This window comes from Diceros bicornis, chromosome 16, assembly GCF_020826845.1.
Source record: "Diceros bicornis minor isolate mBicDic1 chromosome 16, mDicBic1.mat.cur, whole genome shotgun sequence".
NCBI classification, from domain to species: domain Eukaryota; kingdom Metazoa; phylum Chordata; class Mammalia; order Perissodactyla; family Rhinocerotidae; genus Diceros; species Diceros bicornis.
The window spans coordinates 51,756,666-51,900,844 of record NC_080755.1 but is presented as its reverse complement, the minus strand read 5'-3'; positions in this window follow the sequence as shown (position 1 = coordinate 51,900,844).

Below are 144,179 nucleotides of genomic sequence, written 5' to 3'. Positions count from 1 at the left end.
CTACAATGTTGAAAGACTTAGAATACTTAGAGCTTAGAATAGTGCCTGGCATGTAGTAAGTGATCAATATGTATTATTATCATTATTATTAGTGTAGAATTGGGAAAAAATGGACTGACATCCACCCTAGGTCCACCTGACTATGGGATAGGAAAAATTATAGGAAAGATTATAAGCTAACACCAAACCTGCATATTAATTATAAATACGTCTGTATATTTTTGTGATATGTGTGTGTGTGCACGCACACCTACAGTTCATTTCAAAGATCAAAGGTAGCTCTTTGCCAATACTTCTTATAGAAAGCCCTTTGTTATAGAATCTATTTAATTATATTTAAATAAAAGTACCTGAAAAGGGTCCACTCCTCTGATATCACAGCCACTAATTTCATGTGAGTTTCCCAGTTGGGTAGACCCCATCACAAAGTCTTATTTAACTGATATCCTAGCAGAAAGCACAAAAGGGGACTTGATTGGACTTTAATTGACCCTCCAATTTATTGAAAAATAGTGCGGACTCACTTTGTTTATTTAATGGATTCCTTCTTTAGAGTTGAGGTCTTGATATTGCCCCCTGGTTATGCATCAAATATTCACTATAGATAATTGTGTATTCTTAATAAGTATCTGTTGAAACATACCACAAAAAAATCTCTTGGTCTACAGCTTTTTCATGAAAAGAAAAATGAGGTGTGCATGTATTCTATAAGGTCAATTTAGGGGGTTTAAATACTCAAAGGTACACATGTCAGATAAAGAAAAGTAATTTGTGATCTAGAATTCCCTATTATATCTTTTTCAAAGATCTTTTATTAATGTTGCTCATTTTCACGCATTCTCAAAGTGTGAAAACTCAATTACCAGAATGTCTCTAGCCTAAACTTTGTCTTTGACCTTAGCACTGTGTTGTGTTTTGGGAAGGAAGGTAAGATATATTATTTAGGAGTTGGAATCAAGGCTCAACTTCACTGCTATCTCGATAAGAATACCTCACTCAGCATTGTGCAATGAGGGACAAGGGACTTTCAGGAGGAGACCAGTCCATGAGTAAAGACATAGGATGGAATGTGGATGCCATGTTGAGGACAAAGTAGATAGTCTGGCTATTCAAGAGCAGGAATTCCTAATTGTGGAACAGTGGGATATTAGGATGGAAAGGAATTCTGTGGTGGGACAAAAAATTTGAATACCAAGAAGGTAAATGTGGACTTTTCTTGGTAATAGCGGGATAGAGACTATGGCGGAAATCCTAAGACTTCAAGGAAATAATTGGTAGTTTTGATCTAGGTTTACTGGTTGGTCATTCCTGTGGCAGGCAACTGAGAAGCTTTCAATGAGAGAAAGGTATTCTACATGAAAAATGCCCCTATAGATTCAGGTAATTTGATGCTATTTAGTACAAAATCAAAAATGAAATAAAAATGAAGCAAAACAAATAAAAATCCTGAATGCACTACATAACAAACTAGTTGCATTCAAATCTCTCCGTATTTGCCAAGAGATAGAGGAACTTCAAGGACAAATACCTAATATGTTTCCCTCAAAGAACCATAATATATATTGGCTTGTGTTATGCTCATATATGAGAAACAGAGCAACCATTTGCAAAAATAAGATGCTATAAGTATGCCGCCCATTGTAGAGCAGGAGAATATGCAGACCCACTATTTGTTACAGGCCTGTGGCTAACAACATAGTCCTCCAAATCATTGTGTGACGTCACTTGTAAATTGACGACATTCATCTTATGGGCCCGTGCAAAAGTAAACTGCTGTTTCAGATAATGCTATATGACTAAAATGGAAGAGAATGAACTACCCCTCACTTAGTTACTTGCCACTTCTTATCCCCTCCCCATAATTCTAGAAATTTCTCTGATTCTTTTGGGTTCTGGAAACAAGAAAGTGTTAGGTGGCTCTATAAATATTTAAATGCTTACTATATTGGTTCTGTGTCGTACTCTTATTTGATACATTTCATATTTAAAAAAATTAATGAAAGCATTCTAGAAAATTAGAAAAAGAGGCAAATAAAATTTATCCCTAATCCTATTGCCTCTATATTATATTTTGGTGTCTATAATTTGATCTTCTTTTCATGTGTGTATGTGTGTATATTTACAGTGGAGTCATTTGGTACATTTTGTTTTATAATTTGACTTTTTTTGCACCACCTTAATTTATTTCTTTAAATAGACTTTATTCTTTAGAGCAGTTTTAGGTTTGCAGCAAAACTTATTACTACCCTTACTGGAGTCCTATCAGCATGTCATCCTTCAAATGATGCATATTCAAATAATGAGGGCCTCATATTTTATACCAATTTCTCTTTCCCTCAAACAATGTCTTCAAAAATACTCTGCTATACTCCATGTCCCCGTTTTCTTTTAAATAAAGACAATGGATTAATCACGGTCTTCTGTCATACAGAATTCCACCTGGAGCTGTCATTCACCCTGCGTCAACTGAAAATATTTGAGAGGCTTCTCTTGTGTTCCCCCACCCCCAACAATTTCATACATAATCCATGGGTAATTCTACAGTACTTTTTTTTTTATGACTGAATGTATCCCTGATCAGGAAGTAGCAATCACAGAATAATAAGCGTAATCGCATCAAGGAGGCCTTTGTTGTTGCGTCTGTGGAGCTCGCCTATTAAAACCTGCACCTGCTCCAAATCAGGAAATGCTTTCAGGTTGTCAAATATCAATTGTCAATGACTTCCAATGGAACTTTACTGAAAACAGAGTTAATGTGTTTTCTTGAAAAGTTATCTGAATTGGCTTGTCCATAGTTTTCCTTAATTGTTTCATGGGGAGGAAACATACACAATATCACAGAAACAGAAAAATGAAAATGAGGATTTATACACATCCTTTGCTCCTTTTCCAGTCTAAAGAACAATTATTTTTTTTGGTGGGTGGCCATTTAAAGGAATAACTTGAATATATTTTTTTGTCATCCTGAATTATTTAATCTCAACATGCTGAGACTGTTGAAATTTGGAATCCATATAGAACCTGAAAGACTAAAACCAGAGTCCATGAGTATTGACTTAATTTTCATTTGACATTGTTAGAGAAGGCTTAAGTCACATAATTTGAAGTTATCCCCAAAGAATAAATTATGTTAATTGTTCTACAATGAATTTATTATCTTTCATGTCAAAACAGAAGACATATTTCCTATGAAAACTTGATAAAATAACTTCTCATTCCATTCTATGCAAAGAAGATTATAAAATTGTTTTTTAATGTGTCTCTAAATCCCGTTTAATCAGTAGTCTATGGGACATTACCTTGTAATCCCAAAACATATAACTATTTTATATCTCATTCACCTGAATTATGTTAACATTTGTTATCAGTTAAGAAAATAAGTGAGATTTAAAATTTGTAAAATGGCTGAGTATCAGATAAACATGTTGGTGATTGAGGAAACGTTATAGGAATTAAAGAGAAAAGATTTGCTCACTGTCTAATTTTTTCCAGACTCTGATTCTTTCCTCTCTTTGTGCCTGCTCACATCGTCCTTAACAAAAGCTGCTATTCAGATTGGTGTGGACTCTCCACAGAGGAGAGGCACAAAGGATGAAGAGCTGAGGGGGAAAGGGTTGACGATAAGCAATCAGAAATCCTGCATAATTAAATGATGTTTTGCTGGCTTCAGCTGAGAGCGTTTAAAATGATTTTAATGGGCATTAGAGGTCCTTGATGAGATCTTAGTCGGCTGTGACATTATCCTTAAAGAAAGTCTTCTGTGATGGCTGGAGAAATACCATTTCAGAGATCAGACTGAGTCGCGGCCACGATCATTTTTGTTAGCAGTCAGTTTGAACGTTCTCTTTAGATGGCAAATTGGGGTTCTTGGATGTGAGATTGCCTCTTTCTCATAATGGCGTCAGGCACTTTTTCAGTTTTCTAGGATGATTTCCTGAGTTTAAGGGATCAGAATTCAGCTTTCATGAGAGTCTCACAATTCGACAATCATTTATTGGATGCTTACAATGAACCTAACATTGTCCTAAGGCCTAGAGAACCTAAAACAAATAGAAACATTATTACCTGCAAATATTTCATACTATATTTATAATAAACAAATACCAATAAAATAGGCAGCAATAAATTATGTAAAAATGTTGGAAACATAATTTGTTCTCTACCCATGAAAACTTGAGTTGGTTATGTTGTCTACTGGTTGGCATCAATTTTTAATGCAGGAGCATGCTGACCAAAAATGCAAGCATGTAACTTTTTGTCTGTTCATTAGTCTTGTTATCTATGCTTTGAAAAATATCTTTCTCTATCCTTTATTATAAAAATGCATACTCCCCTTAAAAATATCTCCTATACATTTAGTATGTGAGTATCTTTACTGATAAATATTACATTTTAATGAATAGTCATTCTAATGAAATCTAGCAAGACATAAGTGTTTAAAGTATAAAGCCCCCTGATATATATATATGCATGTTGGTTTATTTAAGAAAATTGGGATAGAGCTATATCTACAAGTCTAAACTTTGCTGTTTTAAAACCATCTTTACAGGGTAATATATGTAGATTCATCTCATTCTTTTATAATAGCTGCATAGCATTTCATTTTATGGTTATATTATGTTGTATTAATTTGATATTCTTTTGTAGACACTTAGACTGATTCTAATTTTCAATAATGTTAACATCATTGTACATATACAAGGATATCTATGGAATATGAAAGGTTGCTGGGTGCAAATGTACTTTAGATTTAAAGATTTTGCCAATTTGCCAAACAAAATTTCTATGCCAACTTGTACCTCCTTCAATTACATTTGAAAATACGTTTCCCCCTCCAGAATGTTGGCTCTTCGAAAGCAGAGTCTTATCTCATTTTTCACCACTATTTCTGGTCATCTGGCTTGTCTCCTTAAATCCCTACAGTGGCTTCTCATTGCCCTACACAATCTGCTCCCTTTTCATTTCTCCAACTCATCCTGCCTTTCCCTTCCTGCCTCCCGTACTCCACCACACTGATTTTTCTTTTAGTTTCTCAAACACACTTGGTCCTCCTTACCTCACGCTTTTGTTCATGTTGTGGATTTTGCCTGGAAAGAACTTTCCACTCCTCTTTGCCCTGCTAATTTCTACTCATCTTTTAGAGTTCAGATTGAATGTTAATTTTTCAAAGGAAAATTCTCCTGCCCTAACTAGGTTAATTCTAATGTTATTAACTCCTGTAGGAGCCACAATATCTCCTTTACAGCAGTTTTCACTATTTTAAAGGCATATTTTGTTATGTGTGTGGTTTTTTTTTACGTGTCTCCTCTGCTAGCATGTAAGCTCCATGAGAGCAGCAGCCATATCTGCCCTGGCCACCAGAAACCCCAATCCTCAGCAAACCACCTCATATGCAGTAGATGCTCTGTAAATGTTTGTTCAATAAATGCATATATCTCTAGTGCATAAGTACTCGATAAATCATTGTTGAGTAGAATAATTTATGGTTTTTTAGATCTCTTCCCGATACTAGATATTATATTTTAAAAAATTCACACAATTTAATTAAAGGAAAAACCTCACTGCAATTTGATTTTCACTTCTTTCTTTTTTTTTGTATGGTGAGGAAGATTGTCCCTGAGCTAACACCTGTGCCAATCTTTCTCTGTTTTGTATGTGGGACGCTACCACAGCATGGCTTGATGAGCAGTGTAGGTCTGCACCTGGGATCTGAACCTGCAGACCCCAGGCCACCGAAGTAGAGCATGCAAACTTAACCACTACGCCACCAGGCTGGCCCTGGATTTTCACTTCTTTAGTTATAATGAGATCTATTTTCTTGTTTACTGTTTCATGTTTATTGTTTCATGTTTATTGTTATATTTAATTTCCTTGTTGAATTCTTTTTTCTTATTCTTCGCTTATCTTTCTGTTAGGAAAAAGAATAGTGTCTATTCTCCAGTACAGATGAAACTATGAAGTCTGATCCAGCTCGTAGCTTAGGCTACTGTGTTTCTGCTGCCCCCCATAGCAACTCAGGTAGGAAAAGTACCCTCATGTTCGTACTACTAGTACAAAAATTACAAACTCTGCTTTGAACAGTGCTCAATGGCTGTCCAAAAACCAGTTCATTAATTTTACTTGCTTGTCCTCTCCCGAGGACTCAGGAACAAGCCCTTTCCAGGTCTTTGTCATAACAATTTTTAATATCTGAAATGATGCTAGTTTATTGATTTATTTGCTTGTTTGTTATTTGTGTATTCCCTCTTCACCAGCCCCAATAAGAAGGAATGGTTTTGAAGACAGGCACTCTATATTTACTGTTCATTGACGTCTTCATCGGCAGCAACAGTACCTGGAATATAGAGGTGCTCAATAATTATCCATTGACTAGTTGAGTGGGTGTTCTGACTAAAGAATGTTCCAAGTAACAGGCATCATGATGTTAAAAAACATCATCTCTCTCTTCCAATATTTAGAGTTTTGATCCAAATCTGTGCTCCTTGGTCATCTCTTCCATTGGGATGAGTATTTCCCTGGACGGTTCTCAGTTTTTCAGGCAAACAGAGCCCATCCAGGTACCAACCCCAGGCGAGCACAGGCCTATTGTGGTCCTGGGAGGCATTACAGCTGAGTGAGGATGGCTGTGCCCCCCAGGGGTGGCTAACTGCCCGGGCTCTGGATCAGACCAGATTTAACATGGCTCCATTCCATGCCAGCTGTATAACCTTGGGCAATCTATTTAACCTCCTGGTGCCTGCTTTTCCTCAACTGCCTAACCAACTTTCCTCAACAGAACTAACAAGAGTGCCTGCCTCGTATAGTTAGCGTGTGGATTAATAGAGGTAATATATGTAAAGCACTTCCAGCAGCACCTGACACAAAGTAAGTGCTTGATAGATGTTGTTATTATTATATTAGTCTGGGTTCCTAGCTAGAGTTATGTGTCTGTCTCGTTCTCTTGAGGTTAACAAGAAATCTGCATATATAAAGGTGGTGGCCAAGATAGATAGGGCTTGTTTGCAAATTACTGTCCGGGAATTATTTTTTTCCTAAAGTCCTTTTATGTAAAATGCCAGACAGTTTTAATTCAGATTCTTTTTTCTACAAATGCCTGTGATGGGAATAGGTATTATCCCATTTCATAAAAAAGTCGGAGGCATAAAAAGGTTAAATGATTTGCTCAAGGACGTAACAAATGAATGGTGACTGGGAGACAGAAATTATATGACTTCTAGTCCACTGCCCCAGACCAGGTTCATTCTATTTAGATGTTATGTTCATGCCTAATCTTATAGATCTAAATGACTTGACTCCTCTCACATTTCCTGTATCGTAGCAGTATGCAGATGGTGAGCATAAAAGGAAGGTTACAAGTCAAATGTTGTATCATGGACAGAAAGACTATAAAATTGAAACGTGGTCCTTTCTATTATTCTGCTTTTATTTGAGGCCCATTCTTTCTCTTTACTCACATGAAAATACTATTTATTTGCTTTGTGGAGAAGGCATTTCCTAGCTTAAAATTATTTCTGACAATTGCAACGTAAAGTTATCAACTATATAAAATAAAAGAAGATCACCTTGGCAACTTCAAAAATAATAAAGTATGCTATTATAAAAGGCAAATTTTTACACTAGCAGCAATTTATAATAAAACATTAAATCCATATTTATTGCATGAAAAAATTAATTGGACCACATTTGTACCCACTACTTTATAGTCACACACTATATTAGAGGAAAAAGCTGCAGTACAGAATGGAAATACACAAATAGAGAAGTATTTCCTAGGGCTGTTTTAGTGACTAAGACTAAGGTAAGCTTCTTTTGTTGAAATTGCATATGGTATTTCATGAACTGAAACCTGGGGCAGAGGCTTAGAGAAAATGGCACTGTTGGTTTTATCCAGTGCTGTGGGGTGGAATTAATCAATGTGGGGGTGAGAAAAAGGAACAGACCAGAGCATTGGGCTGTAGAACAAAGGCAGGGCAGCTGCAAACAGATGTGAGAAGTTTCAAGGGTGGAACTTCTAACAGCAGAGGGAACGGCAATTGATCCAAACATCACAAATAGCAGTGAAGTCCAACAGATGAACAAAGACAACAATGGCTTACAGTGTCGACCCAAAGGAAGAGAACAGCCTGGCTGCCAGCACCACTCCTGAGAGGGCCACAGGGGCAGTTCAGAGCTGCCTGGTGGCAGTTGTGCAAGCAGGGACCAGAGTGAAGGCTCAGTTGGGCTGAAGCCGAGGTCCCAGCAGTGAGTGAGAGAGCCCAGCCAGCGGCCTCAAGGGCTGGTCAGTACACAGGAGACACACTCCTCTGGTCTCTATTCTGGAAGAGGAAGGAAACATTGTATGGGAAAAATATCAAATGGAAAAAAAGTCAGGTCTACCTTGTAACATAAGATACCCTAGGCTAGTAAAGCTTTGGACCATTTCGGTTCACATAGGGATTTTTCGAGGTAAAACACACACGACTTCTGTTAATAGAAAGAATACCACAAGGTTCTGTGCCTTACTGAACCGTATTCTATGTCAAGCAATTCTTATCTCATACAACTCGCCCAAAAACCCTGCTAGGAAACACTACTATGCTCATCACAGAGTTGAGGAAACTGAGTTCCGAAAACATTCTATTAATGCCCTAAGGTCACCCAGTGGAAGCTCGGGATCCCAGCAGGTCTCACGAACTTTCCAGCTGGCTCTGCTATCTCCGCCACTGAGGAGCCCACATGTCTCTGGACTTTATAGTCTAGATGCCGTCATTAAAGCTATACAACCAATTTGAAAAGGCAACATTTTCCGGAATACCAACTGTCAATTTGTTTTTGATATTTGTTTACTGAGTATGTAAGCACTGCTTTGCTTGTACCTTAGTTTCTCTCAAGGAAGGAAATTGCTTGTCAAATTCCTCCTATTACATAGGTGGGTGCTGCCAGTTAAGGAATTTTGTATAGCAAGTAAAATCAGACTCAATTTACACTGAGTTAAGCGGAAAATAGGCTTGTCTGTTCAGGTAATGGAATATCACTGGGTAGGTCTAGAGCTTCAGGAATGGATTGATCCAGAGACTTTAGTCATGTCACCAGAGCCCCAGCTCTTCCTTTCTGCACCTCTCCCAGCTGTCTTCCTGTGTGCAACCAAGTGTGCTACTTTTATGGTAGCAAAATAGATGTAGTTCCAGGCTCTTTGTTCTTTACAGCCAGGAGATGCTGGGGTTTCTTTGACCCCTCATTCCCAACATGAGTATTGAGACTCACTGTGACTAGACAGGCAACGGTCATCAGACAACCGATGTGGTTTGCTGGTTAGCCTGGGATCGGGCAATGTGAATAATCCCCAAAGTTAGTGTGGGGCCTCTTTCAGCCATGAGCACTGAGAGTGGAGGAGTGTGGGGTTCCCTTAGATGGAAACTAGGGTTAGTTACTAGGATGGTGAACATTGGATGCTGAGCAGTGAAACATCAAACATCCCTATCGGAGGATAAGACACATGACAGGTGTAGTGAAAACGTGAACTGTAAAGTCAGCACCAGGGGTTTAACTTGGGCTCTGTGTGTGTACCCTGGAGGCTATCTCTAATGTTGTTATAAAGGGATTGATAGATAGGATGAGCTTACTTTACAGTTGTGGTGAGTAGAAACTTCCATTCTTCAACATGTTTTCCTTAAGATACACTGTAATATATGAACATGATGAATAAACCAAACAGCCAGGGGAGATTACGATGAAAATAGAGACCTTCTTCTCCTTCATCGTCACTCTCCATTCCCTAAATCTTTATCCCTCTTCCCTAAGGTAACCACAATGTTAGATTTCCTGTGCAATTCCAGAAATAAAATTGCATACATCAATGTGCGTTTTTTTTCCTCCAAATTTCCATAATAGAAAAGGAAAAAACATTTTTGAACTCATTCAAGGAGGCGAGGACAACGTTCATCCCAAAACAAACAAAAAAAAGATGTTGTAGAGATGGAAAAGCTCAGGCCAACTTCACTTTTTAATATATAGATGCCAAAAATCTTAAACAAAATTGAAGATTGAATGCAATATGTATGAAAAAGATATACCATAAATAAGTGAGTTTATTTCAAGTACACAAAAATAGTCTCTATCAGAAAACCCATAAATGTTATTCATCACATTAACAAATTAAAAGAGAAAAATCAAACAATCATCCCATTAGATGGGAAAATATCTGATAAAATTACTCATTCAAGGGGCCGGCCCGGTGGCGCAAGCGGTTGGGTGCGCGCGCTCCGCTGCGGCGGCCCGGGGTTCGCTGGTTCGGATCCCGGGCGCGCACCGACGCACTGCTTGGTAAGCCATGCTGTGGCGGCGTCCCATATAAAGTGGAGGAAGATGGGCACAGATGTTAGCCCAGGGCCGTCTTCCTCAGCAAAAAAAGAGGAGGACTGGCGGATGTTAGCTCAGGGCTGATCTCCTCACAAAAAAAAAAAAAAAAAAAAATTACTCATTCAACACAAAACTTGTAGTAAATTAGAAATAGAAACAAACTTCCCCAATCTGATAAATACTATCTATGATAAACAAATGCAAATATCAATCTCAATTTATAAATGTCAAAAGCATTACCACGAAAATCAGGAATGAGACAAAATGCCCCCATCACTATTTCTAATGGCAATCCTAGAGAGTGTAATGAGTCCAGAAAAAGGAATTAGAGGAATAAGGAGCAAAATGGAGGAAATGAAAATAGCATTACTTACAGATGATAAGATTGTTTTCGTGAAGACCCAAAAGATTCTACAAACAAATTATTAGAAATTACAGGAAAAAAATTCCCCAAGAGGATTAGATATAAAATTAAATTAAAAAGTCAGTTGAATTTCTATATACCAGCAACAAAGTACTTAGAAACAATTTAAGAGAAGATATTTACAACAGTATCAGACAATATCAAATACTCGTAGAATAAATATAACAAAAGGTGTGCAAGAAATCTATAGGGAAATTAAAAACATATTTTAAACACAAGTCTTAAATAGAGACCTATCATGATCATGCATAGGAACACTGATTATATAAACATCTAAATTCTCACATTATGATAGCCAATACATTTCCAATCAAAATATAGTTTATTGACCTAATAAAATAATATTAAAATTTTTTTGAAAGAGCAAAGGACCCAAACTAGTTAGACTGTTTTTGAAGAAGAGTAAGAACTTACCCTATCAGCTACCAGGATTTTCCAAGGAGCTAATACAAGTAAGTCAGTATAGCATTTGTGCAGAGATAGAGCAATTGACCAGTGGAACAGAGAACCCAGAAACAGACCTACACATCTACGGAAGTTTGGAATATTATAAATAGGGCATTTCAGATCAGTGGAGAAAAATGAGGGACTACCCAATAAACGGAGCTGGGAAAAAAGTTATCCATGTGGAAAAAGATGAAGTTAGATCTCTACTTCATGTAATATACAAGAAACTTCAGAAGGATTAAAGGCTTAAGTGTCAAAAAAAAAAGTGTTAAAACTCTTAATAGAAGCTCTATATGGCTCTTGTAGATATACTGTAGTCTAGTCATAAAAAGGAGGATATTATACAGCAGTCAAAAACTAATGAATTAGGCTAACACACAATGTGGATAGCCCTAACCAATCTAATATTAAGAAAAACGTCCTAAAAAATATCTACAGCATGATGTCCTTTTTATGAAGATAAAAATCTAATACATACATATATAGAATATTTTTAGAAAAATTTTATAGTTTTGCATTTTACATTCAGGTCTGTGTTCCATTTGAGTTAATTTTTGTCAAGAATGTAAGTTCTGTATCTACATTGATTTTTTTGTATGTGGATGTTAAGTTACAGCACCATTTGTTGAAGAGAATATCTTTGCTTCATTGCATTGCCTTTGTAACTTTGTCAAAGATCAGTCGATTATATTTATAAATATGGGTCTATTTCTGGGCTGTCTATTCTGTTCAATTGACCTATTTGTCTATCCTTTCACCAATACCACACTGTTTTGATTACTGTAGTTTTATAGTAAGTCTTGTAGTCAAGTAGTGTCAGTCTTCCAACTTTGTTTTTCTCCTTCAATATAGTGGTGGCTACTCTGGGTCCTTTGCCTCTCCATATAAACTTCAGAATCAGTTTGTCAATATCCACAAAATAATTTGTTGGGATTTTGACTGGGATTGCATTGAATATTTAGATTAAGTTGGGAAGAACTCACATCTTGATAATATTGAGTCTTCCTATCTGTGAACATGGAATATCTCTTCATTTATTTAGTTCTTTTTTGATTTTGTTTGTCAGAGTTTTGTAGTTTTCCTCATACAGATCTTGTATGTATTTTGTTAGGTTTATACCTAAGTATTTAACTTTGGGTGGTACTAATGTAAGTGGCATTGTGTTTTTAATTTCAAATTCCATTTGTTCATATCTATACAAAGGAAAACAACTGACTTGTGTATATTAAACTTGTGTCTTGCAAACTTGCTATAATTCTTATTAGTTCCAGGAGTTTTTATCAATTCTTTCAGATTGTCTACGTAGATAATCATGTCATGTATGAACAAAGATGATTTTGTTTCTTCCTTCCCAATCTGCATACCTTTTATTTCCTTTTCTTATATTATTGCATTAGCTAGAACTTCCAGTACAATGTTGAAAATGAGTGGGGAGAAAGGATATTGTTGCCTTGTGTCTGGACTAAATGAGAAAACTGTGAGTTTCTCACTATTATGTATGACATTAGCTGTAGGCTTTTTGTGGTTATTCTTTATCAAGTTGAAGAAGTTTCCTTCTATTCCTAATTTACTGAGAGTTTTTACCACGAATGGGTGTTGGATTTTGTCAAATGCTTTTTCTGCATCTATTAATGTGATCATGTGATTTTTTTTTTTTAGCCTATTGATGTGTTGGATTATACTGATTGATTTTTGAATGTTGAATCAGCTTTGCATACCTGGTGTAAATCCTACCTGGTCATGGTGTATAATTCTTTTTCTATATTGTCCGATTTGATATGCTAATAGTTTGTTGAAGATTTTCATGAGAGATACTGGTGTGTCGTTTTCTTTTCTTGTAATGTTTTTGTTGCATTTGATGTTAGGCAAATGTTGCCTTCATAGAATAAGTTAAGAAGTATTCTCTCTCTCTGCTTCTATCTTCTGGAAGAGATCGTAGAGCGTTGGAATAGTTTCTTCCTTAAATCTTTGGTAGAATTTACCATCTGGACCTGGTGCTTTCTTTTTTGGAATATTATTTATTATTGATTCATTTTCTTTAAAATATAGGCCTATTCAAAGAGCTATTTCCTCTCATGTAAGTTTTGGCAAATTGTGTCTTTCTAGGAATTGGTCCATTTCATCTAGGTTATCAAATTTGTGGGCATAGAGTTGTTCACAGTGTTCCTTTATTGTGCTTTTAATGTCCATAGGGTCTGTAGTGATGTCCCTCTTTCACTTCTGATATTAGTAATTTGTATCTTCTTTCTTTTTGTCTTAGCCTGGCAAGAAGATTATCAATTTTATTGATCTTTTCAAAGAACAAGCTTTTAGTTTAATTGATTTTCTCTACTGATTTCCTGTTTTCAATTTCATTGATTCATGCTTTAATTGTTATTTCTTTTTTTCTACTTTGGATTTAACTTGCTCTTCTTTTTTTAGTTTCCTAAGGTGAAAACTTAGATTAGTGATTATAGATCTTTCTTCTTTTCTAATACATGCATTTAATTCTATAAATTTCTGTTAACACTGCTTTGCTGCATCTCACAAATTTTGATAAGTTGTGTTTTCATTTTCATTTAGTTCAAAATATTTTTAAATTTCTCTTGAAATTCCTCCTTTGACCCATGTGTTACGTAGAAGTGTGTTGTTTAATCTCATGTTATAGGTAGTATGAATACCTTATAATAACAAAATAATCCTAAATCCTTTCTCCTGTCCCTTGTATCATTGCTGTCATTCATTTCAATTATATATAGGCATACATGTGTGTATATTTTATATATATACACACATATATACATAAGATATATACACAAGCATACATAATTGAATACATTGTTGCTATTATTGTTTTGACCAAACTGTTATTTGTTAGGTCAATTAAGAATAAGAAAATGAAAAGTTTTTATCTTGCCTTCATTTAATCCTTCTTTGCTGCTTTTTTCTTTATGTAGATTTGAGTTTCTGACACGTTATTTTTCTTCTCTCTAAAGAACTTCTTTTAGCATTTCTTGCAAAATAGGTCTACTGGCATCAAATTCACTCAATTTTTGTTGGTCTGAGATAGATAGTCTTTATTTCCCCTACATTTTTGAAGGATAATTTCACAGGGTACAGAATTCTAGGTTGGTGGGTTTTTTCTCTCAGTACATTATGTATTTTACTCCACTCTCTTCTTGCTTGCATGGTTTCTGAGGAGAAGTTGGATGTAATTCTTATATTTGTTCTGTGGGTAAAGGTTTTCTTTTCCCCCTCTGGCTTCTTTCAGGATTTTTTCTTTATCTTTGTTTTTCTGTAATTTGAAAATGATATGCATGGTTGTAGTTCTTTTGGCAGTTATCCTACTTGGTATTCTCTGAGCTTCCTGGATCTGTGTTTTGGTGTCTGACATTAATCTGGGGAAATTCTTGGTCATTATTTTTTCAAATCTTTCTTCTGTTCTTTTCTATCTTTCTTCTCCATTCAATATTTCCATTACGCATATGTTACACCTTTTGTAGCTGTCCCACAGTCCTTGGATATTCTTCTTCTTCTTTTTTTTTAAATTCAGTATCTGTTCTTTTGCTTTTCAGTTTTGGGGGTTTTTATTGAGATATCCTTGAGCTCAGATATTCTTTCTTAGCTGCATCCAGTCTACTAGTAATCCCATCAAAGGCATTCTTTATTTATGTTATGGTGTTTTTAATCTCTAGTATTTCTTTTTTGGCTCCTTCTTAGGATTTCATCTTTCTGCTTACATTGCTCATCTGTTTTTGCATACTTCTACTTTATCCATCCAAACTCTTAGCATTTTAATCATAGTGTTTTAAATTCCTGGTGTGATAATTCCAATATCCCTGCCATTCTGGTTTTGATGCTTGTTCTGTCTTTTCAAACTGTGTTTTTAGCCTTTTGGTGTGCCCTGATACTATCCCGGCAGGTTACACTCTGCTTAACTAGTTTCCCCTGAGGGGCAGTCCTTGTTAAGAAGAACCGTGTGCTTTGGTATATTTCAAAATGGTTCTTTCTGCTCTCCTGCTGGAAGCAATAGGGCATTTTTCTTAAATATCTACTGTAGGAACCTGGTCAAGCTCTTGGTGGTAAATCTCACAAAACTGTGGGGCCTCTTTATGACAGGTCTCCCTGGGGTTTTTAATTCTCAGAGTTCTCTGCATTGAGCCTTCAACAATGTGTCAGTTGTAGTTGAGGTTTTTCTATCCTGGCACTGGTTCCTGTGGCAGGCAGTTTCCACTCATCTATCTCTGTTCTGGTAAGTTGTTGTTCTTTGTATATCTTTGCCTGTAGGTCTCTCCAATCTTGGGGACAATGTTTTGCTCTGTCTCCTTAACTCTCTTATATATCCTGGAAGTGTTGATATTTCAGTCTGCTCAGCTTTTTACTTGTTGTTAGGATGTTGTGGCAGCTTCCAAGTTCCTTACATGCAGACCCAGAAACTGGAAGTATAGTTGTATTAGTTTTTTATTGCTGCTGTAACAAATTACCACAAACTTAGTGGTTTTAAACAACAGATTTATTATCTCACAGTTCTGGAGGTCAGAAGTCTGAAATGGGTCTCGCTGGACTAAAATCAAGGAGTCAGCAGAGCTGTGTTCCCTCTGGAGGCTCTAGGGACAATCCATTTTCTTGCCTTTTCCAGCTTCTACAGGCTGCCAGCATTCCTTGGCTTGTGGTCCTTTCCTCCATTTTCAAAGCTGGTAATGGCTGGTTAAGTCTTTCTCACATCTCATCACTTTAACACTGACTCTTCTGCTCACCTCTTCCACTTATAAGGACCCTTGTGACTTCATTGGGCCCACCCAGATAGTCCTGGATAATCTCCCTATTTTCAGTCAGCTCATTAGCAACCTCAATTCTATCTGCAACTTTAATTCCTCTGTGCCATGGGACATAATATATTCAAGGTTCTGGGGATGAGGGCATGGGCATCTTTGGAGGCTTATTATCCTGCCTACCATAGCAATCATATAGTTTGTGACTTTTAAGACAGCTTTTAGACAACTAAGGACTCCTATATAAATAGCTACTTGCAACGGTAGAGATCATACTATGTCTTCTGTTGTCTATTAATATTGACATAAAGATAGCCATTCTATTTTAGTTCTTTAGCTTTCTGGTATAAGTCGTATCAATGTTAATTTACAAAACTGAATCCATCCAGTTTGTGTTTTAATACATCTAGTGTGGTAGCTCCTTAATTTTATTAAGGTCTCCAAAACAGCTCAACATAGTAAAGAAATTAGTGGATTTAATTATATTCCCTTTCTTGGCCACATTTGTCACACTAGTCCAATTTTTCAGATGAGCAACTTTGATATATTTGTCTAAGTTTCACTACTATATATTCAGATCAAAGGCAAGTAGAGGAAAGACTGCTAATGCAATACAAGTATAAAATTCAACTGGCATTCAAGTAAAGTAGATAAATAGTAAAATATTTTTATAGTTTTTATTTAAATTTTTGAGAAAGTGGAATATATATTTATAATCAACAGGTTTTGGTTATTCAAAATGAATAACCATTAGTAATTACATTGTCTCTATTTATACATAATTAGAATATTTCAAGGTATTCATCCATTATTCCTAGAGGCAAAATCAAGCACAAATACCTTTTTAAATCATACAGTATAAACAATTAAAAAATTTTTGTTAGCTTTTGCAATTTTCTATCCTGGATAATTTTTTTTCTTTTAATAGCTTACCCATGTCCTCAAATACTGGCTGCCATTGACTTAATTTTTTTAATTTAATTCCATTTTAATTTTACTGAAACTCATCTTAATAATTTGCAGTGACCCACATTTAAAAGTTGTAAAGTATGTAGGTATAGCAGTCTTTATCTTAGCAGCTACAGATGGCTGATTCCAACTGCTACCAGCTTTTACAAATACAAGTCAGAAGTGGTTAGAAATGACCTTTTGGAGCCCCTTCTTGTGTTAATCTCCAGGTATCCACATTATGTATGTGTGTTTTAATGTTGGAGTCTCAAGTTCTCAAAAAGCTTTAGGGAAAGCATATTCAGAACCAAATAGAAGTGTACTTTATTCTAATTGTCTTCCATTTGAAAATCAAATCCAGAACAGGATATTGTAGGACCTGAGTGTTTGTACAACATCACCCCTATTTCTGTCATGCTTCATGATTTATGTACTGTATTCTGCCATCACTGGCTAATTAACTCTCTTTGTCCTTGGTATCCAGGTGAGTGTTACTACTAGTCACATTTTACTGGTAGGAAGTTTGAGAAATGAGTATGTGAACAGTATGCCTACGTGTGTTCTGCATACAGATTCTGTTGAATGCCACTAAAGGGAAAATAGGATGTAAGGCAGAGCTTCCCTGATGAGACAAGAGATGTAAGGAAATGTTTTAACCAGTGTTTGGAACCTAGTTTGTTGAATTTAATTGAATGAACCTAGGTTAGAAAAGCAAATATTCTAAGGCCTATGGAGGATACAAAGATAAATATGATGCCGTTTTATCTCTTAGAGTTTAAAATCAAGAGAGGCAGGTGGAGGGGGCCAGCCCGTGGCTTAATGGTTAAGTGCGTGCGCTCCACTACTGGTGGCCCCGGGTGCGGATCCCGGGCACACACCGACACACCGCTTCTCCGGCCATGCTGAGGCCATGTCCCACGTACAGCAACTAGAAGGATGTGCAACTATGACATACAACTATCTACTGGGGCTTTGGGGAGAAAAAGGGAAAAGAAAAGGAGGAGGATTAGCAATAGATGTTAGCTCAGGGCCAGTCTTCCTCAGCAAAAAAAAAAAAAGAGAGAGAGGCAAGTGGATTTGCAACTAACTATAATGCAGTCAGAATGTTATAATAGAGGGATTGCTTTCAGTTTTAATTTATTTTTGAGGTAGATTGTGAATTTGGGAGTATTTTTTTTAAATTTTTTATTACGAAATAATTACAGACCCATAAGAAGTTGCAAAAATACCATGGAGAGATTCCATGTACTCATCGCCTAGCTTCCCCTAATGGTATCATTTTACATAACTAGTACATTAATGAAAACTAGGAAATTGACATTGATAGAATACAATTAACTAGACTACAGACTTTATTGAGTAGTCTTTTAATATGCAGAAATGGAGGAGGGAAGGAGAAAGGAACTGTAGGTTGAGGAACTAGCATTTGGTTGAGGATAGGTCATGACAGAACTGGGATTATTCAAGAAATCTGCTAAAAGGGGCTTTAACAAATAGGCCAACTCTTCTACTTTATAAATGAACTAATGAGGCCCAGAGAGATTAGATAACGCTTATTTCTCTTTTTTTCCTTGCTTAGGGACTGAGTTTAGGTATATTTATACACCATACACCTAAGTGCTGGTCTCCAGGATTTTCGTCCAGGTATATTCTTCCCCAAACTGTTTTCTTTGATGGAATAAACACGTGATTATTCTTTTGGAACCTCTATCGAGATCCCACGCTAGGCACATTTTTTCCTCTGAGTCCCTAGAGCCTAGTGCATTGACTGGCACACAATAGACACTCAATAAATATTTATTGAATAAATGAACCAACAGATTTCTTTTTCAGCCCGTAGAAACTGGAGGAGAGGCAGCTCAATGGAGGATAGCAAGAGGATAAATCACACCCACAATTAGCCCACTGCAATGGAAATTCATTACTAAATGTCAATTTGCAGTTGGGCAAAATGACAGCTGCAAGAAGGAATTGGGCAGAGAAACATATTTTATTTGAATTATGATGAATTAAAAATTTACACAGGTAATTACCCCTATTTCAGCTACACTGTGCAGTAAATGTGTAAATAAAAGATGTGAGTATCCAATGCACAAAACAGTATACTTTCCCTTTCTGCATTTTAAACACTTGTATCAAACGTCCCTTCTTGGGATCGTTACAGTTTTTAGCTTAATTCCAAAGCTTAAAAACAGAATCATTATGGAAATGCTGCTTTTCTTATTGAACAGTCTGTAGGATAGCTTGTTGCCAAATTAAGCTGCACACAGCACTTGTTAACTTAATTAGCAACCTAGCGGCTGAACCTCAGCCTGACAAAATGCATGTTGCCTTGGATGGAAATTGCAGCGAAACTATAGCCACTTCAAGAGAAGCACAGTCCTGCTGATATTTATTTTCCCTTTTGGGCTAGAGGACAACCTGATTGTCTGGGAGGATCTTTCACTTCCCATTGAAGCCCAAACAGGATTACCAAGAGTCAGCTCCTTACAGGTCTGAGAAGCATGCCTTTGTCAAAGGCTGCGTGCAAGAGAACTCCTAAAGGGCTAATGGATATGCTTGCGCCTCCGTTAACAGCACAGAAAGCAAACTAATTAATTAGAAGACGCTCTGAATGAACTCCATTTATCACCAAGTGGCCCAAGTGATAAACAAATTATTTAAGATCTTATTGAAAGCAAGAATCAAGAAGGCAATTGCCAAGGATCCAAACTGGTGTGTTTGTGACTATCCCTAGATTAGCAGCAGTTTCAAGGCATCTTGCTGGAGATGGATGTGGAGATTTTATGTGATAGAGGGCTGTGTAGGTTGCCTCACCCACAGATCTTAAATCATTATTGGGTTGTCCCTCTTCTTTAGAATCTATTGATGTCCCTCTGGCTCAGATGTAACCTGGTGGAAATAGTCCTCCCATTTCTGATTCTTGAACACAGAGGCTCAGGTCCAATATGCTGGCATAAAATGAGCATAGGCTTATTCCTGATTTTACTCTGGCATATCAAAATGCAGAATTTTCTGCCTTCAGGCTGCTGGGTCCTTTGAGAATGGTTCATTTTGAGTGAATTATGAGAGAGAGAGACAGAGACAGAGAGGAGAGAGACCTAGAAGCAATGAAGACTACTGTAATTTTGTTATATATTGAGAATATCTATTTGATGGGCCTTAGAGATTTACCTAACATATGATTATTAATTTCTATGACTATTATATATACATATATTAAAAAGATTTTTTCCCACCATCCATTTATTTTACGGCGTGCCTCCTAGGTCTCTGGCATATAGAAGAAAAACAATAGTACATAAGATAAAATGGATTTTCTTGACAGTTCTCTTGTTCCCATTTTCTCCCTTATTTTCTCTGTTTGCACCTCTTTTCTCTTGTACCCGGGCACGTCACAACATTTTCCCAGGGCCTTAGAAGCCCTTGTTGATTCTTCTCTCACACACACACAAAAACGCTGACCTGGCTGCGGTATATTTTAAACTACTAAACACTTTGGAGAAGGGCTTGTAAAGGGAGGGCAACTTTACTGTAAGCGGTTAACCCAAACCAATTCTGCGAGTTGTGTGTGAGCCTCAGTCTATCTGTGAGAGTCTGCTGCGTGTCTTGGAAGTTATATGAGCTGTTATCCAACTAAAAAATAATGTTCCCAATAATTTGAGGAGTTGTTTTATGGTGTCTCATTATGGGGGTAAACATAGTGATTTTGGTATGTATTACAACTGGAAAAAATGAGAAGATGAGTTGGTCCCTGTGTAAAGATGACACAAATCTCTTGTGTCCTCCATCTCCATTCCATGGCACTTTGTGTCCCTCTTGACGTAACAGTTGATACTTTACAGATAATCTATCTGGTGTGATGACTCAGAATGTGAATTCCTTGGTAATAGAGACCATGTCATTTTTATCTCAGTTCAGCACCTGCCACATACGTGGCACTCTAGAAGGTGGTGATAGTTTTGTTAAATGAATTAGAAGTTCTTCTACTCCTCGTGCATCCTGATAGTGGCATTTGATAATCTACCTTCAAGTCAATTTTTATTAATTGAATCAGCCTGAAGTCTGTGAGTCTGGAGTCGGCTGCAGCTGATGTGGTTCACTACTTAATAAGTCTTCTTTGACCTACAAGTATGGGATCAAACGGAAATAGAAATGGCCCATGTGATGGCAACATCCAGTTTAGTTTGTGCCTTATTTTAAGGAACAATTTTAATTCATATCCAACATGGGTTATGTACGGCCAAAGTTGTTTATATTGATATTAGGGAGGTGATATTATCTAGTGAAAATTATTATGGATTAAGGGTTAGTGGATTGGAGTCCTATAATTCTGTCATATTTCGGGTCTAAGATTTTAGGAAAGGTTCTTAACTCTTTTTTTTTTTTTTTTTGTGAGGAAGATCAGCCCTGAGCTAATGTCTGCCAATCCTCCTCTTTTTTGCTGAGGAAGACTGGCCCTGGGCTAACATCTGTGCCCATCTTCCTCCACTTTATATGGGACGCCGCCACAGCATGGCCTGACAAGCGGTGCGGCAGTGCGTGCCTGAGATCCGAACCGGCGAGGTTCTTAACTCTTTAACTTTCAAAGTCTTCATACGTTCGGAAAGAATATGCTTCTTAGAGCATTTCTTATTCATTGTTCGGATCTTCATTTTGATTAGAAACTTATTTAGCATGTGGTTTGTGGTGTGAACAATAGAGAAAAGTGAAAGAGAATTATCAGCTGGATGGGAAAAGAAAATATACACAGCACAAAATCCAGTGTACGTGCCGACTCATGTTTTCCAGAAGAGTACCAGGTTATTTCTAAAGAGGGCAAGCACCGATGTGCTCACAGCACAGCTCTCCAGGAGTCATATATAGTACTTGGATTCAAGTTTTTGGGCTGGGTCATCAACTTCTGAAAGGCTCAGTGATGGTTGTTTTGCTCATTAGGTCCTACCTGAACCAACAGAAAGATTCTCAGTTCGTACCATTTAGTGCCAAATGTCTCCTGAGCTGGGCGATCTCAGAGAGCCACGACTGAAGTGGTGCCAGCCTCACTCTGACTTTTCCCCTCCACAAGATCTAGTTTAAGCCCCAAGTACATTTTCACCCAAACCATCAAAAATTTTACCCCTCAACATCAGCACTTTTTTCTGAATAAATCTAAAGATATTATATTTGATCATCAGCAGCTTGTACCTTTTTATAGGCCAGAATTATGTATTCTTTACAAAGATAATTTCATGTAAATATTAGAGACAACATTTCAATCATTTTCTAATATTTTTGTATTTGTCTTTTGGATGCACACTTCCATAGATTTGATAAACTGTTGTCCTGAAATTTTTTGACCTATTCCCATTATGGTCATTGTTTTTTAGCTTCAAACTCACCCTTCTATGCTCTGTTTGGTCTTATTGAAGCTGGACTCGGCAAACCACACTTCTGCTTTGCAATTACATAACTCCTTGCAAGACTGTCCATAGGGTGCTAGAGGGAGCCTACAAAGCTGGAGGGGGGAGAAGGGACTTGTTTCTGTTTGTTTCCTGCTTCTTGTTTTTAAATTTATTTTTATTGAGATATAATTGACATATAACATTGGGGAAGTTTAAGGTATACAACGTATCAATTTGGTACATTTGTATATTGCAGTATGATTACCTCTGTAGGGTTAGCTAGCACCCTATCAAGTCACGTAATTACCATTTAAGATCTAGTCTCTTAGTAACTTTAAAGTTTATAATACAGTATTGTTGACTATAATCTCTATGCTGTGCTTTAGATCTCCAGGCCTTATTTACCTACTAGTTGCAAGTTTGTACCTTTAAACAACATAGTCCGGGTTCCCCCAGTGTTACTTCTTCACTCCCACAGCAACACGTCTTTGGAGGAGCAGCAATTAACTCCATTTTGGAGTTTATGTAACACTTGCAAAACCAGCCTCAGAGACATGAGCACCAGCCAGACAGTGTCTCCTCCTGAAAAGCCTGATTTTCAGCTCCCTGGAGCCCTCTCCTGATATCTTAGCATGGGTGTGGTAGCTGCTTCCTGCATGGCTACTTCCATCATGACTCAGTGTTTTTGGTTTTGTTTTGCCTTTTCAGTTAATATAGTTAACAATTCTTTATACCAATTTGATTTTACATATTATATCCTCTCTGTTAAAAGAGCTATTAGGATTTCTGTCTCTTGACTAGACTGTGACTGACACAGACCTATTAGTCATTTATCCTGGCATATCCATTCCTAGGTCCCTTCTTGAAGCCAGTCCTAGGAAATACTTCAAACCATTTTCTAGCCTATTTTTCTGACCTCACAACGAAGAGGACTAAGCAATTGTTTTTACGGGTTTGGTAAATACCTCATGAATACATGTAATGAGTCCCAGTCCTTCAATAAGAGGTCGCACTTCTCTTACCATCAAGGCTCTGAAGCTGCATCGCTAAAGGAAAACACTCAACATTGAAGCAGTTCCACGCATTTTGTGTTTAGTCATCTTTTGCACAACCTCATTACATCATAGGACTTGGAAGGAAAATTGAGAAATCATTTAGTTAATTTGCTTGCTTCAGGCAGGACTAAATCTCGATATTTGGCATAATTTACTTTTTCCATCAAAGCTAGATGCTAGACATTCATAAAATGAGTAGATGGAAGAATTCCACAATCTAGACATTATAGGTTATAATGACTTGGTAAGAAATTTCTTATCTGGATGGATAATTTTCACCCCCAAATCTATATTTTTTTCTGAATTACCTTACATTGATACTATTTCCTTGAGTTAATACACATATTCTTTTGTTTGTACCAAATACTCAAATATTTTAAAAGATATGAAATAAAATGCTATAAAATTAATCTTAAAATCTCTAAATTATTATTAAAATAGACTATTTAAATATTGCTTGGCATCTTATAATGTACATAGGTTTCTTGTATTCATAAATTTTGTTGTTATTTGTAGCCAAGTTAATGTAAGGACACTACGAGTTAGATGTACAATATATAGAGCATGAATTTTCTATAATGGATTACACCTTGCTCTCAAGCACACATTCATGTGGTTGTCACAAACCATTTAATCTTTTTAATTAAAACATCTCAGTCTCTTCTTCGTTAATAGTCTTCTGTGGATTATAACTCAGAAGGTAACCCACTTCTCAAGGAATCTTCCTTGCCCCTCCTCCTTCCCAAGATGCTGCCTGGGTGCAAGGATACTCTAATAAAGCCTTCTGGCATGGAGGTGAGGGAGGTGGCTGTGTATCCGATCTTCACCCTGTTCTCTGGTCGAGATGCTGTTTCTTCTGGTTTCTAGCCATTGGCCTCAGTCCTCCTGGTATCCATTGTGATGTGACCTGGCTTATTTGCTCAATGCCTTTCCTGCACTGTCTTTGCTGAAGGGAACTGGCGTGAACTTTGGTATATGACTTGGCAAATGATACAAGCTGTAATTCTTGACCTTAAAGAGGATATGGTTTCATGATGAGACTTTTCTCTGTTTTTCTTTTGTCTGCTACCCATCAGTGAGACCATGTCATCCACTTCCAATCTCAATCCTTAATCCTGTAATTACCCTATGAGTCGTGTACCCAGACCTAAGTCTAATTTTGGAATTTCTGGTATTGGATTTCTAGCTATGCCATAAGGCCTGGAATTTTTTGACTTAATATGGGGACTCTCCATAGGACACAGAAGTCTTATATCCATGTCTTTACCAAAAAGGGGTTAGGCTGCGCCCTACCACAGGAGTCCTATGGGCCTTGCTGATTGCCTCTTGTGAGATTCCCAAACACGATGAGCTTTGATCTGACTCAGGCCTCTTCTAGTTCACTAGTCTTTCAGAAATTCCACAACCTCCTTGGGTTCTGGAAATTCAATGTCAGTGAAATTCAATTTATTGTGCTTGCATACCCCTAAAATAATTTTGAAAAACTGTGCACTATTCATATACTTTTAGTTTAGTTTAATCATAAATTTAAATAGTTGCAAAGGATTTAAGTTTAGCATGTTGTAAATATTGACATTTTAAAATAGAACTAACTGCTACATCACTTTAAAAAATGTATCCAATGTAATTGAATTCATAATGATTTGATACTCACTATCATCCATTTTAAAAACATTGAACAAACTCTTCTCTAAAAGTCACAAATTCTATCTCGGTCCTTTATCTCTGCTGTTATTTGTATTTCACTTTTCCTTCAGATTTTGTTCTTATATATTTTAATACTTGAAAGTCTTAGGACCATTGTCTCAATCTACCAGTGGTGGTAATTGAAAGACTTTCGATTATCACCTTGTGGTAAATTACAACAGTGGTCCTAGTGCTTCACCTATCCTTCGCCACGTGACTTTGTACTACCTTCTCATTTTAATTCTTGGGTTGATTATGTGACTTGCTTTGTTCAATGCGATGTTGGGAAATGTGATGTAAGTAAAGGCTTGTGAAGCTCTTGAATGATTGCATTTGTCCTCTCTCTTATGCTTCTGCCCGTTAGTCTACTGGAAGACGAAAGACCCCTGAAGCAGAGATGAGTGTCCCCCAGATTAGTCAACAGTTATACAACACAGATGTATGATCAAGACCAGCCAAGATAAACAGAGTCACCAAGCCAGCCTCCAGCCGCTCTAGATGAATGAATGAATATATCCTTATTGCTGTATGTTACTGAGGTTTTGTATAGCTTGTTATGCAGCATTAGTATTGTGAAATCTAACTGATTCACTCTACTATACTTTTCTATAAAATAAGATTAAAATTTTTTTTGTTTCTGTGACCATAAATGATAAAAATATGTTTCTTTATGGCTATCAATTCCATTATTATTAGTATCTAGTTAATCTAAAGAACCCAAATATAGTACAAAATTTGATACATATTTATTAAATTAAAATGTCAAATTTTATTTAAAATCCATTCTATAACGAGACAGATGAGGATTTTTCCAATTATTTCAAGAATTTATGGATGAATATTACATATTATTGAAACAAGACTAATAATCAATTTTATTCATTTTTAAAAAACGTTTACAAATGTAAGTTTTCAGAAATCTTGTCCACATACATAAGTTTATGGGAATGACAATGGTTATATTTTAGCAATACCATGCAATCATTTTATGCCTTCTCTGGTTATATGCCAAATTTCACAAAGCGTTCTATAGTCAAGAATATGTTTAATGATTTAACAATTGGCAGCTCTACAGATCCAACCTGAATTGTTGAACGTAAAGACTGAATAACCATCTGATTTACAAAATAATCTTTTTAACCCACTATTAGAGGCATTTGATTTTCCACAGGAATTATCAATCATTCAGATTGTCTCTTTGTTTTGTGTCCCATAAGTTTTTACAACTGAGGCAATGTACCAAAGAATATGTCCTTGTTTTGTACAACGGAAGAAGGACTATTGTAAAAAGAGAAGGGGTGTGTACTTGGTGAGTTATCACACAGGTAAACTTTTAGAAGGAGGACAATTTGGAAGTCAAGCATCTGGAAATTAATTTTACTCAAAATAAATCTTCAAAAACTATTACCCTTGGAAAATATATGTGTACTTTCAGGGGCAAGTATATGTGTACTTTCCTGGTGTTTAGATCGCTGCTCTTACGCAAAACCAGAGACGTAAATCTGCTTCTAGGCTCACCCACCCAGAACCTTAATCAGCCATTTTTCCTCTTTCATTTCCATGGCAGGTTATATGTAATGCTTCAAATTTAGAACTCCTTGGAAAGGCTTATAGTCTTCCTAGCCTAAGACTGGGGAAGAGGGACATCAGTCTGATGTCTTCAGATTCACCCAAACTTATCTGGATGTTTTTCTTCTATCCCCAGTGGGATTTCAATCCTTAGTGGTAACCATTACTCTTCTGTCTCAAATCTTCTTGTCCCTTCTCTCTACTCCATTTTGACCATCGCCCCCACTCACAGTCACAGAGGAATTTTCTTCTTCCTATGGGTTGGTCTTTCTCTTAAACAGTGTAAATAATATCCTGCTTTTCACCCTCTGTATTTCAGCATTGATTCTTTGGGCAATCCTCCAAGCTTTGTTCTTAATATGGAAATCTAGAGTTCTCTCTTAAATGACTAGGCATAAAAAGTCATTATGAATTCCTAAAAGCTTGGTAAAGGTTAGACTAACTTCACTGCTTTGGCTGTAGCCATTTTCTTTTTCTTGGAGGGTAGCAAGCTTCATGGATCTACTTTATGTGGAATAATTGAAGGAGAAAAGAAAACTCACATAAGCCAAAGACCAAAAGAAATATTATGCAAGAAGAGGGAAATGTTATGTGATATTCCAAAACATTCTCCACATTACTATAACCTGAACTATACTAAAGTGTGTACATTATATTTTGACCCACGATATTCTAAAGTATACATTTTGTATTCAGCAACATGTTCTGCTTAATTATGCACTTATAACCATGCCTCATGCCACTGGGACCCCACAGTGAGGCTGCCTGAGCAATTTTCAGCACAGCATCAAGACTGACTAGGGTGTTGCAGAAGGTGGGGAGGAGGACACAGTAGATGCCACTTCAGAAGCTTTTCACCACCTACAAAATAAAGCCTAAATTCCTTAGTGTGGTATCTACAGCTTCCCTTAATATATTGCATCTAGCTCTTACAGAAAAGCTAAATCTGACCTAAGCCAATATATTCAACCTCTCTCTGTTATTCTCTTTAAAACCTTCTCCTCCAGCTAGGCTAATCTGCTCAGAAACTCTGAAGAGGGGTAAATGCCCATCTCAGTATCAAGAATGTTTGCCTCCATCCTTTCCATGTTTCTTTCAAGGCCTACGTCTTAAGTTCCACATCTTGAAATCTTTGCGTATCACACAGCTGAAGTTCTTTGTCCCCTCTAAACTCCAATTGTTTTCTTTGCCTCTGTGATTTCTTATAAACTGAACATATTCTACGTGGTATTATTATTCATATATTTATTATTTTGTTCAATCTCCTGACTAAAGAGCAAGTTGCTTGAGAGGCCAGGAACCATGTTTCATGCTTCTTTGAGTCAATATTATTAAACACCAAGTTGTGTACAGAGCGGGTATCTTAGCATGTGTCAGCAAATGCCCAAAGCCCCTTTCACAATTTCTGCCTCACTGTCACCATATGATATTGCCTTCAATTTCTCAGAGACAATTAAGATCATCATAGGGGAACTTGCTAACATTTTAGCCCTCTGTCTACACATTTGCCTATAGCTACCCCATTCTTGCCTCCCTACTGCTAGCCATCAAAGAAACTAAGACTTAGGCTTCACCCAAGACCAATTAAATAAGAATGAGGATGGGACCTGGAAATTGGAATTTTAAAAAAGCTTCTCATGGTTGATAACCAGTGTTGTCAATTTCTAAAAGCAATTCTAGAGTCTCTCATCTTCAAGACACTATTTCTCTTTCTAGTACCTTCATCCTATTTCTGTATTATTTCCTTCAACTTACTAGAATGCTAAATTTTTTCCCCAAGCCAAAGCAAACCAAACTAAAGCTAGTACTCTTGATTCTTCTTCCGTACCTCCTGTTATAGTTTTAGTAATTTATTTCCATTTATAGACTGCTTTTTGAAAATATATTCAGATACACTATAGAAGCCCAGGTGCAGTAAGGAGCTAGAAACCATACAGTAGGTAAACAGGGGAAGTTTAATGTAAAGAAGTAGTGACTATGATAAGAGAGTAAGATGTGACATGAAAGAAAACTGTATATGGTACCCTAGGGCTGAGGGAGAGTAGCCAAGAAAAGACGATTTGAAAGGGGTTCAGACCTCACTGGAGGAGGTGTGGTTTAGCCCATCAGATAGTAGAGAAGTTTGCTGGGGTTAGCCAGGCCAGTGTTGGTCTAGAGTTGCTGGGATAGCAATAAGCCACTGCGCTGGGCAGAATAATGACCCCTCAAATTATCCACATCCTAATTGCTGGAACCTGTGAATATTTTACCATACATGGTAAAAGGAACTTTCAAGATGTGATTGAATTAAGGATCTTGAGATAGAGAGATTATCCTGGATCATCTGGGTGGGCCCAATGTGGTCACTTAGGCCCTTAAGAGTGGAAAACCTTTTTCACCTGTAATCAGAGAGAGATATGGCTACAGAATAATGGTCAGAGAGATGCAACATTACTGACTTTGAAGATGGAGAAAGGAGCCATGAGCCAAGGAATGTGGACAGCTGGTAAAAGCTGAAAAGGCAAAGAAACAGATTCTCGTCTAGAGCCTCCAGAAGGAATCAGCCCTGTTGATTTTAGTCCAGTGAAACGTGCTGGATTTCTAACCTGCAAAATTTTTAAATAATAAATTTGTGTTTTAAGCCACTAAGTTTGTGGTAATTCATTACAGTCACAATAGAAAACTAATACACTCATTCTTCAGCATGCAGGAGGGGAGCAGGTGATCAACAACTGCTGGCGTAGCTGAGCAGCGCAGAGCCGGTCATGGTAGGGTCCTCAGAGCATAGGACTCTGGTTTCTGAGTAGAGTGGGCTACGGAAAGGTTATCACTGGGCTGAGGCTACAAGGTCTCAGAAGGATCAGGCTCTGGGCCTGTGGCTAGGGCAGGTTTCACTGGCTGTCCTCATACTCACATAGCCCATCTATGGATCTTGAAAAGAATGGTAGGAGAGCCCCTTCCTTTTACAAAGTCCCATCAATGTCGTCTGCTGAGAAAGCTTGGCATCATTCTGACTTTAAAGGAGGCATATTTAAAGGAATTCTGTTGTTTATCACAGAGCATATATTGAAAGGTATACTTGGAGCTGAGAGGCAATTAATTGATAACTGACATATACTGTTTCTATGGCTATCCTTTTATTACATCCCATGGCGACTTGATATCTATGCTCAACTTGCCACTGAAATTACTCTTGTTAAGGCAATAAGCTATAAACTGTGTTTAGTCCATATTTGGAGAATAATTGACAATGTTGATTAATATATTCTTCTCTAAACTGTCTTTTCTCTTGATTTCCTGACATTATTCCTCATTCTCCTCCCACATCTCTGAGTCTTTATTTATATTCTCCTTCAAGGGCTCCTTTTTATTTTTTCTGTGACTTTTTTGTTTCTTCAGCTCTCTGTTTACTTTACATTCTCTTCTTGGGTGAACATATCCACATGTAAAGATGTAAATAATTCTCAAGTCTATATCCTCAGCCTAGATTTCTCCTCAACTCTAGTGCTCTATTGCCAGGTCCTTCCTGGACGTATACCAACAGGAACCCCAAGTCACCATGGCCAAACCAAACTCATTCTCTTCCTAACTCCCTTCATAGAGTACAGATTGGTGGATAATACTAGCTATCCAAATTACAAACTGGAAACCTGAGAATCGTCTTCATTCTCTCACACGTGCCCTATAGTCAATTCTTAACAAATATCACAAAGTTGAATATACTTTCTGAACGTCTCAAGTCCAACCACTTCTACTATTCTCCTTGCCTTAGTTCATGCAGATTTTTCCTCCTGTCTAGAACATTGCAATAGATTCCAGCTTATCTCTAGCTCTTTAAGAAGCCAGTCTTTCTGGCTTCCTGCCTATCCATGCTCTAAATGAACAGTGTAATTTTTCAATTAAATGAGAAACATCACACCTCTGCTCACCATGACCTATAGAGTATAATCTCTTCTCAGTACAGTCAATGAGTGCTTGGCAGATGCAAAATAGGCAAAGATTTCTGCAAAAGTAAAAGGATTTTATTGTGGGGAAAGCATTTACATTAGGCCTGAAAAACAGATCAAATTCAGACAAGAGGAAACAATGAAAAGAAATGAGAAGAATAGCATTACAGTTAGTACTTTTGGAGATATGAAGCTTTTTTTCCAGCACAATTTATATGTTTACGTAAAGATGCACTGTACTATGTTAAAAAAATTTCATCTGTATTGGAGTCTTTTGACTGTCTGTGTGAAGACTTTCAAGTGATTCCTTAAAAGGTATTGATTGAGCAAGCAGATTGTCAATTCAAAAACCTTTCTTAAATCTAGAAATTTACCTACATCTACATGTATTCTTTCTTGCCTGCTGTTATAATTGATGCCATGTCACTGCTATCAAAAGGAAAATCCTGATAGGAAGTCAAGATGGTGGCGTAAGCAGACTCTGAACTCACCTCCTCCCGCAGACACAGCTAATTTACAACTACTCGTGGAAAAATTACCCCTGAGACAGAACTGAAAACTGGATGAGAGGAACTCCTGCAACAACGGACAATCCTAACTGAGGTGGAAGAGGCAGAGACTCCCTTCTGGAGAGGAGAAACACCACCTTCGCAAGCCGCCAGCTTCACGGCCGCCGGGAGCAGCTCACAGGTCCGCAGCCTCCCTGGAGACACGGCGTCCTGAGCCGGGAGCGCCCCCGCTGTGGGCATTTTGTGGACCCAGCACAATCGAGACCAGCGGCATAATATCTGACTGTGCCTGCTGCTAAAGCATTGGGGAGCACCCCCAGAAAACCCGGTTCACAAAGAAACTAAAACCGGCTCTTAAAGGGCCCGCATGCAAACTCACCCACTTCAGAAAGCATCCTAAAATCACCAGAAAGAAAGGTGCACAGTGCTGTGGTGAAAAGAGACTCACCTAATAGGCCCTGAGTGCATCTCGGTGAGGGGTGAGACCTCTCCAGGGACTGGGACATTGGCGGTGGCCATTGTTGTGGCCTGGTGTGGGCGTGCTGACACAGACGCCATTGGAGTTCTCCCTGGGGCCTGCTAGCCCAGGGTCTGCCCCACCCGCTAGAGCACCGATTTAATCCAGCTCAGCCAGGGCAGGCAGCCCACCCTAGAGACTGGTCCCACCCAACAACAAGCCCTCAGGCAACTTGTGGGCCTGCATAGATTGGTGACTGGATTCTCTGCAGCCTGGCAACTGAGCAGACTTTAGCGGGGTAGGGTGTGCACAAGGAGCGGGTGGGGAGTGTGGGGCAGTGGCGGAGGGTGTGGGGCTCACGCCGTGGAGAGACTGGGTCCGATTTGGGAGGTCGAGGTGTGCACACGGGGCAGGACTGTGTTCACTGTGTGTGTGGACCTGTGGGCGGCAGGGCTTGTCAGCTGCAGAAGACTTGTGTTTCTCAAAGACCCACATAGGGGGTTTGCCCCACCTTCCAAAGCCTGAAACAATTGGGTGCTCCTGTGCCTGAGGCCAGCCCCACCCAGCTGCAATCCTCAGAGAGCTGACAAGAGACCTAAGAGGCTAGAGGCTTACAGCAATTGTAAGGCCCTGAGCCTAACGACCTGCCATGCTGGAGGCCTACTCACTTAAAAGAAATACTGCAACACAAATGTGGTATTAGAACTTGCAGCCAACTGTGCTGGGGCTCCCCACATCTGATAAAGAGACTGAAGGGCCCACAACAACTACAAGCAGCTGAGCATTACAACAGCTGGCCAGGAGCATAACTCAGCCTCCCTGGGCGCCTACAGGGAGAGCAAACAGGCCACAACAGAAGGACACATGTAGCCCACATAGGGGTCACCCCTGGAACATTGAGAACTGAGAGAAGCACACTGGAAGCCTCCTAAGGCATCACTTACTACGGTCACCTATCCAAGAGCAGGAGACGTAGCTGACCTACCTAATACGTAGACACAAGCACAGGGAAAGAGGCAAAATGAGGAGGCAAAAGAATACATTCCAAGTAAGGGAACAGGACAAAACCCCAGAAAAGGAACTAAGTGAAACAGAAATGAGCAACCTACTGGACAGAGAGTTCAAACAAAGAGTGTTAAGGATGCCCACTGATCTGGGGAGAAGAATAGATGAACTCAGTGAGAATGTCAACAAAGAAATGGAAGATATAAAAAAGAACCTATCAGAAATGAAGAATACAATACTGGAAATGAAAAATTCATTAGAGGGACTCAAAAGCAGAGTAGAGGATACAGAAGAACAGATCTGTGTGCTGGACGAAAGACTAGAAGAAATTACCCAAGGTGAACAGGTAAAAGAGAAAAGAATTAAAAAGAGTGAGGACAGTCTAAGGGACCTCTGGGACAACATCAACAGCACTAACATCTGTGTTATAGGTGTCCCGGAAGGAGTAGAGCGAGACAAGGGGGCAGAGAATCTAGTTCAAGAAATAATAGAAGAAAACTTCTCTAACCTAAGGAAGGAAACAGACATCCAGGTACAGGAAGCACAGAGAGCCCCAAACAAGATAAACCCAAAGAGGCCCACACCAAGACACATCATAATCAAAATGTCCAGAATTAAAGATAAAGAGAGAATCCTAAAAGCCGCAAGAGAATGTCAAGTTACATACAAAGGAAACCCCATAAGGCTATCAGCTGACTTCTCAGCAGAAACCTTACAAGCTAGAAGAGAATGGCACGATATATTTAAAGTGCTAAAAGGAAAAAACTTACGGCCAAGAATACTCTACCCAGCAAGGTTATCATTCAAAATGGGAGGAGAGATGAAAAATTTCCCAGACAAGCAAAAACTAAAGGAGTATGTCACCAAGAAACCAGTGCTACAAGAAATGTTAAAGGGACTGATTTAAGAGGAAAAGAGAAGACCACAAATAGGAAACATTATCTAATCCCATGATAAGAACGTAATGGATACAAATGCACAAAAAAGAGGTTAGATATGATATCAAAAACATAAAAGGAGGGAGGAGGGGATTTAAAGAGTACAACTTTCAGACAGAGGTCAAACTAAAGTGACCATCAGTTCTGTATAGAAGAAGAAAGGAACAGAGAAGGACTACTAAAACACTGAGAAAAAAAAAAAGTTAAAAAATGGCAGTAAGTACATACTTATCAATAGCTACTTTAAAAGTCAATGGACTAAATGCTCCAATTAAAAGGTATAGGGTGGCTGACTGGATAAAAAAACAAGACCCATATATATGCTGCATACAAGAGACACACTTCAGACCTAAAGACACTCACAAACTGAAAGTGAAGGGATGGAAAAAGATACTCCACACAAATGGCAATGAAAAGAAAGCTGGGGTAGCAGTACTCATATCAGACAAAATAGACTTTAAAACAAAAACTGTAAAAAGAGACAGAGAAGGGCATTACGTAATGATCAAGGGAACAATCCAACAAGAGGATATAACACTTGTAAATATCTACGCACCCAATGTAGGTGCACCTAAATATATAAAGCAATTATTAACAGACATAAAAACAGAAATAGACAGTAACACTATAATAGTAGGGGACTTTAACACTCCACTTACACCAACGGATAGATCATCCAAACAGAAGATCAATAAGGAAACATTGGCCTTAAACGACACACTAGAACAGATGGACCTAGTAGATATATACAGAGCATTCCATCCAAAAACTGAAGAATACATGTTCTTTTCAAATGCACATGGAACATTCTCCAGGATTGATCACATATTAGGCCACAAAACAAGTCTCCATAAATTAGAGAAGATTGAAATAATACCAAGCATCTTTTCTGACCACAACAGTATGCAACTAGAAATCAACTATAGGAAGAAAATCAGAAAAGCCACGAATACGTGGAGATTAAACAAAATGCTACTGAACAACGACTGGGTTAACGAAGAAATCAAAGAAGAAAACAAAAAATACCTGGAGACAAATGAAAATGAAAATACGACATGCCAGAACTTATGGGATACAGCAAAAGTGGTTCTAAGAGGGAAGTTTATAGCAATACAGGCCTATCTCAACAAACAAGAAAAATCTCAAATAAACAATCTAACAATGCACCTAAAGGAACTGGAAAAAGAAGAACAAACAAAGCCCAAAATCAGTAGAAGAAGGAAAATAATAAAAATCAGAGCAGAAATAAATGAAATAGAGACCAAAAAAACAATAGAAAAAATTAATAAAACCAAGAGCTGGTTCTTTGAAAAGATCAACAAAATTGACAAACCTTTAGCTAGACTCACCAAGAAAAAAAGAGAGAAGGCACAAATAAGTAAAATCAGAAATGAAAGAGGAGAGGTTACAACAGACATCTCAGAAATACAAAAGATTATAAGAGAATACTATGAAAAGCTATATGCCAACCAATTCGACAGTCTGGAAGAAATAGATAAATTCTTAGAATCATACAACCTTCCAAAACTGGATCAAGAAGGAGTAGAGAATTTGAATAGACCAATCACCAGTAAGGAGATCGAAACAGTAATCACAAACCTCCCCAAAAATAAAAGTCCAGGACCAGACGGCTTCCCTGGTGAATTCTACCAAACATTCAAAGAAGACTTAATACCTATCCTTCTCAAACTCTTCCAAAAAATTGAGGGGGGGAAGCTCCCTAACTCGTTCTGTGAAGCTGACATTACCCTGATACCAAAACCAGACAAGGACAACACACACAAAAAAAAGAAAATTACAGGCCAATATCACTGATGAACCTCGATGCAAAAATCCTCAACAAAATACTAGCAAATCGCATACAACAATACATTGGAAAGATTATACACCATGATCAAATGGGATTTATTCCAGGGATGCAGGGATGGTTTAACATTCGCAAATCAATCAACGTAATACACCACATTAATAAAATGAAGAATAAAAATCACATGATCATCTCAATAGATGCAGAGAAAGCATTTGAGAAGATACAGCATCCATTTATGATAAAAACTCTGAATAAAATGGGTATAGAAGGAAAGTACCTCAACATAATAAAGACCATATATGAGAAACCCACAGCTAATATCATCCCCAATGGTGAAAAACTGAAAGCTATCCCTCTAAGAACAGGAACCAGACAAGGATGCCCACTGTCACCACTCCTATTTAACATAGTACTGGAAGTCTTAGCCATAGCAATCAGGCAAGAGAAAGAAATAAAAGGGATCCAAATTGGAAAGGAAGAAGTGAAACTGTCACTATTTGCAGATGACATGATTTTATATATAGAAAACCCTAAAGAATCCACCAGAAAACTTTTAGAAGTAATAAACGAATATGGTAAAGTTGCAGGATACAAAATCAACATACAAAAATCAGTTGCATTTCTGTACGCTAACAACGAAGTAGCAGAAAGAGAAATTAAGAATACAATCCCATTTACAATTGCAACAAAAAGAATAAAATACCTAGGAATAAACTTAACCAAAGAGGTGAAAGATCTGTACGCTGAAAACTATAAAACATTTCTGAAAGAAATTGAAGAAGACACAAAGAAATGGAAAGATATTCCGTGCTCTTGGATTGGAAGAATTAACATAGTTAAGATGTCCATACTTCCTAAAGCCATCTATAGATTCAATGCAATCCCTATCAAAGTTCCAACAACATTTTTCACAGAAATAGATCAAAGAATCCTAAAATTTATATGGAACCACAAAAGACCCCGAATAGCTAAAGGAATCCTGAGAAAAAAGAACAAAGCTGGAGGTATCACACTCCCTGATTTCAAAATATACTACAAAGCTATAGTAACCAAAACAGCATGGTACTGGCACAAAAACAGACACACAGATCAATGGAATGGAATCAAAAGCCCAGAAATAAACCCACACATCTATGGACAGCTAATCTTTGACAAAGGAGCCAAGAACATACAATGGGGAAAAGAAAGTCTCTTCAACAAATTGTGTTGGGAAAACTGGACAGCCACATGCAAAAAAATGAAAGTAGACCCTTACCTTACACCATACACAAAAATTAACTGCAAATGGATTAAAGAGTTGAATGTAAGACCTGAAACTATGAAACTTCTAGAAGAAAACATAGGCAGTACGCTCTTCGACATAGGTCTTAGCAACATCGTTTCAAGCACCATGTCTGACCGGGCAAGAGAAACAATAGAAAAAATAAACAAATGGGACTACATCAAACTAAAAAGCTTCTGTACAGCAAAGGAAACCATCAACAAAACGAAAAGACAACCTAACAAATGGGAGAAGATATTTGCAAACCATACATCTGATAAGGGCTTAATCTCCAAAATATATAAAGAACTCATGCATCTCAACAACAAAAAAACTACCAACCCAATTAAAAAATGGGCAAAAGACCTGAACAGACATTTCTCCAAAGAAGATATACAGATGGCCAACAGACACATGAAAAGATGTTCAAAATCACTAACTATCAGGGAAATGCAAATCAAAACTACAATGAGATATCACCTCACGCCCGTCAGAATGGCTACAATTAACAAGACAGGAAACAACATGTGTTGGAGAGGATGTGGAGAGAAGGGAACTCTCATACACTGCTGGTGGGAGTGCAAACTGGTGCAGCCACTATGGAAAACAGTATGGAGATTCCTCAAAAAATCAAGGATAGAACTACCATATGATCCAGCTATTCCACTGCTGGGTATTTATCCAAAGAACTTGAAAACACCAATGCGTAAAGATACATGCACCCCTGTGTTCATTGCAGCGTTATTCACAATAGCCAAGACTTGGAAACAACCTAAGTGCCCATCAAGGGACGAATGGATAAAGAAGATGTGGTATATATACACAATGGAATACTATTCAGCCATAAGAAACAATGAAATCCAGGCATTTGTGACAACATGGATGGACATTGAGGTTATAATGCAAAGTGAAATAAGTCAGAGGGAGAAGGTCAAATACCATATGATTTCCTTCATTAAGTAGTAGATAATAACAACAATAAACAAACACATAGAGACAGAGATTGGATTGGTGGTTACCAGAGGGGAAGGGGGGAGGGAGGAGGGTGAAAGAGATAATTTGGCACATGTGTGTGGTGATGGGTTGTAATTAGTATTTGGGTGGTGAACATGATGTAATCTATGCAGAAATAGAAGTATAATGATGTACACCTGAAATTTATACAATGTTATAAACCAATGTTACTGCAATAAACAAAAAATTAAAAAAAAAGATTAAGATTAAAAAAAAAAAAAGGAAAATCCTTTCACATGTGCTCAGTAGCCCAACTGATCATGCTGTCTTAGATATCTCTCTGTGTGTTATCTCTTCCCTACACTAAATCTTCAAACTTCTCTGTACTCTAACTTTCCCTCATCATTTAAATATGTTCTAATGTCTCTGACATCCTACTTCCACTTCTTTGGACCTCTCCTTCCATGACATCCTCTAAAAAGAGCTGCGCACATATATATTCGTAATTTTCTCACAAGAATTTCACTTTTCAGATACTTCAATCTAGTTTCTGCCTTCAACACTTCACCACAACTCTTCTTGCAAATTTACAAAGATCTCTATGTTATCAAATCCTATGGATATTTCTCCAAATCGTTTGATATTTCAGTCCATTTTCCACGTATTTCCTGGCTTTCTACCTACCTCTTCGGCTACTGCTTTGCAAGTTCCCTTGCTAACGTCATCTTCTCTAACAGAAACGTTGGCAGTCTTTGGGTTCATTTCTGGGTCAGCTTCTCTCCTCACATTATATTTCCACTTTAAATGATTCATCTGTGCCTGTGTCTTCAAAAACCATGTGCTAATGACTGCCAAGTTTATCTCCCAGGCTTGCAGGCAGCCAGGTACGAGCTCAAGCTATAGGCAGTCAGGTCCAAAGAAAAGGGACAGATGGAGAAGCATTATGAAAGATGAGTCAGCCTGACTTCATTTGTCATTACATCAAACCAAAGCTAAATTTTGGAGAAACTAGCTGAATTTTAGCCCAGAGCTCTAAAAATCTTAGAGAAATGAATATTCATTTAGATAAAAATTTTTCCTTTCCCCCATTACATCATAAACCCTTTGTAAAATACCTTAATTCATCCTTTAAATGTGCTCAATGAATTTTTTTAACCAGAGCTTGAACATCTTAGAATGTTTATGAATATTTGTGGGTGAATCAATCAATATAATTTTGAATGTGCCTGAGCTGCCCTCATGAGCCATTTTTCCCAGAGTAAATATTCAGCTTCAATCCTCGCTCCCAGAAGGCTCACATCTACCTCCTAGGATGGCTGCACATTGTTATTATTATTAAAGCATGAATGATGAAATTGCCTTTGAAAATATTATTTTTTTACTCATGCCATAATTCATACAATTTTCCTGTCTGCTGTCACCAAATAATGTGTTTGTTGGTTAGGTCAGTACAACTGATATCCAGCTGGCAAGATCTTTTAGAACAACATCTGTATTTCTGTAAGACTTAAATATTATTGAGCTGTTTGAGGCACCAGGTTTAAGTAAATTTTGCTGAAAATTAGATGTTTTAATTATCTTGCTATGATACTGGGATTATAGTTTTATTTTCGTGAAAATGGTATGAAGCAGTAGCAAGATTTCAATCAAAATAATGACCATTTTCTTAACCCTATGATGTTTTAATTAGCATTGCAACAATCAAGTTTTGCTTTTCTTCTTTTTACAAAATTGCTTTTTTGTATCTAAGTGAGATTGCTTCAGTGAGAGAGATGATGTGACAATCGTTCTAATATCACAAATATTCTTCCTTTGTAGTAATTCTTGTGATGCCTGTTTTAATACCAATGTTTGTGAAGTCCAAATAGTTAAGAAGATTTTTCTCTGATCCTTGACATTATCAGATTCTCACATAACTTCCTGAATCTTTCATTGATGATGCAAATTCATTAGCTATCTTTCGTGCCTCACTTTCAACTATTTCACCCAGTTTTTCATAGAAATCGTATTTGATCTGAGAACATCTGCAGGAGTTGGAAACATTTTTCCAGCATTTCACATATTAGTGCTTACTCTAGGATCAGCTGTTCACTCACAATTTAGTCACACATCTTGATATTAGCACACAAACAGCAGCTTTGTCTATGCATTGAAAGTCTTGACTGGAGTTAATGATGAACAGCCTCTATCAGTATAATAGTTCAAGATTTCTTGTGTAAGCATCAAATCCTGTCAATTATTTGTTCTACGATTATTTTTAAAATTAAAGCCACAGGGGCAGGCCCCATGGCCTAGTGGTTAAGTATGGCATGTTCCGCTTTGGTGGCCCAGGTTCAGTTCCTGGGTACAGACCTACACCACTCGTCGGAGGTCATGCCGTGGCGGCAACCCACATACAAAATAGAGGAAGATTGGCACAGATGTTAGCTCAGGGTGAATCTTCCTCAGCAAACAAAAAAGAAACAAGAAACAATTAAAACCACAAAGTCACATTTTCTGAGTCAGCATATAAGCAGCTATTAACAGCAGCATAATTCACTCAGTGCACTCTGTGTACAGGCCCTTAAGATTCATAAACTCATTTCATCCTTATACTAAATGTACATGTTAAACATGATGAAATTGAGACTCAAAGAGGCTAAATAATTTGCTAAAAGTTACAAACAAACGTAAGTGGCCAAGCAGGTTCAAAGTCATGAGTGAGTCCTAAAGCCACAATCTTTACATTGCTGCCATTACTTCCTTTATCTACTTTCTGAACCTTCCTATTGCCACTGAGAGCTGACATTGGTTGGTTGTAGTAACTTCAGGGTAACAGTAAGAGAAATTTTGATACCTTAACTTATTTGATTTGTTATGTTTATTCTAGATTTTCTCTCCCAATTTTCTGTAACTTTGCTCTCTCTTATCTTAGAGGTGTTATGTGTCCTTTTAATGAAATATGTGATTTATTAACATAATGTCTAGTTGTAATGGACAAAAAGTATCCCAAATATAAAATACGTTTTGATTCACATACAAAATTTAATTATTTTGTTCACGTGGAAATCTTTCTTCTATAATTTTTTTTCTTCCAAAATTAGACAGGAGCCCACTTGAAGGGGAACTCACTTAAAAAGTTTTGGAAAATTTGAACATCAAAATAGATAAAGGCAATCATAGATTATAGCCAATTTAGTAAAATAAGAATTGTGAGTCTATACCAATGATAGATAAGCAAATAGCTAAATGAGTAAATAAATAAATATGGGGAAAAGAAAACACTTCCTTATAGATAGAATGCCAACTAATAAATGTAGACAGAATGATGGAGTGAGAAAATCACCATTTTACAACTATCATAGTAAAAATTGATTCAGGTAGGAATCATCAATAGATGTTATGTCTAAGGGGAAGTTTTGATAATATTTACATGGACTTAGAGTATTGTCCCACAAGTTACTTATTAATTACACAAAAACAAACAGTAACTATAGAATGAAGAAACCAACAGATCAAAATAAACAGCACCAATAAGGGGCAAACAGAGGCTGTGTGCCTCCAGACATGATATAATGAAAAGAATATCAATTACATAGTTTTCCAAACAACGCATCACCTGAATATAATCATATCATAAGGAAACCAAAGAAACCCAAAGTGAGATAAATTCTAGAACAGGTTATCTGCCAACTCTTTGATAAAGGGCCAAATAGAAAATATTTTAGGTTTTGGGGGTCACATATGGTTTTTTATCACATATATTCTGTGTTTTGTTTTAAAACTCTTTAAAAATATAGAAACCATTATTAGTCCTAGGGCTATACAAAAACAGGTCAAGGGCTAAATTTAGCCTGTGAATATAGTTTGTCAATCCCTGTTCTAGAGAACTGTCCTGTATTCTTCAAAAATAAAGTCTTGAAAGACACAGAAAGGCTGAGGAACTGTTTTAGGTCATGGGAAACTAAAGAGACATGACAACTAAATGCAATACATAGTTCTGGACTAGACTCTTACCGCAAAAATCACTATAAAGGACTTTATTGAGGCAATTGATGGAATTGGAATATGACTTGTAGATTATATAAACTATTATATCAGTGTTAAATTTCCTGTGTTTGAAAAGTGTACAATAGGTATGTAGGAGAATGTTATTGCTGTTAGTCAATATACACTAAAGTTTTATGTGGTAAAGGGACAAGATATGTGCAACTTACTCTTGCATGGTATGCGTTTACACACACAAATATACACATACATACATTCACACAGAGAATGAAAGCAAATGCCAATGTGGCAAAATGTTAAAATAGGGGAAATGTGTAGAGGGTATTGTGATAGGCAGATTCTAAAATGACTTTCAGGATTCCTTCCCCTTGTTGTACATGTCCTTATAATCCTCTTTCTTTGAGTATGGGTGGGACCTACAACTATGAGGATGTTACTCCATGATTAGCTTATGCTATCTGGCAAAGGTGAAGACACATTGCAGATGCAATTAAGATCTCAAATCAGTTGCCTTTAAGTTAATCAAAAAGGAGATTATGCTGAGTGGGTCTGATCTAAACAAGTGGGCCCTTTAAAAGAGAGTCTAGATGTCAGAGCCACCCTTCTGCCAGCTTTGAAGAAGTAAGCTGCCGCATTCTGAGAGGGTCTGTGACACGGCCATCTGGCAGGGAATGGTGAGTGACCTCTTAGAGCTGAGAGTGGCCTTCAGCTGACAGCCATCAAGAAGACAGGAGCTCAGTCCTGTAGCTGCGAGAAACTGAATTCCGCCAACAACCATGTGAGGGTAGAAGATGATCCCAGACTCCAGAAAGGAACACCACCTCACTGACATCGTGATTAAAAGACCCTGAGCAGAAGACCCAGCTAAGCCATGCCTGGACTCCTGACTCACTTACATTGTAAGATAATACACATGTGTTGTTTTAAGCTGTTAAGTTTGTAGTTATTGGTTACCCAGCAGGAAAACTAATACAGGTAAACAGATGTTCCTTGTACTATCCTTGTGTCATTTCTGTACATTTGAAACTATTTCAATATAAAAAGATCTTTAAAACACCCTAGCTCTCTGTGTACCACTTTTTCGTTTCCCTGCTTAGAAGGCCATAGGCTAAACTAATCAGCATAATCAGTATCTCAAACTTTCCGTTCCAGTAGCTCAAATAAGAATGGAGAACAAACAATAAAACCATGGCCACTAAATGTCTTTGAAATCTTATATTGTGTTTTACTATTAATGTAGATATTGCACTAAAGTATAATTGATCTCTTTATTTTAATATGATACTTAAAGTTTATACGTTTGCTTCTGGCTATGATGAAGAAATCAGGATTGGATTTTCCGTCCTGCCATAAACAACTAGAAAACTGGACAAAATAAGAAATAACTGCTTTCAAACACTGGACTGCAATAAGTAAATAATTGTAATCCCTAAGAGAAGGGGACAAAATGAGGTGAGCCATATAATCACCTCAGCTTTCTATCTTGAAGCATTTACCAAATTACATTTCAGACTGGGAGGTCTTAAGCAGAGCCCAGAGATCTTGACGAGTTGTGGAGACTGAGATAGAAGTTTGGGGTGGCTGAAATGGCCAGAAAAATGGGCAAAATGTCAAAGGAGCGGATGCTATGCAGAAGAGTGTTCCAGGAAACTTCATGGTTACTTTGAGTTTATTAACTGAATACTAAGCTGAACATTTAGAAGGCTGGGAGAACAAATGGAAACCCTAAATAAAACAATTCCGAGAGAGCTCAAAAACCTGGGAGAGGATCACATTCTGATAAGGCAAATTGACAGACCATGTCAACCAACCAATGGTTGGTAGAACCCCCAAATGCTCAAGCTATAATAGTAGGCAAAATGGGTATTGTATTTTGACCTTGTATACAATGACCTTACTAAACTCACATTTTAGTTCTAGAAGTATTTTTGTAGAATCACTGGGATTTTCTACACAAACAATACTATTATATACATATAAGCACAGTTTCAAATCTCTAAGCCCTTAGCCATAGTAGTAGGACGAAATCTACTATCCAAAGAACAACTTTCATAGGACTTGTCAATGAGTGCTTTTTTTCTTTTAAATACACAACAGAGTAGAAGAAACAAAATAAAACTATATTGAACACTGGATTTGGTGTTGGAAAATCTTTATTTTAAATCTGATTTTACCATATACTAAATATGTGAAAAAGCAAAAGGGATTTAACTGATCTGGGTCTCATTATTCCAATTTATAAATGAGGAAAATAATACTTAATCCACAGGACTACTGTGAGAATTGAATGAGAAAATATACATATAGGAGCTTTGTAAGCCATAAGACTAATACAAATATTTAGCACTGTTTCACTTTTTTTACAAAGCTCAACAAGAAGAAAAATGTAGCCTTTTAAAAATAAAATTAGAATATTGTTAAATAAAAATTTTCAAACTAAATGAGCCACTCTTAAGAAAGAACAATGTTGTTGGAGTCTATTTTTTGGTGTTTTGATTTAAGTAACATAGAAATATTACAGAGTCACTTTAGAAAAAATGTTAAAAATATAGAGTGGAAATTTTTAAATAAAATTACCTATTAACCAGTAAGAAATTCTGTTGATGTTTATGTTGATAATTTATATACACACACACACACACACACACACACATGCACACACACACACACATGCACACACACACATACATGCAGAGAGAGAGAGATACATATGTATAGATTTTGCTTTAACACGGACTGCTATTTCATCCATATTTCTAATTAGAGCACTGTCAAAGTTTACCAATCTTATACATGTTTCTTAAGTATTTTCATTTTCAATATTGCCTCTTACTATTTTGCTACCTGAAGTATTTTTCCATTACCATTTTGGGACACAAGAGACAAACACTCTCACCACATCTTTCTATGAAGTTTTACTATTTTTTATGAAATAAAAGGTGTAAAGCTATAAAATGTGGGTAATTTGTTTGAAAAGCATCCACATTGTAATTGTGACTACAAGGTTTGTATTTAAACTATCATGAACACAATTTACAGGTAAATTTTCTAAGGGTCTGTGTGAAATATTTTAACAAGCCACAAATATGCCACATGCTACTTTTTAAAAAATTTAGTAAACACGTAATTTCATTAGAGAATTTTCAAGATTATTAATCCTGAGATTTTCTTTATAAAATATTTCCCATGGCTTATTTACCCTTTAGATAGTTAATGGTTTTATTTCTTCCAACATTTGCTAGGAATATTAACGACTGCTATTCAATGTCATAGGTTCTTTATTTTTTTGTCTGATATACACACATTTTCTAGAATCTTGTCTCCACTGACCTCATTCTTCTCTTCAGAAATATTTTATAAATACCTAGAGAATGAGGCTATGACCCAAGAAATAAATATGCTGCCTTTAGTTCATTGTTTATGGGATAAAATACATGTGTTAAACTTGTATTCATTCTCTTCCATAAATTTTCTTGGATTTGCCTTATATCTTTGAGCTCTGACTATATCCCCAGCTGATCATAGATTTTTTTTTAAATATAAAAATAATTTTTGTTCTTTTAAAATTTGTCTTTAAATTACATACAATGAAAGTATCTCTTTGTGGTGTACAGTCCACAGGTTTTGTCAAATGCATAGAATCATGTATGCACCACCATACACAATACAGAAAATTTTCATTACTCCCCAAATTTACTTTGTACTGTAGCTTTGTAGTCAATCCTTCCTCCTAACCCCTACTTCTGGCAACTACTGATCTATTCTCTGTACTTATAGTTTTGTTTACAGAATCTGATACAAATAGAATCATACAATATGTAGCCTTTGGAATCTGGATTCTTTCATTTAGCACAATGCATTTAAGAGCCATCTATGTTGTGGTAAATCTAATAAGTTTGTTTCCTTTTATTGCTGAGTAATATTCCATTGTGTGGATGTGCCACAATTTGTTTACCTATTCACAGGTTTAAGGAAATTTGGATTGTTTCCAGTTTTTGGTAATTGTGAATTAGACCTCTGTAAACATTCTAATACAGGGTTTTGCAGCGTTTTGTTGTTGTTGTTAATATTAGTTTTCATTTCTCATGTATATCTAGGAGTGGGATTGATGGGTCACATGGTGAGTACATATAGTAGTCCCACCTTATCTGCAGTTTTGGAAGTTTTAGTTACCTGTGGTTAGCTGTGAAAATATTAAATAGAAAATTCCAGAAATAATTTAAGTTTTAAATTGCATACCATTAAGTAGTGTGATGAAATCTCATGCTGTCCCTCTCTGTCCCATCCAAAAAGTGAATCATCCCTTTGTTACGTATATCCGCACTGTATACACTACTCTCCCATTAGTCACTTAGTAGCTATCTCAGTTATTGATCTACTGTCATGGTATTACAGTGATTCTGTTCAAGTAATCTTTATTTGACTTACTAATGGCCCCAAAGCACAAAAGTAGCATGCTGGCAATTCCGATATGCCAAAGAGAAGCCGTAAAGTGCTTACTTTAAGTGAAAAGGTAAAAGTTTACAACTTAAGAAGGAAAGAAAAAAAAATCGTATACTGAGGTTGCAAAGATCTACAGTAAGAACAAATCTATCTGCGAAATTGTGAAGAAGGAGAAAGAAATTCTCACTAGTTTTGCTGTGTCATCTCAAACTGCAAAGGTTATGGCCACAGTGTGTGATAAGTGATTAGTTAAGATGGAAAAGGCATTAAATTTGTGGGTGGAAGACGTGAACAGAAAACATATTCCAATGGATGGCAGCGAGTAAGGGATGGTTACATAGATTCAGGAACAGGTGTGAACTGAAAGAAAGAGAGACCACATCCATATAAATTTTATCACGTTTTACTCCTATATATTCTTCTAGAAGCATACTATACTATATATACTATACTTCTTCTAGAAGTTTTATACTTCTACATTTTGCATTTGGCTATATAATCAATTTTGAGTTAATATTTGTATGAAATTTGAGACATAAATATTTATTTATTTTTTTTGCTGAGGAAGATTTGCTCTGAGCTAAGATTTGTTGCCAATCTTCCTGTTTTTTTTACTTGAGGAAGATTAGCCCTGAGCTAACAACTGTGCCAATCTTCCTCTATTTTGTATATGGGTCACCACCACAGCATGGCTGAAGAGTAGTGTAGGTCCGCACAGGAGATCCAAACCTGCGAACCTAGGCCGCCGAAGCAGAGTCTATCAAACTTAAGCACTACGCCATGGGGCTGGCCCCAAGATATGTATTTTGGTATATAAATATTCAATTGTTTCACAACTGTTTATTGAAAAGACTATCATATCTCAATGAAATTGCCTTTTGACTTTGAGAAAAACCAGTTGATTATATTTGTATGAGTCTATATCTGGACTTCTATTATCTTCTATTAAGTGATATGTCTATCTTTTCTCTAATGCTACACTCTCTTGATTACTGTGGTTTTACGTTAAGTCCTGAAATCAAGTTGTATGGGTCCACCAACTTTGTTTTTCTATTTCACAATTGTTTTGGCTATTTTTTCCACTTGCTTTTCCGTATACACTTTACAATCAACTTCTTGATAGTTTAAAAAACTCCCACTGGGATTTGTATTTAGATTTCATTAAATCTAAAGATCAATTTTGAGAAAACTTAACCTTAATGAAATTGAGCCTTTGGTTCATCAAGAAAGTTTAATCTCTGTACTTGTTTAAAGTCTTTGAATTTCTCTCATTGGTGCTTTGTAGTTTTCAGTATACAGATCCTTTATGTGTCTTGTTGGAGTCATACTAAAGTATTGAATATTTTTTAGTGCTTTATTGTAAAGGATACTTTTTTTCAAATCTCAAATTTCAATTGTTCACTGCTAGTATACAGAAATGCAATTATTTTTGTATTTTGGTCTTGTATACAGTGATCTTGCTAAACTCATTTTTTTAAGTCTAGAATTCTTCTGTATAAATTCACTGAGATTTTCTATGTAGACAATGTTTTTATCTGCAAATAAAGAGAGTTTTATTTCTTCCTTTCAAATCTCTATGCCTTTTAAGTATTTTTCTTGCCTTGTTGCACTGTCTCAGATTTTCCGTATCTACATAAGGGGAAAGAGAGGGAATCTTTCTCTTGTTCCTGATCTTAGGGAAAAAGCATTCACCTTTTCATTGTTGAATATGATGTTAGCTTTAGTTTTGTCTCTATACCTTCTACCATATTAGGGAAATTTTCTTCTATTCATAGTTTTCTTAGAATTTTTATCATAAACAGATGATGAATTTTTTTAGATGTTTTTCTTTCATCTTCTGAGATTATCATATGGTGTTTCTTTAGAATGTTAATTTGGCGATGAATCAAAAATACCCTAAGATAAATTCCATTTGGTCAAAATGCATTATTTTTTGTGTATATTGCTGGATTTTTGATTTGGTAAAAAAATTTTTGAGGACTTCTATGTCTTATACTAAGCAGGATTCTTTTAGTGGTTTTCTTGTCTTGTAATGTCTTTGGTTTTGGTATCGAAGGCCATCATCTTCTGTTTTCTGTAAGAGACTATGTAGGATTGATATTATTTCTTCCTTTAAGAATTGGTATAATTCACCAGTAAAACCTTTGGACCTAGACTGTTGTTGTTGTTACTGTTGTTTTCAACTACAAATTTTGTTTCTTTCTTAGATATAGGACTTGTTAGAGTATCTATTTCTTCTTGAGTGACTTTTTGTAGTTCGTTTCTTTCAAAAAAATTGATCCATTTCAACTATGTTTTGAATATTTATGGGTATAGAATATACTCTTATTATGTCTTTAGTGTCCTTGGGGTCTATAGTGCTGTCCCTTTTCTTATACTTGATATTGATAATTTGCTTCCCTTTTTTTTTTTGGCCATTCTGGCTACTTTATCAATTTGATTGATATTTTCAAAAACAAAGCTTTTGGTTTTATTAATTTTTTCTGTTGTCTTTATGCTTTCAATTTCATTGATTTTTGCTTATCTTTACTATTTCTCTCCTTGTTTTGAGTTTAATTTACACTTCTTTTTGTGGTTTCTAAGATGTCTTAAATTACTGACTTGAGATCTACCCTCTTTACTAAATTACGTATTTATTGCTGTAAATTTCCTTCTAAGAACTTCTTGAGCTAAATTCCACAAATATTAGGTTGTATTTTTATTTCCTTTTAGTTCAAAATATTTTAAAATTTACCTTAATACTTCTCTTTTGAACCACAGATTATTTAGAAGTGTGTTGTTTAATTTCCAAATATTTGTGGACTTTCTAGATATCTTTTTATTGATTTCTTATTTGTTTCAGTTATGGTCTGAGACCATACTTTATCTGATTTCTATTCTTTTAACATAGGTGCAATTTATATTATGGCAGAGAATATGGTCTATCTTAGTGAATGTTTTGAATGTTTTTACTATTGACCTGTCTATATCTTTATGTCTAAAGTGAATTTAATATAGATAACATATCATATAACTCAGTCTTTTTTATCAAATGTGACATTCTATGTCTTTTAATTGGTGTCTTTTGACTGTTCATATTTAATTTGATTGTTGATGTGATTGAGTTAAAATCTACCATATCACTAGTTATTTTCTATTTCTTTCTTTTGTTTCTTGTTATCATTTTTTTTGCCCTCTTTTTATACCTTCTTAAAGAATAATGGAACATTTTTTTTCTGATTCCCTTTCATGTATACTATTGAGTTATTTCGTCTACCTCATCCTAAATTTTTAGTTGTCCTTAGGATTGTAATATACATCTTTAATTAATCAGAGTTTACTTTCCAATATTATACTGATTCATATATAATATATGAATGTAAGTGAACAGACCAAACCAAGCAAACAAACACATCCTTTGTGTTTTTATTGCTGAATATTTTACTTTTGCATGTGCTATAAACACATAATAAACAGCTATTATTTTTGCTTCAATCAGTTATATTTTAGAGAGGTTAATTATTACGAGAAATTACTTTCTTTTAGTCCATTTCCTTTGCATTACTTTTCTTCTTGTAGACCCTATTTTCTGTCTGATGTACTTCTTCTGACAGAATAGCTTCCTTTAAAATTTCTTATAGTGCAAGATCTGCTGGCAATAAAATTCCTAGGTTTTTGTTTGTTTCAGAATGTCTTTATTTCTCTTTTAATTATAAAATATATATATATACATATGTATTTTTGTTTGTGAGAAAGATCACCCTGAGCTCACATCTGATGCCAATCGTCCTCTTTTTTGCTGAGGAAGACTGGCCCTGGGCTAACATCCATGCCTATCTTCCTCTACTTTATATGGGACACTGTCACAGCATGGCTTGACAAGCAGTGCGTCAGTGCGCGCCTAGGATCCAAACCTGCGAACCACGGGCCGCTGAAGTGAAGCATGCACACTTAACCAGGGCTGTGCCACCAGGCCAGCCCCATAAAATATATTTTTAATGGATATAGAATTATGGCTGGAAAGTTTGGGGTTTTTTCCTTCCTTTTTAGTTCTTTGAATGCATCTTTTTGTGTGTGTGTGTGAGAAATATCAACCCTGAGCTAACATCTATTGCCAATCCTCATCTTTTGTGCTGAGGAAGACTGGACCTGGGCTAACATCTGTGCCCATCTTCCTCTACGTTACATGGGATGCCGCCACAGCATGGCTGGACAAGCAGTGTGTCAGTGTGTGCCCAGGAGCCAAACCTGAGAACCCCAGGCCACCACAGCGGAGCATGTGCACTTAACCTCTGCACCACCGGGCTGGCCCTTGAATATGTCTTTCTATTGTATTCTGGCTTGAATGGTTTCTGAGAAAAAAATCTAATGTAAATATTATCTTTGCTCCTGTGTATGTAATATGTCTTTTTTTTCTCTGACTGCTTTGAAGATTTTCTCTTTGTCTTTTTGTTGCAGTAGAATGAATAAGATATGACTAATTTTGTATTTGTTTTTTAATCTGTTTTGGTATTTATCCTAATTGGTGTTCTCTGAGCTTCTTGCATCTGTAGATTGTTATCTGTTATTTAATTTGGAAAATTATTAGCCCTTGTTTCTTCAAATATTTCTTCTGCCTTGTTCTCTTTTCTCCTTCTGGGATTCCAATTGCATTTGTGTGAGACCATCTGATATTGCCTAATAGTACTTGAATTCTCTGTTCTATTTTTTTCTATTGTTGTTACTGTTTTATTTTATTTTTTAAAGTATTTTCTCTCTGTGTTTCACTTGGGTAATTTCTATTGACTCATCTTTATATTTATTGATTTTTTTCCCTCAGCTGTGTCACATCTACTGATGAGCCTAATCTTCCTCTCTATTACTGTTTTTTTTATTTTCAACAGTTCCACTTGATGTTTTTGTTATAGTGTCCATCTCTGCTAAAATTACTCATCTGATCTTGCATGTTGTCTACCTTTTCCATTAGAACCTTTAACATATTTACATACTTATTTTAACTTCCGTGTTCCAGCATTTGTGTCATATATGTGCCTGGTTCTATTGATTGCCTTGTCTCTCTTACCAGCATGTAATTTTCCCTGCTTTTTTTGTATGCCTTGTAGTTTTGTGGAAAGCAAGCATACTATGTAGGACATTAGAGTCTGAAGTAAATTGTTTTTTCTGCCTGGACTTGAAATGGGTGCTCCTTTCTTTCTGCTAGGTCTTTACCTGGGTCAACATAGTGAGCTGAGCTAGGTTTGAGATTTGTGACTGCTATGGTACTCTCAGTGCATCATAGATTTCAAAATTTTCTAGAGATATCTTATGTTTAGGATGGGGGCTGGTTTGCCAGAGGGCAGGGCTGGGATTAGGGTGAGATAAGTGAGGCACTTACCTCAGGCGCAAAATTTCAAGGGATGCTAAAAACTCAGTCATAGTGATAAATAATATTTTAATTCAATATTTAAAAAAACCAAATTAATGAAAAAACCATGATGAACAAATATCAAACTTTAAAATAAAGACAAATTGTTGTTGTTTGTTTTATGACCTTATGTTATTGTCAATGGGATCATCAGCCTTTGGTTCCCAGGCATTACCTCCCTTGTTAGGTGAGTTAATGAACACTGACCATGCTGTGCAAACTCAATGGACAACTTTATAAATAGTCATGTGTATTTATTGTAGAACATTTATCCACTTTTTTCATTTGGTTCAAAATATGAGAGGATATTTTAATGAGTTTGTATAGGGACAGACATTTTTCCCTTTGCCTCAGGCTCATCATGGACTGCCTGAGGGTTTTTCTCAATATCTCCTCCACACTTAGCTTTAGGTCTCCCCTTTGTGCTGTGCCAAGAGTGTCTCTCTCTATGCTTTTGCAACTCTCCCAGTAATATTTCACTGTCACTTGTTACTTGATGCTTGTTAGGTTGGTTGGGGCAGGGGAAGAAGTCCTACTCTGTTAAGCCTCAGTCCTGAGCAAGGCTCTGTGTCCCTGGCTTAGGAGTGTGGCTTCTTAGTGCTGCTGTTCTCCACCAACTCTGGGCTTAGCTCCTGTTCCTGTCCCTCAGCCAGCGAGAGAGGATATTTTTTTCTCTTTCTTTCTCACATCAATGGGTTTGCAGCAGTGCAATAAAGATGACAGTTTTGGTTGCCCTTTCCTCTGAAGTTTAGCGCTTGGGTCCTTAGGAGAAACACAAGAAAGATTTGAGTGGATCTTTGTGCCTCTCTGCAGCAGTTGCTGTTCTCCTGCCCCAGGCCTGCACCATTAGGGACCTTGTCTCAGAACTCATTCAGTGAGGTCCAGTAAGAAGAGCCTCTAAGAGCGTGCAAACTTTCCTTATATCTGCATTCCCCAGAGGCTCCACGCTCTCATCAGCCCACACTCAGCATCCAGCAATTTGTGAACAATGCTAGCTGAATTCTTTGTAACAGTGTCTGGCTGCAGCTTTTCCAGATAAACAGGTGCTTCTAATCTATCTCTTCCCATACATGCCTGTCTTTCCTTATGAGCTAGCTTATTACCTTGCAACCTCAGGTTTCTGATGGGTTCAAGAAAAGTTGGGAACTTGCAATTTGTCATTTCTCATTGTTATAAGAGTGAAAATGATGCTTTTTCCAGCTCTCTACAATGGAAGTAGAAGCCATAATTCTCTATATATTTTAAAAATAATTTTTATCTCCTCTTGACCTCTCCAAGTACAGTCTGAAGACTTAAATCTTATTTTGCGTTTTCTACTACTTATACAGTTAGTTTGTCATTTAATGCACTTCTTGCACTATTGTTGTTGCTACTTTAAATTCTTATAAAATAAACATTGTTTTTTAACTTTTCACATAGTTATAAATGTATGGATGTCAAAAAATGTCCCATTCATCTTCATATTCCTTATAGTGACTGCTTTGTAATAGTAGATGTACAGTTTAAGCACTTGCTTTATTTTAGAACATGTTTAGGTATTTGGTTAAAACGAAGAAATTTCAGAGACTAGCCAGGCTAACAATACTTTACCAATGGCAGATAATAAAAAAGAACTTGTCCTTTAATTAAAAAAATTTTCAAATGCATACATCAAATCTAATGTTATTATGTCTACAGACAGTATTAACTTAGAATTTGAGTGAAAAAGATTGCTTCCTTTGTAAACAGAATGTAAATAATGAACATATTTAATGAAAAAAATTAATGTGAGTAGGCTGGAAATTTATGTAGAATAGTCAGTTCATTCTCTCCTAGTGTATATAAGAAGCCAGTTATAGCCAGAAGTGTATATATTACACCTGGAGCCAAAGGAAGATGTTACTTGGAGGACCATAACGGTTTTGAGAGCTATGTTCAGTCCTTACATGCTTGTTTGGGCCACCTCTCCTAGTCTGTATCAAAGGCAGATCAATCCTTGTTATGTGAAACCCTCTTTTTCTAGATTTCATGAAGAGCTTATCCTATACTTTGTATGAGAAAAGGCTGTGTAAAAAACAAAGTGAAGGGACGTATTTCCAGGTTCCTTGGTTGTGATCACGTTATGCTTTGGTTATTATCCTGTTTGATTTTGTATTTTCATAGACTTCTCCATAACATGTCTTCAGAAAATCTTTTGTGTTATTTCATACAGATGACTAATCCCATCTATCAGTGGGTGTCCCTTATTTCCAAGTTTTGTGGACACTCGTTTTCCTTTTAGTAGTGATTATTACACCTCCCCACACACACATTTAACAAATTTTAAAAATCTCTGTACTTTCCACTCAATTTTTGTGTGACCCTAAAACTGCTCTAAAAAATAAAGTCTATTAAAACAAAAATTATATCATGTGATTAGCTTATTTTATGACACTATCATGTCATAACTATCTCATGTAATATTTCTGAAAGGACAATTCAAATAATTTTTGCTTTTTTAGACTTCTGATAATTATTTGATACTTATCATTTCAAAGAACTATGCGTCTCCAAATGTATTTCCTTACTTGATTCCTTATATTTGCATCTCATTAGATTTTATCTCATAATATTTATCCATTTGGATGGCTCTTATTCTGACATTGTACTTTATTCTGGATAACAAAATATGTGATTTTCTCCTCGTTCTCTCAGCATTAATCTATTCTATCCCTTCATAGTTTGGGCTGCCTTTCATTATGCATGTCAGGCTGTCATAGTTTCAACATTGCTGAAAACGAGAACTCCCTTGATGAGTTGTTATGGTGGGTAGAGAGTCTAGTTTATTTTTATTTTTTTCTCTTTTTAAAAAATTAGCAGTGTGTATACTGTGACATGAGTTCTTTTGTATTTTGTTTCTCACCAAAAGACAATGTCTTATCCTAAAATCCTTTCTTTAAGGGCATTATTTTTTTCTTTTATGGTTCTTCACTTTTAAATATAACACAAGATAAAGTTTCACAGATTGATGGGCGTCATATCATAGTTCTGGTTAGAGTGTGGTGCTGTTTCTTCAGGGATTGCCCACTATGGGACTTTTCTCCCCATATTGCTAATGACAGCATATTCTAAAACAATTGCAGTAAAGCAACCAACATCTATTCCTTTATATGGATTCAGTATACATATGCCCAGGATTTGTTACTAGAGTTTTTTTTAGCTTTTTTTTTGTTTTCCTTCACATGCTGAAAGTCATGAAACATGAAGAACTAGTTGAGTGAAATATGCAACATTCACATAGAGTTTTTTGTGAATGCCTCATATTCCACACAATTGTTAAAGCCACATATTTCAAAGGACATATTCCCTCCTACGTCCTCATAGTCTCTCAAACCTGTTAAAGGTATTCAATATCATACCCCTAGTACTACCATGGAATATCATGAGTTCCATTTATTCTAGCCCTATTTGAATACAGAGACTCATTTATCATTAGTTCTTTGGAAATTTTTTTAAATTCTAGCAGATTAGGCTGGATACTTACATTTCTGAATGTAGAAAATAATTACGATTTGCAAAAAACTTATAATTCATCTTATGTGAGTAGTCTTTGAAAAGTTCCCAAAATGAAAATGTGTCAAAAATTAAGTATTATTCATAAGCATGTGGCTGTTGGGATGAGTCATAGTTTTTCCCTCTACTGGGGTGGAAAGTCCTGGCCAGTTCTGATTTATAATAATGATTTTTAAAACTATCATGTCTTAAATTCCTATTATATATAAATTCCTTTATATATTTTATGTCTAACTTTTCACGGTTAGGTAGATAATATTACACCTGTTTTAACTGATGAGTCTTAAAGGGATTCCTATAAGACTTACAGCACGAAAAGTGTTAACAGTGTTTCATCAACTCCTTCCACCCCAAGATCTATGGATTTGCCAAAAGTAAATGGGACAATTCTAACCCTCTATTGCTTAAACAAGCAGAAAGCGTTAATATTTTTATGTAAAACTATATGTTTCAAGGAGAGATTTATCCTGGCTTGTGGTGGCTTCGTAGGCTTTGAGTGTCACCTGGTATTGTCTTCTTGTCACGGCCATTCATGGTCCAGCATCAGATCTCTATAGTGCTCACCGTAAAGGCATAGAAAGAATCTGGTGCATTGGCTGTCAGCTAAAATATAAAGCACTATTCCTTAGCTCCAGTGACCCCTGTAGTTATAGTGGATGTTTCCATATGCATCGCTTTCATAGTTTCTGCTGAACTGGGGGAGGATAGTGGCTGCTACTCAAAAATGTCCTGTGGGCACCACATTCAAAGGTAAGTCCTAGCACGTCATATAACTAGTATTCTAATTGCTAGAAAGCAAGGAGGGACTGGTTTTGAAGTCAGCTATTGTCTGTACTTCAAACATAAGGAAACCAGTCTAGCATTGGTTTTCTCCACCATAATAGTAGTTGTCACCCCGCACAGCATGGAAGCTGGTGGAATAACATCCAAAGAATAAGCCCTTGTTATAGGTCTTTTACTTAGACATTCCATTAGTTCTAAGGACCAGGGCCATTTTCTTTGTAACAAAGCCCATTCTTACTAGTACAAATAGTAGGACAAGTGCCATCTAAGAATTTAGAACAGCAAATACCAAGTTAATGTGTATGTGGGCATGTATGCGTATGTTAAGTATTTAAAATAAGTCTTAGGGACTATCTCAATAACAGTTCTTCAATATCACAAAGTAATAATGTCTAAGCATGAATTAAATTTCAGGTATTTTCTACTCTAAAGTTTGTGTTTTAAGTTTCCTCTATTACAGTATATTGTCTCTACATAGTTTGATATTCCTCCTTTGCAAGTTAGTTGTTAACATAGTTTTGAAGGTGAAAACTTGATCTATGGTCTGGTTCTTGATTTTGCTTATTCATGAATTTTATTTTGCTAGCATACCCAGAATTAATTGGACCTAGGGAATAGAATAGGACAACTAAACTGACAGAAGATTTACATAGAAATAAGAATGTCGATATATTGATTTGTAATGATTAATGTAAGCGTAAAGAGTATAAGAAACTTGTGCCTGTTGATCAATTCAGTTTCACCTCTATAGGAAATTCTACACAGAAAGCCAAATATAGCAAGCAACTTAGAAGCAATTTAGTCAGAAAAAAAGAAGGTAATTGTCTGGTTTTAACAGCTATGATGTCTAACGTATGCATTTCTACGATAGGAACCTATTTGCTATAAGGACCAGAACTTTGAGTCTTTATGTCAATATATCCATTTTGTTGAAGAAAAAGGAGAACACTTTATTTTGATTTGGATAATATTATCACCTAAGAGCAAGAATTTTATACTGACTGGGAAGAGGACGCTTTAGGAGGAGGGGGAAGCTAGTAGACATAGAAAGAGTTAAATTATTAAATTCCAGAAAAATTGTCAATTAAATATTGAGGAGGGAGAAGTAAAACACAAGAGAAAAGTGACAAAACCTGACTACAAGAGTCAGAGTGGCAAAGAGTGCAGTAGACATTGGACCGAGCAGAGAGAGTTAAAGGTTCTGGTCAAAGTTGCATGAGCATCCTCTGCTCACGGAAGCCCAAGAAGTAGACCTTCTGCCTTCTGGCAATTACATGATAATAAGAAAAACCTCATGCAAATGAAGTAAACAGTAAATAAGGATATATCTATGACTGGTCTCGTGAGGTTCTCTTTAGGAAAAGGAAATACGTATTTCTAAGACGCAAATGCTTGGACTTGACTGGGAGAGTTAATGAAGTGGTCAGGTGTTTAGACTCATATATGGAATCACCATGAATGTGGTTGCTGCAGATGCAGTCTGATATAGGTGTACTGTATTGCAACTCAAATTTCATGAATGGCATTTCCTTGGATGCTTTGGTTTTAAAAAAGGGTAATCAACTCTTGGCAAAGATCCAAAGAAAGTACAATCTTTTCTCTATTTGCAGAGTAGTTGCGTTGCTAGAACAGTCAATGTATATTAAACCCATGCAAAAAAATCTTATGTTTATACTTAAGACAGAGTTATGTTATAGATTTAGGAAATTATAAACAAGTGTTTCATCTCCAAAAATGTCCTGTGGGATATCTGAAAGTCTTGCAGAATGCAGGGCAATTCTTCAATTGTGCACTGTAGGACATATAGTATCCCCAATCCTTGGGGATTAATTTCCACTTAAATTCCAGGAGTGACTCCACTTATTGTGATAAACAAAACAACCTTTCAGATTTCCAGAGCACTAGAGGTCACAACAGAATCACTAAGAACAATTCTTCTAGTGTTAGTAAATGCATTATTTGGGAGTATATTTTATGGACCTGTTTCAAAATTTTCAGAAAACTGAATTTTTCTTATTTGCCTTATATAACTCATCAATCTGTGATTGTTAAAAAATTAAATAGCTACATGTAGTCAAAGCTACAGTTAAGGGTAGAGGTGAGGAGTTAATCAGAAACAAATATCAAAAATAGAGATCCTGTGTGAGTCAGTCAGAACAGTTGTTTATTTCTAAATATTTGAAACAAAGGGAGGTAAAACTATGATGAACACAAAGACCTCCACATGGGAGGTTCGAGGTCACAGTTAGACTTGGAATGTTAAGATGGTAAGTACCTAAGATCTGGAGAGTGGGTGTTTGAATAAAGACACCTAGGATTTGGGGAATATCACATAAGCTTGTCATGAACGTGTTTTCTCGCAGTCTCGGGTCCAGGGGTGTGGCAGTGTAGGGATGACTGTGCGGGGAGGCATTGGCTGCTCCAGTGTAAGATACATCAAGGATCCTCTGGATATGTCATGTAAATGCTGCTTTGAACCTCTCTGATTACTAAGAACACGGGTTCTGAGAGGCTCTGTTGTCTCAGCTTGACTTCAGATACTGATGCTCTTCCGATGACACTCTGGCCACTATCTCAGGATCCATAGGTTGACCATGCTTCCTTCTTGCACACAGGGATTAGTAACTGTGACCCAGAGCAGGGACCAAAAAATTCTATAGCCTTTAGTCAGAGATATGATGTGCAAGCCAGTGTGGAACAAATATGCAGGCTCCTGCTCCGCTGAGCTGTCGTCAAACCCAGCGCAAAGGTGAGGAGGCTGTCACCTGTTGCCTTGTTGAAGTTTGGATTTTCATTTACATTTGAATTTATTTCTCTTCCTTTATTCTTTTTGATTCTTTCTGTTGTCTTTACCACTAATCTCTGTCTTTTCTCACTTAAAACTGTTTTAACAAATTCGAAGTGTGAAGCGATTTAGATAAATAAAAAGGCTAACACTTCCACCCGCCCTTGCCCATCCATTTCTTTCCATTTGGGGGCATGGCCTTTTTTTCCATCCTCGACCCCCATTTGTCAGTTATCAGAGCTAGCACTGGTTTTAGGTTTTACTTACTCCCCACCCACAGCCAGGCTCTTGCCAACCATCCACCATATACAATATTGCAGCGACAAGCTGTTCTCAGAAAATCCACTCAAAATAGCTGAGGAGCAGCTGCTTCTGTGATATTTTCAAAAGAAAGAAATTTGTATTTGGTTTCACGGGCTAAGGGTCTGTTGGTTTTGCATAGAAAGAGGCAAATGAAGTCCTTCACTCCAGCTGAAATTCTCTGCTCCTCACTCTCCAGCTCCCATTTCAATGTATGGATAAGTGGGCAGGGAAATGGAAAGATGTTTCTGGAAAAAGTATGCATCATTTGCTGGAAGACTGTTCATTTGCTTCTCATATTTTTGCAACTGATACTAACAAGTAGATTAACAAGAGCTAGTTTGTGGGTACAAATTAGGAAAAAAAAAAGACCAGTTGAATCCAATTAACATATTTTAGCATTTTTTGACTCATTTGTCAGTCACCTAACATAACACTGGTGGGAGCACTTTAATAATGTGGAGGAAACATATCATTAACATGTGGCATGCTTCTTCTACTCTTGAAATTTAAAGGCTTTGAGAAATTTTGGGAGTGGGGCTAAGTATCCTTAAATTTTTTAGTCTGCTATTATAAGTCTCTTCTTTCCCCCTCCCTCTCGCACCTCCCCAGGAAGCATTTGAAAGAACAGTGTGGCTGTCAGTGTTGGAACAGAACAATTAGATGTCAAGGATGCAATTACTCTAAGATTAGAGCATTAGGGGCTCAAAATCATGGCATCTGAGACCAGGCAGCTACGAACTAGTAATTATGAAACGATTTTCCACATATTATTTCCCGGAAAAAATGTATTTATATATTTCCTGTAAGATAATGTTTAGTCACTGTACAATTATGTTTCATTTGAGCACTTGATGATCAAGATTTGAGATCTTGATTCTAGAAGAGTTGAAATGCCTCTGTAGAAGGAATACTCTGTAAGGGGTGTGTAATATCAACATATCCCATTGCCTCCAAAGTAAATTTTATGCTGCAGATCAAGCAGAGCTACAAATAATCACACTTCTTGTCACACGCTGTGGGATCACATTAAGCATTATAAATTATTAGAGAATTCACATGGACATCATGTAATACCACAGGAGTTCCGTTATGATTTACCGTTAATTGACATCCACTGACTATATTTCAATGTGCTATTGCTCTGTCACACCACGGGCTGTTATATAAACCATAAATGCTATCAATATTCCTGCATTTATCTAAGCTCCAACTGATTAAAATGTGATTTGTCTCATAATACCTTCTTAGTTTGATATGTGACTTAGATGGCTGACCTAACATTACTTCTATCTCAAGTTGTCACGCAGTCAATTATACTGAATAACTGCAGGGCTTAAGAGCACAGAGGAGAGCCGGTATTGGAAGGAAAACATTACTCCCCTAATTTAAAGAGAGGAAAGGAATACTAGGATGAAGAGTGTGGGGGCTTTTCCGTGCCAGCGAAAACAAGTTGTAAAGGTTGTTAGTTTCCAGGGAGGGATCGTTATTCAGCCTGCCCCTTACGATTTAGGTGAGTGGGAGATGGTCTCAATTTTGGCGACGAAGACTGTTTGTTTGCTTACTTTTCTTCATTCCTTTCTCTCTCTCTTTCTTTCCTCTTTCCTCCCTTTTGTCAACCTATGTTTGTATATTGAATACATGTTACATATTACATTTCCTTAAGGGACAAGGGGAAGCCAAGTTCTTTAGGAGTAAAGGCACAGAATAAGTTCTCCCCCCACTCACACTAGATTAAATAGTATACAAAACAGTATACAAAAAGGTAGGGACTGGCCCAGTGGCGTAGTGGTTAAGTTCACATGATCCCCTTTGGTGGCCCAGGGTTTGCAGGTTCGATCCTGGGTGTGGACCTACACACTGCTCATCAAGCCATGCTGTGGCAGCATCCCAAATACAAAATAGAGGAAGATGGGCACGGATGTTAACTCAGGGCCAATCTTCCTCAGCAAAAAGAGGAGAATTGGCAATGGATGTTGGCTCAGCGCTAATCTTCCCCACACATAAAAACACATTAACGTAACTTAACAAATAGTAAGCTTTCACTATAAAAGTATATGCCAAATAGTAGTGTTTCATAGGATGTTATGATTGAGAATCTCCTTAGAGATAACCTAGTCTAACAGTCCATCAGGAAAATGAGGCTAAGACTATCAAATGAATGGCCAAACACCAAATGTTAGGGCACCAGGAGCAAAACCTCATCTCTTAGAACTTAGCCAGCAAACATTCTTCCTTCTTGCCCTGGTTTCTATACTTTGCTAGCCTGAAAAATGAGTGTGATGGTAAGACAGGCTAATTTTTACCAAATGGATGAAGCACTTATTTTTCTTCAATCAAAAACTAATAAAGAAACTATGGAGAGGTTAGGTCTTGTGTAACAGAAAAGACACAGAACTGGAATGGTAGGAGAGCAGACTTAACTTGCTGCATGATTTGGGGTAAAACACTTAGATTTGAACTGCAAGGTAAGTGAGTGTCACTAAGATTCAAGTCCTTTGTGTGATGGAGCACAAGTGTGTTCTTGGGGTATGAGCTCTTTTACTTGTCTATCAGATGAAGCCCTCTCCCACAGGGAGAGAATCATTACATAAAACTGTGTTTTCATGTATAAAATGTTAAATGTTAAAAACGTACAAATGTTTAAAAGTTCTGGAGTAAAAAGCAATGACCCTTTGATGTTTTCTGAATGTTGAATAATCAAGTTATAACACTGATCAGGCAAGAGAAGTTAATAAGGAGGAGAGAGGTTAATAAGTAATTGCAAATGAGAGGAATGCTTTATCTAGCCTATGAAGCCCTCACTAAGGAAATGGAAGCCCCAGGAAAAGGAAAGATATTTGGTGGCGTGGTCTAAACAGATCCTTTGCTTAGTTTTTGCAGATGAAACTCAACATAGAGAGGAGATTTGATTCTCAATGTGTCAAAGTGACTCCTAAGCATATTCACCAGCACGGGGGCTAATTGGAGCCCTGCAGTAGATGAAGCCTGCTTTGTGATGAGATGAGCCACCAAGCAAGAGCCTTGCTGGTTCCTGGTTGGGTGAACAGAATCCTAGATTTATAGAATGGAGTAGGCTGAACTGATAAACCTCCACACACATCAGATACCCTGGAAGCAGTTCTAAAAATAGAGCCAGGAACCAGTGTGCAATGAAGATCTGGACAGGGATAGGTGGAAAGGAGAATTCAGACAGAAGGAACAAATGTGGAGCTCCTAGGAGCCTGTGTGATCTTGGTTTATAACATACTCTAGACAGTTCTAACACAAGTTTAGCATGACAACTCTTTCAACTTTAGTATTAGTTTTTCGTATCATTTTGCTTCAAATAGCATTTTCCTAAAGTGAGGTGTAAATGTAGATATTGAAGTTTTAGATACTTTTATTTTGATGTTTTGGTAACTAACGAGTTTATTTTCTAGGGAAAAAAATCAAACCCCATGACTGGATAGTATATTTTCATGTGTCTCTCTGTTAACATTGTATGGCAAAATTCTTGGAAAGTTAGATTTTTATGCTACACTTAATGGTGCCTCCTGGAGGCAGCTACCTTTGGGTTAATTTCCAAAATGAAAAAAAAATTGTCTCTGGGCAATATGCCCTACACACTAGCTTATTTGGGGATAATAAATGTCACACTCGTTATCTTCTTTTTGCTCATACAGACAAACAGATCTAGCATTTGACTATCAGGCAAGTTTAGAAAAATTTATTTTTGTTTACTTTTTAAAGACTGTATGAAGGGCTTAGCTGATTTTACAACAAATTAGCATTTGTTCACTCAACAAACATTTAGTGAGTACTTTTGTGATGTCAGAATTGTGACTGTTCAGATGTAATATATTTCTATGTTTGCATTATTTTTTTCCTTCCTTTAGAAATTAAGTTCATACCTCAGGAATTATTTTAAGGTGAGTTGAATCAAATAATAAAAGTAGGATATATTTTTTAAAATTTCTTGCATGAGGGACTTTCTGATAATCTCAAGGATGGCAGGAATTGAAGAATAGAAGGAAGATGAAAGGAACAGTATGGGAGCATTGACTAGATCTTTGTGGAAACGCCATTATGTTCAGAAGTAGCATCAGTCTCCTGGGTAGCTCAAATAGCTCTACACTCTGAAGACTGATGGCTTTCCTGTACTCTCTTCACTTAGAACACTAGTGAGTCATTGGGCACAGCTCCAGCTTAAAGCAGAACTTTGGAAAGAAAATTTTTTTGCTTCTCAGGAAAAGCTTATCTTTTCCTAATGAATCAAACGGAGCCAGCTCTCTTATGGTTAGAGGGTCCCCAATTAGGAAAGACATTGGACCAATTGGATCAGTGAGTTGGATGCATCAGTGATAGTCTTCATAATCTAGGCTGCAGATGTGGAGAAATTTATTCAATCTGTGCACAATCTAGGTAATACTTTTTCTCAAATTGTTCGCAGTCTTCGGGCTGTAGAAAATGGTATCCGAAGGGCAGAGGGAGTTACATTGTTATTGCACTGGTCACCCCCTCAGAGACTCCTCTCCTGAGAGAGCCAATTAGACTCCTAGAAACATCCCTCTCCCTAATGGACTGAGTGAGCCACACTGATAAGGGAATTTTGTTTTTAAAAGAGATAACAGTTATTATGCAAAAAGATACACCCTATGCTGAACAAACAAGCATCTCCAAGCTTGAAGAGATTCCTTCTGAGGCTATACTATCACCTCCAGATCTACGAGCCGTTTCTTGGAGGAGATTTTGTCAGTGGGCTAGACCAGGCCCCTCTCCCTAGCATTTGTCTTGGTTTCAACTCTGTCATTAACCCCTTTCTTTAATGTGGCCAATACTTCACTCTAGATGTAATATTTTTCTAACTGTGTTGGAATTCTGATGGACATCCTCCCCCAAATGACTCTGAGCTCTATTCCCCTAGAGATTGACAAGTGACCTTGCTTCCCTAAGGTTTCCTCACTTCAGCACAGGAAGGACTGCAACAAAGAACTGGCTCATCACAAGGCTTTGGTTGCAGGAGAGTTGCACAGAAATGTACGGCTTAAGAATCACGCTAACGGTTCTTTTATTAACCAAAGTCAGAACTCAAAAAAGTGTTTGTTGAATGAATGAATTCAATAATCATCGAATCCTTACAATGAGCCAAACTTTGTAGCAGGTCCCTGGAATACAGAGTAAAATAAGACAGTCACTGATTTCAAGGGACAATGGTTAAGACACAGGTATAAATGCACAATTACAGAGCAGAGTGATAGGTGCTAAAATAGATGCTGACTGTAGAGCACTGAAGAGAGAGCATAACAGCCCAGCAAAGTCAGGAAACTGAAAACAGGTGTCTTTGAAGTGGCATTTTATGTCTTAATTAAGACACCATTAATTCTCCAATATTATGACTTTCAAGTTATTTCTATCTTATGTCCCTTGCCTGCTTTTGTAGGCTCAACACAATCATGGTTTTAAAATGCATTTTGATGTGACTGTGTTCTGGACTAGTTTACCAGATGAACAGCATTATTGAGCTCATAGTTTAATTTCTCAGTTATTTTATAAATTTTTAACTTTAAAAATCACCCAAATTATATCAGGAAGTCTCTAATATGCCTATAAACCTAGAATATTTAATGAAAGACATTCATTGTTTTAATCCTATCATTCTTGCCCTTTTCTAATATCTTATATTTTCCTAGACGATCATAGACTTTATTCAGATTTTAAAACATATTTCCATAGAGTTGAGACAGTCTCCAATGATTATCTTAATTTCCTCTTTGTCTATAGTTCATTCTCATTCCCAATCCTAATTTTGTGATTTTGTGATTTTTCCTGGATTTTAAAATTAAGTTTATCTATTTATTGATTTTTTCCAAAGAACAATATTCTGAATATATTCATTAAAGTTATTTTTTTTGATTTATTAATTTCTGCTTGTGTATTTATTACTTCTCTCCTGCCACTTTCTTTTGGTTTATCTTATTTATTCTTCTTGCAAACTTTTTTGTGTGGAATACTTAATTCTTTTTTTTTTTTCACATATCTTCTTACTTAACTTAAGTCTCTGGGATTTTTTTGCACAATTTTAGCCATTGCCCATATTACGTGATTTTTATTTTGGTTTCTTTTTTGATTCAAGAGTTTTTAAAATTTTTCCCAAAATTTCAGGTCAAAAAGTTTTCCTCTTCTAAATTTTTGCCACTAATTTATAGTCTTGTTTCATATTAATCATAAATTTTGGGCTGCTTAACTTCCCCTTGTGGAATTTATTAAAAGTTTTCCTTATAGAATAATATATTTTTATATTCAGAAAGTATTTCAATGACATTCATACAAAGGCAAATATCTTCTTTATTAAATATACTATGTGGTTCTATACATTATTTATGAATACAAATAAAACTACCTAATTTTGTCAAAATTTATAAATACATCTGACCTGCTTGTGGTATATTTTTATCATATTATATGTGAAAATTTTTTGACATAATTAAAAGACTACCTAGTCCAGGACTACTGAAAAGTATTGACCAGCACTCTGAAGGTTTTAAGAGATTTTACAAAGAAAAGTAAAACGTTTAATGTTCGAATAATTTTGGGTAGTTGGAAGTTAACAAAAATTAAAAATTACCTTATTCTGGGTTTCTCAAGACCTTTAATATGCTAAATATGAATTAAGTATTTCTAACGGGAAGCTTTGTTATATGAGTTTCCCAAAGTTATTTTGTCTAGAAAGTTGTTTTACGGAGCATTGCAAGTAAAGTAAGATGATCATATTTCAGTGGAATTTTTTGACAAGGAAACAGAAACTGTAGGGAGTGAAGATTTGTTTCCAAAGACAGTAGCCTTTTATTGACAGAACCAGGTTTGGATCTAATGTTCTGACAACGTTGCCAGTAGCGTATGAGTATACCAATAGACAGCTGAGCTATCTCCTATCAAATTCAATGGAAAGCCAGTGAGACAACTTAGCCAGCAATCCAAGCTGCATTCAGCCTAACAATCTATTAAACTGCAACCTGTAACTTGTGTCATAGTGGCTCAGTTTTCAAATGCTCTCATCCACCTGAGGCATATTATACATATATGAATATTATTTCCATACCCTAACGGAAATTCATTTATTAAATACATAACAATTGAGCCCCAGTCACGTGCTAAGCACTGTTCAGTGTTAACCAGGACATTGATAAACTTCCTTCTTGAAGCTGATGTTTGTAGTTAAATAGATAATACATGAGAAAATATTTGATAGTAAACAAAGTTATGCTTAATATCAAACAAAGTATGTCACAGAATTCCTGGTGGGCTACTTCAGATTGGTAGATGTGGAAAATCCTGTATTCTTGAATAAGTCTATTTCTTCTTATTGCTAATACTCAAGCATCTGTTTCTTAATGACTTGGTACAGAAAACCTGGCCATGTTGGCTGATGGTCTTGTAAGTGAGCATAAGTGAGGCCATCTTGTTACACTAGATGGCCCTAGCCCCTTCTCTGTGTGACTACTCACTGCTTTGCACGTATGGCAAAAAATTCACATGCTCTCCTGATTTATGGCCTCTGCTTACATATGTACTCCCCAATAGCTTGATAAATTAAAAACTTTATTCTATGAGTTTCTCTCCAGGAACAGGCTGACCATAAGTGGGAAACACACCTACAAGATATCCATCACAGAAGAATGGAACAATGTGATGCCTGGAGCCCATCACGCTTGGAGACCAACATCCCTAGACGTCCCCCTTAATGCCCATTTTCCCTATATAATTGCCTCAAAATTTTGTAATCTTTGAAGATGGTTTTTTGAGAAATTGGTCTACCGTCTTCCCGGTTATGCTGGCTAATCAAATTAAAACTTCATTTCTCGATCCCTAACTTGTGGTTAATTGACTCTGATCAAGGCGAGCAGTGCGAGCCCATTGCTCAGTAACAGTCTCATATGAAGCATCAGAGCATGAGGAGTCCAGAAAAATGTTTAGCACCAATCTGTAATAAGTGGAACCAGCTTCTGGTTCGTCTGCAGACAAGAAACAGTAGTACTGTTTAGGGGATATTTTTTATCCTCCTTTGTTCAATGGAGACAAATGCTGCCCTGTTTTTTAACTTGACATGTGAAATCAAAGTCACATGTAAACATGTTATGGCATGCAAAATTAATGGTTTGGTATTGAGAATGCTTAGCAAGTATTTAATAGAGCTTTTTAAAAAATAACAGTAACAACAAAATTATTTCTCAATTCATCGTCTGACCAAGTCAAGTCATGATCAAGTGGTCCTGATTAAGTTGAAATTAGGACTTTCTTTTAATATATATGATAATCGCAAGAAAATATAAAGAATACATTTAAAGCACATTTGAATATATCTCTCAAGATTGATAGTAACTAGATGTCACAAAATTATTAGGAAAAAATACACAGAATCACATTCTAGTGTAAAATTGTATGTTACATTGTTCTCTGCTTTAACCTTTCCATAAGTAGTTATTACTGATACTGTTGTTTTTGAGAAAGAGAAATGCATTAATAAAGAACGGTGCAGTACATGTAATTTTTAGATTTTCAAAAAGCCATGTGCAAATATCCCTGCTAAATACATTAAACATTAGTCACAAGCAAATATTAGTATCTGTAATTTGTGATGGAATGAGGGAAGAATGGAGGGTTATCACTTTTATAAATACGCAAGAAGCTGTCTGATCTTGCATCACTTTGAATGCTCTTGAGTGTAAATTTTCTCCAGATATTAATTTACAGCTTGTGTTTCTTCTTTTGTGAATTTCTTGTCAATAGATTTGCCACGTTTTCCCACTATTGAGATTCATGTCTTATTTCTCTTATTTGAATGAGCTCCGTTTTGCCATTTTTCTTGAGGGATATAAACATTTATATGAAATTATAATTTGTTTTTGTATTTCTTTACGTATTTAGTACATTTGAGTAAATAAAAATAAAAAGGCTCTAAAATTTAAGATTATTTTTTGTTATAAGTTATGGTTTCTGCCTTTAAATTTGTTTAAAAGGCCATTTATGTGTTCTCTTTCTTTTATGGCTTCGTGTTTTACTTTCAACATTTAATGTGCAGGAATTATTTTCTCTTTTTTTCCAAATCATTAAGCAGGAGTCAAGAGTTTATTATTTTATTCACACAAATCTATGTATTTATGTATTAAATGGTAAGCTTATAGTCTGTATATATTATGTATGTATAAACATATATAAAATATATACACATAAAATTATCCCACCCTTTTGTCCACTTATAAAATCTTTTTATGAAATTTGTTTTCTTTTTTTTTTTCTTGCTGAGGAAGATTAGCTCTGAGCTAACATCTATGCCAATCTTCCTCTATTTTGTATATGGGTCACCGCCACAGCATGGCTGATGAGTGGTGTAGGTCCACGTCCAGGATTCAAACCTGTGAACCCAGGCCACTGAAGCAGAGTGCGCAGAAATTTAACCACTATGCCACAGAGCTGGCCCCTGAAATTTGTTTTCTTTAATTGATCTGGTTATTCATAAACAAATGTATCACTATTTTAATTATAATAGCTTTATGATAATTAAATAACAAAAAATACTTTTTATTTCCTGGTGTTACAATCCTACTTTAAATGGTCTTTAAACAAAATTTTTCAACCAAACTTACACATTTATTCTTCAAAATTAACTGTGATAGTATGGAGAATTTTCCTGGATTCATAGTTTTTTCCCTTTTAGTTCAAGATTATTTCTTATATTCCTAAAAAGAAACAATTATTTTCTACTTTACCTAATGATATAATAAATTCCAGTTTTAGATTTATTATAATAAACTATCTTTACATTGGTATAGGCATACTTTTTTCATCAAGGTCCCAATAGTAATATTCTCGGGAAACTATGATAATTTTCATTTTTGCTTACATTAGACTGCCCTGCAGTTTTCCTTTTTTTTCTTTGTATTATAAACTTCTGATATACTGGTTATATTTGATTTTAAGAATAAGTTGAAACTTCCAATATTTTCCTATTAGGGAACAGTTGTATAGAAATTTTATGTGGATTAGTAATGCAAAAATTTCTTCTTGAATTGATAATGACACAGTTGATTCCTTAGATTTATGTATTATGCTATATAAACTGTGTTTTCTTTCACTTAACTATATCTAATAACTTGGAACTTTTTCATCATATTTTTAATTCTTTCTGTTATAATCTTTGTTTATTAAACATTACTGCAACAAATAAGATGCAATATTTAATTCCAGATTCAAATGCTTGTATGAAATACACCATTTTTAAGATAACAACATATTATTTAAGATAAAATTAGTTTAATTCCTTATTGCCTTCTTGTTTTACTGATATACTTTTCAATTTTTTGCACAATTACTATTGTTATTATTACTAAATTATACTTTCTATGTTATTTTCTTTAAGGAAATATTTACAAAACATGAATTATGTTTGATAACCAAATTAACTATATTTAATGATTTTGTTTGTTTCTCCCAATTCTTCTATATTGCAACATCCCATCACTTTGAATTCTTTATGTAAAGAATATCATCAATGTAATACATTTTTGTGTAACATATTAAGGAATAGTTAGTACATATTAGCAAGGACTTTCCTATCTGATAATTTTCCTGTAGACTCCAAGTGACATGAACAACAAATTAGCTTAGCATGTCATTTGTGGCAATAATTTTTTTCATTAAAATTCTAAATACTTTGAACCATTACTGAGATTTTATATTGTGGGGAAACAGTCTGAGACGAGGTGAAAGTTTCTCCTTTTGTGAATAAATTGGCTTTTAACTTTTGATTTATGTACCAGTGGCAGTTTCTGTAGTTAGGACCTCATGTAGGGATATTTTCTTCTATTACATTTTATTATTGTCTTGTTTTCCATTTGTTTTTGCTTCAGGAAGACCAATGGTCTGCATACGCATTTTATGTTGGGATAGTCACCTGATCTATCAGAGTCTCTACTATTAATGTAATGTTTGTTCTTAATAATCTATATTCTCGAAGAATAATGTCAAACATTTCATCCATAACATGGTTTTATCTTTTTCTGATTGTGGATATATTGTCTAGTTTTGTTTTTTTTTTTTTTAATCTCAAGACATTATTCCATTCGACAAATATTTATTGAGTGACTTCTATGGCACTGCAACCACCAGTGAACAAAGAAGCAAACATCTCTGTACTCTAGGAGCTTATGTTCTGTGGCTGGAGAAAGACAATAAACAAAATAAGTGTGTAATATGTCACATGGTAGTTAGGATTTTGGAGAAGAGCAAAATAGGTAAGAGAGCTGGGGAGTGCTAGGCTTGGGGATTGGCATCACCAAGAGAATAAAATTGGAGCAAAAATTTGAAGGCATTGAGAGACAGTGTGAGGAAGAGCATTCCAGACAGAAAGAACTGCACGGGAAAAAGCCCCAAGATGGGACTGTGTCTCACATGGTCCAATGATAGGAAAGAGACTGGTGAATCTGGAGCAGGTGGGCCAAAGGGGAGAATAGTAGATGGGAACAAAGAGTAATGGAGAGACTGACCGGGTAAGGTTGTGTAAACCACAGTAAGAATGTTGCTATCTAGCTAGCCTTCTGACTCCACCTGACATTCACTCTTGAAAGGGGAATAAGATGTGGTATTCATCCCAAATTAGTGGGCATGGATTTTCCGTGGATCCCTTCAAAAATCATCCAGATGCTACTGTAATTATCTTTGAAATGTTAAACTGGAGCATGGGTAAATTATCAGACATGAAAGAATTTGGGAGGAGTTGGGACCATGGATCATCCCAAGTGGGGCTATTCACCTCTGCATAGTAGTTTCTTCACTGTTCTCTGGAAGGTTCTATACCAAGGGTCAAGTTTGCATTTTGGTCCAGCCTGAAATTAAGTTACATGGTGAGTCCTATATTTTTCCAGGTCTTATTGTCCTCCATGTTAGGAAATATCTCAGCATGAAGGATAAGCTATGTCACAGAGCAGCCCCATTATTCCCAAGTTTTGTGTGGCCATTGACTTCTGTTGTGACAAAATAATTTCCCATCCTACCTCCCTATTCTTCCTTCACTTCAGCACTTGGTCATTCAAATTAAGAGCTATGTTTAAATCTTCTTTCCTTATTTCCAGTGTCAAAGCACGTCCTTCAAAGGAAGAAGACCTAAAAATTGTCTTTTCCTTTTTTTCCTGAATACGAGAGGACTTCTTAAAGCTCATGTAGTGTTTATTCTTAAATTTTATGTCTTGTGGCTAGTATCTTCCAAAGTTTCTAGCACTAATTAAAATAACTCCTTTAAAAAATATCATGTGGGCATTTAAATTGAGTTCTATTGTACGAATGTGTGTGTGTGGAGGGGGTGGAGAGGTTGTGGAGATGGAAGATATAAGGATAGTTAGGCACCTGTATGAAAGTACATTCCTTTTCTGTTGCTGCATAATACGTTACCACAATCTTAGTGGTTTAGAACAACACATATTTATTATTTCATAGTTTCCATGGGTCAGGATTCTGGGCAGAGCTCAACTGGGTCCTCTAATTTCTTATTGTCTCACAAAGCAGTGATCAAGATGTTGACTGGGCTGCATTCTCATCTAGTGGCTTCACTGGGAAAGAATCCACTTCCAAGATCCTTCAGACCATTGGAAGAATTCATTTCCTGTGGCTGTATGAGGCTCCAGCTTTTTGCTGGCTGTTGCCTGTATGCCACACTGAGGTCCTAGAAGCTGCTTATAGTTCCTTGACAGACGCTCTTCTCCAGTGTGGCTGCTTACTTCACCAAGCCTGCAAGATGAGTCTCTAATCTCAGGTACAGCCAAATCCTCTTTTAATGACTTGCACCCAATTAAGTCACGCCCTCCCAGGAAAATATTCCTTTTGATTAATTCAAAATCAACTAATTTGGGAAGATTATTTTTCTTAAAAATCCTTTCACCTTTTCCATGTTGACCAGAAGGAATTCACAGGCCCCAGTTACACTCAAGGGAAAGGGGTTATTCAAGATATGAAAACCAGAGGGCAGGAACCATAGGGCATCCATCTTAGAACACTTCCTACAGTACCAAGCCATTATTTTCCCCATATATACTTTTAATGTATATATTTTATTTCACACGTCTAAAACTAAAATTTAATTTTAACTTAAATAGTGCAATTTATTTTAGGAAAAGATACCAATTTGTTTTTTTGTGGAAAACATGACTAATATATGTAATTTTCAAGATTTTATTGAACTTTCTAAAATAATACAGGTTATTAAAAATATACTCATCAATCTCCATGAAATATTTATGAACTAAGTATTATTTTATTTCTGTAATACTCTGACAGTTTTGTCATACCACTTATTTTTACAGCCTAAATTTCAAGTGCCTGCTTCGTCTCTGCACAAAACACGTATTGCTTTCCAGATCACAAAAAGAAAGCACAAAAAGAAGGACCCATCTCAAACATGTGTTAAGAAACTCCAAGAAACAGTCCCTCTGTTGGGTTTTGTTTGTTTTTTTATATTTCCCCAGTGACACCACAGGTCAGTGACTTCATTTTTTCAGGTATTCACTTTGGAATTTGGAGAAGAAAAGAGAATTAGAATAAGATATGAAAACCAGTAACACTTATTTCTACCAATTTGGCCAAGCAAAAGGAGAAGATGATGAAGTACCATTTTAATTAGTTTGTCTTCTCTTCTCCGGATTGTGCTTCAAGAATCGCTCAACAGTACCAGCTGAAGACAGCTGTGGGCTTTTTTGCGCCCAATCCCACTACCTTTCTTTTCAAGACACCAAATAACTACATGAATAAAAACAGGTATAATGATCTCTATTTTACTTTAAAAAATGGAAGCCATTGACAAGGACAGAGTAGACATCTAGTTCTTTAATTTCTCACTACCAAGGATAACTATGGAATCTATTAGTTGCCAATAAAACCAACTTTTCAGAAATCATAAACTCACATGGACCACTGGAAGACTCTCGTTGCGAAAGTGGTAGAAATTGCTTCTGATTGCAAGTCGGCTGATGCTAGTAAGAATTTCAGGCAAAGCAGCTTCAGGCAAACCCCTCTACTCTTCCTGTCGCTCTGGCTGCCAGCAGGAAGGGTGCAGGAAGTTATGGCGCTCATTAAGAAAAGTGCCTTTCAAACATCCCTGGACTCTAGCCCCAAGTGAGCTGACTGCAAGTCTGACTGTTTTAATGTTGCAAAAGAACAAATTTTGCAAGAAAAAGCAAACAACTTTAACAGCAGGCGGCTGAGGCATAGCCTTCAGAAAGCTGTTAAGAACCATTTTTGTCTGTGAAGTAAAACATGGTTGCGAGCAACGTTATTTGTGCTTATTGATTCAGGGAGAGAAGTCACCTTATGTTTCATTCAAATTGCAGTCCTGACACGGACAAGCTTAAAACAATCATGTTTTACAAATCCGTTTGTTTAAATGATTCTCTTGTTGGCTGTTCACACTGTGCCCTGGGTTGTTTGTTATATTATCACTCACTGCAAGTGCTATTTAAAGAAGTGAGAAACCAGCAACACACACTGCTTTAAGCAAAGAGGTTAGACATAGTAGAAAAGGCAACACGTACTAGGTGACCATTAATTTCAAGATGCATCTTTGTCGTTTCTTCAGCCCACTTCAACTGTTAGTCTTCCTCTCTATTCACACTGCTAGGTTTAGAGCGTGCCCACATGCATAATTTTGATGGCCATATCTGTTTTTTTTTTTTTTTCTTTTGGGGTTGAGGTACACTATGAAAGTGCACAAAATCTTTCAACTAAGTTTCCTGTTAGTTCTACCTATGTTGGATATCACAATGCTTTTCAAAAGCTCTACTTCTGTACTTTAGAAGCTAAGGTTCTGTACCAGATGGGAAAAAATGCTTGTCAAGAGTTGGCAAGAGGTTGTGGACTGTAATTCTCTGCAACCCAATTATTCTTACCATTTAGATGAGAAAATCTCCTTGAAATGGCTAAGGAATTGCTGCAAATTAAGTTTCTGCCCATTTTGTAGAAGTGATTCTGATCTTGGTTGCCTCCATGGAAGCTTCTCTGATGGCATTTGTGAAGTTCTACAAGTAAAAGTAGAGAGAAAGGTTAAATAAATTCCCTCAGATTCTAAATATTAATAAGGAGAAAGTGAATCTTGTTTTGATGTGGTTTAAAACTCCAGTCAGAATAGATGGCTGATGCAAGCATGGAATTAGAAACCCAGATAGACGACAGCTGTGAAGAGCCTGAGGCGTCTGATATGAAGTCCTAGTGTCAGTCCCCCAGGGAAGGGCACCAGAAGAGAGACTGCGCTGGACAGACAAACGGAGTGACTATTAGGTACAGAACTCAAATTGAAGAGGGATCCACAGCTACTCAGTATGGTGCTTGCTTGCTTGATTTTCCTTCTTTTTTTTTTTCTTTTATTTTTCCTCCTGATAGGCAAAAGACATCAACCCCCTGGAGCCCATTCCACCCCAGACAAATCTCATATATACCACTTTTCCAAAAAAGCATTAGCTTTAGTGTCAGATAAGCCCAAGTTTGTGTCCCAAATCTTCCACTCCCTTAAAGGCATGACCTTGGGCAATGCGCAAGCTACAGGAATCTCAGTTTCTTAATCTGTGCAAACTGAGATAACACTGCCCTTACAGATTTGCTTGAAAGACTAAATGAAATAAGTTACCAAATCACCCAGCAGAATGCCTCATTCATTGGCTTCTTTCACTCCTGAACTTGTAAAGCCAGCGACCCAAGAGCATGGGGATCACTCCTTCATGAGACTCTGCCTGAGCACCCACTACACTCTCTATGACATACGTCTCCACTTGCATACAAATCATTCTTTTGTTCGTTTGTATGAGCTAAGAGTGTCTTTGAAAAATGAATGAGATTTCATACAGTGACATCAGCAACAAGGCCTAATAAGATGTCCCTCCCTCATACCTCTGCCTCAACAACAGTTTGGCATCCATCCACAGACAAAAGTGCCTTTCTGGAAGCTGTGGGATTCAGCACCATACATCAAGGGAGCCGGGAGAAGTCACACCAACCCATGTGTTGGGTAATAGGCATACAGACCTGGGGCACAGCTGTGGACCCCTCAGTAGCCACAAACCAGCTCCTGCCCCTCTTGGCCACCGTCTGGGAGCCCTTGGAGACACTGTCTCAGACAATCACCCATGGATGAGAGAGCATTTGTGGAAGTCCAGGTTTCCAGCGAAGTTTTAGCACACCATTGGAGCAAAAAAATCCGAGTTTGGACACACTGGAGAAGGTAAAAGGAAAAGATTCATTTTACCCGCATCACCCTTCCCCAAGGTGGCACAGCTCAGTGCCAAGAGAGACCTTCTCTGCCTGTGATTTTTCCCACAGGGAGAGTGAGAGTGTGAGAGTGAGCACCCGGCTTCCCCAGCTGTGCAGGACGCTGCCAAAGAGGCCCATTTCCCTCACCCATCCAGAGGACTGAGCTGTGCAGGAACTAGGGGGCAGGAAGAGGCTGAGAGAGCAGCATATAGGACTCGCAGAGTGTAGTAACAGGACGTGGATCCTACTAACCGCGTCACCGACTCCCAATCAAGAAGCCCACCAGTGAGCCTCCGGCGACACCTCACCTGTGGATTCCCCCAAATGGCACACAGTCACCCCCACTGCTCTGTGCACCTCACTCATACCCACGCCCCCTACACACAGTGGCCAGCTCTCTGTGCGCACTCCTGATGGTGGCTGGAGCCAGCTTTGGCAGAGGGCTAGTGAGCATGCGGAAGAAGCCGGCTGACCCTGTGGGCCAGGGAGAGACCACAAACTTTAGCTCTGCCATTGGGAAAGCAAAAGGGAGGTGGTGGGCACATAGCCTGGTGTGTTGCAGGATCGAGAGAAGGCATACAAGCTTAAAATACTGCCACAGGGGAGAGCAAGAAATATGGACCAGGCTTAATCATAGAAGGTCTGAGAAAGCCTCAGAATCCCTAGCAGAGCTGACAAAAGGTATTTCTCTCCAGAAGTCAGTCAATAAAGACTGGAGGAGGTGACTGCTACTTCAGATTTGAAGATAGCAACACGGACTTCAAGGCTTCAAACCAAAGAGCTTCTGCATAGCAAAAGAAACAATCAACCAAATGAAAAGGCAACCTACAGAATGGGAGAAAAATGTTTGCAAATCGTACATCTGAGAAGGCATTAATATCCAATATATATAAGGAACTTACACAACTCAATACCAAAAAACCAAACAATCTGATTAAAAAATGGACAGAGGAACAGAATAGACATACTTCCAAAGAAAATATACCAATGGCCAACAGGTAACATGAACAGATGCTCAACGTCATTAATCATCAGGTAAATGTAAATCAAAATCACAATGAGATATAAACTCACCCCTGTTAGATTGACTACAATCAAAAAACGAGATAACAAATGTTGGTGAGGATGTGGAGAAAAGGGAACCCTTGTGCACTATTGCTGGAAATATAAATTTGTACAGCCACTATGGAAAACAGTATGGAGGCTCCTTGAAAAATTCAAAATAGAACTACTACATGATCCAGCAATCTCACTTCTGAGTATATATTCAAGGGAAATGAAATAAGGACTTTGAAGAGATATCTGCATTCCTCAGTTCATTGCAGCATTGTTCACAATAGCCAAGATGTGGAAATAACCTAAGTATTTGTCTACAGATGAATGGATAAAGAAGATGTGGTGTATATATACAATGGAATATTATTCAGCCATGAGAAAGAAGGAAATCCTGTCATTTGCATCAACATGTATGGACCTTGAGGGAGTTACGCTAAATGAGATGTCAGATAGAGAAAGACAAATTACGTATGATACCACTTATTTGCAGTATATAAAAAAAAATGAACTCATAGAAACAGAGTAGAATGGTGGTTGCCAGGGACTAGGAGGTGGGGGAAATTGGGAGATGTTGATCAAAGGGCACAAACTTGCTGTTATAAGATGAATAAGTCCATCAGAATTAGGGTTCTAGTATATAGCATGATGACTATAGTTAACAGTACTGTATTATATACTTGAAAGTGGCTAAGAGAGTCAATCTTAAACGTTCTCACCACAAAAAAGAAGAAAAGGTAATTATGTGAAGAAATTGAAGTGTTAACCAACCCTACTGTGGTAATCATTTCACAATGTATAAATGTATCAAATTATCATGTGGTACACCTTAAATTTACACAATGTTAGATGCCAATTATATCTCAAGATAGCTGGAAAAATATAAATGCTTTACTACATATGAATGAAGAAAAAGAATTTGAGGAACAATAATTTTACCTCCAATAGTTATTAAATCATGTCTAACTTCTAATATCAGAAAATTAAGTTTAAAGAATAGAGCCATTATGGACGCTGGGCTTGCCTCTCCATGGCTATCTTGAAAAAACAAAGTATTGACTAAATCACAGCATCCCCCCAAAGATATCTCAACTATTTATTTTGTAACTACCTTTACAGTATTCCATTATAAGAAAACTGGCAAATAACAAATGTGCTACAAAATAATTCCAGGTTTTCTTTAACCAAAAAGAAAGAGCAAGTAGGTAGGTCTATGAATGTTTTAGAGGATCATTATTTCCATGGTAATATTTTGCCTGTTAATTGAATGAAAATTAATTCTAATTTTATGAAAGGATGAGAACATAACTGAATTGCCTTTGGAAAAAAATCTTCTTTTTAATCTACATGAAATGATCTCTAATTTTTACTCCCATAGTCAACCAGATTTATGTATTGTTGTTCACCACAATGTTTGTGGCATCTAAAAAATTGTTCTCACAAAATTTTTATCAGCTTTTTTTATATGAAATTATTTAAAAAACTCATCAGCCTTAAATAGAATAAGTAGACTTTGAAAAAAAGACAGAAAAACAAAACAAAAGAAATATATACCTGTTACCCATTCTGAGTTGGATTGCGTATTGCCCCAGGGTGTGAAAATACCAAAGGAACAACTCAAAATGTTAAAGGTAATCTCCTGTAATCTAGTTACCAGAACTCCCCCATCCATCTCATAAGTAGTTGCAGTGCCAATAAGTTTTTACTCTTAAGCATAATTATTTTTTTCCAAATGTGCAATATATGTGTGTTTTGATCAATTAGTTGCTAATAACAATTGCATTGTAAACTCAAGCTGTAAAAATATTTAATACTTAGAGACTGATGTTAGGAAAATTTGTTAAATTAAAATTTCAATTTATATCCTTAAAAAAATAGATGATCTTTGAAGAAGTAAATGGTAGGAATAAGAAATATTCTATTATTAGCAACAAATTTAACCTGAAATTCAGTCATTTTCTTTTTTTGTCCTTTTATTGAGCAAATCGTTTTTTAGTATCTCCAATGCACCTCAGGGTAATAGTTTTACAAGATACAAAAATGGATCAACTTGGGGCCGGCCCGGTGGCGCAAGCGGTTAAGTGCGCGCGCTCTGCTGCGGCGGCCCGGGGTTCGCTGGTTCGGATCCCGGGCGTGCACCGACGCACTGCTTGGCAAGCCATGCTGTGGCGGCGTCCCATATAAAGTGGAGGAAGATGGGCACAGATGTTAGCCCAGGGCCGTCTTCCTCAGCAAAAGAAGAGGAGGATTGGCGGATGTTAGCACAGGGCTGATCTCCTCACAAAAAAAAAAAAAAAAAAAGAAAAATGGATCAACTTGTGGTTGCAGTCTAATAGATAAACTAACATGTAAATAAGTAAGTATTAAAGAGATGAGAAAATATTAAGAACCGTAAGAGAAGTAGTGTTGTAGTCTATTAATTAGGCAAAGCAATTTAATATTAATATAGCATGGTTCCTAGGTGTTTAGAATTCTGAACATTGCACTCATGTTGAAGAATTGCAAAATCATATCATAGAGAGAGCACAGTGAGTAGTTTCCATGCCTCACCAGATCTTTAAAAGGCAGGGCGTTGAACTGTTTCTTATTTGAACTTCTCTTCATTTAGATCTTTGTATGTATCTTCCTCATGATAGAAATCCAAAACAGGAATGAAGCAATTAGTAAATGAAGGAATAAACAGGAATAAGAGAGAATAAGGCCAGAATGAAGACAGTATAGCCTTACTTGGCATAAGGAGAAAAGATTGCCCATGTTTTTCCCCCATTAAAAATTTACTAAATCATCAGGGCTGGCCTAGTGGTGTAGTGGTTAAGTTCACACACTCCACTTCGGCGGCCTGGGGTTTGCAGGCCCGGGCATGGACATATACACCGCTCATCAAGCCATGCTGTGGTGGCGTCCCGCATACAAAATAGAGGAAGATGGGCACGGATATTAGCTCAGGGCCAATCTTCCTCACCAAAAAAAAAAAAAAAAAAATTACTAAGTCATATCCTGTCCTTGGACTATAGCAGATTAAATCCTGGCCTTGATTTTCCAGGCAGCTGAGTTAAAAGAGGCCATATTCTGAGAGTTGGCAAAATAATTCACATGACCCTGAAGAATTTGTATAAATATGAATAAGTAGGTCTATCCTGTATTATAGTGGAGTTACATTTAGAAATTTTTTTTTTCAAACTGCCTTATAGCCTATAAAAATCATGTTTGATAGCCAATGTTAATATCCTGACTTTGATTATACAAGTATTGGTCCAATTGGAGAACCTAATATTTTTTAAGTGACTCAAAATTTTAAGCCTGTGGTTGCTATCCTGAAGGCAAGTATAGTTGTGGTTGGGCATTCATTGTCACTCAGCCAGAAGGTTGTCATTAAAATAAACTGACAATAGGAACCTTGGCTGAGCTATCAAATGGATGCTTCATATGTTTGGAAAACCTTTCTGTGACCTATCAGCATCTATCTTGACAGACTCTAAAATGAAAGTGAAAAGGATCTTGGCTCATTGAAAGAAAGGTGCCCCTTTGAAGTCAAATTATAAAGTAACCTCAATACAACAAATAAATCAGGCCCAACTCTGGTGTCTTAAATTACCTACCTAAATGCGGCAAGGCAATGCGTGCTACAGTACACAACTCTTATCAACTTTCATTAATATTTTATAAGAGAAACTGAACACTCAGGTTTTTAGAAGGATATATGCATAGGATTAAACAAACAAATTCATATAAAACACTTAGAACAGTGCCTACACATGTAAGACCTCAATAAATGTGGCGATTATTGCTAGCTAAGCACACCTAAAAATGGTCATTTAGTGAAATAAAGGCTTTCTGTTTTGCTTCTTGTATTTGGTTACTTCATATGTAGTCAGTCAAATTTTAAGTGAAAATGCAAAATTTTCATAAATTGAAAACATAATATAATTATAATAATATAATTTTATAACATAATAATTTCTTATTTTACTATGTACTATAATTTTATAATATACTTTATATTTTAATATTTCTTAAATTTATTTCACACCTACAGTATCCTTGTTAGGTGGCTAAGGAAATCCTATTACAGTCTCTTTTTATGGAACAAGGACTGGCGTCTTGGGGAAGTTGCGTTTCTAAGCACACACTTGTATGGCAGTCCTTCGGACCCCACTAAGAAGAGCACACATTTGCCAACGGCGGGCCAGGTGATGACTCTACCGCCTGTGTGACCTCTTAGTGGTGCAGCAAAACTAGGGGTTTTGTTTGTTTGTTTTATTTTGTTTATAAGTGACAAAGCAAAATGGTATACCAAAAAGAGCTTTTGGGGCAAACAGACCTGGGACTGAACGCTCTCTCTGCTGCTCTGACAATAATTACCATCATTTACTAAGTACCTCTTATATGTCAGAAAGTTCATGGATTTTAGTTAATTTTTAGAGCAATTCGACAGTGTAAATGCTGCTGCTCTCATCTTAGAGTTGGGGAACTGAACTGAGGCTCAAATAAAAAAAGTCACCTTGTAAAAGTCGAGCAGCTGGTGTGGTCTGGGTTACAAACTGATCCTCTTTGCATTGTGTCGTTCTGATTCCTATCACACTGTGTGCTAATGCTCATGCAGTGCAATTGGCTTCGTTGAACCTTAGTTTTGCTGCTGAGCAATGGGCTTGCTCTGCTTCCCGAGATCTGAGCCAATTAATCACAACGAGTTAGAGATCAAGAAACGAAGTTTAATTAGATTAGCCGGCAAATCGGAAGACAGGTGAATAATGTCTCAAAGACCCATCTTCAAAGATTACAGAATCTTGAGGCAGTTATATAGGGAAAATGGGCAGTAAGGAGGGAGTCCAGGGATGTTGGTCTCCAGGCGTGAAGGGCTCTAGGCATCACATGGTTCCATTCTTCTGTCAGCTGTGATGGATACCTTGTAGGTGTTACCCGCCTGTGGTCAGCCTATTCCTGGAGAGAAACTCACAGCACCAAGTTTTTAATTTATCAAGCTATTGGGGAGTAGATATGTAAGCAGAGGCCATAAATCAAGAGAACCCGTGAATTTTTTGGAGTACATGCAGCACAGTGAGTAGTCACACGGAGGAGGGGCTGGGGCCATTTAGTGTAACAAGATGGCCTCACTTATGCTCACTTTCAGTTTCTTCATTTGTAAAATGCTGATGATACCACCCACTTTGCATAGTTTTTGTGAAGTTTAAATAAAAATATATCTATAGAACTTACTACAAAGCTTGCCAATAGTAAGAACTCTAAAAAATTGGTTGTTCTTATTTTAGCTAGCTCTATCATTACCTTTTGTGCATAACCATATTATTTAAACTATAAACATTTACTGCCTTAAAGAAGCCTTGCATTTGGCTAAATTTGGCAGTGGCCAATTAAGTATACATTTTATAGTGGAGTAGTAACAGATGGAGACTTTTTCATGCTATTTTATGTTTAATATCAATTGTGAGCAAAACTGATGTGGAATGCAAGTTCTTAATTATTTATTTCCCCGAAGAAAGTCTCTTTAGGAGTAAACTTACCTACATAAGAGCCAAGTATTTTCAGAAAATGTTCTGAAAAATAAACATTTTCCTCACTAAATTCTATAACTAAAATATTACTTTACTTGGCAGATTGCTGTGAAGCTTGCAGCTCTTGTGTCTTTGTCGAACATTGTGGAATCAGATCTCTGTTTCTAGGTGTACACATATTTATTTGATAAATTATAACTATCAAAAAAAACATAGGGGTTTTACAGATCTGTAGATATCTAAGAAGAATCATTTTGGTCTTTGGGAAACCAAATAAAATTTTCAAATTTAAATAAAAAATTTGAAAGTGATTAGGCATTTGCTTATTTTTCAACTGTATATCAATAAATTTTAATTAAGCCACTTTACACGTTTCAATGTTCTCTCTATAAAAAATAACTTACCTCTTTAAATCTTTCAAAATTTGCTATTTATATATTTTTCTATATTTGCAAATGCAAAATTTGCCCTGTTTTAGTTACTATTGACACTTTGCAAATTAAATATTCACTGCAAACTATTAGAAAACATGTTGAATGGATTGAAGGCAACATTAGGCATTCAACTCCTGTTTCTGAAGTGGGTTTAGGAAGACACATAGTGAACTTTTCTCCCCAAATTGCTGCATTGTATTTATATGTAAGTTTGCTCAGTCTTCACTTAAATGAATCATATATTGTAAAACATATTCAGCTAAAAACTATGAATTACATTCTCTCTTCTGACAATGGAAATTTAGGACTGATAAGGACTTCTGAGATCAGCTAATCCAATAACTTTATTTTATAGGTGAAGAATCAGAGAGAGAGGCCAGATTAGAACCACATAGCTAATTAAGCTATGAGCTACAACTAGAAACCAAGGTTTTTGGTTTTATGTGTTATATCCGATATACTAGACTGCCTCACTTTTGGTAGTACAGCAGCTAATTATCTTCTATTTCACTCTTCTATTTGAATAATTTGCAAATATTTCTATAACGATGCAGACACACAAAAAAGGTTGTTGTATTTAAATACATATCACTGGAGAATATTATGATACTCAATTCTGGCTATACGAAAAACTCTATCATTGTAGAGCAACTTAAAAGTTTCCATGAAAATATTGCCTTCAAAGTGATGCTTCGGGGACGTTGGTGAAAACAGCAGAGTAGGTAACTCCAAGGGCTTATCCCCCTACAGAAACACCAAAAAATTGAACAAAAACTATCAGAAGCAACTTTGCCAGATGCTGGAAAATAGTCAAAGGTTTATAACAAACAAGCAAATGCCGAATCAAAACTGGAGGAAAGCTTTGCAGCACTTTTACTGGCCCTGTCCCACTCCTCTCCCCAGCTTGGAACTGGTCTCGAGTATGGCAGCCTGCATTCCTAGCGTGGGATCATGATTCCCGGTTCCAAAGGGATCAGATTTTCAAAGAATTATGTTTATCTGTTTTGACCTGGGGTGGGGGGAGTCTGTCTAAAAACCTGAAGTAAGGTCCTCGCTTTTGTTTTATTTAACTTGGAACCCTCTCAGGGCAGAAAAGCAGCTATGCAGGGGGTGTTCTTTGTAAACGCTGTAAGGCAAATGAACAAGCTGCTATTGCCTGGGGCAAAAGATTGCAGTTGAAGCAACAATAGACATGCCTAAAGCCTGCAAGAAGAAGCTGGGGAGAGAGTTTCTTTGGGAAATTAGGTCATTGAAAAGTACTCACATAGACCAGAAATTTACAAAGCCTCGTACATGCCCAGGACAGGATGCAAGCACAGAAAACGTGTGAGAAGACCCTATGCTTTCGCTTCTGGCTGAGCTCCAGGCTCAGCACGAGCTGAAAGTGAAGGCTATGGCAGAGCTATAAACGATCCGGCTAAGCTTTGAAAGAGTGCCCCCAACATAGAGCCAATCTGCAAAGATTGAGACAGGCTGGCTTTTTCCCTTTCTTTCTTTCTCTTTTTTTTCTCTTTCTTTCTTTCTTCCTTTCTTTCTATTTCTTCCTTTCTTTCCTTCCTTCTTTCCTTCCTTCCTTCCTTTCCTTCCTTCCTTTCCTTCCTTCCTTTCCTTCCTTCCTTCCTTCCTTCCTTCCTTCCTTCCTTCCTTCCTTCCTTCCTTCCTTCCTTCCTTCCTTCCTTTCCTTCCTTCCTTCCTTCCTTCCTTCCTTCCTTCCTTCCTTCCTTCCTTCCTTCCTTCCTTCCTTCCTTCCTTCCTTCCTTCCCTTCTTTCCTTTCCTTCCTTCTTTCCTTCCTTCCTTCCTTCCTTCTTTCCTTCCTTCCTCTCTCTCTTTCTCTCCCTCCCTCCCTTCTTCCTTTCCTTCCTTCCTTCCTTCTTCCTTCCTTCCTTCTTTTCTCTTTCTTTCTCTCTCTCTCTCTTCAAGCATTTACAGAAGTCTCTGTCAAAACACTAGCTAACCACAAGCCAAAGGAATAAATATTTTAGAGACCACATACAACTAAGAATACAGACTTTATAAGAACAATTTAGAAAAATCACTAAGCAAACAAACAACTATAACCTATAGAAAGCAACAAAAAAACACCCTGCAGGGCCGGCCCTGTGGCTTGGTGGTTAAGTGCGCACGCTCTGCTGCTGGCAGCCCGGGTTCGGATCCCGGGCACGCACCGACGCACCGCTTCTCCGGCCATGCTGAGGTTGCGTTCCACGTACAGCAACTAGAAAGATGTGCATCTACGACATACAACTATCTACTGGGGCTTTGGGGAAAAAAATAAATAAAAATAAAATTATTAAAAAAAAAAAAACACCCTGCAGAGGTGGGAGCAGCATCTGATTTCAAGAGTTACCATATTATAATATTCAAATTTTCCAGTTTTCAACAAAAAAATATGAAGCATGCAAAGAAACAAAAAAGTACAGCCCACTCACAAGAGATATGAACAGAAACTGTCCCCAAGAAAGCATAGATATTGGATTTACTAGAAAAAGACTTTAAATCAACTGTCTTAAATATGTTCAAAGAGTTAAAAGAAACCATGGACAAAGAAATAAAGGAAACTAGAAGAACGATATTTCAACAAATAGAGAATATCAATAAAGAGATAGAAATAATAAAAGAAACCAAACAGAAAATCTGGACCTGAAAAGTATAAGAACTGAAAATTTTAATAAGGAGTTTTGTAGAAGATTGAGCAGGCAAATGAAAGAATCAGTGAACTGAAAGGTAGGTAAAATGAAATTGACCAGTCTGAGGAGCAGGAAAAAAATGAAGAAAAATGAAGAGTCTAAGAGACCAAAGGAACACCATCAAACATGTCTTGGTGGTGAACCTAGACATAATGGGTACATAAGTATATAGACATAAAGGATGTTCCAGATAAGAGGAGTGAGAGAAAGGGCCACACAGAATATTTAAGGAAGTAATGGCCGCACACTTCCCAATTCTGATCAAAAAGAAGAAAAAGAAAAGAATCTATACTTCCAACAAGATCAACAAGCTCCAAGAAGGATAAACACAAATAGCTCAACATCAAGACATGTTATAATTAAACTATCCAAAGCCAAAGAGAGAATCTTGAAAGCAGCAAGAGAGAAGTGACTTGTCATATAGAAGGGATATTTAATAAGATTAGCAGCTGGTTTCTCATCACAAACTACAGAGGCTGAAAGGCAATGAGATGACATATTTAAAGTGCTGAAAGGAAGAAAAAGAACTTATTAATAATAAATTCTATATCTTGCAAAACCATCTTTCAAAAGTGAAAGAGATGTAAGATATTCCAGATAAACAAAAGCTAAGGGAGATTTTTGCTGGTATACTTTCCCTGCAAGAAATGCTAAAGGAAGTCCTTCAGGCAGAAATGAAGGGATACTAGCTAGTAATGCTAAACCATATGAAGAAATAAATACTGGCAAAGGTAACTGCATAGGTATATACAAAAGCCAGTGTTGTGTTTTTATTCCTAACTCCCCTCCTTTGTCCTATGTGATTCAAAAAACAAATGCATAAGACAATAATTATAAATCTATATTAATGGGTACACAATATATAAAGCTGTAATTTGTGACCACATGAAGGAGGAGAGATGGAACTGTATAGGATAAGAGTTTTGTATACTATTGCAACTAAAGTGTTATTAATTCAAAATAGATTGTTATAAATTTAAGAGGCTAATTGTAATACCCAGGATAACCACTAAGAAAATAACTAACAAACACACAGAAAAGAAAATAAGAAATCAAAGTAATACAGTACAAAAATCAATAAACACAAAAGATGGCAATAATAGAGGAATTAAGGAATAAAAAGATATTAAGACATATAGAAAACAAATAGGAAATGACAGAAATAAGTCCTTCCTTATCAGTAAACACATTAAATATAAATGGAATAACTTGCCAATTAAAAGGCTGTGATTGGTAGAATGGATACAATAGCATGATTCAACCATTTACCATCTATAAGAGATTCACCTTAGATCCAAAGACACAAATAGTTTTAAAAGATATTTCATGCAATAGTGAGAGCTGGAGTGGCTATACTGATATCATACAAAATAAACTTTAAGTAAAAAATTGTTATAAGAGACAAAGAACAACATTGCATATTGATAAAAGGTGCAAACTATCAATACACTATTACAATGATAAAAATATACATACCTAATATAACATAGCATAACACAGCCCCAAAATATATGAAGAAAAATTGACAGAATTGAAGGGAGTAATAGATAGTACTACAATAATCATTGGAGACTTCAATACTCCACTTGCAATAATGAATAGAACAACTAGACAGAAGACAATAAAGAAATAGATGACTTGAATGACTATATAAACCAACCAGACTTCATAGACATATATAGAAAACACCACCCCAAAACAGCAGAATGCTTATTTTTCTCAGATGCAAATAGATTCTGCGAGTGCACATAGTCTTTAGGACAGACTGTATGTTAGGCCACAAAACAAGTCTCAGTTAATTTAAAAATATTAAAAGCACCCAAAGTATCCTCTTCAACCACAGTGGAATGAAACTAGAAATAAATAACAGAAGGAAAATTGGCAAATGCATATATATGTGAAAATTAAACATTATGGTCTTAAACAACTAATGAGTCAAAGAAAAGAAATCACAAAGGAAAATAGAAAATATTTTGAGATGAATAAAAATGAAAACAAGACACACCAAACCGTACAGGATGCAACAAAACCAGTGCCCCGGGGGATGGGGGGACACGATTTATAGCTGTAAAAATTTACAATAAAAACAATGAAAGATCTCTAATAATATAATTTTTCACCTTAGGGAGCTAGCAAAAGAAAAATAAGCTAAACTAAAGGCCGGCAGAAGGAAGGAAATAATAAAGATTATAGTGAACTAAAGAAAATGGAGAATAGAAAAACAATAGAGAGAATCAACGAAATCAAAAATTGTTCTTTGAAGAGTTCAACAAAGTTGACAAAACTTTAGCAAGAGTCACCAGGAAAAAAAGATAGAAGACTGTAATTATTAAAATCAAGAATAAAAGTGGAGAAAACTGACCTTAAAAAAATAAGAAAGGATTACAGGAGAATACTGTGAACAATTGTATGCCAACAAATTAGATAGCCTAGATGAAACAGACAAAATACTAAAAACATACAAACTATAATAACAGACTCAAGAAGAAATAGAAAATCTAAACAGACTTATAATAAGTAAAGAGATTGAATCAATAATGAGAAACATCTCAACAAAGAAAAGAACAGGACAACATCAATTCACTGGTGAATTTTACCAATCATTTAAAGAATTAACATCAATACTTCTCAAACTCTTCCAAAAGATAGAAGAGGAGGTAACACCTCCTAACTCACTCTATGAGGCCAGCATTACCCTGATATGTAAACCAAAGACACCAGAAGAAAAGAAAACTGCAAACCAACGTCTCTTATGAGTATAGGTGCAAAATATCCTCAATAAAATACTATAAAATAAAATCTATTAGCATATTAAAAGGATACTAAAAGCATATTAAAATCCCATTTTTTAAAATTTTATTGATGTTTTAATAGTTTTTAACATTGTGAAATTTTGAGTTGTACACTTTTGTTTGTCCATCACCGTATATATGTCTCCCTTCAGCCCTTGTGCCCAACCCCCATCCCCATTGCCCCTAGTAACCACAATACAGTTTTCTCTGTCCATGTGTTGGTTTATATTCCACATATGAGTGAGATCATACAGTGTGTGTCTTTCTCTTTCTGGCTTACTTCACTTAACATAATACCCTCCAGGCCCATCCATGTTGTTGCAAATGGGACAATTTTGTCTTTTTTTATGGCTGAGTACTATTCCATTGTATATATATACCACATTTTCTTGATCCAATCGTCAGTCGAGGGACACTTAGGTTGCTTCCACTTCTTGGCTATAGTGAATAATGCTGCAATGAACATAGAGGTGAATAAGCCTCTTTGGATTGTTGATTTCAGGTTTATTGGATAGATTCCCAGTAGTGGGATGGCTGGATCATAGGGCATCTCTATTTTTAATTCTTTGAGGAATCTCTATACTGTTTTCCATAGAAGCTGCACCAGTTTGCATTCCCATCAGCTGTGTATGAGGGTTCCTGTTTCTCCACATCCTCTCCAACATTTGTTGTTTTTTGTCTTGGTGATTATAGCCATTCTAACAGGCGTGAGGTGATATCTTAGCGCTGTTTTTATTTGCATTTCTCTGATGATTAGTGATGTTGAGCATCTTTTCATGTGCCTATTGGCCATCTGTATATCTTCTTTGGAGAAGTGTCTGTTTATTTCCTCTGCCCATGTTTTGATCACGTTGTTTGTTTTTTTGTTGTTCAGTTGTGTGAGTTCTTTATATACTACGGAGATCAACCCCTTGTCAGATATATGTTTTGCAAATATTCTCTCTGAGCTGGTGGGTCGTCTGTTCATCTTGATTCTGGTTTTGTTTGTCTTGTAGAAGATCTTTAATCTGATAAAGTCCCACTTGTTTATTTTTTCTTTAGTTTCCCTAGTCTGGGTAGGCATGTCATCCAAAAAGATTCCTTTATGACCAATGTCAAAAGCGTGCTGCCTATATTTTCTTCTATGAGTTTTACAGTTTCAGGTCTCACCTTCAGGTCTTTGATCCATTTTGAGTTAATTTTTGTGAATGGCAATAGCAGATGGTCCACTTTCATTCTTTTGCATGTGACTGTCCAGTTTTCCCAACACCATTTATTAAAGAGACTTTCCTTTCTCCATTGTATGTTCTTAGATCCTTTGTCAAAAATTAGCTGTCAGTGTATGTGTGGTTATATATCTGGGCTTTCAATTCTGTTTCATTGATCTGTGTGTCTGTTTTTGTACCAGTACCATGCTGTTTTGATTACTATTGCTTTCTAGTATGTTTTGAAGTCAGGGATTGTGATGCCTCCTGCTTTGTTCTTTTTTCTCAGGATTGCTTTAGCTATTCAAGGTCTTTTGTTGTCCCATATGAATTTTAGTACTCTTTTTCCTATTTCCATAAAGAATGTCATTGGGATTGTGATTGGGATTGCATTGAATCGGTAGATTGCTTTAGGTAATATAGACATTTTAACTATGTCTATTCTTCCAATCCATTTGCATGGGATGTCTTTCCATTTCTTTATGTCATCATCAGTTTCTTTCAATAATGTCTTGTAGTTTTCATTGTATAGGTCTTTCATCTCCTTGGTAAGATTTATTCCTAGATATTTTAATCTTTTTGATGCAATTATAAATCGTATTATCTTTTTGAGCTCTCTTTCTGTTAGTTTGTTATTAGCATACAGAAATGCAACAGATTTTTGTAGATTGATTTTTTACCCTGCAACTTTGCTCTAGTTATTAATTATTTCTAATAGTTTTCCAATGGTAAAATCCCATTTTTTATAAACGTTTTGTGTGTGTTTGCAATATAGTTGTTATTTTTCAAATCTTGGGTTTTAGGTATATTAACAATTGTGCTGTTATAGTCTTCTATAAACTTGCCAATTTTTGTCAATTATTGAGAAATGTTTTAAATCTTCTACTATAATGTTTTATACTATATGGTAAGTAGTTTTATGGTATATATTTATACAATAATGGATTTATTAATTTGTCCTTGTAGTTCTGATGCGTTTTTATTTTATTTATTCCAGTTCGTTGGCCACATAAAAGTTTAAATATTTTTATCTTTTTGGAGATATGAAACCTTTATCTTTTTGTAGCAATAGCTATTATCTCTAGTAATGCTTTTTGTTATTCTTTCTAATATTAATAGAGCTCCATCAGCTTTCCTTTTTTCAGTGTTTGCCTGGCATATCTTATTCTATACTTTCTCTTCAAACATACCTATATCCTTATATTTTAGGTGTGTCTCTTTTAAGAGATATATAATTGAAATTTGTGCTTAATCCAATTTGACTTTGTCAATTACTGTAGGCTAGATTGCTTTAAAAAAATGTGTAATAGATACACTAGAAGTTTACCTATTCCTCATATGATAGTCTTGACTCTCTTCACATGGCCATTCTGTAGGGCCTTTTAGTCTCCAGGTCAGATAGTGGAAGATGAAAGAGGGTGAAATCCCTGTGTGGGAGATTTCTGTGGGAAAGGCCTAGAAGTGGGGCTTAAGCTCACATTTTGTTGGCTAGAATATAATCAATAACACATACCTGAAGACATATGTGGTATGGAGTCTTTTTGTACCCAAGAAGAAAAGGAGACAGATTTTGGTGAGCCTCTAACAGTCTTTGCCATAGTGATAAACCAGCTCTTCTGATTGAAAATTTTAGTCCATTTATATTTATTATGATTATTGATGTATTGGGGTTCATTTCTCTCTTGTCATTTTGTGCTTTGTATTTATCCTATTTTTCCTAAAACATTTTCCTCTTTTATTTTTGTGTTTATTTTTTGCCTTTACTTTGGAAGTTATGTACTCTTACTCTACTTTTTTAGTTTATCCTCTTAAATTATAATACTTTATATATCTAATTATATTAAATATTTTACTCACCTCTAAAACAATGTTATGACCATAGAATGTTTTAAATCTAGCTATCCTCATCTTATATGTGATTGCTGTCCAGAATCTTTAGTTTATCTTTTATTTTCATCTCAAATTCAACATAATTTTTATTATTTTCTCTGATAAATACTTTTTAAATATTTGCTCACATTTTCAACAGTTTCTTTGCTCATCTTTTTTCCCCTTGTCTCTCAGACCTTCCTTTGGGGAGCTGTTTCTTCTTTCTAAAGTTCTCCTTTTAAAATTTCCTTCACAGGACAATTTTAGGAAATTCTCTCTTTAAAATTTCTTTCATTAAAGGCCTGTGATTAAATTTATGTTTTTTAACTGTTACACATTAACTGCACATGTCCTTTCCTCAAATAAATATAGGCGAAGTTTCATTCTATACTTTATTCTTTGTTTCATTATGTGGAAAAGGGCAGAGGTAGCAAAGAAATGTAAAGCACTATTATTCCAACAGTTATTCTCAAAGTACTTCCATCTACATTTACTTTGAATTTCCTAGTGTCTTGACACAGCAACCTGTAATAATAATGGGACACAAGCTTTGCCCTCAGACAAACCTGTCTTGAATATTTGCCCTGCGACTTACTATTTGTATTAATCGGAAAATTACTTGACTTCTCAACTTCAGTTACCTCATCTTTAAAATACAGATAGTAATACCAAACTTATAGAGTATGTCTGAGAGGTAAATGAGATAATGTATTGCACAGTATTTGGTAGAAAATAATGACTACCATTTATTGATGAAGATATAAAAAATCTATATCATCAAAGATTTAATTCACTGGAACATTAGTGATCCTACTTTACCATAACTATAGTAAAATTACATTTCCTGAGGAGCTTGTGTCTGGATCTCATTGTTTTAAATGCTCCTGGTAGAAAAATTCAGGGAAGGCCAAGTTCACCTTGCACTCCAGCCTTACAGTGGGAGTATTCATCCTTAAGTTCATCTGAGTGCATGGAATCTACAAAAGAGCTATACTTGTAGTTATCTTTTTTTGCTGATAATGTTTGGATTCTGTTTAAATTAGCAAGAAACAGCACTGATATTTTACTGGTATATAACTTACTTTATAATTACATTCTTTTTTTTTCTTTTGCTTTTTTAATGAATTATAACTTACAGTAAAGAGAAAAAGTCTTTAGTGTAGAGCTTAATGTTTTTGCTTTGTATACATTATATAGGCACCATGTAGATCAAAATATAAAACATTGCCAGAATATCAGAAGATATTTTTCATGCTTCCTCCCAGTCATTATGCCCTGAAAGTAATGATACTTTTATCTTCCAGCAATCGATTAATTTTTCCTATTTTGGAATTTAACATAAACAAAGTCACACATATGTACTCATTTTGTCTGTGAGATTTATTTATGTTGTTGTGTTTATTCTTCTACGTGGCTGCGTAGTGTTCCATTATATGAACATATAATTATTTTTTCTACTTGATGGGCATTTGAGTCATTTCCAGTCTTGGACCATTACATATATTGTATTATTTACTCAATTTCAATCTGGCCAGACTCCTAAGTGAACAATATTCTCTACTCACATCATGATCATTTTCCAGTCACCAACCACTCTTCATTCCCTCATACCTTGCATGTGCTGGTTTATTTCCTAAGAATATTCTCCCTTCTTTCTTCTGATTATCTAAATCTTAAATTATGCAAAGTTCAACTCAGATTCAAATCAAATATGAGGGAGTGATGAGCATGAACATCGGAGGGGCTCAACTATATTTACCATGAAATTGTTTCTAGTGACAGCCATGTACTTACATCATCAATATCTTCCTTATAATAATCTTCCACAAGATCAAGGAAATATTTATTAAGACTATTGTATGTAGAGCACAGAATATTATGTTAGGTAATATAAAAAAAAAGAGGTCTTCCCTCCAGCACATTACAATAAACAGGGAGAGGCAGAAGATCAGGTATATTGTTATTGATCATCTATGTGCTGAAGACATGTGACAGATAGTAACTGATTTAGAAATTGGGAGTAAGTGACACAGAGGGGTTTGAGAGAGGTCATTATGCAGGGTTGCAGGAGCTGGGGGTCTTATGAATAATAAGGAAAAATAATTTAAGGAAGTGGAAATAGCACAATTGAAGTTAGTGCTCTAGGGCATGTCCAGGAAATAATGAATCAACTAAAGGAATCACGTAGGGAAGTAGTGAGAGACAAGGTTGGAAAGAAAACCAGGAATCATGTTTGTAAGAGATCTGTAGGCCAGGAAATGAGTATAAGCCTCATCATCTAGGAAGTGGAGAAATATTAATGACATTGAATCAAGTGAGCAACGAGAACAATATACTATTTTTTGCAGCAAGATAAATACATGATTAATATAAGGGTGAGTTCAGCAGGTAAAACTGAGGTGTAAAGGAAAAATGTTAGCAATAATCTATGTAAAAGATATTGAAAGTCTAGAAAAAGAGAATGGTACAGAAAAGAAAGAAAGAAGGACTTTGAAAAATGCCAACAAAGCTTAGTAAATAACTAATGTAGGGAGGGAATAAAATGAAGGAGCCAAATGATTGACTATGATTCCCAATTATTACTGGGAGAAAGAAAGCATCATCGTACAACAGACTAGCATTGGATCTCCTGGAGGAAGTACTAATCTTATACAACATAACGATATTGGTATTAGATATGTTGAACTTAAGGTAATGTGGGGGATCCAAGATATCATGAACAGCAGGTTATAAGAGAAATGAGACTAATAATAAGGAGGGAAGTTAGAGTTGGAGTTGTATTGATAATCCATGAAGATGTTAGAGCTTATGTTGTGAAAGTGAATAAAGGCAACAATGGGGTGGGGTGGGTGGGAAGGGAGAACAAAAATAGTAAAAGGTCAAGTACTTAATCTTTAGGAAGTAAGTCAGTGAAAGAAATAGAAAAGGGAAAACCTTTTACTCACAGAGAATTAACACTGCTGTGAAAAGTACATTACTTATAACAGCACCTAGTTTGTGTACTGAAAAAATATGACTCACAGTTTTCCCCAAATTTTCATCCCGTTTCTAAAAGGATGGCATTTTTCATGTTTTTAACAGCAGCAGAATCTACGGCACTAAGAAATTTCTGACATGTTAGATCTTAAAGATGAAGTCTTCGATACTTTAAAAAATTTTTTATTTCTAGTCTTGTTTCGTATCCATGTTGCATTCAATTTCCTTATTTTTCACAAAAAGGAGAAACATGAGCTGGAGCTGAAAAATGCATTTTATATAATCCAATTGATTTTAAACTCCGCCATTTGATAGGTAGTGAGAATGCCCTAACAGCACTGCTATGGAGTTCTCTAATTTGTTTTTTGCAGCTTCATGCTGCAAGCAATTTGTCACCTAAAAGTCTAATAGAACTTTCACATATTGAAATGAGAGATGGAAGCAGCCTTGTAGATCATCATGGTTATGGTAGAACAGAGTTTTAGACAGGGGCTTATAAAATGTTAAATTGATCCTTCGTCTGACCTTAGACAAAAAGTCAAAAATGAACAACTAGGTACTGCACTCACGTAAAAAGAAATATCTCATCAGCAAACAATAAATCTGTTCTTTAAATGCCAGTTTTAACAGACCTATGTAATGCTTGAAGGCAGATATCAGTCAAGTTTAAGGTCATTGTCAAACAGCAAAAAGGAATTCAATGTTCAGATATCCTAAAATGTAATGTTATAAAACATGAAATTCATTGATATTTTTATTTGTAGCCATAAGATAATTGCATATCTATATTAGTATAGCTATAAGAGAATTGGGAATTTTATGAATATACAACTAAGAGATACAAACATTCCATTGTTTTGAATCTGCAATTAAACCTTCACAAACTATTACTAGCGAATCAACATATTAACTGCCATAATCTCTATCATCCCAAAGCAAATAAATTCTCCATGCTAGAGAATGAGTGCTGGGACTTAGACAATCATTACTCTTAACTTTGGAAGACACAGTAGTCTAGTGGATAGAAAACGGCCTTGGGAACCAACAGATCTGCACTCAGATCCCGGATTCAGCAGGAATTACAACCTGGGGAAGGTATGATCCTCAGTTTTCAGGGCTGTGCTATAAAAAAACCTACCTCCAAGTTTGTTGTGAAGATAAAAAGAGATAAAAGTTAGAATACGTGCAAGATAAAAAGATACACAAGCTGTCTAGGATCTAGTAAAAGCAATAGTTGCTTTTATTGCTGAGCTTTAGAAGTTTATCAACAATGGGTGCATGTGAACCTACAGAAGCATACAATAATAGAATACAATTATCACACTCATACACGTGTCTAAATTGGAGGCATATGTGCATCCTATATACATGGCAAATGTGGTATCTTCTAGAAGTGGTGAGCAAAGATTATCGATGACACTGTAGATTTCGACAGACATGGGTTACATAATAGGTCTGGCCATGTGATCATTCTGGGGAAGCTTACAAAGGATATGAGGAGAGTGAAAATCAGATGCTGCATTAGTCAGCTTGGGCTTCTATACAAAACACCATAGACCAGGTGGCTTAAACAACCAAAATCTATTTTCTCACAGTTCTGGAGGCTGGAAAGTCCAACAGCAAGGTGCTGGCTGATTTGATTCCTGGTAAGAGCTCTCTTCCTGGCTTGCAGACAGCCACCTTCTTGCTAGATCCTCACACGATTTTTCATTGGTGTGTGCATGTGGAGAGAGAGAGAGAGAGAGAGAGAGAGAGCAAGTGAGCTCTGGTCTCTCTTCCTTTTCTTATAAGGACACCAATTTTATCAGATTATGGCCCCACTGTTATTACCTCATTTAACCTTAATTGCCTCATTATAGGCCCTGTCTCAAAATATAGTCACATTGGGGGCTTAGAGCTTCAACATATGAATTTGTAGGTGACACAATTCAGTCCATAGCTGATGCTAAGTGTTGAAGGAAGGTGTTTCAGGACTCCGATGATGTTTGAGGAAAGTTAACAATGGGGATTTGGGTGATCAGACCTGAAGTTGCTGAAGTTACCTAAATTGCTAAAAGTTACTGGAAACAGCCTGAGGTATATGATGTAGACCAGCCAATATGATGGAATAGAGGACAGACTGGGACTAGTGGACTTCATGCCTATTAAAAGGGGAAGTAAGACTGTAGCCTGTGTAGCATGATCACAGAGGGAACCAGAGCAGATTTGGGTAGCAGTAGCGAAGGAAATGAGACTAGAGATGGGGATGCTGAAAAGGGAGATAGAACACTTGGATTAGAAATACACCTAAATGATTTTCTGTGTCTGCAAAAATAGATTGTAGATTGTTTCCACTGCTCCTCCTCTGTAATAGTGTGTTCCCCCCCCCCGGAATGGGTGGAGTATACTTTCCCACCCTATCGATTTGGGGCTTGACCACATGACTTATCTTTCCCAAAGGAGTGATAGGGGGCATGACACAGAGGTTTCACATATGCTTGCATGTTTTAGTTTGGCTTCCTGTGCTGAGAATTGCATGTTCTGAGTAGCCACTTGTTGAAGAATGAGATATTAGAACACATTTGAACCACAGCATAACCCAGGTAGAGCTCTCCTTGCTCAACAGCAGACCCATGAGAAAGGAGAGACAAGTTTAGTTTCTGGGAATTTTGTTTACTCAGCCTTATTGCAAACCTGGCAGACTAACACATTATGGTTGTAGATATATATGAATATAAGTAAACAAGTAAATTTATTTAAATCTCCAATTAGGTTACAGTGGCAATGAAAAGAAGCAGTAGCTAGTGAGCACTCAAAAAGATTTGCCAAATCAATGATTAAGCAATAAATAGTCAAACTCAGAGTTCAGTAATATACTAAGTGTACTGAATATGACAAAACTCCAACTACTCTTGGTTTCTTGATTGTGAAAATACTGAATAAATATTTGTTAAACAGAAAATGACTTGGAAAGTTCATAAAATTGAGAAACTATACAGTAAGATGAACAATCTTTTCTGAATTCCTACTTCACTATTGCTTGCAAGCAATATTAGAATTAATAACATTAAAAGCGTTTTTTTAATTAAAAAGTCTCTCCCTAACAAGATAATAAACTACTACAAAGTAGGGTAATTTCCCATTTCCTTTGTATCCCTTTCTTTAACCAAAAACTATGTATTATATGCATATTTTGGACACTGGTGAAATGGTAGGTTGCTGTTGATTAGGGAAATACTTGAAACACATCTGGGCCCACAAATCCGTACCTATTACCAATTTATTTTCTAATTCTACAAGATCTTTCTTATTCTTCACCCTGGTGTACTTAAAAATGACAACTAACTTTTACAAGTAAATCATCTTAAATGTTTAGCATATTGATAGATATACTTTAAATAAAGAGAAAGATTTGAGTGTTAATATATAAAAACTAGACATATGCACACGTAGCACAATGATGGACAGCTCTACTCCTGAATGGTTTGCATAGGACAAAGTGCACCTACTTCATGTCTTCAAGAAAAGAAAGTGTTTTACTCTAGAGAGTAGAGGGTAAGACCTTGGTAGAACTGAATGATATCTCTGAATTGATACTGACTGCATTCCTTGTAATAAATGACATTAATCAGTGTCCTTATGTTTAGTAAAAAGAAAAATCCATGAGTTTGGAAAATGGGAGTGTCATGTTCTAATACTGGGAGGATATAGGCTGGTTCTCCAAGTGTAACTAGGAACCATATGCATTTTGATGATAAGGACATTTCCTGACTGCCACTCTAGAATTAATGATTCAGAATATTTGGAGATGAGACAAAAATGTGCATTTTAACAGATCTCCCAGACAACTTTATGCACTTCATTGTTTGAGAAGAAATAATTCAGGGTGAATAACTGTAGTGATGACAGGAAAGGTAAAAGACAACTCAAGTGAGGAGGTGCCTTTTGAGAAAAGTAGCATAAAGGAATATGAGAATCATGCAATTTTGAAACTTTGACGAAGAAAATTTTAATGGAAAATCCCAATTATAAGTAAAGTAGTAAATATAGAGGATTTTAAAAAATGAGTCTTTATAAGGCAAATATTTATTTTTGGCTCCAGTCCAACCAAGAGCAATAACTGTCTTGTTTATCTCCTCACCTGTGTTAGTCAGGTTCTCCAGAGAAACGGAACCAATAGGATATATATATATATATATATAAATGACATATATTATGAAGAATTGGTTCATGTGATTACGGAGACTGAGAACTTCCATGACCTGCCATCTGTAAGCCAAGGTGTAATTCAGTCCGAGTCTGAAGGCCTGAGAACCAGGGAAGCCAGTGGTGTTATCCCAGTCTGAGGGCAGGAGAAGATGAGATGAGAATTCCCAGCTCACTCTGTGAGACTGGAAAAAAAAAGCAGGAGGATTCATCCTTCCTCTACCTTCTGTTTTATTCAGGTCCTCAATGGATGGGATAATGTCCACATGCTGGGGAGGGCAATCTACTTTCTTGAGTCCACTGATTCAAATGCTAACCTCATCTAGAAAGACCCTCATAGACACTAGCTTTTACACAGAAAACTTTTACAAACCTAGAAATAATGTTTAATCTGGACATCACGTGGCCAATCAAGTTGACACATAAAATTGACCATCACAAATCCAGTAACATTAGGAACAACCAATCGACATTTAAAGATTGGCTTTTTTTAGTTAGTTTTCAAAAAATGTTTGAAAGTATCACACACAGAGTCACCTAACTCCTTGCTTCTTGTAAGTGTCTGATTAGGGGTATGCAATGCAGATATTTTGCACATCTCTATAAACAGTTAATGCCATGGACTATCAGTGCTCTCTTTACTACTAGAAATAATCATTAGCACCTTTAAATCTAATAAGATTAAAGATCCAACTCCAGAAACTCCAGAAGCAATTCAGAAAACTGATCCTTAAAATTTTGTTCCTCTAGAACCCTACTTCTGGTACCAATTTCTGTTTTAGTCTGTTTGGGCTGCTGTAACAAAAATATCATAGACTGAGTGGCTTAAACAACAATCATTTATTTCTCACGGTTCTGGAGGCTGGGATGTCCCAGATCAGGGCACTGGCAGATTCAGTGCCATCTTCTTGCTGTATCCTCACATGGCAAAAGGGTGAGAGAGCTCTCTGGGATGTCTTTGATAAGGATACTAATCCCATTCATTAGAGGGTAGAGAGGGCTCTACGCTCATGACTGAATCACTTTGTAAAGGCTCCATCTCTTAATATCATCACATTGGGGATTAGGATTTCAACATATGAATTGGCGTGGGGGGACACAAATAATCAGTTCATAACACCATCATTATTCTGCATTCCATATGCACCATTATTCTGCATATAAAATTAATCATCAAATCTTCTTGATTTTAACTCCAAATATTTATATTATGCGCCCTCTCCTCTTCATTCCTATGGTTATTGCTTTAGTTGAGACTCTCGGTAACTCTTATTCAGACTATTACAATAGCCTCCTTACTGACTAACTCTAGTCTTTCCTCTCTATTGTTCATCTTCTGGTTTGCTGCAATCGTAATTGTGGGTTGAACTGTGTCCCCCTCAAAAAGCTATGTTCAAGTCCTAACCTCCAGTACTTGTGAATATGACCTTATTTGGAAATAGGGTTTTTGCAGATGTAATCAAGTTCAGATGAGGTCGTTAGGGTGGACCCTAACCCAATATGACTGGTGTCCTTATAAGAAGAGTGAAATTTGAACACAGAGACAAAGACACACAGGGAGAATTCTATGTGATGGTGAGGGCACAGAGTTATGCTGATACAAGTCAAGGAAAGTCAAGGATTTCTGGACAATCCCCAGAAACTAGGAGAAAGGCATGGAACAAATTCTTTCTCTGAATCCCCAAAAAGGAACCAGTCCTGCTGACACATTGATTTCAGACTTCTGGCTTCCTGAACTACGAGAGGATAAATTTCTATTGTTTTAAGCCGCTAAATTTATGGTATTTTGTAACAGCAACCTTAGAAAACCAATATAGTAGTCTTTCTAAAACTAAATTAAGTTATATATTTCATTTTGTCAAAATTATCCAATAGATTCCTATAATCTATACTATAAACGTAACTCTTTAGCAAGACACAAGTCCTTTCCATCCTTATGTCATTTAATCAGTCCCCTCTCCCATCTCTCTTATTTACATCAAACAATTTGTACTTCTCTGATTTTGATACTTGCTCTCATTCTGCCATTCCTTTCCACATGCTGATCCCTCTATCAGACATTATTTCTGAAACGAATACATCTGGAAACATCCCCACTGAAGTGTTAATCCAAGTGACACTTCCTCTCAATGTTGTTCTTGACTTCTCCCCACCCCAACACAGTTCCAGGTACTCCCTCTTCTCTCTTTTTATTGCAACTTATAAATATCTCCATTTTAGCATTTATTAGATTATACTATAAAGGTATGAAAATGTGTCTGTTTTCCCCATTAGATGATAAAGTCCTTGAAGCAAGGAACTTTGTCTTTGTGTTTGAATACTCAATGGTTCAAGTCACGTCTGAAACATAAGGGGCCCTCAATAGCCATTGTTTAAATGAATGAACAAGTGAATGAATGAATGATTAAAGGTATTACAGATTAATAGAGATTTTATCATATCATCACAGGCAAGAAACTGGATTTCTACTAATGGGTGTCACTATCTTTATTTAATACAGAAGGTAAGAATAACATTGAATTTCTCCTATTAATGTATCTTTCCCATTGCTTTGTTTTAAAGCAGGCTGCACAGTCACCAACACCTACATGGGTTTATAGGTAATAAACAAGAATGCTGTCACGACAGCTGAGCCAACAGCACTCTCCTCTCTCTCCAAGCCTACTTAAAAGATGATCATTTTAATTTACAAAAAAAAAAAACATGTTTCTGGTAGCTATCCTTAGCATTCCAGAAAGTGCGAGTATTAACGAACTAAAACACATAGTTCTGTGATTTGCTGCACCTTAGCTTGTCCTCAGTTGCTCGATTGAAATAAGCTATGTGACATCACCCTGATTCATTGTGCACACAAAATTAGCTCAGCTTTAAAGTTATTATATGTGGTCATTTTGCAGCGGGATTTGGAGACAAACAAAATTATTTCAGTATAGTACAGAATGAACCTCTTAAAAAGCACTATTGGTAAAAAGGAAGTTTAAAAAAACTGACCTGATCTTGAAAGATTGCTTAATTTTCTATAAGAAAATACATATAAAAATATATAAGGCATTTTATAAAAATGATAGATAGATAGATGATAGACAGCTAGATAGCTAATACATACGCATACACATGTATTTAATACTTTACACTAATATTGAATCAATGTCGTGAATAAGAGAGAAGGACGGAGACTCCAATTCAAGCAACATATGCCTTGTTAACTTCTCTCCCTTAATTTTCTTTTCATGGTTTGTTCTCCTACTATAGCTCTTGGAGAGAGTAAAAAACCTTGTGCTCTGAGAAAGCACTAATGAAAAGGGTATGCCACAGCCTAACAGATGGATAAGTACGCTCTAGGATGCTCCTCACACTGATTCAGAACTGTCATCACACCCCGTCCTGATTTCTCCCCCAGCGGCTCCCGCAGTGAGCACCTGTGGATTGTTGGCACAGCCCTTGACTACATGGTGAGAGACATCCTTACAGACAGGCTAACCTTTTCCCTTGGTGCAAGATTTCCCTCTGCGTGCATTTTGATTATTTCCCACCTCCCTTGTTTAAATTTGGCTGTACTTGTTGTTATAGTAATTTTACAAGTGTGTGTACAAAACAGTGTGCTACCTCTTTAAAATTTCCTAAATACCTTGGGTACTCTAGCCTTGGGAGGGTGACTGCTCCAGCCACCTGTGGCTGTAAAACTGTAAGTGACAACTTGAAGACTGTCAAGCCTGGTTGGTGATATGTTTCTTCCCCCTTGCCTACTGTTCTAGAATGATAGGACGTGTAATAGAAGCAAATTCAGAATCATATCCAACTTGGGCAATTTACAAGATATGGAAACTGGAGCTTGGAAAAGATAAGTGCTCTCTTCAAGTTCACAAGGTTAGTTTTATACTCTGCTTAAGCGACCTCTATGAAAAATATTCTGCCCCTTAAATAGAGTTAAATAATTTCAAGGAAGGCTTCCCTGACTGCCGTCTCTTACGCTTTACCCCCAAAGCTGGTTTGGTTTCCTTATTGACTTTGGAAATATGTTGTTGCACGTCACTATTGTTGCATCTACATTTTTGTGTGTGTGTGTGTGAGGAAGACCAGCCCTGAGCTAACATCCGATGCCAATCCTCCTCTTTTTGCTGAGGAAGACTGGCCCTGGGCTAACATCTGTGCCCATCTTCCTCCACTTCCTCCACAAGAATGGCTTGACAAGGGGTGCCTCACTGCGCGCCAGGGATCCGAACCTAAAAACCTCGGGCCATGGAAGCGGAGAGTGCGCACCTAACCGCTGCACCCCAGGGCAGGCCCCTGCATTTGCATTTTGAGTTATAATTGCTTGTTTACAAACATATTTCTCCTAACCATAAGCTCCTTGAGGATAAGGTCTCTATCTAATACACTTCTGAATCTTTAGTGCCTGTGATAATAGATGTCCAATAAATATTTGTTAAATAAATTAATTAGTAAACAGCTCATGTCTAGAGAAAGAATGAATAAATGAATGATTCAGTGGATGAGTGAATGAAGAAAAGCAATAACCTGTCATGCTGTAACCTCTTATTATTATTTTTTTTTATAATTTTATTTATTTATTTTTCCCCCAAAGCCCCAGTAGATAGTTGTATGTCATAGCTGCACATCCTTCTAGTTGCTGTATGTGGGACGCGGCCTCAGCATGGCCGGAGAAGCGGTGCGTCGGTGCGCGCCCGGGATCCGAACCCGGGCCGCCAGCAGCGCATGCACTTAACTGCTAAGCCACGGGGCCGGCCCTGTAACCTCTTATTAGAGGATTGGCAGCATAGAATTAACCTTAAGCTCTTGGGAGCTTTTCCAACTCTGCCTATAGCTGAAGGATGTTTGCAAGCTGGGTTTTTAAAATCTAGTCAAAAATCCTTTATATCAGGCCTGATATCAAGAAGAATTTATTTCTATTTCTAGCTCATTGTTTCTATCATATTTTCATCCATCCGTGAATAAAGATGAAATAATATGGTACTTACCTAAGGATAATTTCAAAGTAGTTTTAAGTACATGATAGTGGATTATTTTCAGTAACTTCATCAATATGCTTTCTGCTGCTGTGACCTAGATTTTTTAAAAAAACATATGTTTTGTCAGCAGTGGAATGTTCTTTTCCAATTTAGAATAAGAAAATATGTGTTTTCAGCTGTCTAAACTCGTGGTAAAATATATTTACATCTTTATCAATAGTGAATAAGTATATATTCATGTGTTTATTCATCATTATTTACACCAATATTTATTTAGAGTCTGCTTTGTGCAAGAACTGTGCTAGGTCCTAGAAAGATAAAAAAATAATAATAATAGTAAAAAAGCCCAACTCCAACTCTATTCTCAAAGTGCATGCAATTGACTGTTACTGTAAGTTGGAAAAGCCCAAATTTCTGTATCTACCTAATTATATGTTATCTAATAAATTACGTGGTATTATACACATACATTTAAAAACACACTTTTGTGAATATACTGAAGTAATTCTGATTTCATTCTGATAAATCATGAAAATTTCATCGATGAATTAAATATTTTTAACTTTTCTAATGCAAATGAGAGGCAGAACTCATGCTGAAAATTAAACTTACCAACTAAAAGATTAGGTGCAAGGAACTCCCAGACAAAAAAATTTCAATATTTAAGAAAATTTTATGTCAACTGTTCTATAATTTAAACAACCTGAAAATTGGTGGAAAATTCAAACTCATAATAACTGCCATGAAAATTAATAAAGGGACATAAGTTTCTTTACTATGCCCTCTGTGTGAGGCAACACGCACAGCGTTCACCTGCAAATAGTTTATTGGAGATCAATGATGTGGAGCAGTCAGAGCAGAGTAATACTTTTTTTAGAAGCACCAGATTTCCTGTGGGCAGTATTTGAAGAAAATTTAAACCCTAAAAATGGTTTATCGGTGGTAAGAAAAGCAGCTAACAGCTGTGAAGGGCAGTGTGTGTCCACCACAGTGCCCTGAACTCCATGTTCTATGGCAGTACAGTATGTTATATATGGGGCTGCATTCCTTGGAATCCCACGAGTTTTCATAATTTGCACCTTTGCGGTAGTTTACAACAATAGAGATTGAAAATGCACCTGGTTTTCTAATGAGAAATAAAAATACACCAGAAGAGGCAAACTTTGGGGCAAGCATATGAATCAATGACTCAGCCCACCACTAATCTGACATCAGAACTCTCACTGCAGCTTGCACATCTGATGCAAAATTAGACAGAAGATGTCTGCAAAGCTACAGTCTACTTTTCGTCACTAGGAACAGGTGTTCAGAGTCAAGTAAATCAGTGCAGTGTTGGATATGCAGAAGTAAGACATCAGGGATGGAATGCGCTGCCTCTGTGGTGCTTCAAACCCAAGGCTGAGCTCAGGGGCTGAACTTTGGCCAAATCATCTCTTCTCTGCTAACCCATAAGCCTATCTGACACTCTCATTCTTGATGCTTTTCATCCAGTACACTAATGGTAAATAATGCATCCCCTGTGCAACATTACTGGCAAGTCTAAAGGCACATATTTCCTAATTTCTTAGTTGTTATGGTGATAGGTACTTGAGAAAAAGTCTGAAAGAGTCTCAACTCACTATAAGAAGGGAGCGCTTTGCAAAGAGTACAAAAACAAACGTAAACCTTTAGTTCAGCATTTTATTGACTGTATTCATACCCTGAATTAAGATGTGCATATTTATATAAATTTTCCATCTCTCTCCTTCCTGTTGATTGATTTTACGTTCAAGTAACATGTAATTGTGCAAATGTTCATATATAGCATTTAGAGTAAAATTTTTATGTTGTTATTTGATATTCATATACCCCAGGACCTTGAAATATCAAGATCTTTTATTAAATAAAGAAGAAGGACACAGAATAGGAAGAATAAATTTTGTAGTCCTTGGTTTTTCACTCCTTTTTAGAACTTGGAATTAGTTCTAAACATTATTTCTTTATGTCTGTCTAAAGATGAAGATGGCTGAAAGACTAGCCAAAAGACTATATTTACAATACAAAATGATGTTAGGTGGTATAAAAAAATTGACAAGTTGACTGTCCCGTTATTTCCAGTCCCAAATTTGCAACTTGCAGGAGACAAACTCCATCAAAGCAGAGACTTAGTTTCGTTCTCAACAATTCTGATCATATCTAGCCTAGCGGCTGATCTATCTGTCTGTCTATCTATCTATCTATCTATCTATCTATCTATCTATCTATCTATCCATTCAATATTTTAATTGAACTCTGGAATCTATTGGCAAGTTCATATTCATTTTTAGTAATTACCAGTGAAGCCACTGGTGCAAGTGACTTCAAATTCTATTTTTCCTTTCTCCTGAATTAGTACTGAACTTTTATTTATGAAGACCTAGTTTTGAATTTACTTCTGGCTCTAATTTTTTGGAGGTATAAGAGAAATAGAGGAAAAAGGACAGATGAAGTGGGTTAATTATGGAAATATAAATAAATGAAAAGGAGAGATTACTAACTCTTTCCTACACAGTGTTCTATGTTTGTCCTTGGGTCATAGCAATCAGGTTGGTAAGATAAGAGGTAAGATTTTTGTCTGTGTGTTGGGTATCTCCATCTATTCCATTGAATCACACTAATTCCTTGGTTTCAGGTGTGTCTCTAATTGGGATTCTGATTTAAAAGGAGCATGATATATTGTAAAAATCGTAGTATTTGGATTTGGAAAACCTTACGTCATATTTGGCTCCACCACTTATTCAACTTAGATATAATATAGAACATAGTTTTTGAGTTCAGTACTTTTGGGGGGGGGGAGGAAGATTAGCCCTGAGCTAACATCCCTTGTCAATCCTGCTCTTTTTGCTAAGGAAGATTGGCCCTGGGCTAACACCCATGCCCATCTTCCTCTACTTTATATGGGACGCCACCAAAGCATGGCTTGACAAGCGGTGCATCAGTCTGTGCCTGGGATCCGAACCTGCAATCCCCAGGCCACCAAAGTGGAGCGTGCGAACTTAACTGCTATGCCACCATGCCGGTCCCAGGTTCAGTTTTTTAATGCGTTAAATGGTGATACAATACTATATATATTGTGATAAATATATATTTATATTATATATATACATAGAATTATATACATCTATGTAGATCTATTTATATATCTATAATATAGAGATATATTACATATCTCTATCTATCTATCTGTCTACCTATTAATTTGTAGAATTGAGCACCAGAAATCATTTAAAATTATACTGTTGACTGTGATTACCAGCTATGATGTGTGAAAAGTCAGGAAATTGTTTCCCCAAAAATAAATATAAAAATGGTAAATTTGTCAAAAATTTTGACAAATATTTCAGGGCTCTGGAGATTGACTAAAGGTGGACAAAATAATTGTGTTTATTTTTTTAAAAATCAGCTAGATCATTGGGTGAGAATACTGGGAGTCTGTAGACTTCCTGTCTGGGGCTGTCCCCTCCCCCAACCCATAGCTCACTTGATGAAAACAATGGTTTTACCAACATATTTCTGTTGAAGAAAAGCAGCTTTGCTTTTAGAGAGGGAGGATTTAATTTGGGATGGAAAGCAAAGACCTATAACATTGTCAGCTAAATATGACACACAGGAAACGAATGGAGGGAACTTGAAACTTAGGTTTGCCTGAGGTTGTTGTCTCAGTTGGAGTGGGTAGCAGAACAACCAGGAAGTTAACAGAGATCCTGGAGGTGAGAGAGCCATAGATGAGCTAAATCAGCCTCTCCACATATCCCTGCCTGTCTGTAAACTACATGAGCATGGAGACCCAAGAGAGCCTGGCAGAAGATAAAAGCAAAAGGAGACTTGAGAAATAGCTCAGTTCTGCATGTACTTTCCAACCCTGGCTCAGACAGACCAGCAGTGGGAGGAAAACTTACTGACTTAAGGTGTTTGAGCACAATTTTTGCCCAAATCACTGGTTGGCCATTAAGCTATGCAGACACAGGGCAAACCACTAGAAAGGCAATCTGAAATTAAACATAAGAAGAAAACCACTGAGTAGGGACATCAGGAGATAAACACCACATGGGAGGCAGGTTCCAAAGTGTAAATCTAGGCAAGTTACAAAAAACAAAACAAAACAAAACAAAAACTATAAAAAATATATTGGAATCCAGAGACCTGTGGAACACCAGCAAGCATATCAACTGATGTGTAATGGTAGCCTCAAAAGGAGACAGAGGAGAGAAAGAGTGGAAAAATTAAAGAAACATTGGCCCAAAATTGATGAAAAGTATTAATCTGGAGCTCTAGGAAGCTCAACAAACCTTAAGTATGATAAACACAAAGAGATCTACACCTAGATACATCATAATCAAACCCCTGAAAGCAAAACAGATCTTGATAGCAACAAAATCCTGACTCGTAACATACTGGGAATAAAACTAAGAAGTTTAGCTGACTTCTCTTCTGAAAAACTGGACCACGGAAGACAGTAAAATGACATTTTCAAAGTATTAAAAAAGCAAAAATAGTTAACCAAAAATCTTCAAATCAGTAAAACTATCCTTTGAAAATAAAGACATGCCCAAACAGACAAAAACTGAGAGAATTCATATTCCTTGATAGCAGACCTGCCCTACAAAAAACACTAAAGGAAGTCCTTCAGGATGAAAGGAAATGACACCAGACAGTAAATTCAATCTACAGGAAGAAATGAAGAGCATCAGAAATAGTAATAGTAAATATGTGGGCAAGTACCGAAGACTATGTATATCTATATTCTCTTCTCTTCATTTCTTTAAAAACTACAAGGTTGTTGAAAGCAATAATTAGAACACTGTATAGTTGGATTTAGAGTACGTATATGTGTAATGAATATTACAATATCAGGAAAAGGATGGGAGGTAAGAAACTATACTGGAACAAGTTTTCTCTATTAAGTCAAAATTAAGTCAGGATTAACCTGAAATAAATTGTGATAAATTTCAGTTTCCTCATCTGTAAAATATGTATCATAATGAAACCTCAGATTATTATTGTGAGACCTAAATGAGTATATCTCAATATTAGGTGTATATATATGTGTATATACATACACATACATAAATACATGTTTATATACTTACAACAATGCTGCACACATGATTAATACTATGTGTTAACTTTTGTTACTGGCTTGAGAATTACATCAGGAAAAAGTCAAGGATATCCACTCTTACTATTTCTATTTAACATCATATTAGAGGTCTTATTTAATGCTATAAGATAAATATAATTAAGAGGTATGAATATTGAAAAGAAGAATACACATTATTTACTTGCATATAATATGAGTGATTCACAAAAAAATCTGAGAAAGGCTCATATTAGGAATACTATGAAAGTTTAGCAAATTGCCGGATAAATAACTAATACCATTCTCTATAACTGCAGCTACCAATTAGGAAAATATATAATGTAACTAGGAATAAAATCTAATAAGAATGTGCGTGGCTTCTAGACACCAAAATGCACCCCCTCTCCTGCAGAAAAGATATTCATGTCAAATCTCTGGAACATGTAAATGTGACTTTATTTGGAAAAGGGGTCTTTAAGATGTAATTGTCAAGGATCTTGAGATGAGAAGATCATCTTGAATTAACCGGTGAACTCTAAATCCAGTGGCAAGTGTTCTTACCACTGAGACACACAGAGGAGAATAGACACACAGGGAGGGAGGCATTGTGACCACGGAGGCAGAGATTGGAGTGATGTGGCCACAAGGCCACAAATCAAGGAATTCCTACAGCCTCCTGAAGCTAAGAGTGAAAGAACTCAATAGATTCTCCCCTAAGGCCTCAAAAGTGCAACCCTGGAGATACTTTGATTTTGGACTTCTGAACTCCAGAACTGTGAGAGAACAAATTTCTATTGTTTTAAGCCACCAAGTTTGTGGTAATTTTTAACCACAACCACGGGAAACTAATACTGCCTGTACGCAGAAAATTTCTAAAATTCTTAAAGAACATAAATGACATAAATAGGTATAGCAATGGATCCATTTAATGTAACTACTCAATATCTTTATGTCAATTCTTTGAAAATTATTCCATAAACGTAATGCAACTGTAACAAAAATTCTAAATAAGGAAATAAAAGTAGCAAAAGATAATTTTGAAGAAGAATTAGGGCCGTGTAAGCAGGGAGGACTTGCCCTCCCAAATACTATGGAATACTATTACAATTTTTCATTGTTCAAAAATGGTCAAATATTTGCATTTCCAGCCTGTTTGACTTAGAAGAAGCATTGCTGTGGTTCACCATTTCCTCTTCCCTAAACACTGGTTTTCTCTTGGAAGGCACATTGCTCCTTATCAAACAAATGTGGGGAGGAATCCTATTATTCTCTCAAAAGTGACTCTAACAAGCTGAAATTGATATTACAGACCGCATGAAAAGCCAATCTTATTCCAGTATTATCACCTCTCTTCTAGAGATGAAAAGCGCTAGATTTATACTTTACCTTTTAATCACCTTTTTTCTTAATTATTTTTATTTTAATAAATGCATCAAATTAGAGTATAATGTAGAATTGCATTTTGTTGCCCAAATAGCCCATAAATCCTGATCAAACTGCTTATCCAAAAAGTATATGTTATATTTATTCCCGTGAAGCATTTGAGGGAAAGATCAAAGTTTCAGATGCTTTGAGGCACAAAGGAGACAAAGAATCAGTGAAAGGTCACTGGAGGCCAGGAAGAAAGAGACTAAAGACAGTTTGCTAAAAAAGAAGTTCATTTAAACACAGTAATTTGAAAACAGACACAACAGGAGACAATCTATATTATCTTTTATTTGCTCAATCTTTTTGGTTTTACTGCTGCCAATTCCACCCCTGCAGTTCAGACCTGGCAGCAAAATCTGTTACTTTCCAGCAGCTTTTCACAAGCCGATAAGGACCCAAACATGAAGGGGGAAAAAAATAGGAATGGACTAAAATCTCTGACTTTCCGTTTTTCTCAATGTGCATCTTATTGCTTACAGCTTCATCCAGAACATGGTAAGATTTGACAACAGAAATTTGGGCTTGACCTGGAAATGCCTCCATCTATGACTACCATAAACCTTCGTCTTAATGGTTTTATGCATCTGTATAAAGTCTTCAACAGTCTTGTGTATATCTTGGAAACATAATAACTGTTAGTCAATTCATCCTCATGTCCTCCGAAGGTGAAACCCTTTGATATGTGGAGCTGTAGAACTGTGGGACTGCATGAGGAGAAATAGCATGCCAGCTATTATCTTCCCTACTGCAATCATTTATTGAGTAAAGCCATCTGTTATATTTTGAGTGGAAAATTACAGACTCAAGATGGATTTTTAAAAAACATACTGTTGCCATGCTTTGGCTGACAAGGGTTTATTTTTCAGATTGAAACAGTAACTCTTACTCATCTTCAAAGTTATTTTTATAAAACGAATCGCAATGAACTGCTGCGTTTTAAGTATCTCATTGTGATTCACACCAGTGACATTCAGGGCACCTTCCTGAAGCATCAATTCTGGAATAGATTGATCAATATGTCTATTTGGACCGAGTTCTTTATTGCAGATGTTTCAGAATTAAAGAACTGCATTTTCCAAAGTTCTTTAGTTTGCCAAGTGAGTTGAAGTAATGACTCTCTGCTATCCTTTTTAACCTTAGTCTGTTCAAAATGTTTTCTAATGAGACGCTGAACATTTTCCAAAAAGAATTCGAGATTTTCTTCATGTCCCAAATGTGTTTATCTTTACTAGGTTTGGATCCTTTCCAGTGGGCTTTTACTTAGATTATGATATTTCCTGTTAGGTTCTGCGCTTCAATTTTTCCTTAAGCTAATAATTTATCTTCTGATTAGCAAGTTGTTGCTTCTTTAACTGTAGCTGGCTTTGTGGGTGATAAATCCTAAAGGCAAACATTAGACTTTGAAGGGAACTTGTTTCCCCTGTAGAGCTTTTCTGAGAGTAAAGAGGAAATTTGGAACATTGATTAGCTTTGACCAACATCAGATGTTTCCTTCTAAATAGGCTGGATGACATAGAAATATTCAAATACCCAAAAAAAAAGTCAAGATTTATCAGACGTGCTCTAGTAGCGATCAAGAGAGAGCAAGACAGAGGGAATTTGGTTTTATGCATATACTTAATTTCTCTTCCTTGAATCAGGATTCAATCCCTTCTGTGACTGTGGACTGTGTATTAGAATATGAGTTCTGAGGAAGTTAATAGAATCCAGAGTATTTGGCACCAAAATGATGTTATATGTAGCCTAGAGATAATTACTGAGAGAGCTGAATAACAAAACATATTTTCAGAAGAGGCTATTCACTTTTTCAAAACTCATCTCACCTGTTTAAAATCAAATAGAAATCTCGATCTGATTTTAAGTGACTTTAAATGCAATATCATCTCATCTTGGTGAAAATCTGTTCTGAGGATTCAATACTCTAAATACCCCTAGAACAACTATGATCCTAAGTCTCGTGCCATCATAGGATATTGTTGTTCTCTCTGGTAGCTCTAAGGTTAGTTATATGTCAGCTTCTCTCACTAACTGTTATAAACACATTTATATTTTCTATTTGTATCAACTTTTGGATTAACGCTTTCCTACAGAACAAAACTTACGTCCAAGACCAAATGAATTGACAATAAATCAACAAGGCATCAAAATCCATGTGTGTGATTCTTATTTTTATAGTTTTATTCCATTTCTCTTACTTAGTATGCTTTATGTTACTTCTTCTCTTTAATTCTTGTTCAAGATCTAATAAAGCTTGATCTCTTAGCCATGCATAAGAATCCATGCAGAAAGCAAAACAATTACATGAGCAAAAAAAGTTGATAGAAACAAAACTAATTTTAATAAAGTACTTGAACCTATCACTCTCATTGTTTTATAGAGTATGTAAAAATAGATAAAAACATACTTTATTCATTTTTCTTTTATCTTCGTAATTTTTTCCCCTTTTTCTTAATTTATTTTCTTGTTCTTCTGGCTTCTTATGTTGGTCTCTTAATCTATTCATTTTCAAATCTTTGTTAATTTCTAACAAATGCCTTTAAGGCTTTGTAGTTTCCGCTGAGTAGTCCTTCTGCCCCTAGACACACACACACACGCATTTTATCTCCTTTATGGTGTTAATTCAGGTCAACACAAAGTGTTAGAAATGGTGCAGACTGCCTATTCATTGACCAAATGAATATGCAATACTATTATATTATCTATAACTACTTGGATACTACTCTTATAGATAAGAATAGTCAACCAGTTTGTTTTGCCCACAGGGCTTGGGCTATATTATTTACTACACTAGCTAAATGGAGGGTCAAACTTTTTGAAGATCACCTTGAATTCTTCAAATCCATTACTGAGATTGATATCTTTAGGAGTCTGTTTCATTAGTTATTATTGGTAATCTCAGCAAGGGTTTTATTCCTTTGGACTCTTGGTAAGCAGACATTATTTACTGAAAGTATTAGAGAGTCTTAAAACTTGGGAAAACTTAATTAATTGTTCTACAGAATAATTAGTCTTCATTCTGTTTTGCCATTGAAGAGCATGATCCCACACAGAAGAAAAAAAGACAGACCTCAGGCACTTGCGGTATATTGCCTTTGGGTATCATTTTGATAAATAGTGCATTTTGCACTTTTTCTAGTGTAAGGACTTCTTCCTTCATTTACACATTGTCCAAAAATGTAATGTATCATTATTGGTAAGGTTAGTGTACCGTATCTTTATATTATTGTTTTAATTGGTTGCCCTAGAAATGGCTGGGAGAACTGAAGTGTAGAATTAGGAAGATGATTGCCTCTGGTAAAGCTTAGATTTAGACAAGTCATTTTCATTAATAAGCAGAGTAATTGGCTAAATCAGAAGTGTCAATGCTTAAATCAGTAAAGAAGAAAAGTATGGTAAAAAGGGCAATAAACAATAGTATGCACCGGAGACTGCAATCTATAGAATAGTCTTCTTCCAATGGTTTTGGGACATGCTGTCTACTTCATGCTGCCATTGCCTAGTTCTGAGGACCTTATGCTCCTGCAACTTTAGTGGATCGTCTTGCTTCTTAAAGTTCTCTGGATAACCTCAGGTTATGATCTTTCCTAAAATATAACTTTCCAGTTCTGTTAAGATTCTCTTCTTTTGTCCAGAAGTTTGAGAGTGATTGGGTGAGTGAGGTTTCTGAACAAAACATTGCATAATTCAAGAATGACTCTTCTAGTTAAATGTGTTCCTGTATCATAGGATAGAAAAGTTTCAATGTCCCAGGTAGGAAACGCAAACTCTATTTTTTTTTTTTTTTTTTTAGCTATTTGAATGCTGTAACTTTTTTTGAAAATGCCTCAAACCATCCTGCAAATATGCATATTATTAGTAGTATGTTTTATAATCCGTGGAAAGAACCAACTGTACAAAATCTGTTTGGAGATCCTCAAAATGTCCTTTAGGGCAGGATTCCTATCCATGTCTCACTTTTATTATTTTCCCAAAATTATATTAATTACAGACAAGGCATGAACTGCCCATCTGCTGCTATTCTAGAAAAGTTTTCCCACTTGTCTTTATTTAATATCACAGCCAATTCGTTTGTACTATGATGGTTTGCTTCATGGAGGATGTTGGTGCGTATTCGAGAGTTTGCTTTTTGCTTCCTGGTGCTGGCTGGTAGCCATTCTGGTTTTTGTCAGATCTTATCTTTGTGGATCTTACAGTTCAATTATCTCAGTGCATCTTCTCAGAATTTGAGGAGCCACACTTTTTACACATGTAATTGAAAACTTTAATTTCTCCATGGAATTACTAATTTTTTTGGTAATTAGATTCTGAAAGAAGTCAAAACAGCCTGTTTAGTGTGGTGGTCTGCTACAATCTATAGTCTTTCTGAAGTATTTCTATTGTATTTTAAAAATATTTTCATACTATATATAGTGAGCCTTTACTTAATGACAGTAATTATTTTAGGAAACATCAAAACATCACATACTTCACTTTTGTCATTTGTTTTTGTAGAGTATCTTAAAAGATTAAGAGACCTCTTTGTTTCTATAACATCTCAAAGAAGTGCATTATTCTAAAAACATACCGGCTTTTAGTATATAATTATTCTTTTATTTTAGTAATTTGACATGCCCTAAAACGGCCCACAGGTTTTCCATTTGCATTTATTTGGCTTCCAGCAAAAAAAAAATAAAATAAAATGGAACTCTACAAGAGACTAGATATTGCTTACCAGTCTGGTATCCTTTTTCATTTTTAAGGTAAGACCCATGAACAAAAAAACATTGTCAGAATTTGGCGTAAGAATTTCCAAAATAACTGTTCGTGTCCATGCCTGGAACAGACGAGAAGTAAAAAACACACAATCTGTTATATTGAATAATTGTTAAGAGTTGCTGTCTTAAGAATGTTACACAAGTGGATGGTGTTGTGAGAGGGATAATACAGCAATAATTCATAAGTAAAAAACTAGTAGAAAAATGTTGGTGGTTTCTTTTAGCAATAGATATTCACTCTGCGTAATAACATGAGATTTAATGATCCTTGTACAAGATCTGAAGATGTTTGACTAATTTATTTGAGGTCTATAATTGCTCTGAGGCAAGAAGTCTTAGCCTTGGCCTGTTATTGAGCAAAGTCTAACATTTTATACACATATAAGAGAAGGATTTATGATTATACTGGTTTCTTAGGGCTGTCATGACAAATTACCACAAACATAGTGGCTTAAAACAAATAAATTTATTCTATCACAGTTCTGGAGACTTGAAGTCCAAAATCAAGGTGTTGGCAGGATTGATTTCTTCTAGAGGTCCTGAGGGAGAACCAGTTCCATGCCTTTCACCTAGTTTTTGGTGATGGCCAGCAATCTTTGGCTTGTAGGTGCATCATTCCAGTCTTAACCTCTATCTTCACATGGTGTTCCCTCTCTTTCTTTGCCCTCTCCTCTTCTCATAAAGAATCGGTCAATGGATTTAGGACCCACCCTAACCCACTATGATCTCATCTTAAAGAATTACATCTGCAATGACCCTATTTCCAAATAAGATCACATCCTGGTGTTCCAGGTGGACATGAATTCAGGAGGGAGATACTGTTCAACCCACTACAACAATCATCTAGAAACAATCAATGACTCTACCATAGTTAGACTACCTATGTTTACAGATTCTTTTGCCCATAGAGATAGTGTGTCCATAGCTAATTCTTTGATAATTTCTTGATTCATAAATAGCGCAGATATTCACAAGTCTAGATCAGTTATACTATGAATAAGTGTAGGAAAATTTATAAAAACTTCTAAAATAATCTCTCTGAAATATGTTTTACCTGGAAGTTCCATTTGTAATGTAGTTTTTATCTATTAAATCTGTAGCAATTACATCATGGTGGAGAAAGGAGTATCCTCTTAATAAAGATCATAAAATAAAAGTTATAGATTGGGATTTGGAAAAGAATTTAGAGATTGTTAGAAATTTCTGTTACTTGAATGACTCTGGTAAACAAAATAAATAAAGTCCATTTAACCTCAAGCTTTTTACAACTGACTATAGACCACCTAACTCATCATTTTTAGTCTTATTCATGATCTGGCACAACCAGTCATTTTTACTTTAGGACACAATTTCTCTCTCTCAACCTCATTCTCGTTTTGTCTCTCTTTTCTTGCTCTAATTACATGTCAATTTTCCTTCCTTGTCGTTTTTCACGTATCTTCAAAATTTTTCTCTGAGGGATCTGATGTTCTACAGTAGTAGTGGGCTTAATGGTAGATATTCTGAAAACCATACAATTAATAAAGCTGTAATGTTGTCCATTTATAATTTTATGATTGAGAGTAAAGAAAGGACAGGATATATTGAATTATGTTGAAGAATATCTCCGTTATAGTGGCATCGTTGGCAGATGTGGAGAAGTTGTTCTTGTTTTCTTATCCAGTATGGGACTTGGTTCTTCCAGTGGCTCCTCCATTTGCAATATTTACAAGTATCCTTACAGACAGAATCTTTTGGTTATTTTATCTAAAGTGCCTTAAATTGCATTGACTTATATTTTGTTAATTTTTAAGACTCTCTGGAAGCATCCACCCCTATACCGGATATTTTCTAATAGGTGAACTTCCATTTCAATTTGTTAACTCATCCTCTAATTCAGTTTTGAGAACACTTATAATGAGAGAGGACAGGTCTCCTTTTACTTTAGCTACTCATTCTATTCCAGAATACTGTGTGAAAGTTTCCTAAACACTATTTTTATTTTTATTTGGCTTATAATTTTGAATCTTTGTCCAATTTCCTTTATAGAGGAGGCTTCTGAAATGTTTTTATGTTGTAAATTTTTTATTTCTCTTGCTCTTTTAAGGCAATTATTTTTATACACCTGAGTCACTTAAATCTTCTCTTTCTTATCTTGCTGGTGTTAAATAATTTTCCCCATCTGAGGAGGGGAAAACAATTAAATAAACTGATTAGATACAGATCTGTAGTCCAAGACTATAAGAGTCTAACAAAATCCTGAATTTGCAACGAATCTTTGCCTGTCTTCCTGAGGTTTAGAAACAGCCATAATTTGTAGTTTTTACTTGGCTCTTTAGCAGGGTTTTGATTTAACTATTATAGATCTATTTTCTGGAAAATATGATTGTTCTTTATAGGAGAAAACCCTGAATGGGGAAGCTTATTTAGATCAGGTAAAGCTGAAGGGAAAGAGAGAGAGAGAGAGAGAAAAAGAGATGTAAGTAGGATAAATTTCAGAAGGTTACACAGTCTTTGCAAGAAATTATCTTGGAGTTTTCATTGCAATACATATCACAGATGAAGAGCTAATCTCTTAAAATAAGTAAAAAAAAAATGACAGGATTAAAACTCAATTAAAAATGGGTAAGAGACATAGATAGTTCGCATTATCACACAGAAACAAAACGATTATTTCAAGTGGCTTTTGACTACAGTACTCTGACTGAATACCATGAGAATATTCTAAGAACAATAATGACAATAGCAAAACCTACAGAGAAATCTGTATCTTCACTTAGTATGTTTATTGTTGTTAGCAGTGAGTATTAATAGAATAAATATCAAATTATTTTGTGGGTACTGTAGGAAAAAGCATATGAGTAAAGATATTTTGAGGAAAGAGATAAAATTATGGAATGGAGGGAAAGGTAAGAACCCTATGGTGCTGGATTTGAATTGGAAGTGTCTGAATGGACTCATATATATTTAGCTATGACTATGGAAAGGACCCTGAAGCATCCATGCAGCATCCATTTAACAATGAGTCCATCTTGCTCCCAGAATGTAGTTTCCACCTCTCACTACATGAATTTGAGACTCCTTGGAGAAATATTTGTTTCCATGTCTGGTCACAGAAAGTACAAGGTAAGCATGAACTATCTTGTTATATCATAATGAAAAAAGTGATGAGTACATGCCAAAAGAACAGAATCCAACAGCCAAATTTTGGACAGTTTGAACATCAAAAGAATGATGACTGTAATGGATTTTAGCACAATGAATTTTAAAAAGTCAGTAGTCCATAGTTATAACTTAAGAAAAAGGGAATCTCTTTACAGAAATATTCCAGATCATAAATGTAGAATGAATGAAAATTATAAAATTGTGGTTTTTGCAAACATCCAGCATAATGATTGATTCATCAAGGATCTTCAACAATTGTAAAGTCATTGGCAAAAATGTTATTGGAGAACAGGATTTTCATATGGTCTCAAAGTATCACTGCACGGACTACTGATTAATAACAAAAGGAAAGGGTCTTTGTGCAATGGAGAAATATTGTAGACACCACCTTAAGTAAATGATCAAGTATTAAATTACCAATAATGGGAAAAACCAATGTTCAATACTTTTAATACATGATGCAATCGGAAGTATATCACCTATGTAAAATCCTTTCCAAAGGATATGACCTGAATCTAATCATAAGGAAATAATCAGACAAATTCAGAGCACAGGACATTCTTTAAGACTATTGACTTTCAGTCTTCAAAAATGTCAATGTCTCAGATAGACAAAAATGGTGGGAGACTGTTCTAGATTAAATTTAATTAAAAATATCAGATGGTATATGATCCCTTACGCATCTGGATTTTTAAAATAGGAATAACATTGGAATAATGGGGGAAGTTGAATAAGGATTTGATATTAGAAAATATTATTAAGGACTTTATATTAGAAAATATTGATATTGTGGTTATGTAGGAGAAAGTCCCTTTGCTTTAGGAAATACAGACTAAAATATTTAGAAATAAATTTGCATAACGCCTAAAACTTACTTTTCAATGGCTCACCAAAAATCTAAATAAATGGATCAGTATATAGTTAAATAGATAGATAGTTTGATTGATATATACATGAGAGAAAATGTGCCAAAACATTTAAAAATGGGAAATTTATATGAAAAATATATAGTGTTCATTGTACTACTTTTACAACATTTTGTAGGTTAAAAATTGTTTTAAAAATTGTTTAGAATATAGTTTACTTGGAAATAAATCTAATGAAACATAACAAAACTGTGTTGGAAGACATTAAAGAAGACCTAAACAAAAGGAGAAATATGCTCTGTTTATAGATATGGAGCCTCAATAGCAGAAAGATATCAATTAACATTCAAAATAAAAAAAATGATAATAATCTGACAATACCAAGAGCTGCAAGAAAATAGAGTGTTGGAAATTTTAATATACTGCCAGTATGAGTGCAAATCAATTTAAAAAACATTTAATATTAACTTACAAATTGAAGCTATCATAGCTTCAATTCTACACATACTCAAAGGAAGTCTCAACTATATAAGAAGAATAAACAAGAATGTTTATAGTAACATTGTTTATAATAGAAAAATACATCTACGTCTACCAATTGGAGATTGGGTATAAAATGTAGCATATTTATATAATGCAATACTATCCAACAGTGAAAGTGAATAAACTAAACTTCACATTAACACAGACGAATCTTACAAATATATTCTTGAAGAAAAAAAGCAAAATAATATATACAGTATGATACCATTTATATAAAGTTTTAAAATATGCAGAACAATCTCATACATTATCTAAGGATACATAAATGTAGAATAAATTATAAAGTATCCATGTCAATGATAAAAACAATTTCAAAATAATGGTTTTCGCAGACAATGAGGGTGTGGATGGTAGCAAGAAGAAGGTCTACACAACGGGCTTTTCAATGTTTAGTTTTGTTTCTTAAACTGGGGAGGTGGAAGTTATGATGTTTGTTGTAATTTTTTAATATACATTAGGAGATAAATTTAATTTTTCATAATGAAACTATTTTAAAAGGAGATCTTGAATAGAGCTACATGGTACCTTCAGATAATATCCCTTTCCCATGAATATAGAATCTACTGCACCTGCAAAATGAGGATGCCTATTTCCAGCCCTGAAGATAGTAGTACTTAATTACAAAGATTGCTTTAGTGTGGGGTCCTCTGTGACATACCACATGTAATGAAAAATAAATCAGTGCCCCTAGGTCACCCAGGTCCAAACAGGAAACCTAATGACTGGTCAGAATATATATATATATTCAGGTTAAATTATAGCTTGAATATGATGATCTTATGGACCAAATTACTCAGGAAAAAAAATGGCATTAGATTCAATCTCAAGATCATGTACATTATCTGAAAAAGCTGTATAGTGGATAGTGGATGTTCTAATCCGTGTAAATATTTGTACACTTTTACTGAGACTTTCCATAGCTATATTTTGCTGAATGTTCTATGTTTGAAATTTTTGTTTTTTGGGTTTTTTTTTTGTAAAAATTAAAAACCTTTGCAGCTGAGTAAAAGTGCCTGGACTTTTCTTATAAAGATTTTGGAGAATATCAGAAGGTGATGTTAATCTAAAGTTATAGATGGAATGCATTACAATCCAAATACATTTGAATCTTTTTTTGAGTTGATTCGTATGGAATGCAGACAATATCGTAAAATTTAGACATTCAGAGACCATTTCAATTGAATCTTTGATAGAATTTAAAAGATTTAATGATTTTTTTACATTGACTTGATTATATTGCTGAGTTCTTTCATTCGTTTTTGAGAATTTATCTGGTGAAAATTAATTTAAAAATCTGTATTTATCCCAAAGCCCTTAAAACACTATAATTTAACCCTAAAGCTGCTTTTGATATGAGAAGAATAATGATACTATTAATCTGGAAAATTGAGCATTCAAGGAGAATTTTAAGCAAAGTGTCTGCATTTTTCCTTTCACTGCTAAAATTCACTTACTATATGGGATTCTATATACATACCCTCTGCTTGGTGCTCCCATAGGGGGAGATGGAATCTTTTCCCTTTCATCTCTTCTCTCCTCTCTTTTTCTCTCCTCTCCTCTTCTCCTCTGTCAGTTGACACTCCAGCAATACTCACAGTTGAGGTGGAGTGGCTAGGGATCATATGGACCTGCACAATTTGAGGACAATTTCAAGGCATTCGAGCTAAAAAGTCTAACATAAAACAAATAGAATCTTCTAAATTGAGAGACAACATTGTAATTTAGCCACATTGAGAATAGGACAATACAGCTAGTGGAAAGAGAAGAAAACAGCATTAATAAAAGCTTTATCAGAAGAAAGTAAAAAGATGCTTAATTAAATTGAAAATATAAGCATGAACTCATGCTGTTTGGGGGAAAATGAGGATAACTTGATTATCTTTGTATAGTGATCTAAGTGAGTTAGATTGTGGAACAATTGAATGCTTGCATTAATGCCTGCATTTTGGGTCTGTCTTACTATTTTCCACCAGTAACGACCAGGTCTTCTTGAAAAGTGGCATAACATGTTTAGGGAAAAATTCAGACAAACTTGATATACTTTTTGTCAGAAATTAAAGATGCTTTTGGAAGTATCTGGGTGTAGTGTTAACAAGAATAAAGAGGTTAGTTTAAGAGAAATTCTCACTTTCTGTCTCTTTGAGCTGGTGATTTCTGATAGAGTTGTTTTCTTCTTCTCTTTGTCCCATTAGTGTTATATGTTCTGAAGATGTATAGTAGGCCCTTAAACATTCCTGAATGTTATGTCTTCTTGGTGGTGTGTGCCTTTCATCAAAATGAAAAATACTTCTTTGTTCCATGTAAATGGTTTTTGCATTTAATTGAAATTCATCAAATATTAATAAATCTACCCCTGCTCTAGTTATGCTAGCATTTACCTGCTCAGCCTCACAACCTCCGGTTCGACCCAATGTGCAGACACAGGGGTCACTGCAAAATGCAAACCTTGTGATACCACCTCTTACACACTTCACCCAAAAGTGTTAGTCATTTTTTATCACCAGGAACTGATGACAATGTCAGTAATGAAATACTCTTCCCCTAAAAAAGTATTTTGTTGATCTAATTTCTAAACAATTATTGCAATTACTGTTGAGCTTTAATATTATATTTCTAAGCTTCAAATTATCACAATTTTGATACTTATTGTTTAATAAATATTGTATTCCACATATAAGCCAAGTGGGAGAACTCTCAATTTATCCTAGTTTGCCCCTGTATATTTGAGCTCAGCTACTTGCATTTCTTCCAAGAGTAAGTTTGTAAGAGTTTGGAATACTCCAGGCTCTCTTTGGGTGCAGTTTGTGTCTCCAACCCTGGTGGTACTGTCTTCTCTTCCATTTAAACAGTACATGCAAAATAAATAGTAATAGTATAGTGATTGTAAAGAAGAAGAAACAATATGCGTTACTTCAATTTTGTCATTCAATGTGACCAAAGTTAATACAGTGAGAGTGCAGAATACAGGGTGTAGTATCTTGGTTTTGTAGGTGCAAATGTTACTTGAAAATAGTATGTGCAACATTTTTCTGAATTTGAATAATATCTTTAAAATTGAAATATATCCTTTTAAATTGTTCATTTCTTTAAAATTAGAGAATGAATAAAGAAAATGAGATTATTTCTAATTATTTCTTGATAACTATTGAAAATAATTTTGTCATACAGGGCATGGAGGTGTTTAAAAAATCTGTTGTGTGTCAAATACTCCAGGAACGCCACTAGATATAGATATTATTAAGCATCACCCTCAATGAAGAACCGAGACCACGTTACCTAGAGACTTGAAGTTTGCTGCCTTGGCAGGATGGGGCTTTTAGGTTGTCTCTCTTAGGGAGAAGGTGCTGGAGGGAACGTGTACAAAGATTTGTTCATAAGATGTTCTGTTAACCAAATATATTCAGCTTTTTGCCTTCTAGGCATATAGTAAGTATGCACTTTCCCAGCCCCTTTGACGTTTAGACAGAGTGTGATTTGCTTCAGCCAGTGAAACGTGAGCAAAAGTGATGTATGCCACTTCAGGTGCAGGAAGCTTAAAGAACCAGTGCTACTTGTTACATTGCCATCCAACTTCTGCAGTGAATGCTGATCCACACACCAAGGTGAAGCGTCTGTTAGCCTGGGCCACTGAGTTCAACGCGGGCAGATCACTCCACCCCCAGAACCAACCTGCTTTGAACATGCAATATGAGCAAAAATTAAATTGTTGTTATGTTAAGTCACTAATTTTTTGTTGTTATTAGTGCCCAGTAACTGAGCCTCCCCTTTCTGATCTATGTCTGAATGACTTTTAGTTTTCAAATTGCTGAAATATCAGGCCAATTTCATTCTTTCTGCTTGGTACGTAATCTCTTTTTTCTCTACCATACTGAAGTTTTAAAGACTTTTCTCTTCTTTGAAGTTCTGAAATTTCAACAGTAAGTGTGTGTGTGTGTGTGTGTGTGTGTGTGTTTGAGAGAGAAAGTGTGGTTATGTCTAGGTCTGAATTTTATTCAATTTTTTTTATCTTGCTTGGTGAATGGGTTCTGTATGTCTGAAGACATGCTTTCCTTCAGCCCAGGAATATATGTTACTATTGTTTCCTTGAACGTTCTGTCCCTCGCAGTTTTTTCCTTCTGAAAGTCTTATAGATATTTCTATATCTATATTTTGGGGGATATGTTTTAGAAGGATACCTTGGCAGAATATTTTATGTCATCAGGCTTAAATATTTTGGTTCTCCTAACTAGGAATTGAGACTTTTCAAATTATTTCATTAAATATTTTCAATTTTCCCAAATGCTAATAGTTTCATACTATAAATATGTCTTGAGATATGTGTGTGTGAGCGTAGTTTGTTGACTTTTACTGAAGCTAATTATATAAAGCAAAGGTTTTCATCTGTTTCACGTTTTAATTTTACTTCCTGAGTCTTTTTGTTTTTTAGTTTGTTATTTCTCCCTCTTAGTGTCACTTTTTCCTCAACAATGTTTGATTTCTTTAATATTTAATAAATATATCACATTTCTCTTTTCTTAGGATTATTCCTGAGTATTTACTTTCACACTCACTTGGATGTCAGTTTGCAATTCCTCAGCTGTTGTCAACAGTTCACCTGTTCCCATTAGTTCCATATTTCCCATAAATTTCTTACTATTTTATCAGCCTCCCACACTTGTTTAGAATTTTTTTTTAATATTTATTTTCTAATTTCAATGGAGTTTCAGGGGAGGACACCAAAAAACTGGATGTGCAATCAGTAGGCTGAATAAGATGTATGTTCCCTTTTAAATTTAAAGAAGAATAATAATAAAAATGTCTTATTCCATCTAGAGATAGGACTTATTTATATTTATAGATTTATTTCCCTCATCTGGGCTCAATTTATTATCTATGTCAGGAAATATGTGATAACTTGACCCTCACCTCTCCTCAATGGCTCTTGAGTTGTCCGTTACCCATACCTTGTGACGTCTTATCAGAGATTAAATGCTGATGCAAAGTAGTGTCTTTTATGGGGTCAATAATCCACTAATTAACTAAAAATAGTTGAAGGCCTATTATGTGCCAGCCGCTGTGCTGCGATCTCTTCTTTCTACTGACCATAGATCAGTATATCAGTACATCTATTCTTGCCCTGGTAGCACGCTGCCACTTATTTAAATTTTATCATTGCAACGTCCTCTTATTATTGTTTTAAACAGCCGCATGACTACCTAACTTTTTTCTTCATCCAGATAAGATACGACTCTTTTCTTAATAGATAATTGTCTATGTTCTTATATTATTCTTATATATTATCCTGATCTAAGTGATTTATTTGAAGTTCTTTGCATCATAGTTAAAATTTATTCTTTAAAGCTTCCAAGTTGTGACTCGTCGATTTTTCGCTTTGGCTACAGATGTAGGAAAACATATGATTGGGATTTCTTTTTCTTGCTTGCTTTTTTTTTTTCGGTGTTTGGGGTTGATATAACTTCATTGATTTTAATTATGTATGTTATTTTCTCCCTACTCCATCTGGCAGAACTGAACTGTAAAATTGAAGCCAGAAGGTTGCAAATCTCAGTTAGTTCATGAAACTTAATTGTCAATGTTAGCTTTGTGACCAACCATTGTTATATGTGTTTTGTTATGGAGCCTCAAGAAGGCTTCAAAAACTTTGGCACAGCCCTTAGTCACAGTCAATCAATTATCCCACTTTGCAGGTGCTTGATTTTCCAGCTTGATTTTCTGCAATTGCACACTGGGTTTGAAAGGTGGGCAAACATGCCCATGAATATTTGGAAACTTATATTTCTTTTACTGTCACAGGCACATCTGTTTGATGAGAGTAATAGGCTTCTCAAAGATTGCTAAGATACGTTTTTAACTGTCTTTTAAAAATATTTTGTCACACATGGCTCATGGAGAAATCATTAGTATAAACATTCTCTTTGTTTTACACAGTGGACTTATTATAATAATACTCTATCAAGTTAATTACCTGAGACACTAAAAGTTATATTTTAAATGTACAATAAAATTGATTTGATGTTTGCTCCATGCTGGAGAGCTTTTCTTATTTAAAAGTACTATTTTAAGTAGCCTTCAGTGATAAATTTTGAAAGAAAGGAGGTAATCAAACTGTATGCTTCATGTAAGGACATTTAGCTTCACCACTATGTGAACACTGGCCCTGCAAGTTATGTGGAACTGCGTGATACCTCTGCAAACATTTTCATGCTAATGTTGGGTAATGGACTCATAATTTTGATAGGATTGATAGGTAATACTCCTTTTTACCTCTTTGTATTAATAGAGTGGAAATCAGTGGGATCTATTATAGCTTTGCAGGAAAACTGTGGCTTTCCTCATAGATGATTCACAAAGAAAATAGCTTTCTATGAGATAAATTTGTTACTGAATGAATGACCAAGAGAGTGCATTCCTTCAACATTTTTGCTCCTAACTGTTGGAGATACACAGGCTGTATCTCCCTTCCGTTGATAACACATGAAATAAATGGTTCTGTCTTGATTCCAACTCTCTGCTTTGAGTTGGTGATGGTTACCCATGGGGATCTGGATTCTGGAAAACACAATTCTGTCCTTGGAATTCTTCTGAACCAGGAGACCTTGGAAATGTTGCTTTTCATTACAGTGCCCAGAGCTCTGAAATCAAACTTGTTTACAGGTAAAAGCAATTTCATGGAGAGGCAGACTAGCATAGCTGTTCAAAGCACAGACTCCGAAGCTAAACTGCTGGTGTTAAGAGTCCCAGTTCTTCACCACTTCCTGTCTGTGTGGGCTTGGGAACATCGATTCCTATTTCAGTGCTTCATTCTCGTCATCTGGAACAAAGATACCAGCTATCATTCCCCCACAGCACTGCTGAGAAAATTAAATGAGCAAGATATGTAAAGCTCTAGGGCAGTGTCTGGAATAAAGACTATATGTTTTTGATATATTTGTTATGCTCTTTAGACTGAGTTGGGATCTTAATTTTAAATTTGCCTGTCATGCTCAACCTTTGCTTTAATCCACTCTTTTACAACTTTCTGAGAGCCATTCCTATATGGTCCTGGATTATCAGCTGACCAGAGAGGGCCCATATTGGGTTCTGCTGAGCCAGTCAAACTGCTTCTTCCAAAATCTGGAATGGATATCTAGCCACTTGAGTAAGTCACTGTTGGATGCTTGAGAAAAGAAACTTGTGGAAAGTTGGCATTGGAACAGCCCTGTTTGAGGAATGAGTAAGTGAGGGGAGGAAAAGCTGGGTTGGAAAGTGTGAGATGACTGTAGAACAAGAGGAGACTGAGAGAGAGAGAGGATTTTAATGGCCTGTTTCCTAACAGGTGCAGGGCCTCTGGTGGTTCCCTTGAGGTCCTGCACATGTTCCCTTAGGTAGCACTGTCGTCTTATAATACAGTCTCCCTTCGCTTCAGCCAGCCTGAGTAGGTTCTGTTCCTTATAACCAATTGCTCCCTGTGACACCATTTTAGACAAATATTTATCCAAAAATGAATAACCCAAGTCTTAGACACTCCTCATTTCTTATTTCACTTCAATTTTGGATCAAACAAGCTCAAATTAGTGATGGTTCAGTGAATTATTTTCATATACCAACCTACCATTTTTATTGTAATGTTACACAATGGTTATTTTTATAACACACATATTTACCTTTAATTAAATAAGTGAGATTAAATCATTCCAGAACTATCATGCTGGCTGAGAGGCAGCTGCTCGTTTACCAATATGTACAGCATTGAAAAGACGTGATGAAAGGAATGAATATTTATTGAACTCTTACTATGTCAGGGGCAATATTCTATGTGCTTTATTTATGTTGTCTTATTTCATTTTCACAGCAGTCTTGTCAGCAGGTATTATTAATAGAGGATGAATTTGAAGCCCAGAGAGGTTAAATAACTCATCTCAAGTCATATAACTAAAATATGTGAGGCCTGGTCTGTTTGACATTATGCTCGTTTCAATATATCTTGCAGTTAATCAATCATTCAATGATATTTGCTCAACATTCTCTATGTGCCAAGAAGAGTGTTCCTATGTAGGACTAGACCAGCAGCGTTCAGTAAATTGTAAATCATGTTAAGAATTTTATTCAAATGTTGTCAATCTCTCATATACAGGAGAGCAAATATATTTATGGAGTTTTTTTCTTTTTTTTCAAAATTATTAAGGTCTAAATATCATGAGAATGTCTAATTGTATTTCTAAATAGAAGCAATTGAGGATGATTAAGAGTAATACCCAGATGTCATTTTTAGATTATGAAGTATTCTTAAAAATTGCAGCTTAGTAAATTTAGCTCAGCACCCAGATTTTGTGGCTTTCTGGTACAAGAAGGTCTCTGTGATTAGGCAGCAATTAAGCTGCATGACAAACTGGATTAATTAATCATGGCAAAGTTTTCTGGAGGTTTATAATTGAATCAATAACAAGCTGACTTATTTGTTTACCAAACAGACACAAATAAGATGAACATGAAATGGTTCACATAGCTTTTAGAGTATACTTGTAATATGAAGAATGTGGACTTACTACTTTCTTCTTAAAGTGCATCTTTCTGAAGTAACTCCAATTAATTATTCACTTTAGATGGTCACTACTTTCTCTGACTGACAGTTCATTGCTTAGATATATTCATTGATGCGGAAGTATTCCCCCTTTCCTCTAATGTCCCTTAATTGACCTAATTATAGACATAATTGTACCTAATTGAAATGGCCTCCTATTGCCTTGGGATATTATTTGCAAAATAAACAACATCCACGCATACAATGTCACACGCACGTGCGCACACACACCTGCTATGACCTTGGCCTGTGACTCCTCTCAGTCATCCATTTCTCTCCACGTCCCAGTCAAACAAATCTGACATTCTACCTTGAGAACTTCCTTACAGAGTGATATGAATATGATTTATGTAATTTCCTATATAGAACTCAATATCACTCAAAACACAAACTTTACACAATAAATTACAATTACAATTCTTGAGTTTTGTGATATTGACATCAGCTGATGTCAATAAAAACTGAAACAACCAAAACATTACAACATGTGATTCAGTGTGAAAATTAACTTGAAGAGTAGACCAAAGAATGCAACCAAGCAGAAAGTGCTGTGGACTGTGTGTTCAAGCATGCCGGGTTATAAAGTCAGTTTTAAATTCACCCTGAGGAAAGTTACCTCTCTTGCATCTGAGTATCAAATAGGCTCTCCGTGATTAAAGCAGAAACTTAACAGTGATCCCTTTTAACCATGTAATATACAAGTAATTAACACTACACTTCAGTTTCACACTAATGCCTGAAATTCAGGTCTTGGAAACAGTGCTAAATGCTGGAGGATCAAAGTTTGATTTTAAGTTTAATTACATTTGAGCCTGGTAGCCCAAGCACTGGTAATTGATATGAAAGCCAAGTTCATCACAAAGGCAGCAACCAGAGAGCTCTTAAAGTATCCAGTCTTGGAACACAGTTTTCCTTGGAGTTATTTAGCAACGCAATTTCTGTCATTACATTAGAGAGATGAAAGAAATGCCATTTCCTTCCCTAGCTCTTTGCCTTGCCCTGGCCAAATCTGACTGTATGTTCAGGGAGTTCATTTGGTTCTCTGGGGCCGCCTTTGTACTCAGCAGATCGTAGAACGTATTACGCATACCAGAAGAGGAAGTGTTACCATATCCTCAGCTTCTGAGAATCTTCCTGGTTGCTTGTCCTTTTGGCCATTGGACCAGGGTAGGAGCCCCATCTCCTTGCTTCTTTAGCATCACCAGCTCCATTCTTTCTTCTGAGATTAGGCTTGGCCGCGTAATAACAATATTATCAGATATTAAGAATGTAAGATAATCACACATATTTCATTTAATCCAGTTTGGATATATTCATGCAAATAATATACCTTATCCAATTTGGATATATTTATGCAAATAATATACTTTACACTGTTAATATGTTTCACAGTCATCAAAAAGTAAGAAGGCAATTCATGTAAATAGTCATTTTTTCTCTAGTAATTAAAACAATTTCATATATGCTATTGCACTTATATTTACCAGAGCTTTATGAGAAAGTGGAACATACTTTATGATCAACGTTCCTGTGGTGGGTTTGCAATCTGGTACAATCTGGTAATTTACAACCTGAAGCTCTCTCCTGGTAACACTTATTCCTATGTTCTAGTCTATCAATTAAACTGTAATTTCTTCTTATTTTTGTCTATCTTGAATATGATTATTCTGTATATAATAATTAAAGGAATCAAATTTGGAAAATAAATGACAATCTGCCTTTGAAATTCTATAATTCTATGGCATGTTCAGGAATTGAAAAGGAAATGAAGAGCACATTGTTAACTACAATTTGAAAAGCTGTTATTTTAAAAAAAATAGAAGAGAAAATGTGCATTGATCAGTTTTGTGTACTGCCGTGCAAAGAGGCAAGAAATTAAGATAGCAGTAATGGTCTTCTATTGAACAATTTCACATTTCCATGTGTTACAAATTTTTTAGTAAATCAGAATGTTTTTGCTGCTCTGTGACAGCCATAAATCTTGGATAATCACCCTACGAATGGGTCAGTGCATTAGCTCTGTAACTTCAATTAGCTATACTACCATCAAGCTCTGAGAAATCTACTGTAATGTAGCTTAAACCATTAGATTAAAAATGGCCATAAATACTAAATGTTGTTGTAAATGGAGCCAACTTTAGGATATATCATCTGAACTTCAAAGCTTCAAGTTTAAATATTTAATATTGAAATGGCCAGAAAAAATGCCAGAACTACCACATCCAACATTTACCCTTTTGTATGTGTCTGTGTGTTTTTCTCTACATAAGAACAGAAAAAGACCATTTGTTCCAGAATGTGGATAATAGGGCAATAAGTCAGACTAGATAACCTGACATTTCTTTTGAAAAAAATAAGATAAGATTTAAAATGCTGGATAAGATATCACAATCTTCCTTCTTAATACATTGCTAAGTTTAAAACAATATAAGGTCAATACCAGAGAGTCAGAAACATAAAAGGCATCTGACTCAAGGTTATGAGCATGAGTTTACTGCGGCTGCCCTAGCAAGCAAATAGGTATTGCCATTCTAGATAATTAAGGAGAGTGTGCTTAATGTCCATGTGAATAGCAGAGACAAGGTCTCTGTTCCATGCAAAGTGGTAAGTTGTATTTGATATCCGCAGATGTAAAATCAGGATGAGTCAATAAAAAATTTGCCTACCCAAGGAAGAGATGACGTTGAAGTATCTTTGTTTCTATTCTGAGTGAAATAGTCTCCCTTAAGATCTCATAGCATTAGATCTGCAGCCATCATATAGATTTAGGATTCAACTTCACATGGTCCATGTGTGACATAGGCTCATAAATTAATATAAACATTATTATTATATTAATACCGTTAATACTTCTGGGACACCTGAGATAAGTAAATATAAAGCCAGTTTGAAGAGATTTGCCTTCAACCCATCCCAGCAAATGATTTCCACAGATAAATTGCCCTGGAGATGAGCTCACAACTAAAATTATAAAATAAATAAGGAAGAAACTTACCATGTCCGACAGGTGAGAGACTCAAGAGGACCTCAAGATGAAAGAACTATCAGTAATGGCTAAGTATGTTTTTCTAAAAATCAACACCCTTTCCACTTGGGAGAGGACAGTTTTTCACTGTGCAGGATTCACCTGTGTGCTGCGGGCTATTTACATCCTGCATTCCTATTCTATTCTGGCACTAAAAGCCAGTAACAACCTCACTCCTACCCTAACCTCGGATATGGTGGCAGCCAAAATTGTTCCTGCCCATTTCCAAATACCTTCTGAGAAGTGGTACCACCCCTGTTTACAGACCATTGATCTAGAAAATAAATATGCTTCGTATTAATAATGACCTGAAAGAATATGGTGAAAACATGAGAAAAACACAAGCACAAAAAAGTCCATTTTAAAGTACTGAACAGAACCCCTAAAAATTAAAAACATAAAAACTGAAATTAAAAACTCAGTGAACAGATTGAACAGCATATATATACATTTGGAGAATGAACTGGTGAAGCAAAAGACTGATCTGAGGTCATTACTCAGAATTTGGCAAAAAAGAATGAATAGTTGGAGAATATGTTAAGAGGCGTGAGCAGAAAATGAGAAGGCTCAACATATGCCCAATAGAAATTTCAAAGAGAAAAAAAAGACATAATTCAGGAAGGACAATACTCATAGATATAATGGCCAAAAAAAATACAGATTTAATGAAAGATGTAAATTCTGTTTTAGCCACTGTAACACGTCCCTAGCGGAACACAAACTAATCCACACCTAGCCATATACTCTTGAAATTGTGGAATACCAAAGACAAAGAGAAGATCTTATAAAAAGCCAAAAATGCCAGACTATCTACTGTAGAAAGACAATTAGACTGAGAATAGTCTTCTCAAAGGCAATTGTAGAAGCCAAAAGATAATAACAATTTTTTTTTTTTCAGAAAATGTGGGGATTAAATGAGTTAATATATGTGAAGTGCTTGGAACTGTGCCTGACACATTGCAGACCCTACGTAAGTATGTGCTACAATAGTCGTTATCCTGGTCTGGGTTACATGAATATATTATTAACATGCATAAAATTTGTAAACTGAAAATAATTCACCTTCATAGTTTTTGAATGGTTACAAGGAGTCACAAATTTTTTCTTTTCCAAAGAAACTAATGTAATATATGTATTAATTGCTTATACATTGTTCTTAGATTTAGAACTTAAACTTAGCTCCTCAACTTACTAATTGTTTAATTTTGGCAAGTTACTTAATATTCAATGGTTCCATTTTTTTTTGGTCTATTAAATGGGGTTAACTGATTGATTAACTGATTATTTAACTATCTATTAATCACTATTTCTTCAGACTCTGAGCCAAAAAGATTTATACAAAAAGAAAGAAAGAAAATGTCCCTGGAAGTGTCACAATTTAGGTGGGGAATGAAACACAGGTGATTATAATATAATGAATTAAGTGCCATAGCCCGGTTGTTTTTAAAATACTATGGGAACGTAGAGGAAGGGAAAATACTCATTCCTGAGGAGAGCGGAGGAAGCTACATGGTATGTCATTGTTATTGACATCATGACTATAACCATTATCTGAATGCTTGCTGTGAGCTAGGCACTGTTCACATAGAGTTCACACGTATTAGAGATGATAGAAGAATATCACAGACAAAGCTAACATATAGCGACATGAGATTATTTCTTGGGAACTGTAAGTAGTTTAGTGTGGTAATAGCACCAGCTTAGATTTTGAAGAATGTTTATCTAACATAAAATAAGAGGACACAAAGTATTGATCAAATTTTGTTTAGAAGAGATAATCTTAGAAAGTGGATTGGAGCGGGATTCTGGAGGCGGGCAGACTAGGTAGCAGCTACTACAATAATCTGGGCAAAAGCAAACGAGGGCCTGGACTAAGGTAGAGGCAGTAGAAATTGAGCAAATCATTTTAAGTGACATTTATGAAGTGGAATTTATGAACTGAACTGGTATTCCTCTCTTAAATCTCACATCCAAAGGTGAATCTGAGATCTCTAAATGAGGCATTGGATGAACAGGGAACACATTCCTTACCCTCAACCAGTTTACAGTTTATTGAGACAGACAAAATCAGATCACTGGCATAGGCTAAGAAACATATTTGCATAGGATACAAAGGGAGAAGGACTTGGAGTTGTTTCTGGAAGATGAATCAAGAGAGGTGGGAAAGGCATTCTGGACAGAAAAAACACAGAGGCAGGAAACATCGTGATGCGAACAGGGAAGCCAGTGTTACAAATATGTGAAATAGGAGAAGAGGAGAACAGTGGTATTGGACGACTATAATTTCAAATGTAACCTCTGCAGGTGAGTTCCTGTAGAAGGGAATTTGTAGAAAGGTGGCTTGAAACTAGACGACTCCTCCTTGTCCCCTCCTTGCCACTGCCCCTATGGCCCCATTATCAAGATTAAAGCATTGTTTGATGATATAATCTTTCATCTCAGAAGGCTCAAGCAAGAGCATTTTCAATTACTCTGTTGAAAATACTGTGTGAGAGAAGTACCCTTAGCACCACAAGGGTGGATGCATTGTAAAATACGGAGAAGAAAAAGGAGGGCATATAGCCACACTGGGTAGGGAAAAAATAATTATCTCAGAAAGGAAGTGTGTTTGCTTATAAGTGATTTAAGGGCAAAGAAAAACATAAAAACCTGTAACCCACAGCCACCATTGAAAGAGAGAGAGAGAAGAAAAAAGAGACAAAGAGAGAAAAAGAACACAGCCTTCAACTTTTTTCAATCCTTTGGACCAGAGCAACCCCCAAGCCCACTCACTGCCTGTGGAACAGGGAAAGTCTCATTAGAGCAGGCCACCATTGAAATCCAGTAGATGCCTGCAGTTGCATACGTACAAAATATGACATGGAATAAGGTGTAAATTTTAATTTAGAAACATTAAGAAATGGAAGAGGTTGAAATGATAAGAAAAATAGAGTAGGTTTTAGGGTGAAGGAAAGGCTCCAATTGTAAGGGAAAGACTGGGAATTCAGATCTGAGGCTAATAGGCGAAGTTAGGCAATATTTACCTCTTTGCATTATGTTGACTATGTAAATGCATGTGTATATGTTTTAAAACTATTATACTAGTTTATACTTTACTACTATTAGTAGTAAAGCATTACTGGCTCCTTCCTTCTGAAAGTAGGTAACAATGTTAAGTAACAAACAAAATAGGGACACACACGCTCACTAAAGTTTAGCAATAACGTAATAATAGAAAAGTAAGAAACTGTGAATGCTTTAGTAATTGTGCTTAAATTTAAGAATCAATCTAATAAATTTAAAAGTTCACATTAGCAGTTTCAACAGAGTTGAAGAGCTGCAAGGATGGCTCTATGAAAATATTCACTGAGGCAGCTGATCAAAACTCTTAATCCATCTTCCTTGAGTCCGTTTAGGAGACTTTGAAAATAAATGTAAGAGTATATTTTAATTTTATTATTCCTGTAAAATTTGGATGCTTTTACTTTTAAAAGATTTTCATTTTATAAACAAAACAAAATATAAAAACCTTGAGGGCATCTGACAAGTTCTAGCATTTCCCCTTGTTTATTTCTATTCAAATCTAAGAAAAATAAAAAACTAATAAAATAATAAACTTAATATTTCTCATTGAATTCCTCCAAAGAGGAATCACTTTCTTGTAGTGTTAATTACCTTTTTTTTTTGTGAGGAAGATCAGCCCTGAGCTAACACCCATTGCCAATCCTCCTCCTTTTTTTCCCCTTTTCTCCCCAAAGCCCCAGTAGATAGTTGTATGTCATAGTTGCACATCCTTCTAGTTGCTGTATGTGGGACGCCGCCTCAGCATGGCTGGACAAGCAGTGCGGCGGTGCTCACCGGGAATCGGAACCCAGGCTGCCAGTAGCAGAGCACGCGCACTTAACCGCTAAGTCACAGGGCGGGCCGCTTACCTTTTAATATAATATCATGAGATTTATTAAATTTAGAATTACTGATGTTTTAAAATGATAGTACTAAATAAGTTAACCTAATATTTATGGTAAACTACTTATTTTCTATTAATTTTATAAAAATTATTCTTTTAAACCTAAGATTGTGGGCCTATATTTTAATTGGCAGTCAAATACTCATAAGTAAGAAGATTACTAATAGATTCCTTGTTAGTGCCTTTGAGTGGATTCTGACTGCTAGTTACCCTGTGTACAGCAGAAGGGAACCCTGCCTGGTCTTTGGGGTGTGTGTGTGTGTGTGTGCGCGCGCACGCTCTATTCTCTTACCTTTCAGTGCTATATTAGGCAATGCTTCATTGCTATTCATACTGTTTTTATAACCATTTTTTTCAGAAGTGGATGGCCAGGTCCTTCTTCCTAGTCTGTCTTAGTCTGGAAGTTCTGCTGAAACTTATCCACCACGGGTGACCTTGCTGGTATTTGAAAAAGTGGTGGCATAGCTTTCAGCATCACAGCAACAGACAGCTGCCACAGTATGACAACAGACAGATGGTGTGGATGGTGCGGTTCCCTGAGGGGGAAATGAACCAGGCCTTGGCAGCAAGAGCACCAAATCTTAACCACTAGATCACCAGGACCGGCTAAATGATTCCTTAGACAACTAAAAAAAATTAGTTATGTACTTGCTCAAAAGCTAAGCTGACAAGTGAATTAGACTCATGTAGGCTCATAGGCTAACAAAGCAGGTGGCTATTACCAAAAGTTTGCCCAAAGTTTAGCTTTACTCACACATGCATTCACTCAATCATATATTAACCTAACATTTGAATAGGTTCCATGTAAAACCACTGTGCTGGCTGCTGGGAAAACCACTCACATTTCCTTAAATGTGCTGGGTTTTTTCATGGCTACAGGTTTCTGCATCTAATATTCTTCCTGAAACAACTTTCTCCTTTTGACTGTGGAGTGAGTTCCTACCCAATTTCCAGGGCTCTCTTGAAGCCTTCTCTGCCTTTCCCAATCCCTTACAGGCAGATGGACTCAACGTCTTCTTCGTGCCCCGGTACAAATGCCTCCATGAAAGCACTTCTGACATTGCACTCTAATGTGGTGGTGCTTGCCGCCATCGACATATGACTTTATTCCCAACTAGTCTTTGAATGTTTTCATGGTAAAACACCCATCTAATTAATCTTCAGCTTCCTAGCGTTTACATAGTAAGTGAATGCATCCGTCAATAAATAATAGTAGTTATCGGACCTTGTTTTGAAATCGGTGAAAAATATCTATCACCTTTTTTAGTGATTCAAGTTTCAAAGTCCTAAATAGAAGCTTCCAACTGGCTGACCTCGGGTCACATGCCTAGTATAGGTGCCAACTGCAGGGAGAGAAAGTTTCTGGTTATTTTTGACTTCCAAGGAGACAGACTCAGCCAAGATTCACATCGTAGGGGATTTCTTCCACAGAGGAAGCTATTGGGCTAGCCAGCTAGCCAAACAACTCTAAATAGTTACTATAGTATATTACTACTGTCTTGTTAATCACATTTCCTTATAAACCTTTTAAGAACCAGAGATTTTTAATATGCACATGATCTGCTTTTACCTCAGCTCTTAGAGAAATCAATTTTTGCTAAGATCAGACTTTTTGTTCATATGAACCTCATTTCGGTAGTGATTATGAATGTAATAATAATAATGATAATGGCAACATTTATGGAGCACTTACAATGTTAGTGTACTTAGCACACTTACAATGTACTGAGTTCCACTCTAAGAACATTTTATTTATTAATGAATTTAATCGCCATGATACACTTAGGCTACAGCTGTGATTATTATTCCCATTTACATGCTGAAGCAACCATCCCTCTGAAGCAAAACCTCAAAAATTATTTTTTATTTTTAATCTTATTTTGACATTATTTCAGACATGTAAAAAAATATAGAGAATAAAATAACAAATATTCACGTACCCACCACCCAACTTACACATATTACCAATAGAGTTGCAGCTCACAGGTACCCTACCCCAGTTCATTCATTTCCTTTTACCCCAGAGATATCCACCAACCTGAACTTGATGTTTTTCAAGCCTATGCATCTCTTTAGACCTCTATACATATGCATATATCCTTAAAAATATATGTAGTTGATATTCATAATGTAATATTTATACACATTGTATACCTTATGTAGCCTACTGAGTTAATTTTTTGTTCAATATTGTATATGTGATATTTATGCATTTTGATACTTGTAGTTATCATTTTTTATTTTTCACAATTGTATAGTATTCAATTGAATGTATGCACCACAATTTATTCATCTATTCTCCTACATTTAGATTTTTTGTGGTTATAAACAATCCTGCTATGTCCATTCTTGGATGTGTTTCCTTGTTTATTTATGTAAGAATATTCACAAGTATGCACCCAGCAGGGGAAATGCATCTTCAACCTTATTCGATATTTCCGAATCTCTCTTCAAAGTGGTTGCATCTATCTAGATTCCCACTAACAGGGTGTATTATTTCCTGTTTCTCTATATCTTCACCAACATTTTTGACTGTCAGGCTTTTTTTGTTTTTACAGTCTGAAGGGTATGTCATTTTGATTTCAATTGCGTTTCCCTGATTACCTGGAAAGCTAAGACACTTTTTATATGTTTAATTACTTCATGTTCTTCTGTGAAATGCCTCTTCATGCTTCTATAGTGTTATGTAATATTTTTTTCTAAAATTAAAAGAAGTCTTTATATATTCTTGAAAATAATCTATTGTTTATTATAGGAGATGCAAGCATCTTCTAATGTAATTTTCACTCTCTTTATGTCTCTTGATAAGTCTTAATTATCTTTCATTTATTTAATTTTACAATAAATATTACATCATGTTACTTAACGCAATCTAAAAAATATTCAAAGGTATATAATGAAAAGTCTCCCTCCTGGCCTTACAACCCAGGCACCAGGTACCTGCCCATTCATATACCTTCCCTCTACCTCATCTCGAAAGGTAACAACTGCTCTGAGCTTATTATATTCTCTTAAGAGATATTTTAATGCACATCAAAGAAAATGCAGATATATCTTTCACTCCTCTCCCTTTTATACAAGTGGTGACATAATATACCACATTGCTATGTATCTTTCTTTTTTCTCTGGCAGGTATATCTTGAATGTCTTTCTATACTTGTAGGTAAAGTGCTCCTCATTCTTTCTTACAGTTGCATAGTATTCCACTGTATAATTGTACCATAACTAATTTACCTGTCTTTTACTGATGGAAATATACGTGGTTTCCAATTGTTTTGTAGTATAGCGTAAGTGTTGAGATAATAGACACTGGAGCCAGAGCACCTGGTTGTTAATCCCAACCAACCATTTACTAATTCTAAATCTAGGACAAGTTAACTTTTCTGTGCCTCTGTTTCCTCATTTATAAGTGTAGTGATACCAACTACCTGATAGAGACGTCACAAGAGGTAAATGAGTTAACACCTGTCAGATACTTAGAATGAGACTATTACATGTCAAACATCAAACAAATGTTAGTTGTTGTCATTATAGACATTGCCTCAATGTCTAATCTTGTACATATTCATTTCACAAAGATATACTTGTGGAAAAAATACCTAGAAGATAAGTTAGATTGCTTAGTCATAGAGTATTAATAATTTGTAGTCCTGATGTATTAGAAATTATTCTCCATAGAATTATACCAATCCTCACGTCTACATGAAATGTGTGAGTGCATATTTCTTCACAGCCTTACTCACAGGTTGTGTCTTGTATTTTTGTTTTAATCTGAGTTCTCCTTATTTTGCCTGAAGTTGAATATGTTTTCATTTGTTTAATTTTAATTCATTTTCTGTGAAATCTATTTATATTACTTGCCAATTTTTCCACTGGACTGCCTTTCTTAACAATTTGTAGAATTTTTTCTATATTAGGAAGAATAACTCTTTTTCTGTGATATGAGTTGTAAATATCTTTTAAAGTGTGTCATTCGTCTTTTGACTTTTTAACAATGATTTTCCCTTGCACAAGTTTTTGGATTTTTAGATAGTAAAGTGTATCCTTTTTTAGAACTCTGTTTTGAATCATTATTTAAAAAGCCTTCTCACTTGGTGGTCATGAAACAATTCTTCAAAATTTTCTTCTAATATTTTTATTGTTTAACAAATCATATTAACATTTTTAAGTCAGATATATTGAGGTATAATTTACATACAGTTAAATTCACCTTATTTGGGTATGCAATTCTATGATTTTTTGTTTTTGTTTTTGAGGGAGATTTGCCCTGAGCTAACATCTGTGCCAATCTTCCTCTATGTTGTATGTGGGTCAGCTCCACAGCATGGCCACCAGGAGTGGTGTAGTTCTGCATCCGGGAACCGAACCCAGGCTGCCGAAGGGGAGCGTGCTGAACTTAACCACTAGGCCAGGGGGCCACCCTCTGAATTTTTGACAAATAAAAAATTGTAAACAATTTTCTCTATCCACTCCCAATCCTTGGCAATCCCTGATCAGTTGTTTTTTTATTTTTGTTTACAGTTTTGCCTTTTCCAGAATTTCATATAAATGGAATCATACAGTATGTAGCTCTGTGAATTTTTCATTTAGCACAATGCATTTTAAATATATCCATGTTAAAACATGCTACAGTGATTTGTCTCTTTTTATTGTTGAGTGGTGTTCCACAGTATGGCCACACTACAGTTTCCTTTCCATTCACCAGTTGAAGGACATTTGGGTTGTTTCCAGTTTTTAGTGAATATAAATAAAACCAATTTAAAATCCATGTTTTTTTGTGTGTGTGAACCTATGCTTTTATTTCTCTTGAGAATAGAAACGCTGGGTCAAATGGTAAGTGTATGTTTATCTTTATAAGAGACTGTCAAACTGTTTTCTAAAGTAGCTGTACCATGTTGCATTTCCATATTAAGATATACATTTTTTTTCATTTATTTACCCTGGCTTATGGATGAGGTATGGATCTAAACGTTGTTTTGTTTTGCAGAGGGTCATCCAGTTGTCCCATCACAATTTATTGATATACATGTGTTCTCTACTGATTTGAAATGCCATCTTTATCATATTCTAAAACTCCATATCTATTTGTGCCTATTTTTTGACTTCTTATTCTGATCCATCGATAGCTCAATAAGATGGATGAAAAATGATTCATGTTCCAGTACTATACTTTTCAAATTATTGAGGCTTTGTATTTTAAAACACAGAGGGGCTACTTGTCTATCACTGATCTTCCTTTTAATTTCTTTCTTATTTGCTTTTTCCGTATCAATTTTAGAATCAAGTTACAAAAAATTTCTCTTTATTTCTTGAGGAAAATTTTCATCTGTATGATTTTTAGTCTTTCTATCTAGGGATATTATTTTCCTTTATGTTATTCATGTATCCTTTATATATGATCATCATCATCATCCTTTACAGATTCTTCATGTATGTCTGTGACCTCACGTCAATCACCAAGACCCTCCATGATCTAGCCCTTCCTTCCTTCCTTCCCTCCTTCCCTCCCTCCTTCCCTCCCTCCTTCCCTCCTTCCTTCCCTCCTTCCTTCCTTTCTTCCTTCCTTCTCCTTCCTTCCTTTCTTCCTTCCTTCCTTCCTTCCTTCCTTCCTTCCTTCCTTCCTTCCTTCCTTCCTTCCTTCCTTTCTTCCTTCCTTCCGTTCTTGGGATGCTCCAAGCTGTTCCAGTCTCAGAAAGGTTATATATATTCTTTTTCCTTTATTTCTCGATACTTTTCTTTACATGGCTAATTACCTTTCATTATTTAAGATTTTCCTCAAATGATACCTCATCACAATGTTTTTCCATCACCACCTTATTTAAGCATTTAAGTTTCTTTATCTGTTTATTTTCTAACTCCCCTAATCAGTTTAAGCCCCCACAAGGGCAGAGGTGTTGTCTTCTGGTTTCCTGCAGGGTCACCAATGCTGGGAACAGTGCCTGGCTCTTAGTAAGTGTGCAACACGTTAGGAGAATGAATGGATGGCCTTTTTTCAGCTCGAACAACTATCTTCACACTCTTGCTACTGCTACTTATACAAACTGGTTGAGGGGATTTTCTACTTCAAATTATTTGACTGCCTGAGAAAATCGGTGAAGTAGTAACTTGTGACTTTTCCAACCGAGCCCCAGAATCACGAGTCAAAAGAGTGAGATCCCCTCTGCTGCTCAGCTCCCTCTCTCAATCTAGACTTTGGCTGTGCTGTTATGACTGACAGGACCACCATCTGTGACTCCTTGAGGCAACAAAGTGAAAAGACTGAAGCAGAATACCTACTCAGAAACAGCTGAACAGAAGCACAATTTGCTCTCTGTAATTCAGCTCTTTACAATTAGAAATAACTCTCATCGGAAAATCATCTGAAACAATGTTTTCCATTTCTGTCTAATGATATGAGTCACCTGGAATGTTTTTACAACTATAGCTATTTGAACCTCACCCTGAATTAGAATCTCTGAAGTTCATTAAATCCAGCAAACAACATCCACCCACATAACTCTTGTGGGATTCTAATACACTTCAGTATTGGGGAACCACTGCTAAGCTGGAACAGGCAATAGACCAAAGTAGAAGCTGCGTGTGATCAGTGTGAACTGATGCAATTAACATAGACAATGGCCCACATATTTTAATTTTTTTTTTTTTTTGCTGAGGAAGATTCGCCCTGAGCTAACATTCATCTCCAATCTCCCTCTTTTTTTTTTTTTTGCTTGAGGAAGATTAGCCCTGAGCTAACATCTGTGCCGATCTTCCTCTACTTTATATGTGGGACACTTCCACAGCACGGCTGGTGAGTGGAGTAGGTCCACGCCCGGGATCCAAACCCACAAACCCAGGCTGCCAAAGCAGAGCACGTGGAACTTGAACAACTTGGCTATGGTGCCGGGCCCGCCACGTATTTTAAACGTTTAAGGAATTGTTAAATTGATGGTTAAACAATAAACTAAAAATGTAATTTTATTTAATACTCTACATTAATGAAAAAGTTCTATGGAGTCTGTACAATACTCACAGACAAAAATAAGCCTTTATTCTACAACATCAAAAAACAGATTCTCCTACTTACCTGGCCTCCTACTCTGGGACCAGAATATTTTACTGTTTAATTCAACATCTAAAAATGTGTTGCTAGTTAGAAATGCAGATTCCTGAGCTTCCTTAGAAAGATTTTAAGTCAGAGTCTCTGAATATGAAGCCCAGGCATCTGAATTTTTATAAAATTCTTTATATGATCTCTTTTGTACACTAATGTTTGAGAACCAGGCAAGCATAGTTTGGGACTTCTTTTGGAGTTAGACTAGTTGGGTTCAAATGGTTCTAGCAGTGTGACCCTAGCCAAGTTTCCTAACTTTTTTCAACCTTCATTTCCTCATCCACAAAATGGGAAACCAATGGCACCTACCTCAAAGGATTGTGATGGAGGTTAAATGAAGCCATTGATGTAAATCACTTGGCATAGTGCCTAAAAAGAAAAATTGTTCAGTAAATATTAGGTCTTATTTTTGTTAACCACTTGCTTCACTGGTTTATCCCTATCTGGAAATTTCAACTTATCCTATAGCAATATCTCAAGCAGTGGTTCTCAAAATGTAGTCCCTGGACCAAGCATCATCAACATCACCTGGAAACTTGTTGGAAATGGAAAGTTTTGAATACCACTCAGACACACTGGATCAGAAACACTAGGGGTGGGACCCAGCAACTCATGCTTAATTGGGGAATTGATTGAAAAGGGGGGCTGATTAATAAAAGGATTAATTGAGAATGACTGTAAGTATACTATGAGAGACACAAAATACAATTTACTAAACAGTTAATTTAAAAAGATGCACAATCTTTCTCACAGACATATACACATCACGCCTCTCAAACACTCATACACACCCTCAGTCCAAACTATGAATAATGCAGGTTGTGTTTCTCTACCTAATGTTCTACTCCTCTCAGACACACGTCTGCTCTAGTTCTGTTTGGCCTCTCTATTATCAATACTCTGGTTTTGGATTATCTGCTATTGCTATTCTGTATTCACACTCTTCTCTGCTTTCACAATAGTGTCCCCTGCAATTACTTTTCTGTATCAGATTGCATGGTAGAAACAGACTGAGAGTAGACATTGAAGGTAGGTAGACATGATAGGAACCCAACTCAGTTTGTTAACATCAGACAAATTTTTTAAACTCTCAGAATTCTAGGTTCTGCATCAGTTAGAAAGGGAGAACAACACCCACCTTGAAATTTCTTGTGAAGATTAAATGTAATGTATATAAATTATGTAGCACAGTGCCAGGCACATAGTGAGAGTCAAATAAATGGTAGCTAATATCCTAATTGTATAGAAGGTGCAATATTACTGTCAGCTGTGGCTAATGTTAATAGTTTGTATATAGAGCATTTACCAAAAATGTATACTGTTTGTTCTATGTCTATTTGCACAGAAATTCGGGGAGGAGTACTGCTCTCGTCCAAAAAATACACAGCAAAACTGTCTATAGATCTCTTAGTTACTGTCAAATTCCATCTGCTTACAGTATCTTGAGGTTTAAGGTTTAGAGATTCATGCTTACCATGTGTAGTCTACCAGAGTAAGCAGGAGCAAATTACAGTTGTTTATTATAAGCTATGTTTGGGGTCATGTTTTTACAAATACAGCTGTTTGAACCTCACCTAATCATGTGGTCAAATATAAATTGCAAGTCCCTCCACATACGTTTAGGACGCTGAATTTGCCTACAACCTGATACTATGCTACCAACAGTTAGAAGAGAAAGTGGCGCTCACTGGAGTCCTTTCTCTGTGTCTAGAGCACAATCTTCACAGCAGCTGCTTTTTGGCTAGGCAGCCAGAAGATCAGCTGCAAAGCAGTTATTAGAATATACTTTTGGTCTCGCTCACTTAGGTTGAGGAGGCCGCAGCACCGAGGGCCAGATTCCAGTTGTCTGTTCTGATAAGAGCTCTATCATTCTCATTATAACCTTGAGTCAATTGCTTATTTTCTCTTGATTTCAGAGATAATTAATTCAACTTCCTCATTGATAAAATGACTAGGTAAAATTTGACTAGGTCGGTTTTGGTAAAGATTCTATGAGTACTTGAAAATAGTATGTGTTCTCTATCTTGTTTTACGTGTGTCAAAATTGACATCCGGATTGAATTTACAATTGTGTTACTCAGATTTTCTACGTTCTAACATGTTTTTTGGTCTGCTTATTTTATTAGCTATAAAGAAAGATTGTTACAGTGTCTCTTTCCATTAGTTGAAGCTACCTTTTGGATTGCATACACATTTAGAATTGTTATATCTTCTTAGTGGGTTGATTCCTTTATGATAATGAAATGTCTCTCTTTAAATCTAGTAATGCTTTATGCCTTGATATCTACTTTGTGTGATATCAGTACAGTTATATAAGCTTTTTTTTGGTGAGAGTTGGCCTGATTTATCTTTTTAATCCTTCTACAGTCAACCTTTCTTCCTCCTTTTCTTAGAGATGTGTGTCTTGTAAACGGCATATGGTTGGGTTTTGTTTTCAGAAATTTTATTGTGTTGTGCCTAGGGGTAGTTTTCATTGTATTATAGTGCTTTGGAATTTGTGTAGCTTCATTATTATTATTGTTATTATACATTTTTTAAACTTTAAGTTGAAGTATAAAATACATAGAAAAAAGTGCACATATTTTCAATGTGCAGCTCAATGAATTTTCACAAATGGAGTATACCTTTGTATCTAGATCAAGCACCCCAATCAAGAAAAAGAATATTGCCCAAACCTCAAGCCTCCATCATGCTCTCTCCCAGTTTCTATTCTTCTGAAGTAATCACTACCTTGATTTCTAACAGAAGAATGTATTAGTTCTGGTACTTTATATGATTCCATATATAGAGTTTCTTAGCTCTGTAGATTTCTAACTTTCATTGGTGTCAAAATTTCCCAGTCATTATCTCTGCAAATATTGCTTCTCTTTCCTTCTTTTTCCCTGACTCTGATTACACATATTGTAGACATTAACACTGTATCCTTTACATCTCATCCTTCCTTCTCTGTGTTTCATGCATATCTTCTGTTGAACTATCTTTTAGTTCACTAATCCTCTCTTCTGGTTTGTCTAATCTGCTGTTAAATCCGTCTATTAATGCTTTATTTGGGTTCTTGTAGTTTTTCATTATAGAATTTCCATTTGATTCTTTTTATTGTTTCCAGTTCTCTGATAAA